Genomic DNA, 103,376 nt, shown 5'->3' on the forward strand with positions numbered 1-103,376 from the left:
TTTTGGAAAACATACCATTTATAAATTCCCACCCGCCTTGGTGCAGTAGGTTCGATGTCAGTTATCACATAGATTTAGTGCAATTTCCTCCAGTCTCAAAGCTGAATGTTGTCTAGAAAATATTTCGGATTCATCAGTTTTAAACTGTGTAAAATATATTTTAATCCAAATATGGATTACAAAGCCGTAACTGTATTCATTTATACACTTCATGAAAAATTTACATAGTAGTATCTATTTGAGCCGCAAATCTCAATATCTAATTCATGATGATTAAAGGTTCATTTGTTACGTAATATCCTCACGTAAATTGTAATCAATATTAGGCTTTAACTCGCATGCTACTGCTTATATTTCATCACGGTTGATAACAAGTATTTATTATGTTTTAAAGTGCATTTTCTGTATCTGTAAATGTCACTGTATGGTTACGACACCGATGGCTGCTTGGATCTGTCCAATATGGCCCCTTCTGAGCCCCTTCTGAGCAAAACGGACAAAACCATCACGTAAGTTTCGCTGATTTCTACCACAGGTACCCTGTGGCTGGACATATAGCCGTCGTGTTTACTACCCGCCGTGATTTGACTGTTATTTCTCATATTTTTAAATTAATTACATTTATAGTAACCAAATACCCCACAGCTTTCGATAAAAATTCTTCTTTGAAATATGCAGAATTTGCCGATGATATTTAAAAAAAGACTAGGACGCCATTTTTTCAATCAACGGAAGTGGATTGAGCCCGGCTTAGCAGTGATAATGCCAGTGCACACCGGGGATCTCGCTCTTTTTAAACCTTAAAGCCGGGCTCAATCCACTTCCGTTGGTTGAAAAAATGGTGTCAGGGCTACCATGTCTTTTCTTAATATCATCGGCAAATTCTGAATATTTTAAAGCAGTAAAATCGAAAGCTGTGGGGTATTTGGTAACTATAAATGTAAATAATTTCAAATAAGAGGAATAACAGTCAAATCACGGCGGGTAGTAAACACGACGGCTATATGTCCAGCCGCAGGGTACCTGTGATTTCTACCATTTAACAAATATTTTACATGAACGTTAATATAGTATTCACTCCTCATTTTGAGGTCCAATCTATTAGATATAAAATTATCAATTCATTACAGTTTAAATTAGGTACAGATAATGGCAATCAAGCAAAAACGAAAGGGTGAAAATGATGCTATCTAAATTTTAAGGTTTGAATCCAAAAACCACAGTTACCTCCTGGACTACTTTTTGCGATATCAGAGAATAGCATAAAAATTAAAGCAAATGAACACAAAAAGGCACATATCGTCTAGAATAGATAGGTCAACACGACTTTTAAAACATGAGGTGTAAGTACATTTGAGTGAAAGACCTGTGTAGCTATCCAAGTCATTCGTTTTTGAAACCCTGGAGGTAGGTCACAAGCCAGTCTACTGTTTGAGGATGATATGATATAAAATGAACTCTTGTTCATTTGTCTACCACATTTGTCATTTGCTTTTAAGGTACAGCAATCTGTGAATGAGTAGAGACTAGGACCCTATATAATTCGTTTGTTTGCCTTCTGCATTTCCAATTTATAAGCACACACCCTGAAAAAAGGTTTTTCACAATTCCAAAAGGAATTTGAACAATACACAGGACTGTTGCTCACATCCGTTTGTCCTATTCGGCGTCCGATTTGGTAATATTTTGTATGTAAGCTGCTAGGAGATTCAATGCTTTCTGTGATGATCGCGTGTAATGTACAAGTACCATAGCTCAAGTTGCTTTTTTACAAAGTTATGCCCCTTTTTCGGTTTAGTAATTTTTGTAACGTTTGTGTGTGTACGCAGGTATCTCAGTAACCACTGACTGGAATGGATTTAAACTTCACGCACTGTTCACTGTGATGTTCAAACATGCAATGAACAGAATTTATAACTCTGATTCGGTTCATGTATGTATGTTTGTCTAACTGACCGCTTGTTAGAATGAAGTGAAACTTTACACACTTGTTCACTGTGATGATCCGACATGCTGTGCATAAGTTCCATGATTCTGTATTGCTTAATGCAGAAAGGTATTCTCCTTTTTGACTCAGCAATTTTAGTCGAATTGTTTGTATGTTAGCAGGTAACTCATTTAGCATTATAAGAGGGGAAAGGGCTATAACTTTAACATAAGTTTAAGCAAAATTGCGTGTCATTGACTCATTTCTCTAGCTTTCCCTAGAGCACTTGAATAGCCGAGTGTTATTGTACTCCTTTAAATTTTGTATTTGCCCGATATCAATGAGTTAGATGTAAACATCCGTGAAATGAATTTCAAGTAAATAATTATTTTTTAAAGAAAGTTCTACCTACCTGCCCTTGAAGCAAAGATTTAAAATGAGAGCCAATTAGTAAGTAAACTAGCCACCATGCATAATTAATACTATTATGTATTCTTGCATTCTATCACACGGTTTAGTACTAGGCTTGTGGAAATGTCAGAAAAAATCACCATTGGGGAGTTTAACCCTAACTGTATAGAAACAATTCAATATTCAACCTATCGCTGGCAGACCAAAAACCATCTTTTACAGATATCGTGCAACTAGGGTGTTTCTTTTGGGCAAGTGCTGACATAAATGTTATGTTTTAGATCTGCGAAAATGTGTATAGAGCTAAATCTGACCTCATGAAACATTTTCGTCTAAACGTTTCAATTTTAACAGGCTTTTGTCAAGTCATCTGGTACCCATTTGAACAGAATGTCTTCCAAATTGGCAGCAGTAACATCGGTTTGATTAAATATACTAGTAAAATAATCAATTCATATTGATCAACATGTGAGTATTTCTTTAAAGGTATTCATCTTCATTATATTAGCATATACATTTATATACATCTAACAACAAGTGATTGATGATTATGTCTCGTTTGTCTGAAGATATATATGAATATGTGCCACTAACCGGTTATGTTTTCAATGAAAAATATAAAATCAGCACTTATAAAGAAACTTTATTATCTTAAGATCTGCACCTAGAAAGATCAGTCCAAACGCAAACAACCGCACAGGCTAAGTTATCCAAACCGTTGTACACTTGTTATCCAAACTGTTACATTCATGTTTCTACGACACTCCATGTTCTGTGACCTTTTGAATATTTAGGTGCTTTGAACATATCACAGTTTATGCATACTTATACTTGAGATTATCATCAAGATTATTCACACCCACTGAGACGAAATAGTTTGCTTTCACTTACAATAAAAACAAAATTTTAGAACATCTTACACGGCATTAAATAATTTCTATGCATTTACAAGTATATTTATACCATTCGGATCGCAGTACAAATGTGTGTAATGTTTCTTGGGGCACTACCATGGTTTTTGAACAGAGTTTTGTAATAAAATTTGAAAAAGACAAAAATCTATCTACGAAATCTTGAATGATGTTCCATGTTTTTCGTTTTGAGCGGCCATATTAGAATATCTAAACATACGGCTAAAGTTGTAGTTATCATGCAGTGAATGTACATCACATTATAATTTTGTTAAATAGATGACGGCTTTAAATCTCAAAAATCATAAATCAATATGTTTTCAAATATGAAAGTTTGATCGGGTGATATAAAGAGGTATTTTAGACTACAGTTTTACCAAGGGCCCTGGTATATACAGTAAACCCTGGTGAAGAGATCATATCTGTTAAGAAACCTCTTGCATCAAAAAATCACTTTCCAAATTTATTTTTGTGTTGTTTAAGAACAAATTTTGTTGTAATAAGAGACCATTTTTGTTGAACTACCACTTTTTTCCCTTCCATTAGGTGGTCTCTTAATGCAATAAAATCGGTGAAAAGATCCTTTGGCAGCACAGAATGCAAGCAAGCATCATGATAGCCGACTCGGTTTGATTGAGTCAGCTCATTTGAAGAAAGAATATGTGCTGGTTGTACTTAACATTCTTAATGAGTTTTTTATATAAATTAAAACAGTACTATTAAAACTTAATCGTTTAATACTACCTAATACTACATATGCATCGCATTTTTACCTTTTATTCACTACAAATGAAAATAATAAGAATATATGTACGAATGGATATGTATGTGTGGTATTTATTCGGTTATGCTACAGTTATTACTTCAATTCTTACTACCAATCAGATCGAATAAGCTTGATTGGCAAGACAACACCTGGTCCTCTTAACATGAGTTTGCGTTTGACGAGTTTCAACGTTCGTAACAGAAGGGTTTTACTGAATCATTTCAAACCATTTTATTTGAATTCTAATTTATCTAAAGCAAGGATGTTATCTTTAACTGCCTAAAAAAAAATTCATTTAAAACACATCTCACTTAGAAAACCATTTCACAATGTTTTAAAGATTACCAATGCATGTATGTTGAATGTTATCTGAACACGTGCTTCATCAAAAAGATAATGTTAATGAGAAAATAAAAATAAAATGAATACTTTTCCTACAAATCCGTTTTAAAACTTCCTATCACCTTCTTAGAATTGAAGATTCGTTTATTTCATGCTGCTAAAATATCACTTATCAAACATAACGAGCGCATGGTATTAATAGCAGATTATTACTCATCACTGTGAATGAGGTTTATTTAATATGAATTCACATATGTGATTTAATAAGCATACAATATCATAATGACAAAGCCAACATTATTTAACGCCCGGTTATAAATGATATCCGAAATCTGTTCAACTTTTCTCTGCAACTCTATAACCAGTAAAGATGAGTTCAAACCAATACGCGGTATGGACCAAGAGTTTAGCCTTTCAGACACATACGTTGGACTTCTCATCATATCAATATATAGTTAACAGATTATATTAGAGCAGATGAAACACAAATTTTCACCTGCTACAAACATAAATGCCATTTCTGGCTACAGCTAAGATCTTGCCGCACGACAAATGACGTCATATTTCTAGATGACGACTCTGCCACGCTTCGCATCCTCGGCTAGTATAGCAATTCTCCTCTATAAATAGTTTGGAAATATTGGCAGTATCACCAGAACCTGACTAGAGCACGTTTATTCAGTCAGATTCATCTACAATTACATAAGACGTATATGCAAACACTATTCAGCCAGATTTATCTACCATTACATAAGACGTATAGGCACACACTCGTCAGCCAGATTCAGCTACGATTACATAAGACGTATAGGCACACTATTCAGTCAGATTCATCTACCATTACATAACACGTAAAGGCACACGCTATTCAGCCAGATTCAGCTACTGTTACATAAAACGTACATACACACTACAGCCAGATTCATCTATCATTACATAAGACGTATACCCACATACTAGTCAGCCAGATTCATTTACCATTATATAAGACGTGTAGGCACACTTTATTCAGCCAGATTCATCTACCATTACATCAGACATATAGGAACACACTACAGTAAACCTCGCTTATAAGGAACAGCTTGAGACCTTTAAAATTGTTCCTTATAACCGAGGTTCCTTATATCCGTATAGCGAACTAGTTCCTTGTAACCGAGGTTGGTATAACGAACACAATTTGTATAGCGAACACTATTTGACTGACGTTTGAAAATTTGTTCTCACTCCGGGCCGACCATAAATCTTTATGTGAGAAAGTTGCGAGTCTTTGTCCATTTTTGGCGAGCCCGCTTGCGGAAGCGAAGACATAGTTGTCCAAATGGCTGTTCGGTGTATGTGCGTGCGTGCGTACGTCCGTGCGTGCGTGCGTCCGTCCGTCCGGATTTGTTTGTCCTGACCATAACTTTGACATGAATAAAGCAATCTTGTTTATATTTGGAATGAATGTTAACCTCAGTAAGACGGAGTGTCATGCGCAAACCCCAGGTTCCTATCTCAAAGGTCAATGTCACACTTAAAGGTCAAAGGTCAAATTCAATAATGACTTTGTCCGAGCATTTCTTCTTCATGTATGGAGGGATTTTGATGTAACTTGGTACATTTGTTCACCATCATGACGGAGTGTCATGCGCAAGAATCAGGTTCCTAGGTCTAAGGTCAAGGTCCCACTTAGAGGTAAAAGGATACAAGAATGACAACTTTGTCCGGAGCATTTCTTCTTCATGCTTAGAGGGATTTTGATGTAACGTGGCCCAAATGTTCACCACCATGACATGGAGTGTCATGCACAAGAACCTGGTCCTTAAGTCTAAGGTCAAGGTCACACTTAGAGGACAAAGGTCAGATACAAGAATGACTTTGTCCGGAGCATTTCTTTTTCATGCATAGAGGGATTTCTGTGTAATTTGGCACAATTGTTTACCATCATGAGATGGAGTGTCATGCGCAAGAACCTAGAATTACTTCCCTTTGTTGTTACTATAAATAGCTTATATTTTAACTTTTTATTATTGGTCGTAGACCAATTTTCTGTAGTACAACATGCATGTCACATCCAATTTTAAGGTGTATTTTGACCTATCTCTACTGGTAATAATTTTTGTGTGGACTTAGAATCTTTTTATGCCCCCGAAGGGAGGCATATTAGTTTTCAACTGTCCGTCACAATGTTAACTTTTTGCATGAAGGCAACGTTAACCTTTTGCATGAAGGCACTTTACTCGCGAACCACTGCACCAGGACCTTCAAACCTCACATGCTAATAGTACTTATTGAGTACACGACCCCTATTGACTTTATCAAGGTCACCAGGTCAAAGGTCAAGGCGCTGCGGGGGGCATTTGTCACCATTAATGACAGCTCTTGTTTTTTTCTTTAAGATTTACTTTCCTTTGTTGTTACTACAAATAACTTATATTGTAACTTAAATATGACAGAGTGTCGTGTGCAACTCCCAGTCCTTTTGACAGCTGACGGGCTCGACATGTTGCCCGTGGGCATCTAGTTTATATTTATCTTGCACAAGGAAATTATATACTTAAAATGAACAAACGATATCAGCTAAGGGAATATATTTCGTATCGCATCCATTTTGAAAACAATGTGAGCAAATTATTTTAATTTTGATTCGGAAAGGGCAAGAAAAACAACACAATCAAGTCCGGGACTGTCCTCAAACATCCAATTCAATCGTCATTTAACCCAAATTATCGCGATTAGCGGCAATTAAAAACTCCCGTGTTAAAAATAAAATTTATTTGGACAAAATTTAAGCGTTTGTCGCGTGTTGTTTAATTTTAATAAAACCACAATACATGTACCTTAATCGCCCCATTCACCTTTTGGGAAAAACGTTACTCTGTTTGGGGCCAGGAGCAAAAAAATCTCGTAAATCCCCCTTTTTGATTGACAACGCAACTGCTTTCCGTTAATAAAATTTCATTGCGAAAAGAGCTAGCGCCATGGCAAAAAAATGCTCGGGGGCAACGCGTTTGGGTTTTTCTAGCGTCCATTTTCAAAATGTATGCCCCAAAAATACGCAGAAAAAAGCTTTGTTTATTTGGTTACTTATTGAATACTTTTTGTGAGTCTTTTCAAAGAGGAATATAAACAAACAGCACAAGGGGTGAAACTACTTATATTTTAAAAGACTTTTAAAAACAAAAAACATACTCACTAGTATTTGGTAAATGATTTCTTTTTATCGTATCCGTAAAAAAACAAACTGTAGATCTAGTAAGAAATAAATGTTTTATGTGTGTAAAAAGTTCCGACTTACTCAACTCATCAGCGATTCTCCTTTATTTTCGGGGTTTTTTGAAAATTTTTTTTCTGACGTATGTGATTTTCCTATAACCGAGGATTTTCCTTTGTTTTTCGTGTTTTGGGGTCAAAAAAAAGTGTTCCAAAACCCGTTTTCCCTAAACCGGGGTTTTTTTAATTGCAATAAAAAAGGGAATTGGATCGGGGAATTGAAAACTTTTTCCTTATAACCAGTGTGCCTTTACCGAGTTCCTTATAAGGGGGTTTTACTGATTCAGCCAATTCAGCTACTTTTAAAACGACATAGCACATACATTCAGCCAATTCAGCACAATTACATAAGCTATGGGCACTTTTTTTGGTCCGATTCATCTACCATTACACAAGACGAAAGGGCAACCTATTCCAGGTTTCACAATGAACATAAGACGAAAAAGGCACATACTAGTCAGCCAATTCATCTACCCTATAAACGTGGGGCAAACACTATTCACCAAATTTCAGCTACGAACATAAAACGACAGAACACCTACACCTTTCTCTCCCATTACAAAAGACGTTAAAAACATCTATTCAGCCAGATTCATCACCATTATAAAAGCCTGTAGGCACACTTATTAACCAAATTCATCTACCATGACATAAACTTATGGGAACACACTATTCACCAAAATTCAGCTACTATCACTAGGATTTTTAAAACAACAAATTTTTCCGCCAAATTAGCTACTTTTACACAAACGAATGGGCACATACTATTAGCCAGATTCATCTACCATTACTAAAAACGAAAAAGGTACCCTATTTCGCCAAATTTTCAGCTGCTATTAATAATACGAAAAGGGCACTACTATTCGCCGTCCACTACATTACAAAAACGATAGGCACTACTAGGCAGCCAGATTCATCTACCATTTATAAGACGTATGGGACACCCTATTCACTAGTTCAGCTACTATTACATAAAACGTTAGGCCATACTATTCAGCAGATTCACACTATACATAAACGTATTGGCACATACATCAGCCAATTTAAAACTACCATTACATTAACGAAGGCACACACTATTCCCCAGATTCGCTACTAAACAAAAACGTACAGAAACACCACACCAAATTTTCATCTACCATTACATAAGACGTAGGGGGCAAATACTAGTCACCAAATTCACATTTTTATATAAACTGAGGCAAACTCATTCAGCCAATTTCATCTACCATTACATAGGAGTATAACCATATCTAGATCATCTACCATTATAAAGACGTTCAGCACACTCTATTAAACCAATTCCTACCATTACATAAGAGATGGGAAACAACTTTTCCTAATTCACTACTATTACATAAGACGTTTTGAACACACTTTCGCCGGGTTAAGCTACTTTACAAAGACGTATAGGCAACACTATTTACCAGTTTCACCTACCATTACAAAAGTCGCCAGACGACGTTTTTAGAACCTGAACGGCGTTTTTCCCTTTAACGTTTTTTTCTTCCCTCTTCTGGCGTCCCCCCCCAAAACATATAACAAAGAATGCAACGCGACAGAACGAAAGACGCATTTAAAAGGGGCCCCTTTAAAACTGGTTTTGGCGATATTCTTCTGGCCCCGCCACAAAGAGGGAAGAAACAACGTCAAATGTGAATATTTTCGTTCTGGCTTTTGGCGCTTCCCGGTAGAGCATCGCAGTGTTGTCATATTTTTCGTATTTTGCTTAAGCCCATTTCTACTTTTTCATAAATAGATAGATACACTTTTCAGGGAATCCAAAAAAATTGGAAACGCACCTATTTTCATATTTCACTCTTCATTTCATTCATACCCCCCCTTTTTTTTCAAGCTTAAGTTGAAAAAACGCGACTTAGCAAAATTTTTCCAGCTATAAAACTCACTTTATTCAAATTTGGAAACAAAAACCTACAAATAAAAACGGGGGGAATTTTACTAGTTTAAATATGTATACGGCAAACACTTAAAACATCTATAATATTTTTTTATTTAATCCCCCAAAATTTCATTTATTTGAGAAAAGAAAATGCGAAAACAAATCTATTATTTTAAATATGTTTAAAAAACGAAAAATGGTCATCAATTAGTGCAAAAACATAATGAACCTTTAAAACAATTTTAAAATTACATTAAATTATATCCCTATCAAAAACATGAAAAATCGGCTAAGCCCACAACAACAGCCCCTTAAATATGTCAAAACAAGTTTTTTCCGCTGTTTTTTTCCGCCACACTCCGTAAAAACTAAAGTTGCCGAATATAATGTAGGGACGGGACGGTATGGGGATTAGGAACACCCAAAGGCGGCCCACAAAAGGGGGAAAACACCGATTACTCTGCCGAAACTAACAACACGCGCATGCTCTCCCGGGAACGCGCCAGAACGCCTTTTTTACATTTGGCGTTTTTTTCGTTTCCGCTTTCGGGGGGGACCCAAAACGACAGAACCCAAACAAACTTTTTTAGGGCGCCTTTTCGGTTCGTTCTTTCGTTTCTGGGTTTTTGCATTCCGTTATATCGTTTTGGGGGGGCGCCAGAACGGGGGAACAAAACCGAAAAAAGGGGAAAAACTCGTTCTGTCGTTCTGGCGGGGGCCCAGAACAACGAACGACCCTGGCAGAAATCAGCCACCAAAATTTGGTAGATGATCGGACGGGAGACAACGAAAAAAGGGGGGGAAAACTCGTTCTTTTCGAGCGGGGGGGGCAGAACGAAAAACGACACGGGCAGAAATCACCACTATATTTTTTTCTATAACTATGATTTCCCCTAAATAAAAGGGAAAAATCAAAAAATGTGGACGCTGACATATTAAGCCCATCGAAAAAAATATTAAGGGCTAAAATGCTCGATCGGTTTTACATAGACTATGACTGCACTTTTCGAAGTTCCCAAAATGGTAAAAATTTTAAAATCAGGTTAGGCCGATAAAACCGTTTTTTATATAATTTACTTTTGTACAGTTTGTTTCTTAAGATAACCATATATATGAACGTTAACACGAACCAACAAAAGGGGAAAGACAAAGTTATTGTTTATTTTTTAGGTTTCGTCAAAGATACTTTCGTAAATAAAAAGGGTGTTAAACATGACACTCGTTTAATTTAATTCCTATTGGTTATTTTTTTCCTTTGATTTTCAGATAAATAAATTTATGGAAATAGAATTTTTAAAACAGAAAGACAAATTACATGTAGCAAATTCTATGAAAAAATTTCACCACACTTACCTTTTATGGTGAAGTTTAATAAAGGGATTTCAAGGACATATTATTAAGACACTTTTGGGAAAAGGGGGGAGGAACCTAGAGAAATTTTTTTTAAAAAGGGAAACCCAAAATCATATGAAATGTTAGCTTTTTATTGTACATAAAATTTGTCAATTTTGCAGTTAAGACATTGATAAGGATGTTTGATCGAACATTTACAAAATGTAATATTGAAATAAACATTTAAACAAATTGTGTTTAAAAACTTACTTAAAATTTTTAGCGAACAGACGAAGCAATGATCATAAATTCTGTCAAAAAAGGGCGAGGGGGGTGGGGGGTAATGGGGGCGTACTACACTTTTTAAACCTCATTGCTATTAACTTAACCAAACGAAAAAAGCTGATTGACAAGACACTTAAACAGAAAATGTAGCAAATATTTTCTATTACTTTTCTGATTTAAAAATTTAATTAAAGGGGGATCTTTTTAAGCTCCAGGTAGTGATTGAAAATTTAAATTTTAAAATCCTTTGGGGAACACGCTACAAAGCACAAATCATAACAATTCTTGATTAAAATAGTGACAAATAAAATTCATTTTAAACAATATTTGTTTACATAATGTTTTACATATCAGATACTCTTTATATGGGCTTAAAAAGCAAACGTGTTGGTCAAACTTCCACCAAAACATTGCAGAGTTCTGAGTATCCCGAAGCCTATTCAGAAAATCAGTACAATAAACCCGGGAAAAACGTAATTATCTTCATAAGACCCTGGTTTTTTGCAATTTTCTAATTGTATTTACGAATTAATAAAACGTTTTTAAATTAGGCATAACCATGAGCCCACATAACGGTTTGATTCAAGCCTAGCTTTAAACGATTTGATAGACATTTTTTTAAAACCGACTTTGACTTTTTTCTTAGTCCTCTTTATCGACTCTGAATGTTGTTTTCCCTGTTGACTGCCTTCTTCAAAGACATTTTTTACATGAGCGTAGGTTCGTTGGTTTTTTTTTTTATTCCAGCAATGAAGTTTTTTTAAACACAACGAAAAAAAACCAAAGCTTTCAAAATACCAGGGAAACTTTTTTTCCCGGGCTTTCGCGAGAGCCCGCAAACCATTAGCACTGAAAACCCACCAAATTAAAATTATAATCACAAAGAACACTTCTAAATAAAAGTATGTTTTTAGCCCACCTAGCACGAAGCTAAAGGGGGCTTTGTGACGCCCGTTCCGTCGTCAGTCGTCCTTTCCGCATCGCAACATTTGACTTTTAAACACTCAAGGCAAAATTTTTGGCAAATCTTAAATAATTTGGGTCGAATTTACCCCAAAAAAACCCTTGGATGATTTGATATTAATAATCTGGTGTAAAAAACTAGGTCACCAGGCAAACAAAGGAAAAGTTTATTAACACCTAAGGTCCAATTTTGACCCAGCCCCTTAATGAAACCTTGGTCAGAATGTTACCCTCAAAAAAAATTTTGGGAAGATTTTGATTTTGGGGGTCTCTGGGTTAAAAACAGGTCACCAATTAAATCAAATGAAAAGATTTTTAACCCCTTGGGTCACTTTTTTGACCCAACTTAATAAACATATCAGAAGTTAAACCAATAAAATCTTGAGGTTTTTGAAAAGGGGCCCCTCTGGATTAAAAACATCACCAGGCCCAAATAAAATAAAAAAATTTTGTTAACACTCTAGAGGTCACAATCTTGGCCCATTTTAAATGAAACTTGGTCAGAATGCCCCTTAAAAATCTTAAAAGGTTTATAATAGGTCATCGGGGAAAAAAACTGGGTCACCAGGTCAAAAAAAAGGAAAAGATTTTTAACACGTAGAGGCCCCATTTATACTGATCCAGAAATTTGGTCAAATGTTACCATGATGATTAAAAGCTATTTTGAACCGGTCTTTTTGGGGGTCAAAAACTGGGTCACCGGGGTCAAATCAAAATAAAAAATTTGTTACACCTTTAGGGGCCCACATTTAGACCAATTTAATAAAATTTTGGTCAAATTTTAACCCTTTAAAAGATCTTAGCGTGTTCAAATCTAGTTGGGTGGGTCAAAAAAGGAAAAGGGGCAAATCAAAGGACAAGCTTTTTAACACTCTAAAGCCACATTTTGACTGAAATCCCATGAAACTTAGTCTTTTGTTAATCGTGAAGATCTTTAGGTCAATTTTTAAAAATCGGTTAGTGGAGTAAAAAACTAGGTGCCCCGGGTAAAATAAAAGGGAAAAGCTTTTTTAACTCTCTAGGGGCCCATTTATGACTTATTTTCTGAAACAAAGTCAGAATTTAATCTTGATGAATTTTAGGACAAGTTCAATCGGGGTCAATTTATGACCATACTTTATGAAACTATCTTGATGATCTTTATAAATGGGTCGGGTACGATACAGGGCCTTCAAAAACCGTCTTGTTTTGCGAAAATTTGTCGATGTAACATGTGTTCCCGGGAAATCAACCCTCCCTTTTTTAAAATTTTTAAAAATTATTGACGACAGATCTTTAGAGTCTCGTTATGTAGAATTTAAGCAAATAAACTTTAATCTTTGATCCCCATTGATGTAAACTAAACAAAATTAACGTTTATAAAATTTCCCTTTGTACTTTTTTACGGGTTTACATATTCGTTTAAGGACGGCCACTCCATTAGATTTTTTTTTCCGTTGGACTTTTTCAAGTGGCCCATTGCTTTTTATTGTTACCTGTCCTTTGTTTTCTTATACTAATCGCTATGTATTTTTTCATATCAGTCAGCCCCTCAGAAATTTCATTGTCTGCTCAAGTTATCATTTAAAGGGGTCGAATTCTTGGAACGTGGATTTTTTTTTTTTTTGTTTTTTTTGTTTTGTGGAAAACCCGCACATTACCAGTACGCCTTTCAATTAAATACCCGGGCATAAAATTATGTTGGGGTTTACCGCTCCTCCCCTCCTTTTTTCTTTTTTTCCAAAAAATAAATTACATTAGTACAAATATTTTTGGAAAATTGTACATAGCACATCCTCCGCGATCCTAAAAGAAAGTGTGTATGATAAAGTTTTTTAGCCGTTTTGCTTTTTGTAAAATTTTAATTTATTAGCCCAATCGTTATATCATCTTCCCTTTTGCAGCTGGGCATGAACAATTTTTTCAAAAATATTGAAGCACCACCATAACTGCCTTTAAAATCCAGAAACCACCGAACGACATCATAAAAAGGGGGAAACAAAAGTTTCAACTCAAAGGAAAATTGCCACACCTAAAACTTGTGAAACATTTGAGGAAATATACCTGCCGGAAACTATTTAGAGGGAAAAATAGCAACAAAAAATCCTTCAGCGTATGTTTAGAAATAAAAGCTATTTTCAGTTGTGAAATATTGACCAAGACGCGGGAAAATTTTGGGTTTTTTTGTTAAAAACACAGAAAAATTGACTTCTGGAAAATTTCACTACGTTACAATGTGAAATTAGAAAATGAGCCACCCATGAAAAAACCAACAAGGGCTTTGCGACCAAAAGGCCAGACAATCTGCCATACGCGAAACTGGTCGGGACCGCTGTTCCTAACGGTTTTCTCTAATTGCAAAATGCTTTGAAAGCAAATAGCATGGACCCTGACCAGACTGCGGGGATGCGCGCTGGTCTGGATCCATGCGGTCGCAACCACTATGGGGTTTTCTCAAAGCGCGGCTCTAAAAATTTTATCAATTTGATGAACCCATTTGAAAATTGCAAAATTACGTATTTTTCGTATCGTTTTTCCTTCTTTCCCGGGTTTATACGGAAAGTCTTGGGGTTTTGAGCAAAATTTTCTTCAAGAATGGAAAAAGGGCCTTCGTTTAACAAAAAATTTTACCAGTGCCATTTCGACCCCTCCTTAAATTGTGTGATACTGTAGCATAAAAGGTCAAAAAAATCAGCTGCTAATAAAACATGAACAGAAAACAATAAAGTTTAACGCAAATTTAAAATTTTACAGTGAAACTCCAGAAAAGAAAATTTCTATCCCAAAAGTGATTTTTTAAAAGACGAATAATATTATTCTTAAGGTTCCAATCAACAAATAGGAAAATTTTTCGATCCCTGGAAACCCCCTGTTTATTAGGAATTTTTTGGAAAGTTGTTTTTGCTGAAAGAAAAAAGTAAACAATATTTATAATCTATACCGTAATTACTTTTTGCACAGGAAGTTAGGTACAGACACCTCCAGTTCCTTTGTCCTTCACAACTGAGGCCGGGGGTTACGGAATCAACTCCTGTCGGAAAAAGGAGGGAAAAAGCTTTGTGATATGTTGAGGGGGAAAGTCACTATGGAATATGATTTTCTGTTTGGAAATCGAGTACGTTTTTACTTTTTTTCCGAATCCCTTCTGCTTTTAGACATAGCAAATCATTTACTTTAAATATCTAAAAATTTCGAAAATATTTATCAAGGGGTTTCTTCTATGGAGCGATTTTTTTATACATTTTTGTACAAACTTGGGCTTTTTTTACAGTTTCATGTAATTATGACTAGGACATTAATTAACCTCTTTCTTTAGCGTACAAAAATTTTTTCTTTGGGTTTTACGTTCTTTCACGCTACAAAAGCCATGAGGATTAAAGTGTTTCAAGTTTAAATGTTTAAAAAAAGAGGGAGGCAAGGCAGCAACCAATTTTGTAACCATCGGCCATCCCAAGGCGTTTTACAGATTCGTTATTTACTAAAGAGTCCATTCTCTTTAAAGTTTTTTTTTTAACAAAAATAACATATTGAATCTTCCCGATATTTTTGTCCTTATGACAGCTTAAAAAAAAAAAGATCCAGAAATATATCCATAATATTGGAAATTTTAAATCAGGCAAGAACACATTTTTGTTTAAAGAACAGTGCTTCCAATCTTTTACTTTCAATTTTCAGAATATGACATCGAAGTACACCCGGGAAAAAAATTTACGCAATGCAAACCCCTATTTACGACACCCTTACAACTTGATGTTTCTTTCCCCCGGAATGTCATTTGGGAAGTCTGCCATAATTCTCTGCGCATAAAATAAAAACAAATCACACATGGAAACCGTATCCCGGGAATGTTCTCCAGTTTCCTCGTATTTTGTACAGACTTTCACACTAGAAGCCGTACAGAAAGTTTTAAATTTAAAAATTGAACAAACGTTAACGCGAAAAGTGGAAAGAAATCTGAGCTTTGCATTCCAAATACTTTAAAAAGGATCAATTGAAGAAACTAAGCTATAGATACAAAAAATTTTTTTGCTTCAGGAGTTTAAAACCCAAACCTTCCCTTTAGACTTTTGAATAATAAACTTTAGGGGGGCATTTCATTAAATTTAAAGAAAGTACATAACCAAGGGGCTATTGAAAAATATGCCGACTTTTGTAACGAAAACACTGCTTGACTCCAGGGCGCAGTATATTCCCAAAAGAACGATAATATTTCTCATCAAAGCTTAACACGAAACAGATTTTTATATAACATTTTTCTCATGATAATTACATAAAGATATACTAGTAATTTTTTTTTATTTATTATTAGCGTGTTTAAAAAATTGAAAATGCTGCCCATCAGAATGTTTCAACACAACAAAACAAACAACATACTTCACAAATAAGCCAGAAAAATTTGCAAGAAACGTATCAAAACTATTCGGGTTGATTTTCCCTTTTTATTAATTAGTTAGAAATGTTTCTGTAACCCAAAAAATATTGTTATGTAAGGTTAAGAAACGAAATGTTATGTCTAACACAGTGAAATGTAAGAAAATTAATAAAGCCAGGAAATTTTTAAAAACTCAAAAAAGCTATGCTTTAAAAGATAATAAATTGCAAATATATAAAGTAAACCTTTAACATTTAATACAAAACTCTAAACTTTTAACAATATACACTTATAATGTGCAACATTAAAACGAATTTTTTTTTTCGACCGCGAAATAGCATTGCATACGGAATAATTACATATAGACGTGTAAGGGAGGAAACACTGAAAACGGCAACATTACATGATTCGATAAGAACACAATTAACCAGGCATCGCCTTTCGGAAACTCTGGGGTTTTGACTTAGTCAAATAACTCTATTACGCTGGAAAACGTTTTAAAGGGTGAAAATGTACAAGAAATACTTTACTTCAAATGGGTCCTTTACAATTTAAAAACATTGAAAATAAGCTGAGAAAAAAGTTGAAGTAGATTAAAATTTCATAGCGAAAAAAGCTTCTGATTTTTTTTGTATGTAAATTTTTGTTTTAAAGAAAAAACAAGAGAACCAAAATAGCTTCTTCATTTTTTTAAAAATGATTTTGTTAATGTTTTTAAAAACCCGTTACGGGTTTCTAAGTTTTTTGTTTTAGTCTTTTACGACAAGTTTTCCTAATATAAAAATACCTACCCATCCAACTCTTGCATATTCATAAATTACAATGTAAACTGATTATCCACAACAATATAATGATCATTATCATAATTATTTACCTTTTTTCTTTAACCTATTTTCCAAAAAGCTGCAGTAACCAGTTTCCAGTACCAAATTGCATTTAAAAAACCTACTGGGATGTAAAGAAAAAATCTAACTAACAACGCATTTTGTAATAAAGCAGAAAACTCAGATAAAATTAAAAAAACGTCATTATTTTTGCTCTATATATAAATTAAAAAATTTTTATTTAAAAATTTTACCATATTTAAACGCAAATATTCCAAAGTCAAATAACATTATCAACAAACATTATTAGAAAAGCTCTTCCTTATTGACAAAAACATTTCGCCAGGGGATACATACTTTTCCCGCGGGGACTTTTCTTCTAAATAGGGTGAAAATTTAACACTATGGGAAAGCATAGGCTGTTTTTAGGGGGAAATTCATCTTTGAAATAACTATTTGAAGGGGAAAATTTGGAAATACAGCTGCATTTACAATAAGAAACGCACGGCACCTCTTCTTTAACCCTTTATAAGACATTTTGCAGGATTTAAATATGACAAATTTTAGGCCTGTAACTTTTGAATTTAATTTAAAAAAGATTTTTTCAATTTTCGCAAGAAGACAGGTTTTTTTGTACAGAAAATGCAAAACTGCTTATCCGTGATTTTTTCTGATAACAATTTTGAAAGACAAAAGTGAAAACAATAACATTTTTCTTTGAATAATCCTTTTCCCTTTAAATTTTCTTTCAGGTTATACATTCACAGACATAAAATAACATTAGTCCCATCAAAATACCGACATTTTACCATCGTACCATCGCACAATCGCGATTTCACATCGTTTATCGCGTTTTCCCATCGACCACGTTTTTTTCCCTCGGCTATCGCACCACCGTTTTTCATCACTTTCCATCGTGCATCGCGTTTTTGGATTAATAAAAATTACGATTTTCCCCAAAAGGAAACCCCCAACTTGACATTGTATTTTTTGTAAACTTACATGTGCTACCTACAGTGGATAGGGAAAAGAATTTCAAGCGCAAAAGTGTATACAAGGTTTTAAAATATCTTTTATAATTTTTTTCTTTTTTAACATTACTTTTTTTGTAAAATGTTCAAAAAATTTTAAACCAGGGATGAAACTGTACTGTACTTAAAGGGTCGAAAGACAGATGTGTCAAAAGTACTTTTGATTACCTGCAAAAAAAAATATTTTAAAAATGCAAAAAACAGCATTTTTTTTCTTTAAAAAAAATTAGTACTGATACGTACAAAACGAAAAATATAAAAGTTTTATCCCTTTTTATAGTTACACTTTTTTACGCATTTAATAAAGAATTTGCATTAATATTTATTTTGGATAACCACATTTTTTTTCCTGGATAATTTAACTAATTTCGACTAACAAAATTACACACTTTAAATAGCCAGGAAACTTGAGTGCAGATGTAAAAAACTGGCAAAGTAGTCCAACGATTTTTGTCACGTTGAGGGTTTAAAAAAAAAAGTTTGGTCACGCCAACATCTCCAGGGGGGATAAATTTTAACCACGAAAATGTTTTATGTGTCATAGGGAGGAAAAGTTTTTCAGTATCAAGCTAACAATGAATGGAGTTGGGATCACGAAAAGAAAATTAAACCCCATATGGTGTGTGTGGTGTGTGTGTGGTGTGTGCGGGGTGCGTGGTGCGGGGTTTTTGTGTTTTGGTTTTAAGTTTTTCCCAACAATTTTTTAGTCATATAAACACGGGGTCTACTTTTAGCAGTGAGCACTATGCCCAAATTTATAGTGCGCCTCACTGAATACACGCCCCAAAACTGACATGAACCCCCCCCCGTCACATTTTAAATTACACCGGCGGCCAGTCCACACTACCCCTTAAAGCTGTCGCCAAGCGAGGGAACTACTAGACCATATTACGTCTTTTTAGACGCGGCCGGGGATCGAACCAACGACCCCCGCACTCGAAAGCGGACGTTCTACCACTAGGCTACCGAGGGGGTTTTTTGAATGGAGAGGGTGCTATGATACAGCGTAAATAACAGGCTTACATCGAGAATTGAGCAAATATACACTTTTTTATAAGCAATTTTTTATTCAGATTAGAGGGTATTTTTTAAAAAAGCAAAGTCCTACTTTTCAACAGGGGAGGTTAAGAAAAAAAATGGGCAATAACATATATTGGTTTTAAAATTTATGGATTGACTGCGTAGTTATTTCAATAAGTTGTTACCAAGTCCTTTTCCAATGTTGTGTTCGCTTCGTGTGGATTCCCCAGGGGTGATCCGAAAGGGTGTTGCACCCAATGGGAAAACTGCCCGGGAAAATCCAAGAGCCGAATGCATTCTTTTTTTTATATACAAAACAAAATTAAACCCATGATAATTCAGTCAAAAGAGTTTAAAACTCGTTTGAAACGGCGACTTATTGACAATAAACGTCGAGACCTATCATAATGAAATACTAAAAAAATATAAGGGTTTAATCTGCAAAACACTCATTAGATGAATTAAATTAACAAATACTGAAAACCAAAAACATCATCTGACGGAACTTCAACAAAAAAGAAACTTATATAAGTTAGCCCTAAAAACTTAGTTTAATGAATTTTTCCTGAAAACCAAAACTATTCAACCATATTTTTAATAATTGGATAATAATTGGTACAGAATCGTCATATGGCTGAAAGATGATTTTTAAACTTCAAGTAAACAATTAAATAAAATTTGTCCCCACAAAAACATCAAGGCCTAAATACGACGGGGCCTTTTTTTTCATAAAATTTTTAGAATGTGACTTTTTTTTTTAAACTACAGGGAAAAATGAAATTATATTGAAAAATCCCGTAAATGATTTTATATTTTTGCGGGGGAAAAACATGAAATAAAACAATTTTTTTTAAAAACAGGAATGTATGGTAATTCTAAAAAACCACGTGGGATTTTCCGCATTTCAATGAAAAAACAGCCAAATATCCACTAAGAACTCTAAATGTTTTAAAGGAAAAAGGCGAATTGCGCGCCTATGAGACCCTCACGTTTTTTTCCGCAAGTGACAGCAGTATTTTTAATAGCAGGCAACAAAAGGGTTAAGAAAAACGTCCCCCATAACTATTATTTTTTTTTACAAACTTTATGTCAGGAGACGGGGGCCCTTCCATTCTGACGTTTTTCCCATACCTCAGATAAAATTTTTTAAAACCCTCCGACCGAAGGAGCTAGGAAGTCGATTCAAGAATCATTTTTTTCTCACAAATATTATTCCGTCAAAAACATGTGAATAAAATGCCAATTTAAAAACACCTATTTCTTTTATTCAGAATTTTACACATTTTGTTTTAAAAGCTAACGTTATTTTGAAAGTGAAACCACGCCTAAAAGAACAGGAAAAAGTAAACAAGACAGCTTTATGAACCTCAGCAAAAAAGGAAGTCTAGGGGCAGTCTTTTGAATTAAATCCACAAAAACAAAAAACCTGAAAAAAGAAGGGGACCTAAATAAAACATACGGAAATTTTTGACTGGAATTTTGGGGGCAAGGGGTTGAAAAATTTTGCACTTTTGATTCCGTATTTTTTTAAGAATATATAAAAATCCCCCAAACAAACATTTTAAAGCGAAATTTAAAAAAAAAAAAAATGAAAAATTTGTGTTTGATTTTACCAACTAATAATTTTTTTCTTAATAATAAATAAAATATATTCTGACCGTGACATAAATAATTCCAAGATTTACAAAAATGCAGTTTTAAATGTCTGGGCATCAACTTTTTTGGGCAAATTCTTAGAAAAACACACGCAAACCTATATTTATACTTACCAAATTAAAAACGATAATATTAATTAAAAACTAATATATCATTAAAATCACATGAAGATGTTTTCTGTATGCAAAAATGTCATCAAAATGTGCTTCCCATAGACTTCCATTTAAAAACATGATTTTAAAGCCTTATTTTTTTCCACAAAATCTAGCAAAAAATTAACATAGACCCTACCTTTTTTGGGTGAATTCCTTATATTTTTTGAGTTTTAAAAAAAAGCATTTTAATCAAATTCTTCATTAGAAAAAAATTTTGTCGAACATGCAAAATAAGCTTAAAAGTATTTTCCAAAAATACTCACTTTTAAACAAATGACGACAGTTTAATCTAAGGACGTACCACGTGACAAAGGGGGTCAATTTTAATGAAACAAAAACAACATCTTTTCACAAACCCTTAGTACGAAATTTTGATTTTTCACAAACACAGTGCAAACAAATCACTATTACTTTTACATCTTTGGGAAATGATAGGACTGACTATTTTGTTATTTTTTTTCACATTTCTCAAATTTTAGCCCCATAGTAATGAAATTTTAATCATTTTCGCGTTCAATTTTCGCGTGCGTCTAAAGACAGCCCTTGTTTCCAAAAATACCATATTTTGCAAACAAATGAAACAGCATTTTTCTTTTTTAAAATTTAAAAACCCTTCAAAATCACTGTAAAAAAAAGCAAATAAAAATTTGTAAAAACAGCTAAAGTACAATTTACCCTTATTCGACTTCGATGGCAAAATTGTTTCAATCAATGGGGAAAAAAAATCATAGAATAAATTTTTTGACCCGAGCGTCCCAAAATACAATTTTCCCCCAGGGTTGCCGATTTTCGTAAAACAACGAAAACAGGACAAAAATTTTAAAAACGCGAAAAAACAATGGCTGATTGGCCGTAAAGATTTTTTTTAAAAACGGAATAAATTTGAAATTTACAAAATTTTGCTTTTCTCTGCCCGTTCTACAAAAAAACATTTTTTTTATCAAACAGCCTGTTGTTCAAAAACATAAAGGCGTTTACAAAAATGCAAACGGGGTGCTAACGTTCTTGTTTTTTTAAAAGATAAAAAATCAATATTTTTAGGGTTTGATATCAGAACCGGCCACTCCTTAACTCGTTAAGAGTAGCACTGGTTTTACATGTTTTGGGGAGAGCTAATGGTTCATACTCAGTGATAATGTGTGCGAGAGGGGGAAAAAAAAAAGTTTTGGGCCCTAATTCTAGAAGGTGCGTGACTCAAAAAACAATGGAATAATGGATTTTTATGTAAAAAAAACAGGGGGTTATGTTTCTCCTTTTTTAACGTTTGCCTATAAAGTGTTACATTTTTTTGATCTTTATCAAAGTCATAGTTGATTAGAACAAAACTGGCTGCAGCCATTCGACTTTTTTAATTTCATGGTTTGATTGTCAAACATTGAGCATTATTCTTACTATGGGTGAACGTAGTTTTAATGGGGTTTCTTAAAAATTTTTTCTTCATTTTGTTTGAACATTTTCCTTTTCATGTTTTCAGGGGATTCACTGACGTTCGCCTGAATTTTTAGCATTTTTTAATTTTTTAAATTTATGATATTAGCTTAAAAGGGGAAAAAAAAACCCCTCTTTTTTTGTTGGTTCGGTGAAAAAGGGGGGTGGGGTTTTTTTTTTGTTTTTTTGGGGCCCCGGAAGTTACTCATCAGATAGGGAAATAAAAAAAGTATAAAAAGCAAAAGAACACCGCGCCCCTTTTTTTTAACATCACGTTTTGAAAAGAAAGGCCTAAACGCCCTTTTACCCTGCCCAAAGTTATACTAATTTGGGTTTTTGGTTTGTTTATTTTTAAAAGGGAAAATTTAAAACCAATGACCTTTATTGTCTATACCTAAAAAAAAATTTTAACCAAACGGATTGGGTTTTCTTTTAAACAAAGTTTTTTTAAAACCATTGTTTTTTGGTGTTATTTAGGAAAATTAAACCCAAAAAATAACTGAAAATTTACAAATTTTTCCAACGGGGGAATGTTTTTAAAGGAATTTGCAAATTTTTAGTATTTACTTTTAAAACAAATTTACTTGAACCAATCCGCCCATAATTGCAAATAAATAAAAGTTGTAACTGCTGGTTTTTTCTACCCTTTTTGAAGTAAGGGAAAAGCCAACCCAGCTGTGGAAAAAACTGCTATCCAAGTGAAGACTTTAAATTTTAGTGCCATTTTATAAAGAAGACATTTAAGCCATTGGCGGGCAAAAGGGGGATAAGCTTTACTTTTACTTTCCGTTGCTAGTTTTGACATTCCTTTTGTGAATTGGCTTTTTTTTATGAAAGCAATGAAGGGCTCATAGGAAACAAAAATAATCAATCATATCATATGGGCGATATTTCCCGAGTACATTTCATAACCCCCATGAACAACTCGATAAACCCAATCCTGTTACGTTTTTTTGGGGACTTCTATGCTGCCAAAGGATAAAAAAAAGAAGAGTACAAATGTTCGATCGCTTTTATTTTGCTGGTTTGGGGTCTATTTTTCAAACGATTTTTTATGGGTGTGTTTTTCTTTAAAAATATTAGACGCGCCGATTCTTCTATCGTACATAAAAACATTTATTTAAATTCTGTCAAAAATTTTTTTATCAACTGTCAACAAAAACTTCCTTTTAAATCCTCTAAGTCATTTAAATTTTTCACGCACGCCCCCACTTTTCAGTAATTTCAAAAGGTTTCATTTTAGATTTACCTTTTGATGAGACTATTTTTAAGTATTTATTCATTAAATTCTCTTTAAAACGGGATTTAAAGTCACAAAATCATTTTTAACTAATTTCAAATATTCCAACCTTTCTAAATTTTGTAAAATTCTTTTCCCATTATCTAAATTTTCGAAAAATTTCATAATTTATGTTTTTCCGATTGTTAGTTGTCAGGCTAATACTTAAATTCAGAGACTGAATTGGGTTATCTGATCAACTTGGTGAGCGAAGCAGCTGCATCATATATATGCTAAGCAAAAGACCTTTCTTCTAAAATGTAAAAGCTCACTTGAACAAAACGTGATTGGGCTGAGGTGTTGTGACCTACTACCCATCATCGTTCGAATATGTCCGTCCGCTTGTACAAACGATATCTCATTTAAAAACCCTTTCATGGAGGTTTAAACTTTTTTTTAGGGATTTTCTTTTGTACTTTCCAAAAGTGTTTAAGGGATGGGCTTTAAACAAAAAGTTTTTCAGACATTGGGATATCGCACACCCATTTGAGCTTTTAAAACTACTTTTTTACATAAACGTTCATGACGCTCAAAAGAATTCAATACACCTGATGATAAACTCCCCACGAAAAACGTTAACAACCATTAAAAAATTGCGTACAATTTTGATGACTTTGGGAATTTTCCATAATTTCCAAACCACAAAAAAGACAAATTCTATATAGGATATCACAAACCCGACAGAACTGGATTTTTTAAACCTAGAATAAAACCCATTACCTATTTCAGTAACTAAGGCACGATTCTTGTTCAGATTTAAAAGCCATTATATTTGCACCATGTTTTATATAAAATACAGATGGGCCTTTCACCAATGAATTTTTTCATTTAAAAAAGACGTAGGGCAAACCCTTTTTAGCCCGATTTAGCTACTAACATACTCGTACAAAAAAACTTTCCAAAAGGTTCCTTCTAGTAGCGCATATAAAATATTCTTTTAAGGGATAATGTTTTTTTGCATAATTTTACAAAAGTTTAAAAATGCAAAAAAAAAAAATATGTTTTGTCATTTTTGGGGCAAACTTAATTAGTCTATTTTAAAAACTAATCTAAGTATTAACAGTTTTAACATAACTCAAAGCTTTTTTTTTTTTTTTTTAATATAACAAGTGCATACAATATGCTATTGACATTTGTCCCTTGCAGTCTTATTCACTTCCGATAATTTCCCAAATCAGGAAATTAAGTGAAGCAAAAGAAATGACTTCAAAACTGAAACGTTTTAAACAAACAATCACGTGGGCCCGGGACAATTTTTTTTACTTTTAATTCTTTTTTTGGGGGGGGTCTATTTTTTAAAGATGCATATTCATTTCATTAATCCGATTATTTCTAAAATAAAACAAAAGAGGGGTTTTTAGATTTCAACTTTATTCTTTTGTCTTCTTGTTCTGTTTTTTTACGTATTTTATTTCACTATTTAAAAAACTGAAATAAAGATTTATTGCGTAAACCATATTGGCTAGGCATCTTAATGAAATGCATGAGTCCAAGATGGCAGCGCCCTACGGGAAATCGGATTCCTTTGACGATACCCTTGTATCCATACATGCTCACAATGTGACATGTTTTACCAAAGTGTTCCCTTTTCTGAAAGGAACAATAAACAAACCCCTACAGCCTCCATCTACTGTTTTCATCAAACCATAGGCACACTCTTTTAAGCCCCGATTTTCTACATACATACGTCATTAGCACACTCTATTCAGCCCAATTTATCTACCGTTTTCAAACATACATTCAGCCAGATTCACTACTATTACATAAACGTAAGGCACACCATTTAAACCAGACATCTATCATTTCATTAGACATATATGAAAGACAACACGTTAATTTCCCCTTTTGTTCGAAGGCAAGATGGACCCCTAGAGACTAGGGGGTATACGTAGTGGTCAATAAACAGGGTGTTCGATAGAATTTCTTTTTGTCCTCTAGCCGAATCCACGGGGGGACGAAAAAACCAAAAACCACCGTATAGGGTTTTTTCAATACCTACACAACGGGGATAAATTTCATGTTAGACTAATGTAAACATAAAATTTGCCCTTTGAAAACACGCAATCATTTCCACGTATAAAAAGGTTTTGGGAGAACTCGACAAGAAAGATGAAAACGGCTTACATCAAAACCGCTCAAAATTGGTTTTCTTTTTAAGCAGCTGATGGCGAACTTTTTTACGCTTATGGACCTTCTTTTGTGTCAAATGCACAGTTCGGGGGTGGGAAAAAAAAATTTGAGCTGGGTAAATCCATCAAAAAAGGGCCGAAAACAGGTAGCCAAAACTCCATCTCGAAAAAACATCGTTTCCAAATAAAGGAAATCATTGAAGGAGATGCCAGATTTTCAGTTCGTGATATTGCAAAAAGGGGAGGCATACACTTTTTCAACGGTTTACCTTAATTTTGAAGAAGCATTTGAAAGTCAAAAGATTCTGCTAGATGGGGCCCATCTGTTACTGAGAAAAAAAGAGGCAACGGGTTTTAAAAAGGCCGGGCCCAAAAAACCTTCAAATGTTTCCAAAATAACAAAAAGCAGTTTTGCCCATGTCGTCACAGGGGGATTAAAACCGGGGCTTTATTTTGAGCCCGTCAGAAAGGTTTGCATAAGATCGGGCCCCTAAACACAGCAAACCCCCAAAAATTGCCCAAAAATTCTTTTAGTGCAAAGAAGGTTTTTTTAGAATCTCTTCTCTGGGGAAGGGTCGCAAAAAAAGGCCGTGAAAAAGGGGAAAAGCATCACCGGGAAAATACTACAAAAATTAGTCTGAAAAACTAAAAAAAGATTATCGAAAACGACGCCCTGCCACGGGTTTTTAAAAATTCCGCTTCTACTGACAATCCCCCGCTCATACCTCCGCAATGTTACGGCGTTTTGAAGAAAAAAAAGTAACGTTTTGCCCCACCCCCATATTCCCCCCAACCTTTCCCCATTATTTCTTTTTGTTTCCGAAATTGAAATCATTCCTTGTTGGGTGGAAATACCAGTCCGGACAGGCACTTGGATCTGCCATTCATCAGTACCTTATTACTGTGCCCAAATCAGCGTACTGTGACGCCTTCAAGAAGTGGATACATCGGCTAAAACTTTGCATTTCTAGCCACGGGGAGTACTTCAAGGGCATGAATTGAGCCCTTTTGGACTAACTTGAAATTTGAAGTCTCCAGATAGAAATAAGCAATTCATTTCGAACATCCCTCGTAATGTTTGTGAAGTAAACTATTGTATTTTATTCTATTTAAGGAGTCAGTACATTTTACTCTCTTTGTAAATCGGCCCCAAAAAATTTTTTTCACAAATATTTTATTTATGTAACCAACTAGTGACAAGAACTGTCTTGTTTTCTGCATACAACTCATGACTTCCTTATATAAATGACAGAATTAGAAAGAAGTGGTAGACGAACTCTGTCCCTTTTACCATCCCTGCTACGTGTTTGTCTTAACAACAGCTGACATGTTAAGCCCGTCAATAACAGATATTAACGTTATTAAAACAAACTAAAATGTTCGATGGGTTTTATGACATGTATACAAGTGAATGCACATTTCAAAGTCACCAAAATGGTCTACCGACAAAACTCGTATTTTATTTAACTGTAGCGAATATAATATCTTTTGTGCATGAGTTATTTCTAAAGATAAACCATATCACTAACAGAGAACAAAATGCAAGGAATATGCTAAAGCATATTATTTACTTTTAGGTTATGGTAAAAATGATACTTTGGTAAATGAAAAGGCATGGACAGGACCGCTCTTGATTTAATTCTATATTGATGTAATTGTTACACCTTTTTTTCAGATCATTAGAATTATGGAAATAGAATTTCTAACAGAGAGTCAAGAATACAGTGTAGCAGAATTCTACGATCAATTTCACAAACACTTGCCGGTTGTGGTGCAAGTTAATAAAGGATTTCAAGGACACATTATTGAGGATACATTTGGAGAAGGGGAGGTAACAAATGACAGACTTGTAAATACATAATGAGATATTTAGCATTTTAATATTCGAAAAATGTGTCAAAATTTGAAGTAAAGTTATTGGTAAGGATGTATTTATCGAACTGTTCAAAATAAGAGATGTATAATAAGAATTTCAGTAAGGAAAATGTCTGCATGGTGTTTACAGACCTGCCCACGGCAGGTATCACATTTACCCAAGTCTCTTGCATCCAATATAGGCCGATATTACTGGAAACAGTACTAATTTGTAAATCTCCTAGCATTTTCGGGATATCCGTCGCGACCCGGATCGCTGGCATTATAGTCCAGCCTGGGGACCTATGAGCCACTTACTCTCTCAAAGAAGGGTAAAAATTGAGAGATACTTCAAAATGTTCTTCCGTGTTCGTTATAGATGAAGTTTACTGAATAGCTTCTGTTCTATTAATGTTTATGCTTAAAATGTTCGTCATCCGCCTCCGATTTATGTGGAGAAGTTATCAGTTACTTATCGCGATAATGTTAATCAAAGTATAGTATTTACATGAATAAAATACTATTAGACATACGGCATAAGACGGAGCAAAACAAACGACAAAACTTTGTACGAAGAATAAATAAGTAATGTCTAAAATTATACAAATATAATATTAATTTGATTTGACTTGAAACAATATTCGCAAAATTAAGTATATTTTTCTTTGCTTTGTCGAATCGCCCATCAATCTCAGCTACTTAAGAACTTGTCGTCTTTAAACGTGCTGAAACAGTAGGATTTTTTTAGACCAGATCGTAATAGAAATATATACTGAATAGGTAAATTTGTTTGTTACTAAATTCTTGCTCTGTTCTGTTAGATTTTATGTTTCATGAACCATTCTTCTGACAAAGCAAATATTTAGACGGAAGGTTTCTCATGGAAATCATACTGAGTATGTATGTTTTAACTTTCAAATAAATTCTAGGACAAAAAATGAATAAATCTTATCTCAAGTCTGTTTTGAAATATTTACAACTGACTTTTGTGAAACAGTTGGAAACTTTATTTACCTAGTCACTCGTCCGCTTACACAGGTTAAGTACGAATCTCTCATACCTCTATGATATTAAGGACAGGCCTTGTAATAAGTTTAGACTTCTTAAGCGGTCTATTAATTATTTACAAACCTCTTCCGAACTAAGGAGCTGGTAGGTAAACAAAGTTTACCGTGATAGGGTTTTACATAACAAAAGAGGGGATCAGTTAATTTTATTTTTATAGGTTTTTAGCTTTGTATCGGGAAATATGCACGAGTTCTTCAGCGGAAATATTGCTCGACTTCAGGTGCGCAATATTCCTCCGCTGAAGAACGAGTGCATATTTCCCGATGCAAAGATACTAACCTTTTTATAACATACGCATCTACACGTATAAATATAATGTAAATATCATAAATTTATGAAATAGCCTGAATAGAATTGACAATACCGAACTAAATAGAACAAATAGTGCAACAACACATACTGTATAACGTCACGCACCCGATATGAAATTCAGGTGTCAGTGTATGGAAAAATATTGACGTTTCCGGTACCAGTGTAACTTTACGGGGAAAAGAAATGAGTATGTAATAAATACTTTTATTGCTATTGATTTAATGTAAAAGGAAAATGTTCACTCACATGTCATTTTACAGCAAGTTTAACAAATGTTTGGCTATACTACCGCCCAAATAAATGAAGTCAAAACAAATGCTGGGTGACACATATGCTTCAATGGTGTTCACACTGTGTGTGATCACCTTAATTTGGTTCCTTATGATATAAATCTAATCTAAACAGGTTTGCTGATATAAAATTTGCTTACATATTTTCTACACAGGTACTGTATATAGCGGCTAAATCAAAGCAGAAACGTGTTGTGGCAAAAGTACAAAACAGGAAAAACTGCAGAGTTCTGAGTATCCCGGAAGTATTTTCTGAAAATCTATGTATAATTAAACACGAAAAAAGTAAGTTTCAATAAGACATCATTTATGTCTAACAGAACAGGTGAAGGACTCTATGTTAAAAAGTTCTTAAAGCCAACTTGGACATTTGTTTTTTGGCATGCTTTATCGAGCTCTAAATGTTGTTTTTTCTTTTGTTGCTCAGCCTTCTTTAAAGACACTTAGAACATGTGTGTATGGTTCGTTATGTTTTGTTTTTATACTCATTTATATGAGCATTATTTTTTGCTTTACATATTGTGCCTTTTGTTGCTATTGCATGTGCTAGGCATTCGCCGTACTGTATTTCTGGAACATATTAGGGATAAGTATTGTGGAATTTGCACATTTAACCTTTATAATGTTTTTCCGTTGACTTTTTCAATTGAAGTGTCAAATTGTATTTTATTTGTCTGTTCTGTCCACCGTATACTGCCGCGTGTATGTATTTTGTGTACTATCAAGTATGTTCTCAAACTACAACTTTGCAACAGAGACAACATTTGCGGAGACTGCGTTCTCATTCGATATGTGTTCTTGTTAGACACCTGCACCACTTATCGGTACACACTTTCAATCAATACTCAGTACCCACTCCTCCTACCACCCCCCACCCCCACCCCCACACACGTATTCTTTCTTTTGTTTATAAAATGGTTTATTAGGTAAGTTTATGTTGATATTGTAATTAACACACTATGCCTTTTAAAATACATGTTCTAGAAGAAAGTACGTACCAGTAGGTACATTCAGACCGTCCTTGTGTTAGTGTACAGTGTATTCGTAATCAATCGTTATAAATTCTTACCTCTACAGCTGGTCGGGAACATAGTCTCTCGGAAATACTGAAGCACCATAGACTGCCGTTGAATGTACAATATCCACCAAACATCATCATTTTGGGAAATAAACGCTTCAATTCTAAGGAATTGCCACACCTGGAACTTGTGAAGACATTTAAGGAAGTACATCTGCTTGGAAACTATTTAGTAGACGGTAAATAGCAACTAAAACCTATAGTGTATTTAATAAATAATACAGTGCAGCAAATTCAATCTGCATATTAAAGAATTAGAGATAGACCCTAAAATTTTCAACGATAGTAATACATTAAATAAAGTCTAGAAATTGATTTCCAAGTCCTTGAAATAAAAAAAAATGATTTCACAAATGTAATGTTTATGATAATTTTGTTCATATCAATAACAAAAGTTTTAATTTTTAATTTAATGTTGTGATCCACAAAGAATGACAACTCTTGCCTTGGGTTAGTACTTATAAGCAGAGATATATATTAGTTTACTTCCCTTGCAATAACACAATTGAGTGGAAAATGTAAACTGTTTTAAACGCGATATCATACTTTTTTGCAACAAGAACATTTAGGATTTATTCATTTGTGTTTGATTTACCCCTCAAAAGATGGTTCCTATGATTCTGTCAACTTATATATGGTAAAAAAATTAACTTTTAACAAGCCAATAATAAAATGAAGTACCAGTAAGTAATTAATAGTGCAGATAATACAGTTTTGCTTGTATCAAAATGTCACAAAAGAAGCACTTTTGTAATACAGAACACCTGGTAGGATTAGTAAATGTGCAATTATATTGATCTCTATTTCCTATGCCTAAAAGAACTATTTGTTCAGACCATATATGTTATTGATAACACATCATTGTTTGTCTGGCTGCCAGTCTTTAGCCTGTTTAGATGAGTTTTTACCGAATAGCATGTGTTGTCAGAGAATAAAAAGCCTTTGCTATTGTAGAGTTGCATTCTACGGGGAAACTGATCCCGTATTTTTATGTGAAGAAAATTACCCGTGTGAAACATAGGCATTCCCATAGACTTTTTCCAATGGGATATTATAGACTATGTTTCCTTTTCCTGCAAATGCTTTATAAATGAAACAAAATAAGGATATTAGAATATAGAATGAATTTAGAGGCCAAGTCTTTCAATTTGACTAATAAGAGTTTTGTTTGGTTTAATGTACTTGTTGTTTTGTGTGGTAAAATAAATTTGCAATTAGTCTATGTCGGTTGAAACAAAGTTTTAAAATATCAAAACTGTTGGAACAGGTATTTCAAACATATTATGGGTCTAGGAAGAACAGAAGTACACAAATATGTTATAAACACTTATATTACTACAACTGCCCATTATATTGATAATGTGATTTTATAATTGCGGAATATGCAAATGAGGAAAAGTCATCACGGTAACAAGTTTAGCAAACATTCTTTTCATGTATTTCTTTATATCAGGAAAATTTAGGCGTGAACCTTACTCATTCGATTTTGTGCCTATAGTTATAGACTGTTACAATCACAAACAGTTTTAATAGTTCTTCAAGTCATTTATGTGTCCAAAGTTAGATATATGTAATATCATCATTTCAATTAAAGTGTTGTAGATGTGGATATTCACATGATTTGATTTATTTTAATAATACATACGGTATTTTATGTAAAAATGTTATAAATTGATATTTTCTAGCAAATAGTTTGTTAACAATTTCTGTTTGATCATGATTGTATTCTTTTTATACGGTATTGTCATTTCCTGGCGGACATGAAAAGACCGAATAATACCGAAGTAGAATTCAGTGATTATGTCATCGTACGGAAATTGCCGAGTGTCATTATAGATCAATTACCTTAATTACTTTTTGCACAGGGAAGTTAGGCAAAGACATCTTCCACGTCCCTTTGTACCTCTCACAACTAAGGCTGTGTCGAGTTACTGGAATTAAGTTCCTGTCCAAACTGGGATGGAAAAAGCATTGTGATACATTAGAGGAGGAAAGTCGGCATATGGAATATAATCTTCGTTTTGGAAATCAGCGTACGTTTCTATGTTGTTTCCTGAATACCAATCTGCTTTTTGGCTACAAAGGAAATCATTTACCTATATCTAAATATCTGTAAATATTCATCTAGTTTAGTCTTACTTGAATTGGTCTGTTATGATCATTTTGTTCGAATACTCTACTGTCAAGACAGTTAGTTATTTGGCTATCCACCACACAATTTCTTTAGCTATCCATCACACAATTTCAAACAGCAAACAATATATTCTCAACATTAAGGTCAATATATTGTGATTAGTTTTTCAATCCGCCATATTTATGTGTCATTTACATTCCAATTGCAATTAGAGTATGTGAAATTATGTATAAAATGTTTTGGGTTTGTTTATAGTTAAATTCTAAATAGGCATGCTGATTGTGAGCCAGGACGTTTTATAAAATCTAATATAGTTTTTGTCTTCGGGTTTATGTCACATTCAAGTGAGATGAGTCTTTTAGCGATTTCCAAGCTTAAATGGTGTAGAAAGAGGCAAGGCAAGGGCTGGCGCCAAACTTAGCCTACTTATCAAACTTCCTCAAATTAACATGAAACTATTCTTTCTCCTCAAATCGGATTTGATCCTACATCAATATGGGAGTAGGAACTTATTTAAAGTTAGCGAAATTAACTCAAAGAGGCCTCATATCCAATATAGTCATTGTTGTGTAATACATATTTCAAATTTCTTCGAACGTTTTATTTTTTGTCCTTATCACAACATCAGAATGACAAGATGATCCAGAAACATATTCTACAATTTTTTATGTTGAATCAGGTTAATACAAATTTTCTTGTGAAGTAAAATGTTTTCTTCCGTTATCACAGATGTTGCAGAATATGATCATGCTGAAATCCAACGGGATACGAATTACGCATATGCCGAACCCTTAGTTTACGACAACTTAATCAACTTGATGGTTAATTGGCCGGAATGTCATTTCGGATGTGCATCCAGTGATTCATCTGCGCATAAAAGTAAAGACAGATCACACGTGGAAACCCTGACAGAACAGATTCCTAATTTAGAAATAGAACAAAAGATAATCGCTAACAGTGAAAAGAGATATGAGTCTTTGCATTCCGATTCGTTGGGAAAAGGAACAAATGGTATCTTTTACAGATGGTGTTTTATTATTATTTTTGTTTGTTTGGAGATCTGAACAAACCTTCATTATTAGACTACATTGAATGATAAACATAATTTGGGAATACTACTAAACTGAAGGAAATACTGTAAATACTTACGGGTTATTGGATTTGTATTGACAAAAATATGCTCGAGTTCTGCATCGGAAATACTGCTCGACTCCAGGAGCTCAACTTATTCCGCAAAAGTATGAGGGCATATTTCTCGATACAATGGTTTTATTACATACACATCTATTCTCATAGTTCTCACAAGAATTATATAAAATTGTTATATAGGTTGAGTATGATTGAAAATATCACTCATCAAATAACTATTTAGCGCGACAACACATATCAACATGACGCCACATGTTATGCAATGTGAAATTTGCACATAAGGATGGCAAAGCCATTGACTGCTTATGTTTTATTGTAGCTTAAAGTGTTGTATGTAATAAGACGAACATATTATGATGTAATAAAATTACTCAAGTATTTCCTTCCACCGCAAGAAAACATATAAACATTTTAGCAGAATCTTTTGATCACCTCTAAAAATTGAAAATTATTTTAAGATGTTGTACTTAATATAAAGCCTTTGTTTAAAATGCGGCTGTCAGATTTTAGTTATGAACATAAAATGTTATTTTTGTGTTAAATCCTATTGCCGATCTTTTTTTATTTATTTGTCATAGGTTTAAATATTTGATTAATATACTAGAAAGTATCATTGAAATCATTGTTCTCATTACCTGACTGTTTCAGTTCATGTATAATGTTGAATTAAGTGTCTTTCTAACCATTTGAATATGCACATTCTCTATTTGGATCGTAAGAATAAAATCCTTATGGAACTGTAATGCATATTTCAAATATGATTAAGACATTTTAAAATGTAAAAGTGATACCTTGAGCTGTACTTTCTCATTCATCATAAATGTCTTTTAGAAAAGTACATGTCAAGTCACTGATTTTGAATTTCTTTCTTTTATTAAAGATATTGCAGAATATGACGAGAGTGTTCTAAAATCCGGTATGAAGTACTCATATGCTGAGCCTATGACTTATGAAAGCTTAATAAACATAGAGAATAGACAATACAACATTTACGATAATCTGTCGGAGTATAAACCTGTAGAGACACATGCAAAGAATATTGAGGCGTTTACTGTCGAAGATGTTTTGAAACTATTGCAGAATAAAGGAATGGAAAAGTATTCTGAATCATTTGCTACGCATCAAATAGATGGAAAACTGCTCGTCGGAATGAACGAAAGTATCCTGACTGAAGAATTTGGTATGACAAGAACAGAAATATACAGATTGAAAGATATTTCATTTGAAGAAGAAAATGCTCAAAGACACAAAAGCGATCGTTCTGAAAAGATATGTGATTAGCGTTTAACACAGTTACTCCAGGCAAGCTAGAGGGCAACAACAAAAACAGAACAAGTACAGAATGTGTTGCAAGTAGTAATACCAACTCTTCAAAGCAGGTATAAAAAAATGTCAGCATTTGAATCTAGATCATATATGCAGCAAAAAGCTCCTAAACTGACACCCGAACCTTATCCGTCAAAATCATGGCTCCAGGAGCTTAAATAATCAGTTTCAAATCATCAAAGGATAAAAATGTCAAAGCTATCAACAGCAACTTCTAAAATACTTCAGTCAGTTTCTTCTCAAGTAAATTTTTTGCAAAACGAAGAATTAAGCTGTCAGTCTTTACTAAATAAAACTTTTAACGAATCTGAAGTGCAACGTAAGGAGAAAAAGCAGGATAAAACAGAACGAAAGCTCTGTACATATTTACAAGTACATCACTAGGGTATCCGGTCCACAAGTTCTATATAACAGTGTTATTACGATATATCAAATACTGATGCCTGGTAAGCACATATAATTTTGGTATCATTTGAAAGCGTATTGCCTACTGAAAAAGAAAATATAAGTCACATGATTATATATATATAAAGATGTTTTTACTTTATAGTTTTCAGTAATACGTCAACAGAAATCCTGTTATCATAGTGTAAGCATTATCAATATACAGTCAAAAACTCAAGTGATTCGTGTATCTCGTTATGGTCATTTTATTTTCTATTTCTTGTTCAGCAGAACAACTCTTTCATATGATACCAAGAAAACATGGAGTCACCAGGCATCGTAATTTTACCTATTTTTGGATCAGATACCTTGAGTAGTGTCATTCTTGTGACACTTACATTTCTCCATGTGATAGCTATACCTCCTCACGTAACACTTGTTCTACTTAACCAAATGGAAATTCAACTAGGCAATGCAGGGATATTCGCTACAGTGTTGTGAATTTTCTAGATTTAACCGTTGAAGAGGTATATAAATATCATCTGAAGGAGATGAACCTTGGTAATACATCTCTGCATTTAAAAGCGAGATGATAGATGGCTCCATCCTCTCACACCTTGATAAAGATATTTTAACGAAGAATTTAAGTATTAAGAGACTTGGCGCACTGCGATTGCTAAATATTATTAAAGAAGAATTTTTATCACAAGTTCGAAACCAAATTATTATGTTTGTACGCCTGGAAGACAAAACTGTGTACAAATTTACTGTATATGCAAAGGTTTTCTAATCCGCAATAATCTTCGATGAATATTTAAGAAGAATCGAGACAATTGTAGACAAAAGTGATACACAATAAATTATCTGTAAATGTACATGCTCTTTTTAAACGTAAATGTAGGAATATTTGTTTTCATTTTTGTTAAATTTTACGTTATATAATGTCTGTGAATGTATACCTATTTTTCTACAAATTGTATATTCGTTGATGCAAATATATGATTTTTTTATTTGTACTGGGTTCATAGTCACTCCGACAAATCTATAGGTCATATGGCGACTTTCCATCTCCTAAGTACGGAGAACTGCCTTGAACAACAAACTTTCCGTTAACCAGCCGGATGGCTTCCTCATATAAAAGAATGTTGCTACACCCAAAACCGAGGTTTCGAACTCACAGCTATAGAGCCAATGGGTTGGAAATAGATTACTTTAAGCGCTATATATTTGTCACAAATTGACATACGGGCCTTATTTTATATGTATTGTAAATGCAGGTATTGCATCATCTTTTTGTAAATTTTTTAGTTATTGAGGTAAATGTCAGATTTCACGCATGAAATACCTCTCATGTTTTTCTGTATTTCATAACTTAAATTTCCATGTAAATTTCATTAAATTCTGTTCAGTAATAAGAAAGTTGATAATTTATAAACTTCAGTAATTTATGTTTTTATCCCCAAAACCACTATAATGGGCCTCAAATTGTCAATTTAAATTCGCGCCAAAGTAGTTAGATTCCCCGGCTATATCGTGAATCCCATGAAATTTAGTATTTGGCGGGACATTATCCTTTAAATAGACTGGACTAGATATGCCTTGCGCACACCACCTTACGACTTTATAGACGAATCTATGTCTGAATTATTTTCTTGCTAGAAATTTATGCTCGATCGAGCTTCTTCCGCCAGACGATTTTACCTGGTGATGTCATAACCCGGAAGTACAATGCCCGAGGTTCAATTGTCTTCACTCGCCTGGATGTGATATTCCCAGCGCAGAGCTTTCGTCCCATGGTTGTGCCGTAAACCGCAAAGACGATGATTTTTGTTATCCTCTGAAGTCAGCTCAGGGATGCAATCACCTACCACCATAGGGAGCCAACACGGAATCAACGTATTCACGGTTTAAAGGGACTGTATTTTGAATTTTGAAGCTGCGTTTTGTTTGTGCTACTTAAAGTTCACAATTGAATTAAAGAACTGTGTCACGTCAGATTAGAATGGAATTTAAGAACTTTTGTATCTAGAGATACTGAACTTTCTTTTTTTTTTTCTTTCTATAATCAGTTTTTTTTCTTTTCATATCTATTCATTGTTAATAATCATCTTTGTGAATAAATTTGTAAATATTGTAAAGGGTGTTGATTTGTTCTGATGGTTACTGTCGCCGGTACGCCTTTCCTGTCACAATGGGCTCAGAAGTGGGATTGGTCGACCAGACACAGTAGCTATTCGAACAGTATTAACACCCATTTAACTGCAGCAATAATGTGTAAAGATTCCTCTTGTTTTGTTTTATTGTTACACATATAATAGTTTTATTCATTTTTCAGAGTGACGGCTTACCTCAGACAAGACAAGACAGATCCGTAGCTTCAGCTAACCAGCTTTTGTGGTCACAGACTGATAGACATTGTTTACGACACTTGGATTCTGGGTGAGTTCGTTCCTTTTATTTTCTTTTGGTTTTTGTGTCACTCTATGATTAAGCCACCATATATCTGTGCTGAGAGTGACCGCCCTTGACAAGGAGAGTTATCCTACTCACTCTTACTTGTGCGTCGCCCTACTTCTCCCAGTGATCCTATTAGGTATTAGTGTGCTGTATACATACCAGATACAGTATTATTTTTTTTTTATTTGTGTGTGTTAGCAAGCTTGTTTACTTGCATATACTTTTACCTACTTTTAAGTTTTAGTGCTACACAGTTGTGTTATACCTATACTTTATCTTAGGATAAAGCACTTTGGTTTATTTTGTTTATTTGTTACACTAAAGTGTTAACACTAGTTACAGTTGATTGATATTTGATAAGGCTAGGGTATTGTTACAGCCTACTGTCACTGTACTTTGTTGATTGTTGCCTATGCAACCTTGATTGACACATAGTACTGTTGAGCAACTTAGTGTATTATTATTTTAGTGAGGACGTTTGGTGTAGTATATACGTAGAGTATAGTATTTTGTTTTGGCTCCAGTGGTAACTGTAGAGCTTTAGTGTAAACTAGTGTAGTCTAGTATTCCCTCACGATTGTTTATTTAGTGTCTCAGGTTGTTATAGTAGCTGTAGTGCGTAGTGTTATATAGTGTTAACGTAGTGTACTCATTTAAACATGACTAGTGTAGTAGAGTTGACGAAGGTAGGAAAGGAGTTAGGTTATGAAGGAGATGAGTTACGTAACTTTGTTAAGGAAGAGCAGGCTAGGGAACGTGAGGAAAGACATAGTAGATTAGAGGCAGAGAAAGATAGATTAGAGTTGGAGGCTAGGTTGCAGAAAGAAAAGATAGAATATGAAAAACAAAGTAGTTTAGAAGCAGAGAGATTAAGAGTAGAAGCAGAAAAGAATAGATTAGAAGCAGATAGGGAAAGATTAGAGTTCGAAGTTAGGTTGCAGAAGGAAAAGATAGAATATGAACGACGTAGTAGCTTAGAGGCTGAGAAGGAAAGGTTAGAGTTAGAACGTAAGTTAGAGCTAGATAAGTTAGAATACGGACGTAAGTTAGAACAGGATAAGTTAGAAATGGAAAAGGAGAAGTTAATGTTAGCTAGGAAGTTAGAAACAGAGAAGGAGGAAGCAGAAAGTAGGAAATTAGAAACAGAGCATAAGTTTAAGTCAGACTTAGAAAAGATGAGTAAGAAAAAGGTAAAGGTTAAGATGTCTCCTTTTGATGAGAAAATTGATTCCATGGATGCGTACTGAATGTGTACGAAACGTACGCTGTTGCGCAGGACTGGGATAAAGAGATATGGTCACTAAACTTACCGTTCCTTCTAAAGGGTACGGCAAGAGAGGTTTTTGATAGGCTTCCGTTGGAAGATAGGAAGGATTATGATAAACTGAAAGCCGCTTTGCTACGTCCAGTTCGAACTCACTGACGATGGCTATAAGAAAAAGTTAGAACTGAGAGGCCTCGGATAATGAGACCTTTGTGATGTTCCTAGCCAGAATAAGTAGATATTTAGATGGTTGGCTTAGATTGAGTAAGGTAGAGAAAACGTACGAAGGATTGTTAGATTTTATTCTTAGGGACCATTTTTAGATGTATGTAATAGAGAACTATACCAGAATTTGAGTAGTAAGAGGTTAGTTAAAGCTAAGGATGTAGCAGAAGATGCAGATTTGTTTGCAAAGACTCGAGGAGGTCCCAAGTATGTCGTGAATCGAACCAATAAGGACCGGAGCTATAAACCATAATGAAATACCTCAGAGACACTATCCTAGTAGTCGTAATGTAGGCACTAGTAATAGAGTAGTAGCAATGTGCTAATAGAGTAGAGGTTATCAACCCTTTGGTGTACTGAAGTGTTATAAGTGTGGTCGAATAGGGCATAGTTCATATTACTGTAGGAGTGGAAAGTACGGCGGTAACAGTGCTAATGCAGCAGCAGAGTTAGAAGTAGAGCAGGAACAGGAAAGTAGTAAAGAGGAGAATAGAAATAGTAAGGAAAATATAAATAGAGGTAGAGGCCGTGACCGATCTAGGAGCAGAGGTAGAGAAGAAAATAGAGATAGAGATAGGAGTAAGTCAAGTAGGTCAGAGAGTGGAAATAGTATTATAGAACTAAGTGATGTAGAGGAGTTAGGTATGCTTAGTGTAAGTACATGTCCTACAAAACCCGGTACTTGTAATGGTAGGGATGTAATCGCTATGCGGGATACAGGTTGTACATGTGTGATAGTGAAACGGAACTTAGTAGAAGCAAGTCAGTTTTTAGAGAAAACCCGTAATGTAAGTACATAGATGGAGTGAACATAGGCTAGATGTAGCTAGAATAGATATTGATTGTCCGTATTTCAAGGGTACAGTAGAGGCTTGGTTGTAGATAATCCTACCAATGATGTTATAATTGGTAATGTAGAGGGAGCTGTAGAACCTCAGTTTAGTAGTTTAGCGTCAGCAGTAGAAACTAGGGCACAAGCCAAAGTTCAGAAGCAAGTAAAGCTAAAAGTTCCGTCTCAGATTTTAGATGTATCTAGAGAGGAATTCTTAGAAAAGCAACAGAAAGATAGCACGTTAGATTTGTGTAGAAAGAAGGCTGAGGAAGGTACGATTAAGCAGTGTAGAGGTAAAGGTTCAGTTAGGTTTGAGATTAGGAATAGATTGTTATATAGAGAGTATACCGCCCAGAATTTAGACAAAAGTAGACAGTTGATTGTTCCTAAATGTCTTAGAGAAACTGTGATGAAAGTTGCACATGATTCGTTACTGTCAGGCCATTTAGGTATACGGAAAACTAGTGATAGGTATTAGGCGAATTTACTGGCCAGGAGTAATGGCAGAGGTTAGGAGGTACTGTCAGTCATGTAGTATTTGTCAACGTACTATAGCTAAGGGTAGAGTAAGTAAAGTTCCGTTAGAAAAATGCCGTGATAGATACTCCGTTTAAGAGAGTTGCTGTCGATATCGTTGGTCCGATCGAACCTATGACTGATAGGAAAAACAGGTACATTTGACTATGGTAGATTATGCTACTAGATATCCGGAAGCCATAGCACTACCTAGTATTGAAACTGAGAGAGTAGCAGAGCATTAGTAGATATGTATAGTAGATTAGGAGTGCCAGAGGAAATGCTTACCGATTGTGGATCGCAGTTTACGTCAGAACTTATGGCAGAAGTAAGTAGGTTATTGTCATTAAGGCAGTTAACTACAACACCGTATCACCCTATGTGTAACGGTTTAGTAGAGAAGTTTAACGGTAGTTTGAAGCAAAGTTGAAGCGTATGTGTAGTGAGAGACCTAGAGATTGGGATAGGTATTTGAATGCTATGTTGTTTGCTTACCGTGAAGTTCGCGAAGAAAGTTTGGGATTTTCTCCCTTTGAGTTACTTTACGGTAGAACAATCCGGGACCGATAACTGTGCTAAGAGAGTTATGGGCTGGTAAGACGGAGAATGATGAGGTTAAAACCACTTACCAGTATGTTATGGATTTGCAAGAAAAGTTGGAGGATACGTGTAAGATAGCTCAGCAACAGTTAGCAAAAAGTAGTGCTAGATACAAGAAGTATTACAATAGGAAGGCTAGAGATAGGAGGTTTAAGGCAGGTAATAAGGTACTTGTATTGTTACCTACAAAACATAATAAGTTGTTGTTACATTGGAAGGGTCCTTACGTAGTAGTAGAGGTAGTAAATAGACTAGATTACAGGATAGATGTAGACGGAAAGTTGAAAACGTTTATGCAAACATGCTGAAACAGTACTGTGAAAGGAAGGATGATAGTAAGTCTATACCAGATAAGGGTATTTAAGTAAGGTTGGAGCAGCTATGTAGAGGAGCCCGGCCGCGTCATAACAAAGACGTTAATTATGGTACTAGTAGCTTCCTCGCTTGGCGATCAGCATTAAGAGGGTAGTGCTAGGACTGATCAGCCCGGTGTAAGTATAATGTGACTGGGTGGGGTATCATGTCACGTGTCTACGGCGTGATATTCCAGTGAGGCAGCACTATAAAGCTGGGCATTGTGCTCACTGCTACAAGTAGACACCGTCGTTTATATGACTGAAAAATTGTTGGAAAAGGCGTTAAACCCGAACACACACACACCATATCGTTATAACTTCTATTCGCTGACTCCATAACTCCATTCCTTGTCTAGCTATGATACTGCAACCCTTCTCCTGTCTATGACACATAAAACATAGTCGTCGGTTAAACAATTTATCCGCTCTGATAGATGTTGGACGCTGACACAAACTACCTTTTTTAATTCTCAACGTGTCTAAAATCGCTTGGACTACTTTGCCAGTTTTACTTACATCTACACTCAAGATGTCCTAGACTATTTGAAGTGTGTATTTGGATTAGTCGAAATGTAGTATAAATTATGCCAGGAAATAAAATGTGGTTATCCCAAATCAACCATTACATGCCAAAGTTCTCTTATTAAATGCCGGATTACAAGAGTAACTATAGAAAGGATAAAACATAAATATATTTCGATTTCTGTTAGTATCAGATACAAATTATAATAAAAAAAACAACAAATAGCTGCTTTTGCATTTTTAAATAGAGAAATCAAAAGTACTGTAGACACATCTGTCTTTCAGATCTTAAGTACACGTACATATTATCATGCATAGGTAAAATTGTATGAACATGTTAAAAACAAGTAATGTTATAAAAGACGCAGGATCATAAAATGATACTTATTAAAACCATTGTATACACGTTTGCGCTTGAAATAAACTCGTTCCTATCACACTGTAAGGTAGCACATGTAAGCTTTACAAAAGAAAACACATATGTTACACATAGGTTATTGTGTTCCGTTTGGACAATTGTGACTTTTTATTGAATCCTAAACCGCGATGCACGATGGTAAGATGACGAAAACGCTATGGTGCGATGGCACGATGATGAAACAACGATGGTACGACGGTGAAAACGCGATGGCACGATGATGAAATCGCGATGGTGCGATGGTACGATGGTGAAATGTCGATGTAATACGCGTATTCTTCATGGTACCTTCGCGTTTTCACCATCGTCCCATCGTCCCATCGCATTTTCACCATCGTACCATCGTGCCATCGCGTTTTTACCATCGTACCATCGGGATTTCACCATCGTGCCATCGCGTTATCATCATTGTACCGTCGCGTTTCCACCATCGTACCATTGTGTTATTACCATCGTATCATCGCGTTTTCACCATCGTACCATCGCGTTATCACCATCGTACCATCGCCTTCTGGTTAGGTATGCGTAGATTCGTGCACATGCATTTTCGTAAACAATTAATAAATTTATTTTGTGAGAAGAAATTTACCATTTCGATTCTGCGGTTTTACAAAATGTTTTACAAAATATTCAGTGCTTAGTTCATTAATCTATGTCAAACCTTCATCGCGGTTTAGGATTCAATAAAAAGTCACGATTGTCCAAACGGAACACCATACAAAGTTGATAATTTCACAATTAATGTTAGTTCATGTCTCCCCTTTATCCAGGCTGACGAAATCCTAAGGTGATACACAATTGTTTTTTCCCCTGCTTATATGGGTACGTTTGTGTGATTGTGTGTGTAAGACGGTGCCCTACTGTTTTCGATGTTATTTAGTTGGGTGTGGTTGTTCTGTTTGATTTTGATACATACGTGTCTGCGCTTTTGTGATTTACGTTGTAGTGTGACTGTTATCAAGGCACGTAGCATTCCCTTGGTATATTCATCCTTGTTCTTCTTTCCTCTTCAAATTCCTCACCCCATCCCCCACCATATTACTACTTCCTCCCCCTCTATCTATTTTTCACATGAATTAATGTGTACTTGTTAGATGTTTGAAGCAACCCGTCTGTAATATTTTTCCATTACATCTTCTTTTTGTTGTGGGCTTACTTTGCAAATGCGTGACTCTGAGGCTGTGTTTTAGGTGCTCTGTGCTTCCGAGCAATCTACCCTTACCTGTTATCTTTTGTCACCCAAGGTCTAAATTAAATTTCAATTTCCATTCCCCATCCTAAATGTCCTACTAGTCTAATCTTTTGTTCTCCCCGTTATACATTTCGATCGAGATTTTAAACATGTGCAAAGACTACTTCCCTGGCAAAACAAAGTTAATTAAAGTCTATGTCCAATATAACACAACCCAGAGCTACTAAACCTTTTACATATTTGACAGCTAGTGAACAAATACATGAGATAACATTTAAGAATGTGAAATCTTCAGAAAAGGAAACTTAATGTTCCTGCAGTTACAAAACAACTTGCCTCTTACAAAGAAAGATTATTTTAAATCTCAATCTGGGGTGTGGAAAACAGTCTTTAATGTCAGGAAGCCATCCAGCTGGCTAACGTTCTTTATTCTAAGCAGGTATCCGCACATGGCTTTGATAATGCCCCGAGACACCGGACAGTCACCATATATCCTACAGTGGTGTCGGTTAGCTGCACCCGTTATAAAACAAAAATAAATATTCCTACATTTACATCAATGAATTTTTAACTTACAGAGAAAACAGGTATATTCACAGACATTATGTAACATTAGATCCAACATCCAATGTATACACCACTGAAAGTACAATTTAAAGGAAAAGTAGATATATTCAAAGAAAAAATTTGTTGTTTTCACTTTTGTCTTTCGAAATGATTATCAGAAATAATCACGGATAACGACAGTTTTGCATATTCTGTACATAAATTATGTCTTCTATGCGAACAACTGACAAATATCCTTCTTTAATAAGATTTAAAAGTTATAGTGGCTCAAATCTTATTTAAATCCTGCGAAATATCTTTATCAAGGTGTAAGAGGATGGTGCCGTCTATCATCTCCCTTGTGAATGCAGACATGTATTTACCAAGGTTCATCTCCTTCGAATATCTTCATTGCCTAGTTAAATCTTCATCCTATTTAGAAGAACAAGTGTCGCGTAGAGAAGTATAGCTATCGCCTGCCGAAATGTTATTGTCAACACAAGGATGAGACTTTTCTATTAATAATGTATTTGTTGATAATGTTATTTCACGTCGGAATATTTGCAGTGATAACATATGGTCAAATCTTAAATACAATTTTTAATTTATATATAGAGCAAAATAATGACGTTATTTTAATTTTATCATGAGTTTTCTGCTTTATTACAAAATGCGCTTGGTAGTTAAATTATTACTATTACCACTGCTAGATAGTGATTCAATGCAAATTTGGTACTGGAAACTGAGTATACTGCAGACATTTGGCGATAAGGTTAAAGATAAAAGGTAAATAATTATAATAATGACCATTATATTGTCTGTGGATAATACAGTTTACATTTGCTACATTTAAGACATATGCAAGAGTTGGTTGGGTAGGTATGTCATATATCTAGGAAAACTTGTCCGTAAAGACTAAAGCAAAATCTTAGAATCCTGTAACGGTTTTGAAAAGCATTAAGCAAGATCATTTTCATAACAAAATGAAGAAGCTACTTTTGGTTCTCTTGTTATTCTTCTTCAATACAAAATTCTACACTACAAAAAAATCAGAAGCTTTTTTCCAGCTATGACATTGAATCTACTTCAACTTTCTTGTCAAGCTTCATTTTCAATGTTTTCTAAATTGTAACGGACCCACTTTAGAAATAAAGTATTTCTTTTAGTATATTACACCCTTTAAAACGTTTTCCAGCGTAACTAGATGTTATTTGACTAAGTCAACCCGTAGCAGTTCTCCGAAAGACGATGCCCTGGTTAATATGTGTTCTTATCGAATCATGCAATGTTGCGCGTTACTACAGTAGTTTCCTCCCTTACACTGTCTATATGTAAATATTCCGCATGCAATGCTATTTCACGGTCGGAAGAAGTACGTTTTAACTAGTATGCACATCTACTAAGTGTATATTGTTACAAGTTCAGAGTTTGCTGTATTAAATGTTAATGTGTTTACCTTGATATATTTGCAATTTACTTATCTTTTAAGAGCATAGACTTTTTAGATGATTTGAATCTTTCCCTGGCTTTATTAATTGCTTACATTGTCACTGTGTTAGACATAAACATTTCAGTTTCTTCATCCTTACATAACAATATTTTTGGCTACTACAGAACACATTTCTAACTAATTCAAGTAACATGGAACATCAAACCTGAATAGTTTTGATACGTTGACTTGCAAATTTAGCATGGCATTATTTGTGAAGTCATGTTGATTTGTTTTGTTGTGTTGAAACATTTCCTGATGGGCAGCATTTTCAATTTTCAAGCACGCTAAATAATAAATAAAAAGAAATATACTAGTATATCATTTATGTAATTATCATGAGAATAAATGTGTATATAAAAATACTGTTACGTGTATAAGCTTTGTATCGAGAAATATGTAGTCGTTCTTTTGCCGAATATACTGCGCTCCTGGAGTCAAGCAGTGTTTCCGTTACAAAAGTCGAGCATATTTTTCAATAGCCCATAGGTTATAGTACTTGCTTCAAGTTCAATGACATGCCCAGCTAATGTTTATTATTCACAATAGTCTAATGAGGAAGGTTTGTTTAATCTCCTGAAGCAAAAAATATCTCTGTATCTATAGCTTAGTCTTCTTCAATTTGATCCTTTTTAAACGTATTGGAATGCAAAGACTCAGATCTCTTTCCACTTTTCGCGTTAATCGTTTGTTCAATTTCTAAATTATGAATCTGTTCTGTCACGGCTTCTACGTGTGAAATGTCTGTACTTATATGCGCAGAGGAATCACTGGATGAACATTCCGGCATCACGGTTTCCACGTGTGATTTGTCTGTACTTTTATGCGCAGATGAATCACTGGCTGCACTTCCGAAATGACATTCCGGCCAATGAAACATCAAGTTGATAAGGTCGTCGTAAACTAAGGGTTCAGCATATGCGTAATTCGTATCCGGGTGTATTTCAGCATGATCATATTCTGCAACATCTGAAGTAAAGAATGGAAGCACTGTTCTTTAAACAAACTGTGTTCTTGCCTGATTTAACATTTACAATATTATGGAATATGTTTCTGGATCATTATGTCATTCTTAAGCTGTCATAAGGACAAAAATATCGGTGAAGATTCAATATGTGTATTTCTGTGAAAAAAATACTAAATTGAGATATGAGACCTCTTTGAGTAAAGTAACGAATCTGTCAAGACGCCTTGGGCATGGCCGATGAGTCTACAAAGTTGGTTGCTAGCCTATGCCTCACCTCTTTCTACAACATTTAAGCTTGAAAATCACTGAATCACTAACTGACTTATGTAGCGTGATATATGTACGCTAAATGCGTAGAGGTTAATTTAATGTCCTAGCTCATAAATGACATGAAACTGTAAACAAAGCCGAAGTTTTGTATACATACTGTTACCAAATTTAATTGCAATACAAATACAAATGGCTCATAAACATGGCAGATCAAATTAATACCAGGCACTTAATATTAACCTTAGTGTTGAGAAAATAGCTTGTACAATTCAAGATTGTGTCCAAATAGCTAAAGAACTTATGGCCTTTACAATAGAGTATCCTTACAAAGTGATCATAACAGATCGCTCCATAGAAGACACCACTTGATAAATATTTTCGAATTTGTAGATATATGTAAATGATTTGCTATGTCTAAAAGCAGAAGGGTATTCAGGAAACAACGTATAAACGTACATCGATTTCCAAACAGAAGATCATATTCCATATGTCGACTTTCCTCCTCTAACATATCACAATGCTTTTTCCATCCATCTTCCGACAGGAGCTTGATTCCAGTAACCCGACAGAGCCTCAGTTGTGAAAGGTACAAAGGAACATGGAGGATGTCTGTACCTAACTTCCCTGTGCAAAAAGTAATTACGGTAATAGATCTATAATCTTGTTTTCTTATTCTTGTTCAGCAGACACAACTCTTCCAAATGATACCTAATAAACACGGGGTTACCAGGCATCGAAATTTACCTATTTGTTGATCGGATACCTTAAGTGATAACTATTATTCAGTCGTAAAAACACAATTTTGGAGACTATGAACTTCCTTTTTTCTCTGTTAGTAGCACTGTAAAACTTAATTAGCGTTTAGAAATTTAGTGTTGTCTGTCTCATGTTTACTAAATATTAGCAGCTGATTTTATTGACATTTTTTCTGAAACTACAGTATCGCACAATTAAGGTAGTGGGTCCGAAATGAAACTCGGTAATTTCCGTGTATTTACGTATTCTCGTTAGGCAATTTGCCATTCCTCGAACGTAGATATAGCTCAACACGCACATGACTTTACGTAAAAACCGAAGAATGCCGAAATCGCACACGGATAATACGGAATTTGCCGATTGTCACCATTGGTTCACTACCTTGATAATATTCATATGAACCGCGCCATGAGAAAACCAATATAGTGGCTTTGTGACCAGCATGGATCCTGACCAACCTGCGCAGTGTGGCCAGGATCCATGCTGTTCGCTTTCAAAGCATATTGCAATTAAAGAACCCGTTAGCGAACAGCATTGATCCTGACCAGACTGCGCGGATGCGCAGGCTGGTCTGGATCCATGCTGGTTGCAAAGCCACCATGTTGGTTTTCTCATGGTGTGGCTCAATTATATTTTCAAGTCATACATTTGAACTGTAGTGCTGAATTAGCCATTATTTCTAACATACGCTGAAGGATTTTTCGTTGCTATTTACCGTCTACTAAATAGTTTCCGAGCAGGTATATTTCCTCAAATGTCTTCACAAGTTCCAGGTGTGGCAATTCCTTCGAGTTGAAGCTTTTGTTTCCCATTATTATGATGTCGTTCGGTGGATACTGGACTTTTAAAGGCAGTCTATGGTGGTGCTTCAATATTTCGGAAAGACTATGTTCATGCCCAGCTGCAAAGGTAAGATGATATAACGATTGACCACATAAAGTAATTATACAATAAAGCAAGACGGCTGAAAAACACTTTACTCATACACACTTTCTTTTAGGATCGCGGCAGGATGTGCTATGTACAATTACCAACATAATTTGTACTACATGTAATTATATTTTATGAATAAAAGAAAGAAAGGGGGTGTAGGAGCGGTAAGATCAACATAATTCATGCCTGGGTATTAATTGAAAGTGCGTACTGGTAATGTGCAGGTGTTCCACAAGAACATATATCGAAAAAAGAAAACCCACGTTCCAAGAATTCAGACCCCTTTAAATGATAACTTGAGCAGACAATGAATTGCTGAGGACATGACTGATATATAGAAAAAATACATAGACGATATAGTAAGATATACAAAGGACAGGACTAACAAATAAAAATGCAATGGGGCACTTGAAACGTCCAACGGAAAAAAAGCTCTACTGATGAAGTGTGCACAGTCCTTAAACGCAATATGTAAACCTGTAAATAAGTACAAAGGTAACTTTTAGTAAACGTTAATTATGATTTAGTTCTACATAACTGAGACTCTAAAGATCTGTCAAGTACAAATAATGTTATAAAATATAAAAGGTATGGGTAGATTTCCCGGAAGCACATGTTACATCGACAAGTTACGCAAAACAACACTACTTTTATTTAGAAAGTGTCTCTTTGTGATTATATATTTTAATTGGTGGTTCTCAGCCTGCTAATGCGTTTGCAGTTGCTCTCGCAGAAAGCCAGGTAAACAAGTTTCCGTGGTATTCGAAAGCTTTGGTCTTTTTCGTTGTTTTTAACAAAAATCTCATTGCTGGAATAAAACCAAAAACCTAACGAACCATACGCTCATGTACTAAATGTCTTTGAAGAAGGCAGATCAACAGGAGAAACAACATTCAGAGCTCGATAAAGCAGGACATAAGACAAAAGTCCAAGTCGGCTTTAAGAACTGTCTATCAGAACGATGAAAGCCTAGGGCTTGACATCAAACACGTTATGTGCCTAATTTTGTAAAACGTTTTATTAATTCGTAAATACAATTAGAAAATTGCAAAAACATAGGGTCCTATGAAGATTAACTTACGTTTTCCGTGCTTTATGGTACATAGATTTTCTGAATAGGCTTCAGGGATACTCAGAACTCTGCAATGTTTCCTGGTGTGAACATTTGCCACAACACGTTTCTGCTTTGATATAGCCGCTATATAGAGTATCTGTATACGTAAACACATTCATGTAAACAAAAATTGTTTAAAATAAAATTATACTGTACACTATTTCAATCAAGAATACGTCATGGCTTTGTCCTTTGGAGCAAGTGTTCCACAAAGGATTTTAAATTAAATTTTAGTTCACCTAATTAGGCGCCTACGTAGATGCCTTTTCAGTTAAGAATATAAGAAATACAGAAAGGTATTAGAAATATTTGCTACATTTGCTCTGTAAGTTATCTTGAAAATGAACATTTTACGTTTGCGTTAAATTAATAGCAATGACAACAACCCCCGTCCCCGATTCCTCAGCACCTTTTTCTGAAAGAAATTATGATAATTGCTTTTGTCTGTACAGTAAATCTCTAACGTAATGTATCAAATGCTTGTTTCACATCTTACTTTTTGTATATGTTCGATCAATAAACCCTTATCAATTTCTTCACTGCAAAGTTTTAACACATCTTTAGTAAAATAAATGCTAAATATTTCAATACGTATTTATGATGCAATATTATAATCATTTCTCACATGTTACCTCTCCTTTTCCAAACGTGTCCTCAATAATATGTCCTTGAAATCCTTGATTAACTTGCACCATAACAGGCAAGTGTGTGTGAAATTGATCATAGAATTCTGCCACACTGTAATCTTGACTTTCTGGTAGAAATTCTATTTCCATAATTCTATTGATCTAAAAAAAAAACACGGAAAAAATAACAGCAATATAGAATTAAATCAAACGAGTGTCACTGGTAACACCTTTTCATTTACGAAAGTATCATTTGTGCAAATGCTTATAAATAAACAAAATGCTTGGTCATATTCCCGTATTGTTCCGTGTACGTGATAACGTCCATATGATATGGTTATCTTAAGAAACAATCGTGTACACGCTAAAATATATGAAATACGAGCTTTATCGGTGCATAACACTAAGTAGAAAATTCAGTCTTGTAAATTTTGACTTTTTTTACCACTTTGGCAACTTTCCATGTGCAGTCACCAGTCTATCATAAAATAACGTTAACATCTTTTATCGATAGGCTAAATATGTCGGCTGTATTTTTAATCCCCCGCCACAAGTGGTGGGGGATATAGGAATGGTCTCCGTCCGTCCTTCTGTCCTTCCGTCCTTCCGTAAAATTTTGTTTCCGCTCTATATCTCCTAAACCCCTTGAAGGATCTTCATGAAACTTGGGTCAAATGATCACCTCATCAAGAGAATATGCAGAACCCATGAGTTAGCCATGCTGGCTCAAGGTCTAGGTCTCAACTTAGGGTCAATTGTTTGAGCCTTCCATTTTGTGTCCACTCTGTGTCTCCTAAACCCCTGGAGGATTTTCATCAAACTTTGGTCAAATGATCACCTCATCAACAGCTCATGAGTCAGCCATGTCAACTCAAGGTCAAGGTCATAACTCAAGGTCAAAGGTATTAGCTCTGTATCTCCTAAACCCCTTGAAAGATTTTCATGAAACTTGGGTCAAATGATCACCTCATCAAGACGTTGTGCAGAATTAATGAGTCAGCCATATCAGTTCAAGGTCAAGGTCACAGCTAAAGGTCAAAAGTTTACCCTTTCACTATCCGCAACAGTGGCGGGGGATTTAGCTGTCTTTCAGACTGCCTTATTAATATTTAGACAAACGGGATTTTAAAAGGGATAGCATTCGTCCACCACTTCTGATTCTGTCATTTGTGTAGGGAAGTTATCTGTTATGTTTATAGAACTAGGACGTTGTTGTTACTATTTGATTACGTAAATTGGTCGTTTTATGTAACTAAAATATTTGTGAAAAAAAACACATGCTTTTGGGTGTGTGATGAGGTGTGTGAATGGAGGTGTGTGTGGGGGGGATTTACTTCTAAAACAATATAACTGGACACGGTAGATCTGTGTTACGGCTGTATCTCCGTGTTCATCCTTGGAAGAGAAACACTTGCTTTTTTTCCCTCGTCTGTATGTTATTAAAGAAGTCCTTTAATTTGAAAAGTGAAAACAGACTTGAAAAAGCGCTGTCACATCTGGCCCTTCGATACTAATGGTCTAAAGTCTACCTTGATTCTAAGCAATCGTTTATGGCTGTTGTACGTTATCGATGGTAGTATATACGTCCAACGAGTGTTACGGCATTCTTTTTGAGCGTCATAAACGTAATGGTTATGACCAGCTCTAATCGGATTCTGGTGATACTGCAAATGTCTCAAAACTATTTATAGGGGTGATTTGCTATATTGGCAAAAGATGCGCAGCTTGACAGAGTCGTCATCTAGAACTATGACATCATCTGTCGTGAGGTAGAACATTAACTGTAACCGGAAATGGCATTAATGTTTGCAGCTGGTGGCTATTTTGTGTTTCAGCTGCTCTAATATAGACCTAGTCTGTTAACTATATGGCAAGAAGTCCAAAGTTAGTGTATGAAAGTCTAGAAAAAATATCCATACCGCGTATTGGTTTGAACTCATATTTATTGGTTATAGAGTTGTGAAGAAAAGTTGAACAAAGGGGGGGTCGCAGTTAGGTGTCTGCGCAAAATGTTTTTTGATTTTCTCTATATTTTATGACAATATACCTTCATGTATTAAGTTTCATTCACAAGTGTTACTGTTATCAGTTTTGACTTACTTTTATAGAAATTCACATTTAAAGTGGGTGGGGTAATTTGACATGTAACCAGCCAGGAACACAATCTCCGCCGCGTTTTTAAAAATGGTTCAAACTTTTTACCTGGAACTTTCGTGATAAAATAACTATGCAATGGACATTTACACAACATGTTGCGTTTTAAATTGTCTTGAATACTTTTTTCAACACAGAGCCACAAAGTGGCCTAATCAAATTTACTGATTTTCAATGGACGAACTTCACCTAAAATCTAAAACATTTTTTATTAGTTGAGATATTTAGGTGTTATTTTCAGCAGTTATTGTAAGCTAAATAAACATTAAAATGACAATATATCAGTACACTCTGATCAATATTGGAAGAGTGGTACACTCTCAAACTAGGGAAAAGTGGGTGGGGTAAATAAACATGCGAAGCTAAACATTCGAAGCAACACAACTATAGGAATAATAATTTTGCAGTTCAAGAAATGGCCTCAAATTATTTACTTCTATCTTAATTATGCCCGTATGAGTGGTGGGGGCATATAGATTTGGTCTTGTCCGTGCATCCGTGTGTCTGAGCGTCCGTCCGTCGCACGAAGTTCTTGACGCACCTAGCTCAAAAAGTATTTGATATAAATTGATGAAAAATTGCAAGAGTCTTTATCGTGACATGTACTTGCGTACTTTTTATTTTTTGTCTGGCTCCGCCCCTTCTTTCCAGAATTATGGCCCCTGACATAGTCAAAAACACATATTTTCACCTTGTGACACTCCTAGTTCAGAAAGTATTTGATATAGATTGATGAAACCTTGCATGAATCTTAACCATGATATGAACTTGCGCACCTTTTATTTTTATACGGTCTCTACACCCTTTTTCCAGAGTTTTGGCCCCTGAAATAGTAAAAAATGCACATTTTCACGTTGTGATGTGGATAGCGCAAAAAGTATTTCATGTAAATTGATGAAACCTTGCATGAATCATTATTGTGATATAAACTTGAGCATCTCCTATTTTTCGCCTGACTTTGTCCCCTTTTTCTAGAGTTATGGCCCCTGAAATAGTCAAAAATGCACATTTTCACCTTGTTGTGCGCCTAGCTCAGAAAGTATTACATATAAATTGATGAAACCATGCATGAGTCTTTATCATGATATGAACTTGTGAACCTCCTATTTGTCGTCTGGCTCCTATTTCCAGAGTTATGGCCCCTGAAATGGTTCAAAATACACATTTTTACCTAATGACGTGCCTAGCTCAGAAAGTTTGATGTAAATTCATGAAGCACTGCATGAGTCTTGATTATGATGTGACCTTGCACACTTGGCATTCTTATTGAGAACCTTAGTGCTTATTACAGAGTTATTGCCCTTAAAATAGCCAAAATAGTGGATATTTGTTTGTGATGCTCATAGTTCAAGAGGTATATGGCCTAGAATGATGAATCCTTTGTATAAAATGTTTGTGAGGCTATATCCCCTTAAAACTGCAAACATGAATCATTGAATTATTGCCCCTTTTTTTGACAAATGTACCAGTGGGGGCACACCATGTGTCCTACAGACACATTCTATATCAAATACTTTCTGAGCTAGGCGTGTCACAAGGTGAAAATATGTGTTTTTGACTATGTCAGGGGCCATAACTCTGGAAATAAGGGACGGAGCCAGACAAAAAATAGAAGGTACGCAAGTACATATCGCGATAAAGACTCATGCAATTTTTCATCAATTTATATCAAATACTTTTTGAGCTAGATGCGTCAAGAACTTCGTGCGACGGACGGACGCTCACATGCACGGACAAGAGCAAATCTATATGCCCCTACCACTCATAGAGGCATAATTAAGATAGTAGTAGATAATCTAAGGACATTTCTTGAACTGCAAAATTATTATTCCTATAGTTGTATTGCTTCGAATGTTTAGCTTCGCATGTTTATTTACCCCACCCACTTTTCTCTAGTTTGAGAGTGTACCACTCTTCCAATATTAATCAGAGTGTACTGATATATTGTCATTTTAATGTTTATTTAGCTTACAATATCTGCTGAAAATAACACCTACATATCTCAACTAATAAAAAATGTTTTAGATTTTTGGTGAAGTTCGTCCATTGAAAATCAGTAAATTTGATTAGGCCACTTTGTGGCTCTATGTTGAAAAAAGTATTCAAGACAATTTAAAACGCAGCTTGTTGTGTAAATGTCCATTGCATAGTTATTTTATCACGAAAGTTCCAGGTAAAAAGTTTGAACCATTTTTAAAAACGCGGCGGAGATTATGTTCCTGGCTGGTTACATGTCAAATTACCCCACCCACTTTAAATGTGAATTTCTATAAAAGTAAGTCAGAACTGATAACAGTAATACTTGTGACTGAAAATTAATACATGTAGGTGTATTGTCATAAAATATAAAGAAAATCAAAAAACATTTTGCGCAGACACCTAACTGCGACCCCCCCTTTCGGATATCATTAATAACCGGGCGTAAAATAATGGTAGTTTGGTCATTATGATATTGTACTTATTAAGTCACATTTGTATATTTATATTAAACTAGAGATGCTTTTGAGAAAAGCGCATGTCTCCCACAACTGCAGCATTGAAAAATGTCTAGTTTCACTCGATGGCTGTGATGAATGGACCCCATTGGAAAATATCTAGTTTCTCTCGATGGCTGTGATGAATGGATCAAATCAGCAATTCAAGGACCATAATTCGAAAGTGCCTGGTCGAATTTGGCTAGTTATCGAACTTGGCCGCGGTCTCATGGTCAAACACATTTTGTTCAAATTTGGTAAAGATCAGATGAGAAATGTTCGACTTAGAGTGCGGACAAGCTTTGTGACACACACACACACACACACACACACACGCGCACGCGCACGCGCACGCGCACACACACACACACACACACACACATACTGGAGTAAATCAATATGTCTCCCACACCACTGTGTGGTGGGAGACATAATTAGCCTCATTCGCAGTGATGAGTAATAAGCTGCTCTAAATATCATGCGCATGTGATGTTTGATAAGTGTTATTATAGCCGCACGAAATAAACAAATCTTCCATTCTAAGAAGGTGATATGAAGATTTAAAATGGATATGTAGGACAAAGTATATAGCTAGAACATAAATTGACTTTTTATGAAAACAAACATTTAATTTAGAACATTAGAGATATAGTGAGGAAAAAGTGATGTCAAATCAAACATAATTATTGGAAATATCTTAATGTAATGAAACAACTCAGTTAGGTCAGAATATGCACACATAAAACTTTATATATGTATTTTTGTCGGTTAAATTGTTTTTCGAAACTAATACATTGTACTGAAAAATGTCAAGCACTGTTGTTGTACTATTATTCTAATAATGCGATCTCATAATTGCTCCAGCACTCATTTATTGTCAAGCTGAGGTGTTAGTTTGTTAGTTTTGCCTTCAGTTTCAGATAATATCGACTTGCTGAAGCATTTTTCCGTTTGGTGTAGTAGCAAATATTCATAATTTTCTCATTTTCTCATTAACTTTATCTTTTTGATGAAGCGTGTGTTTAGATAACATTCAACATACATGCATTGCACTGTTGCCACGCTGTTGTGACATATGTAAACAAAAATAAACAACTTTGTCACGATGGGATGTCAATGATAGTCACTAGAAATCTACAAGACATTGTGAAATGGTTCTCTAAGTGAGATGTGTTTTAAATGGAAAACTATTTAGGCAGTTATCTTTAACTTAAAGGATGCCTTAAATCAAGTTAGAATTCAAATTAATAGTTTAAAATGATTTAGTAAAACGCTTTTGTTAGAAACGTTGAAACTTGTCGCACGCAAGCTCATTTAAAGAGGACCAAGTACTGTCTTGCTAATCAAGCTAATTCGATCTGATTGGTCTTAAGACTTGAAGTAGTGACTGTAGCATAACCAAGTATATATCATATATACATATTCATTCGTACATATATTTTTGTTGTTGTTGTTGTTTTTTTTCACTTGTAGTAAATAAAAGGTACAAATGCAATGTATATGTAGCTTTAGGCAGTATCAAACAATTAAGTTTTAATAGAACAAATGCATTAAGGTATATAAAAACACCTCATTTAGAGATAGACCCTAAACTTTTCAATGATAATAATACATTAAATAAAGTCTAGAAATTGATTTCCAAGTCCTTGAAATAAACAAAAATGATCTCACAAATGTGAAGTTTATGACAGTTTTGTCAATATCAATAACAGAAGTTTTAATTTTTGATGCAAAGTTGTGATCCACAAAGAATGACAACTCTTTCCTTGGGCTAGTAATTATAAGCGGAGATATGTATTAGTTTATTTCCCTTGCAATTACACAATTGAGTGGAAAATGAAAACTGTTTTAAACACAATATCAGACAATTTTTAGCACAACAAAAATATTTAGGATTTATTAATTTGTGTTTGATTTACCCCTCAAAACATGGTTCCTATGATTCTGTTAACTTATATATGGTAAAAAATTAACTTTTAACAAGCCAATAATAAAATGAAGTACCAGTAAGTAATTAATAGTGCAGATAATACAGTTTTGCTTGTATCAAAATGTCACAACAGAAGCAATTTTGTAATACAGAACACCTGGTAGGATTAGTAAAGTTGCAATTATATTGATCTCTATTTCCTATGCCTACCTCATAAAGAATGTTAAGTACAAGTAGCACATTTCACTACTTCACATAAGCAGACCCAGTCAAACTCAGTCGGCTATCATGTTGCTGGGTTGCGTCCTGTGCTTCCAAGGGATCTTTTCGCAGATTTTAATGCATTAAGAGACCACCTGATTGACGGGCAAAAAGTGGTCTTTTAACACAAATGGTCTAATTACAACACAAGTTGTTCTTAAGCAACATTAAAATGAACTTGGAAAGTGGTCTCTTGTTGCCAGTGGTTTCTTTATAGATCTGGACTCTTGAGCAGATTTTACTGTATATACCAGTGCCCTTGGTAAAACTGTGGTCTAAAACACATTTTTATATCACCCGAATAAACTTTCATATTGAGAACATATTGATTTATTCAGATTTTATAGCCGTCATTTATTTAACAAAATCATAATGTGATGTACATTTACTGATATTTCACATTTTATAGTATCTGAGCACAATGCTGAAATATTTTTAGCAAGGAAAGAATACATTATAGGAATTGACTGTGAGTCATGATTATATTATAAGTAAAATGTCATTGGAAACTGTTCAAGGATATTTGCTATTTCCTTTATAAGTTATTTAATCTAGACTTGGATGAAATGTTGATGTGAATATTGTGTAATTCAAGAATAATCAACAAACAATATGTTTACATTAGATTTTATAGTATCTGAGCACAAGGCTAAAATATTGTACGGTGTCCGAGTACAAAGATAAATGATATTTTTAACAAATTCAGAGCCTGTATCTTTAGAAGGTCATTGTCTGTATTCAAGGGAACTGATATCAATTCATGGGGTTTCATTCTCTTCAACATTCTAAATAGGGAGTAACTAAAATATAGATAGAATTTTGAATAATTTGCACTACCTTTACAAAGAGAAACTAGATAATAAAGGTCATTGTCTGTACTGAAAGCTGCTGATATCACTAGATAGATGTAACATGTCCTTACACATTCCATAAACGGATAAACTAAAAGATATAGAAAAAAAATTAAAACGGTTATTGCCCATACAAATGGAAACTAAAATTAAAGAAGAGCACTATCTGCACATGGAGAAACCTAACAATATAGATAGATTTTTTACTGTAAGTGCCCTAACACATGGAAACTGAAATTGGAAGCAGTACATCTGAAATAAATATAAAAAAGCTTAAATCTATAAAAATAAAAAAAGATTCCATTATCCTTTGTTTGTGTCTTCTCCTTAGTCAGAGATGCCTAGTGTGTTGATTGCATTTAGAGGTGCCGAGTGTTTCAGCTGAATAAAACATGTTTAAGGCACAAGTACATTTTCACAAGGAATAATATCATATAGGCCTTGGTTGTTCCAGCACAGGCTAAGCCGAAAAGATAGTGTCTGTAGTACTAAGGATGTGTGCTACCTTGTTTTTCCTATTACAATTAATACCTTGAAAAATATATACAAATCACTGCCTTAGGACTGCTACTGCTACCTTAAAAATAAAACATCTACCTTAAAATAATGTTAAGATAAAAATCTTCCAATAAAAGGACATAAACTGTTGTTACAACATGATACTTCTTTTTAAAATTAAGCATTTTTTTTAAGGATGTTAATACATTTTTAAAAAGTATTTAATAATATAGTAAATACAGACTTAATGCAACTGTTAATTTTGGATGAAATTTTTTTATGTAGAAATGTCGCATTGTGGTGATGTTTGGTGATGTTTTGGTGCATGATTGTGGTTGTGCTTAACTAAAATAGAATTATGAATGTTCGGACACGGTGACTTGTGTTTACATTTAATTTTGTATAGTCTAAATGGAACTGTTAATTCTGGATGAAATTGGGTATGTAGAAATATAAACACTAGTTATAAGTGTTGCAAACCTACACTTATACAGACACCTTTGTTCTGCGATCTGATTGGTATCTGATTGGTATCTGGCATAAATATACCTTGTAATTAGATACATATGTTACACTGTACTTGAAAATCATGAAACGACTTATTTTCGCTTTCTTAAAGTTGATCTCTACTTTAATTATTCATTACAGAAACTGTGGTCTACCAAAATAGAGACGAACATGTCATATTGTATGTTAAATTTATACACATGCTTATTTATCTTATATTAGAAAGTATAATTTGCTTTAAATTATGTATCGTGACATATTTTGTTTAGGCACATTTAGGCTATATCTTACTTTGCCTCATCATGTACACTGTTAATGAAATTTTATAGTTATTATCAACTTATGTAATTTTAATATGCTTTATATGATTGTACCACCATTGAACATAATATACTATGCACTGTTTATATACAATGTGGACTCAAGGGTCTATGACCTTTTGTTCAATAAAATATCTATCTATCTATCTATCTATCTATCTACATCAATATGAAGAGTGAATACTATATACACTTTTATTTAATATTTGTTAAATGATAGAAATCAGCTAAACTTTCGTGATGTTTTTGTCCTTTGACATCTTGAGAAACATAAGATGCCCTTAAAACATGAATATAAGCAGTGAATCTAAACCACAGCTTAATATTGATTACAATTTACGTGAGGATATTGCATAACATATGAAACTGTAATTGCATAACGATCAACATGAATTAGATATTAAGATTTGCTTGTTAACTATAAATGAAGCGTACATTTACGGCTTAGTAATTCATACCTATTGATAATTTGATTAAAATATGATTTACGCAGTTAAAACTGATGAAGCCATGTGCTAAAAAGAAATACTTTCTAAACATTATTCAGCTTTGAAACTGGATATGTGTTAATTGACAAATCGAACCTACTCCGGTAAGGGGTTGGAAATTTTTAAATGGTATGTTTTTCAAAAAGTCCAAGAAAAAAAACATACTAGTACGTTCAGACAAAATTTATATTTCGGCGTATGGGCTTGAATGAGTTAACGTAGATCTAAAAGACGTTACCCTTATTCTTTCATATCATAGTCTTAGTACACATACACATATAAGTGAAGTATATTTATCCATGGTATAATATCTGTATTCATGGTATAAAATATTTATATTTATTAGAAAAAAGAGCTTGCTTAGTAGTAGCAGTTTTCTTCTTGATATTTTAACGAAGAGAGTGCAGTGGGTACATATCACGTTATGCTGCATAAATAACGTTGCTTTTTTTCTTGTATCAAATTTATATATACATTCTTTGAATTAATTAATGCAGTATAATGCGGTATTGCAATAAGCTTTTAGCATGACTGTACAAACACCTGAGAAACAAAATCCGCAAGATTCGGAAGTCTTTTTTCCCCCATAATTTTGCTCCTAATTTAGTGACAAGACGCTTTTGTGATTATTATTATTATGTGAATCATTTAAAAAACGGACCTTCAGTTTAGTCAAACGTCTTTTGAAACTATTTCTATATTTAGCTTTGGTGGCTCCTATGTGTATTCCAGCGGAACTATTTGAAAAACTTTAAAAGAGTACACCAGAAACAGCCCTGCAAAGTTTCTTCAACTTCCGCCGGTTGTTATCGGATGGATTTATCATGACCGGTTGGAAATCACAATAGCTCCGCACAAGCACTCTTTGCTCAGGAAACGTATAACATGTGTTAAGGAAAGAATTTAGCTAAGCATCTATATGCTTAACCAAGTGTTATAATTTCCATTCGCGGATCAGACACCCCAAATATATCTTTTAATTCAAGTGTCAGCCTGATACCGAATACGAAAAGGAAAATATTGAAAAATTACAGTACGCAGCTGCAAGGTTAGTTACTGGTTTAACAAAGTCCGTTTCTATCGAAAGATTACTACAAGAAATAGGATGAGTATCATTATCAGACAGTCGATTGATTCAAAAATTAAGTATAATGTATAAAGCAAAACATGGCGATTTACAAGTCTATCTTAATACTCTCTTTCCGCATGAAGTTTCAGAAACTACTCCATATATTAACTTATGAAACGATAATAATTATGTTACAGTTGCAAGAAGAACAGAAATATTTTCCAAATCATTTATACCATCTGCTTTTTCTGCTTGGAACAATCTAGAAATTAATATTCGAGAATCGTCCACTTTAAACGCTTTTAAGACAGGTCTCAAAAAAAAATTTAAACCTCCACAAGTTCCTTTGTATTACTTACCTGGTGTAAGGAAATTGTTTATCATGCCAGAATTAGAAATAGATGTAGTAGTTTAAATGGTGATCTTTTTAAAGGTGGTCAATCACATTTAATCAACATTTAATGACATTTTTTTACTTTTTGTATATTCTGGTAGAGAATTATTCAAGGAACAAAAAGGCCGATAACATAGAGTTAGATTCCTATTTGAAATGTATATTTTATTATTTTTATAAAATTTTGTAATTACTCCCCTTTAATATGAAAGTATATAAAAAGCTGGGTATTTCTTTTTATTTTGATACAATGTCTAGTTTTACATTTGCATTTGATAGACATATCAACTATTGAACAATCTGAACCAAAATGCAAGTTTTAAACCTGTGTGTAGCTTCTGAATTCATTTATTTCCAATCTATCTTGGTTGCGCAACCAAGATAGGCAAAGGGAGGTAATAATAATTTTTCAAACTTGCGTTTCAAATGAATTCCATCTAAATACATAATTTTTAATGCAAATATTTTACAAATATATTACAATATGTCTAATATTTATACATTTCCTTAGGCAAAGTATGTTTATCAAATTTATACTTTTGATAAAATAACTCTATCTTGGTTGGGCAACCAGGATAGGAAAATGAAATTTTAAAAATACCTCCAGTGAAAATCTAATTTGTATTAAGTGTTAAGTGAACATAAATGAGTGTACATGATCAAATGTTAAAGTTTCGAACAAATCCGTTACATGGCCAGAATCTGATTATCCACCTTTAAAAATCATTCAGCTCAGTGTGAATGTGACTATGGCATTGAAGATGCTGAGCTTTTCATTTTTACATGCAATTGTTTCAGAGATCAAAGACCAGTTATTTACATCCACAAGCCTCTATCATCCCCTAAGTACATACACATTGTTATTTGGTAATGAAAATTTAACAATGGAGAAAATTCACTGATATTCAACGAAGTGCAAAAGTTTATAACATAGACGAATTTCAAAGTGATAAGCACTGCGAAACAATCGCAGAGATTCATTATACCAAACATTTTTATAGGAGACACATCAAAGTCTTGCGTAACAATTATAAAACATTACATAATCTGTCAATATAATTGTTTTCTGTTGAACCTCAAGTGAAAGGATTTTATGGACTGAAATGAAGATCCAACACCGAAAAAATAGCCTGTGATCTTTCTCTCTGCACTCAAAAATAACCATAGAACAGAAGTAAAACCTACCTAAACTTAGTTAAAATAGAATTATGGTATGAATTGAATACTCTTCAAAAAAAGAGGAGGTACACTATTACGGGTCCGTTACTTTTCTTAACCATTGTATTTTTAAAGGAAAAGGAATAGAATATAATTATTAACAGTACGGTTGGTAGCGGGGTTCGAGCCTGAAATTTCCCTCATACCGACAAGAAAATCGCCCCATCAGTATTTCAGTGCTTTGACTAAGTAAAACTGTGACATGTAAATTTTAAAAATATATTGATTTTTGTCTACGCGTTGAACTACTTTAGTTACGCGGTAAAAATTTGTCATGTAACCAAGATGAGTGACACATAGATAATTATATTTATCCGCTAAAAATATAAGTCGTCGGTAGCACCAATCTCTATAACGTGAAAATCACGGATATAATTTTTTATGAAGTATTTGCCAAAAACAATGTGGTCATTCATAACTGAAAATACCAATAGGGCCCTTTCTTATATATTACTGATATGATGCTAGTCTTGCCAACCCTCTTGTGGTATTTTGTTGATATGCTGCTAGTCTGGCCCAATTATTTTCAAGTGCGCACACAGTACTCTTAAGTGAATCAGTTGGATTTCTTGACATTTAGAAAATATCAGGCCTACTACATACTGAATTTTTCATCTTACTTTGTACGATTTTAAAAATTTTGTAACACAGTTTGAAAGATTAAAAAGATGCGACAAAGGTCAATTTAGTTTTTCGTTTTGGTGTCGAGGTTAAAGCGAACTTTAAAGCCTTAGTTTGATTTCATACATATTGGTTCCCTATTAGATCTAGAGTTAAGACAAAGCTTATGATTCGGGTAACCGTTACCGATTTTGGTCTGGATGTGGGTTACTTTTTTGGTTCAATGAGTACAAAAAAAACTAGAAGCAATTAGTGAAATATTGCAAAATGATAGACTCTTTTCTTGCCTGGCTTCTCTATTAAAACGCATACCGGTTCAGCTACGCTTCCCTACAGTCCTTTCAGGGCTTTGATTTTCTATCTACAGCTTAAGGGAAGGACAGTCTCTAATGTTGTCAGAACTTGTTGTCCGACCCTTTTGCCCTTTAATTATACATGTTTGAATTGTAAGTGTAATAACATATAAAAGAGTAATAAAATATGATTAAATCAGCCTGATATACCAACAGACGATGGAAACATAAGAAAGTCTAAGAAAATACGGCAATCTTTCGATGGAATAATCACATGTTGTAACTTAAATTAATAAATCTAAAAAGAATGTATAAAATAGAATTTTACTCACTGAAATCCGTTTATCTGAAGAATAAATCCTTTTTAAACTTAACTGAAAAGAGTGTAATTACAAACATTTACGTATATAGAATGTAAAAAGGAAGTACTGTGTTAAGAGCATATGGATTGAATTACAAGATACACATCGACTTTTTCAAATGAATTTACACAAACGACACTAAAAACCGATGCTGTAATATCTTTACGTATCATTTACATAAATGTTATGAGCCGCGCCACGAGAAAACAAACATAGTGCGTTTGCGACCAGCATGGATCCAGACCAGCCTGCGCATCCGCACAGTCTGGTCAGGTTCAATGCTGTTCGCTAACGGTTTCTGTAATTGCAATATGGTTTGAAAGTGAACATTATTGATCCTGACCAGACTGCGCAGAAGCGCAGAAGCGCAGGCTGGTCTGGATCCATGCTGGTCGCAAACGCACTATCTTGTTTTTCTCATGGCGCCGTTTATATACTCTTAAGGAGCTCATTTGAAAACATAGAACGCAACAAAGCAAAATAGCAGACTCGGACAATTGTCATTTTTCTTTTTGAATAAGACTGTTCAATAGTGACAATGAAATTTGCACAGATTTCACGTCCCCTAGCATCGGCTTAATTGGAAATATGTTACATAGAGGATATTACAGAGTGCCTTTTCATGTTGAATTTATTAAACGAGATTAATAAAATGATAAATGCGAGGCTCTGTCGAGCATTTTATCAATTTTATTCAACGAGTTTAATAAATTCAACATGGAAAGTCACAAATCAAATTTAATTTTCTTTTTATCACATGTTATCCTTTCCTGTCGAAACATCAACAAACCTACTTTCTTTTACAGTATAAACAAGTCAATTTGACCAACGTCTCCTATACTGTAAATGACGTCGACGTCAAAGCTTTATTACACTAGTGTATTATCATTTTTATTTAATGGCTTTATTACACTCCCGCGACGTCAAACATGTGATAAACCAATATAAAACAAATCGACTCGAAGACAAAACAATGTTGAATAGAAAATCAACTGTTTTCGTATCGTCTGTAGCAGTTCTTTTATCAAGTCATGACTACGTTTGTAATGATATCGAAAGTCATGTTATACTATATTATTTCGTAATTGAAGCATTTTGCATTTGAGCCGTGCCATGAGAAAACCAACATAGTGGGTTTGCGACCAGCATGGATCCAGACCAGCCTGCGCACCCGCGCAGTCTGGTCAGGATCCATGCTGTCCGCTTTTATAGCCTACTGCAATTAGAGAAACCTTTAGCGAATAGCATGGATCCTGACCAGAATGCGCGGATGCGCAGGCTGGTCTGGATCCATGCTGGTCGCAAACCCACTATATTGGTTTTCTCATGGCACGGCTCATTTGGTTTAAGCTTTAGATTTAAGCGCTGACAGCCGTGTAAGAACCTAAAATGTTACACTTTTCTTCATGCGAAAAGGTAAAGCTTCTTGACGTAAACGTTCGATATCGATGTTCTTGGGTCATCCTGTAAGAGGTTAAATTTTACTATGAGTCAATATTACATACTGTAAATTCGGACATATTTCTGATGGATTCGTTTTCGCTATATTTGTCAACTGTCCTGCTTCACGAAAGCAAATACTCACAAAAAGTGTTGCTTTTAAGGTATTAGGACCATAATAGAGTACCTCCTTATTGAAGAGTATTCAATTCCTACCATAAACCTACTTTGACTGCAATTCTTAGGTGGGCGTAGGTTCAAGATCCACTGGGACCAATTTTTTTTTCCTTATTTTCCTTTTTTTCTAGTAAGTTTTTACTTCTGTCAAAACTTATTATTGATTTATTGCACAAAAGTCGGAAAGAAACAATCTGATAAGCGATTTCTTGTTGTTCAAAGTGAATTTACCTCTGAAACAGAAGGTGTAGAGTTAGACATCTTTAAAACTTACTGAGTTACATGCGGTAAAAGTTCTCTTTTTTGCCTTCATTCTTTAGATTACATATTGTGGAAGAAATGTAGATAGGTTTTACTTCTGCCCAAAGGTTATTTTTGAAAGAAGTGAGCAAAATTCAAAACAGACCCGCAGGATTCGACCTTAATTTTTCAATGTTGGAGTTAGAATTCTGTCTCATTAAATCCGTTTACTTGAGGCACCCTAGAAAAAATGATACTGACAGTTTTATTCTAAGTTTTATAATTATGTACCAATAGTTTGATGTTTCTTTTATAAAAAATAATGGTATAATGAATTCTCTACAAACGTTTTGGGCAGTGGTCATCTCTTTGAAATTTGTTTCTACTTAAGCTTGGGGAAATACCATCAATTATACAAAATTTATAAAAAAAACGGCACTGTAAAAGTTTTTAAAAATTTGCAGCACAGTGCAAAGCACTGTCAACTGTAAGAATATACCCAGCAAATGCCATTTTTAAACATTACTATTATGGGTCTAATACCTTAATATGAATAGCAAAAAGGGCCATATATCGCAATTACCATATTCAAATTTCACAAATAGTGAACGTTTAGCCTCGCGAAATATCTGGTTTTACAGCTTACTGCTTATATAAACAGGTCAGTGCATGTCGTCTTCTTTTATATGCATTCTTTTACCCTCATTTCTACACAAGTTTTGTAAGTCGAAAATATGTTTAAATTACACAAATTTGGAGCAAGAGCAATAGTGTTGGGTATTTTGAGTGCAATTTGCACACCCACTTCTTAAAGATTTTCCGATAGTTATAAATGGTAGTATGTTAAACTCCTTTGGTAAAGTAAACGCTTAATTAACTGTTAAACCTGTAGAGAGAAATACATTAGTGTATGTTTTCACGTATTCATTGCAGATGGGTGCATTATCCTACTTTGCCAAATCTTCGTTCCAGCTAAATCCAGTATGTTTTGATACTAATAGAGATTTTCAGCTTACATCGACGCGTACTGCGGACCACGGACTGCGGACTTACTTTAGGGGTTTTCTCAAAATGTATATAAGTTATTTATGCATAACTGAACAGTGACATGTTTAGCATCCGGTTCTAATGCCGTAATACTGTTTCCATTTAAAATATCTGAGAAAAGACAGTGATAAGATTTATTAATTTCCGATTTATTGTACATATGAATTCCGATATAATTGGTCTTACAAGCATTCTTAACAGCGTGGGCGTATTTTTTTTTTAGATATCCTTTTACCTTTTATATTCTTTTTTGATTAATGTATTTATTCAAATGTTTCGACTACTGTTTTTTTCTGAATCAAAGTATCTACACAAACCATATATGCATATGTTAAAAAAAAAAGCTTTCGGTCAATAATGGTTAAAAGACTAGTCTTGACTACTAAGCTGGTTGTATCAAACGACCACACAATTGCTCAAATGGGGTCATTGGAGTTGGCTTAGTCAAAAATATAATTTCGTTGACAATTCTATGCATGTACTGGCCATAAAACATTTTTGGAATATGATTAGAATTTTGACCTTGGACGCTTCCCAGGCCCCATGTTCACAAAACAATTTTCGGTCTCAGCTGGGTTTTAGATTGAACTTTTGACAGCTAGTTTTAATGGTACATAAAAATTAAATTCCAGCTGAGACTGACAGTCCATACTGCCGAATAGTCTCTAGAAAATAGGCATGAATTTAAAACTTAAATTTTAACATGCAATTCTGATATTAGATTATGAAAATACGAAGTGGCTATTTCCTTTTTTTATTTTCAAACATGCTGATACATAAATAATTCAGGATGTTTTCGCTAAATTATGGTAATTTATCGGATATCGCTTCGACGGAGATGAAAGGCAACTTCCTGTATGTTCAGACAGTGTTGAACTAAATTATTTAAGATATTTCATTAAAACGTCTATTTTATGAAAACTTAGATACAATCATCAGAATTAATGAAAAACAATGACCATTTTCGTGCAGAAGTCTACGAAAATACAGTACATATACTATGCAACAAAAATTAAACGGACCGTTCATTTTATTCAGAATGTTTAGTTATGTTTTTCACAATATTATTTTGTACTCTGTACATCGTTTGTTTCTTATTTTGTTGCAAGAAAAAACAATTTTAGGAATCCGTATGGAGGGACAACAATTAAAACCAGAAATTGCCTATATCTTCAAATCTATGTTTTAAGTTGTATTTTGTTTAATGCATGAACATATTAAGGTAAAGTATTATCGTATAAGTAATACAGACGGTTCGAAACTTCACATGTCGTGTCGTATGAGTCGTGCGGACGATAACTAACGCCGGAAATGTCTAGAAATATCATTTATTTTATTTGTTGGGTTTAACGTCGCACCGACACAGTTATAGGTCATATGGCGACTTTCCAGCTTTGATGGTGGAGGAAGACTCCAGATGCCCCTCCGTGCATTATTTCATCACGAGCGGGCACCTGGGTAGAACCACCGACCTTCTGTAAGCCAGCTGGTTGGCTTCCTCTCATGAAGAACTCAACGCCCCGAAGGAGGCTCGAACTCACATCGATGAGGGGCAAGTGATTAGAAGTAGGCGACCTTAACCACTCAGCCACGGAGGCCCCCTTCTTTCTTGCGAACCTTTAAGTATTTTGAGAAAACCCCTACTGTAAGTACGCAGTCCGCTGTCCGCAGTCCGCGTCGAAGTAAGTTGAAAATCTCTAATAGACCTTTATAACGGACACGGACAATGTAATCGTACTATGTACTATGGTCAATATCTGGGGAATTTCTCAAAACACAAAAAAAATTGTAACCACAGGGATTCGGTTTTTTTTAAGATATTAATATAATAAAGGTTTTCGCGTAACTATAACTATCAAGGCACAACATATCTTTATAATTCTTGGCAGTGCTGTCCTCTGCTGGGAATAAATCTTGTCTTCAAGGAGAACACAGACGAACACTTTATATCTACATATACATCAGATGAAAGAAATACCATGTTCAGTTTAATTAAACGTCACATACCTGTAATTTTATTTATTATCTGCCATTTGATAAAATACCATTTTTTACTTTTGAAATTTTTGAGAGTTATTTTAACAGTCTATCGGCAAGCAACGCAATTTATACAGCAAATTTCAGAGAATACATTTTGAACTAAATTCATTGGACGGTAGCTGGATTTTTTGTATAGGTGGAAGAATTCTGAACTCAACTCAAGTAGACCATTGCTAGGTCTTGTCACTCAAATAAGTATAGTTTATGGCAGAATATTATCTATTAATTTAGATACAGCGACTTTGATCCAAGTAATGCAATTGCAAGCTGGTGTTTTTATAACTATGTTATTTCTCATGTTTGGTGATAATATGTCATTCCAAACTCTTGACCGAAAACCTTTGTTTCTATTTTCAGTAACAAACAAGCAGCTACCCCAAATATATCCGAGCCTTTCTGTATTAGAAAGCTACCTATAAACAATGTTTTGTCATAACATCTCGTTGTTACTTACTGTAATTGAGCTTAATCAATTTAAGCGAATAAGGATTTCTATAATATGTACTCACACCGACGTCTGTGTCCGTTTTGCCCTTTGCTCTCGGGTCAAAGTTGGCCACCTTCTACATTTTTCTAGTAACTGCCCCTATAATCATTAAACCTCATATTTTGTTATAGTGTTGGTTCAATGTTTAAGTCAACCTTCTCAATGCCTTCTTACTACAATCACTATAATAAAAAAGCATCATTTCTTAAGGACTGATCTTGTTAAAGGGTAAATATCTCATATGCTCCAACTCTTTACGCCTGTACAACTGGCAATGGCTTCATCTCGTCTCTCAAAAGTGTAAATAGACAAGTAAGTACAAAAAGTTAACCATATTATTTATTTTGTAATAAAGTAAGCCTCTCAAAAAATAGGCACTATTTCTGTGAAATACTAATGTTTTACCAACCGGAGCGGAATATAACAGAAACTTAATTTTCGTTTTGAACAGGCACTATATTACTACCCTCGATAGTGCTAACGTAAAACAGGTAATCTGTGAAAATCGATCTTCATAAATGTAAGTTATAGTCATTTGTGATTAGAACTATATTGCACGTTTAACTGAAATAAGGTTCCAAATTGTTAAAGAAAGTAGTCTTTTTGCTACTTAGAGCCTCCTCGGAAGTATCATTAGCCAATTCCTCCACTTACTTTACTAGCCAACAAAAGTATGTGAATCCAGTGTTCACAGGCCGTATAGCTGATATTGTTTCTAACTATCTATTTTCCTCCATCCCTCTGACTCTTACACCCTGACTACCAAAACATGAGACAACAAATAAATAAGTTTTATGTTCTTCTTATTTTTAAGTATTCTCCCAAACACCCAGATCCTTAAACCACCCAATTACACTCCTACACCGACCGTCAGTTATCTTTTTAATTTCTATTCATATTCCTTTCCTTTTAAAATTCCTTGTGTATCTTTTAATTGTTTTAGAACACCCCCTCCTTTTCCAAACAATTACAAATACGTCAAAGATCAGTGTTCTTGTAAGCATGTACAGCATGCAACTTTACAGGCTCTACACAATTTAAAAGACAATGCGCTGTAATTATAATTATACATATTCTCGATATACACTATGTACAATAAGTTACCATTTTCCAATAATATGTTTGAGAAAACCCCTCAAATTTGACCGCTGTACAGAGTAAGTTTACATTTCCATTTCATGTCCGTGTCCGTGATAAAGGTCTAATATGAGATGTATAAGCCGATTCAGACAGGTGTCACGAACGCTGGAATACAAAAAAGGAAGCGATACAGACCCTACGTCCCTCATCAGACCTTTACTTTGAATATTGTCTGTGTATGTGCTCACGAAAAGCAATTAATGTGTTACACATGAAAAACGTTTGTCAAAAACATGATGTATATCACACAGGCAAGGCAGAGATAATCAAGTGAACTTTTTTAACACGCTTTTGTCAGTTGAATGTTAGAGTGGCTCAGAATAAATTTGGCGAATATCAGTTTAACGGTCCATGACATTATTTGTTATAATGTTGTTCTGTTTTGATTTTGGGGACAATAATTGCAGTCAAGCAAATCATATGAAATAAATTCATGAAATGATGATTTAGACCATGTTTAGTGAAGTGTAAGCCACTTGAAGTTATTTAACTAAGGCATTTCTACGGAAGCTAAACATCATTCATCAAGCGGCTCATGATAAGTGATCTTTTAAAGATTTATCTTTTCTTTAATTGTTGCAGTGGTGGTCTTGACATGCAAGACATATTTGTCAAGATTCTGTAGATATGTTGGTCAATCACTAGCTGCTTAAGAAGTAAAGGGTGATATACCAAGACAAAGTCTGGACGCCGGACAATTTGCAATCCGTTTATATTTCGGTCCACATGAGCTTAAACATCAGTTAAAAGTTTTCTAATATAATTTGTTACCATCCCGCCTCCTTAGCTCGATAGAGAGAGCACAGATCTGTAGATCGTGAGTTCGATCCCCGGGTGGGGCGTATGTTCTCCGCGACGATTTGATAGAAGACATGTTGTCTGAAATCATATGTCCTCCACCTCTGATTCATGTGGGGAAGTTCGCAGCTACTTGCTGGGAACAGGCTTGTACAAGTACAGAATCCAGGAACACGGGTTAGGTTAACTGCCCGCCGTTACATAACTGAAATACTGTTGTAAAAGGCGTTAAACCCAAAACAAACAATCAAAATAATTATATACCACATATATCATCATACAATATTGTACATTTTTAACAAACTTCCAACTGCTTTAAATTGTAATCAACATTAAAAAGAAATACTCTAACGGATATTGCCGTTTTATATTTATTTTGTAAAGACAGGTTATACAAGGTTAGTAACATTCAAATCGAAAATGTTATATTCCATGTTTAATAGACACAGAAAACCAAATCTTTAAGGTGTAGCTTAAGAGCTGCAACAACATATTGTAAAATAGAGTCAGTAGTTTACAGTTGTTTTCCATTGAGATTATACCTTATATACATTAAAGACTATAAGTAAAACAATGCAGTGTTTGTCTGATAATATACTGTAATGCAGATTTTAGGACGTTTGTCAGGAAAATAATATTTCGTTCGGTGCTTCATTTATAAGTCAATGACTAATAAAAGCGGGTTCGGATAATTAATTAAGATCATGCTGAGTAGGGAAAACAGTTTTCTTTTACGATATACCAGGGGCTGAAAGGGGCTTGCACAGAAAAAACACACCTTACGTCTTATCGGAATTAGAAGCATGCCTCTGTTTGTGATTCGTGTCAATAACTTTGGTGAAGAACTGTTGTCTGGTGTAGTGTTGGTCCATACTTTGTCAAAGGTTTATGTTTTTTTGTTTATCGTTTGTATTATATTTATTTTATCTATGTTTATTTTACGTTGAACTTTTGCTTGCTTTATTGTCTTTTGATTGGATCAAAATGACTTTTCTGCAGCTTTTATAATTATGGGTGATTTTTCTCAACTAAATCAAGATTGTCATTAAATAGGAAACTGTATTGTCGTATGTGCTTTAATCGTATTTCTACATATACTATTTTCAGTTTATTTAACAGTACAAGTATGACAAAACACTGAAATCTAACTGAACAAGAGCTCGTAGAACATGCAATGCACCCCCACCCTCCCCCACCCCCCATTGATGCATTTAGTAATTGCACAAGGAACAGAAATTTTTGGTCACTGTGCACAAAAGTTATACTGTTCTCGGTCAAAGTGACCTCGACCCTAGACCTATTGACCTCAAAATCAATAGGGTCATTTGCTGGTCATGATAAACCTCCCTATTAAGTTTCGCGATCCTATGTCCAAGTATTCTCAAGTTATTGTCCGGACACAATTTAACTGTTAAAGGTCACTGTGACCTTAAGCTTTGACCTACTGACCTCAGAATTTATAGGGGTTATTTGCTGGTCCTAGGCACAAGTGTTCTCAAGTTATCGTCTGGAAATGGATTTTACTTTTCCGAGTCACTGTGTCATTGACCTTTGGCTTATTGACCTCAAAATCAATTAGGGTCATCTGCTGGTCATGATCAATCTCCCTATCAACTTTCATGATCTTAGGTATAAGCGATTTTTAGTTATCATCCGGAAACCGTTTAACTGTTGTGGGTAACTGTGACCTTGATCTTTGACCTACTGATCTCAAAACCAATATGGGTCATTTGCTGGTCATGACCAACCATCCTATTAACTTTTATGATCTTAGGCCCAAGCGTTCTTGAGTTATAGTTATCATTCGGAAACGGATTGGTCTACATACCGACTGACAGAAAGACCGACTGACCGACCGAAATCTGCAAAACAATATCCCTTTCTTCTCCGAAGGGGGCATAATAAGGTTTCATGGACTTGCTGTTAATTTTATAAGACTTTTACGATACAGAGACCAATTAAATGTACAGTGTGAAAGGTCACAATGTACTTTTATTTGGTTTCTGTTTTGAAACATGTTGAATACGAAACTATAATGTTCATTCTCTTAGAATGACCTTCAGTATGGTTAGAGGTCTTTGGAAATAATAATGTTGCATATTCTGCTCATATGAACACAAACTGCTTCTGGTGAGCTGTAAGTATTGTTGGGTGACCGCCGTTCGCTTTTCTATCGTCCATCATCCGCCTGTCGTCTACAATTTTTGAAGTATGTCTCCGTCGGAATAACCAAGCTAATTTCGAAGGAATGTTCCTTGAATGGTCTCTTTAAATATTCATTTGAAACTAGGGCATTTATGTCGAATTTTTCAACCAAAATGGACACGAAATATTCCCTTCATAAATCGCTAGTCCGATTTTAAAAATATGTCACAGAAGTATTTTTTGGGTAAATTATCAATTCCTTTCAAGTAATTTGTGTTTAAAGTCGTGGTCGTCAAGGAGCGACGCTAGTTAAATGACACTCTACCGAATTCCTTCAAGCCATGTTGATCTGTTAAAAAACAAGACTGCCAGGCTGTCAATGGGCTCGTTTATTCTATACTTTATATGGATTATTTAATACAGTCTTATTCTCCGAAGCTGCTGATCTTATTTTAGAATTTCACACAACATTTCTCCACCTCTATTACCACCCCTAACCCATTTTCCCCATTGCCATTCAAAATTTGTTTTCACTTGAAGTGAAATAAAGATTTTAAATACATAGTTCATTTGCCATGTTTATATCATGTTCGTCATGCTTTACTATTCTTTTTGTTAATATATCTTTACTCATTTATGGCTTCCCAGAAAAACTTCTTAAAGAGGGAGACATTAACTCTGACTTTACATATTTGACAAAAATTGACAGAATAAACCTATTTATCGTGACTTCCTGATTATTTTAGACAGGTTAATCACGGACTGGTAGACGTCCTTCTTTAGCAAATTTCATAAGTCGGATTGCTTCGATTCTTTTCATCCCTATTTCTTCCCGTAACAAATCCGGTTCAAGTTCAACTAGCATAGCTCCATCAATCATGTGTTCTTTAAAACTGTCTACGTATTGCGAAAGATTTAATTCTTTCAGATACTCGCATACATTTTCCACGGAAAGTTCGGCAACGTCTTTTGAACAGCTGATCGCTTTTGAAATTGCATGACTTTTTCTCTCTACCATGCTGGATGGGTTAACCATCCGAGTTTGTTCATGAGTAGTTTGCGAACGTTTTACTTTAATCGTGGGAGAAACTGCCGAAATAGGTAGAACGTTGGAATAGTGTTGTGAATCATCACATGCTACTTTTTTAGCCTCTCGGTAAGATGACTTTTGCCTTACGGGAAGAGAAGGGGCGGATACAGATGTCTGATGGCTGTCTGGCTTGAACTGAGGCTTTGGAGCAATTGATGGACGACTTTGCGCTTTCTGTTTGCTTGTGTCAGATGGCGGTGTGTCAACTTGTATACTACTATATATAAATGGCGCTGTTGGCAATGATTGGCTAATTTTAATTATATCTTTCTTAAAGAGCTTATTGTTTTCAGGTTGATTATAGTATAGCTCTGGATTCTGTCTTGTTGAATCTGACAACGGAACATCTTCGTATAGGCCTAATTCGTCAATTTCCTCTGGTGTCATATCGGGATAAAATGACTGAGGATCATTTGTTTGAACTAAGTTTACAATATTCTCATACGTCATTGGTTCAAGATATGATAACGCCTTTCCAGAATGCACGGCACGTGGGTCATATTCTGCAATGCCTGAAAAATGAAAATAGAAAATAGAAAAACCAGATGTTACAGCCGAGTTTGTTTTTATCCTATATTGATATCCTAGAGAAACTTATTAATTCTAACTCGATTGTGACGAATTTTTAAGTTTATTTGACGAACTTCGGGGCCTGCTTCCTGCTAAAGAAACGGAACATTGTCTTATAGGAATGTGTGATCTTGGCGGTCGTGAGGCTCGAAAAATAAGATTTGAAAGAAATATGATGAATTCCAAGAAATACCCAATTATATATATGTAGTTGGATGAATCACTGTTAACGAAAAACCTATTTTCCGACATGAGATTCTCCTTAAACATACAAAACATTTATAATAAATACGTAAAATAGTTGTGACCGTATTGCGGGCTCTGGATTCCTTAAGATAAAATAAACACAAATTAATCTTACCGGGGTTGCCAACTTCCTGATCGTATTTAATCATGGAACACTGGTCGTTTACATCGCGTTTGTACTGTTTCCATTTCTGTACACGACCTCCATTTAGACCGTTAACTACGGACACCCGAAGTTGTGAAATGTACAGTGGCACTTGAATAACATCTTTGCATATTTCTCCTTCAAAAGACCATAAAAAAATTAAGGACGGGTTGACAAAATCCACACACGATTTGCCTGTCACTTCTGCACTGCCTAAACCTTTATAGAACTGGATAGCTTTTTACTACGATAATAAAATCTAAAGTATGACCGAGTTCGGAATCTACAGCAGAAATTCAACAGATTAAACAACAAGGGAAAAAACATTCCGATAAAGGAAGCGTTAAGATCGTGATGAATTACCAAATTTGAGACTGTAAACACGTCTTATTTTTAAGTATTGTTGGAATAACGTTCCAGCACTGGTGGTAAGCAAGTTTGTTAAAAAGGTACATGTCTAAATAGGTAGAACAGTACATGTCGGAAAATGTGTCTGTTTACCTGTTTCGGGTATCTGTACATTTTGTAGATATTATTACATCAATAAACGCGCAGTACAAGTTATTTTGAATATGACATTTATGCTTATAACACTAATTTATCACAACGCAAAACAAGCGGGGTTTTTTTTTAGAATTTTTCATATAAGATTTATCGATCTATAATACTAAATGCTAGGAAATTATTGCACATAGGATGTCGTCTTTGCAAACCACAAGGAAATAGAAAGACAAAACAACGTGAAAACGTTTTTTATTCAAGATGTCCTTACCATTGTTTATATAGTTGCCAAGCAAATAGACTTCATCAAAAGTTTCTGTAAGATTAAGGTGTGGTATGCGGTTACTACTTATTATTTTGTCTCCCAGAGTTATGGTTCGATTCCTTGGAAAACACACAGTGAGGGGAAGCTTGTTGTGACCTAATATGTTGATTAGGAGATCCTCTTTTCCAGCTGCCCAAAATAAAATCATTAGTTGTTGTATACATTAGTCTAGATTGTTTAAAAGTACCTCACGTTTTCTGGGTTAATGCTTTTGATAAAAAAGCATTTTGATTAATCTACCTATGTGTAGTATAGTTGAAGTTAGATAAATCTCCACATTATTAGTCTTCTTTAAATGTAAACACATATTTTAGGTATTGTTCATTCGTTAGCGTCACAGGAAGCAGGAAATTATTAATACGCCTTTTTTTTCTATGAGAAAATGCTGCGCATTGAATTAAAGCACAATAATGATTTAAACAGTAAAAGTAATACTTTACAAGTCACGTTTGGTTATATGTTTTTATAATTATCAGTAGCCCGTTTAATTCAGTTTTGCTTTTCAGTCCGAAGGCGTGTTTATTTTACATCCGGTTTCACAATTTTCAGTTGTTGAATACTTACGTCTTCCTTGTTTCACAACACACAGGTTTTCACTATATGTTTCAGGGATGCTTAACATCCTGGTCTTTCCATTTAATTGTATCTGTGTAACAACTCTTCGCTGCCTTGAAATGGCTGCTATCACTATTACCTAATTGCAAGAAAAAATTATTAGTGAGTTTGTAATCGCTGCAATCATTGAATTTCGCATTTGCAATGACCGAACACTTTCAGGGTAATGTCAGAGTATTTGCACTGTAAATAAAACGCTCTTTTACAAATCACATGCTATACAAAATACCCGTAAGATACGTTTTTGACATTGCCAGATGAGACTGTATAGAATACATCTCAGGTAACCTTTTGACATTCCCAGTCATGATACAGAACACATTTAAGATAGCCGTGTATTAACTGACATAATATGGAACACGCTTAACCCTTCTCATGCTGGACACGATTGATTCTGCATTTGCGACCAGTGTAGATCATGATCAGCCTGCACATCCGTGCAGTCAGATCTTCATCTGCACTGTTCGCCATTCACGCCATTTACGTAATGATATCTTTAGACAGACTTAGTGTAATAACACAAACCATCTGTAAAAATATTGTTTTGACATTGCCAATTGACTCTGTATATAGAACAAACTTTAGAACAAATTTTAAAGTACAGTTCTAACGTATCAATATTAAGTGGAATGATAAAGAACACATTTTAGATGCCATTTCTGATACAAGTGAAAAGTTGAATTCAGTCACATCAGGAGATTCATAAAACACCCGTTTGCCATATATTATCTTGAAAGTCATACATAACAAAACACATTAAGTGCAATTATCAATGTTTTTTTCATTGGCGTACTAAAATATGTCCATAAACCATCTATTGAATTATATTAATCCGTTTTCAGACATTGCTTAAAATTTTCTTTCATTGGCCAAAACCTTCAATGAAAACTCAGATAAAGTATTCTTAAAAAGAGTGAAATATGTTAACTCCAATTTTCAATCTTTTTAAATGATCTGTATTATACAAAACCACTCCTCGTTTAAGCAATTTAACGATTGTAACGCCATAACAACTTTGCACACACAAATTAGTTCCATTTTAGTGAAAAACACAAAAAATGTGATAAAAGAAAAACTACATTTCATCACGTGATTTCTAAGTTATGTTTCTTTTCGATGATACCAAATTTTAATATTATTCTCCAGACTTCGTCAGTCATGAAAAATTGCCTCTGATCTTCTTTTGGTGAAAGATAGCTCTGTCTTAAAGTGGAGAAATATATTCTATTTATATTATCAATGTTAACATCAGGAACATTACTTTTGTTCACTCTCTGAGATATATCTTCTTCTCGTTTCTTACTTTACATTAAAAAATTATGAAAGACATACCTCCCCTTTGCCGAAAGTTTCTTCCCCTGTTTCACTGCAAACACCTTGATTTACTTCCACAATCTTTGGTAAACACTTATGAAATCTGTCGTGAAATTCTGGTACACTGTAATCCTTCTTTTCTGACACAAACACAAAGTTGTCCATCCTTTAAAAACATTGTCAAAGATTATTGGCACGTGAAATATAAAGTTAATTCTCTTAGATAAGACTAAGAAACAAATTATTCCAATGGAATTCATTAATTCTGATAATAATGTGGTAGCATATCTAAAAGAAGATCTAGATTTTTGGAAAATCAGTTTTGACAAAAAATTGAATACCGACCGTTCGGAGGACTAAAATGATAATATTGAACAGTTCTGTGATGCATATTTCATACCTGAGACTGGTGGTAATATATCTTTTCTTAAAGTTGAAAAAGCTGTTTTGAAGGCTAAATCTTGTAAAGATGATATTTTTGAAAAACCTCCATAAGAGTTTTTTTTAAAACATGATAACGCAGTGAGATTTTGTTTCCTTTTTATACGCCCGTTTGAAAAACGGGACGTATTATGGGAACGCCCCTGGCGGGCGGGCGGGCGGGCGGCGTCCACAGACCTTGTCCGGAGCATATCTTCTACATGCATGGAGGGATTTTGATGAAACTTGGCACAGTTGTTCACCATCATGAGACGGAGTGACATGCGCAAGAACCAGGTCCCTAGGTCTAAGGTCAAGGTCACACTTAGAGGTCAAAGGTCAAATTCAAGAATGACTTTGTCCGGAGCATATCTTCTTCATGCATGGAGGGATTTTGATGAAAGTTGGCACAATTGTTCATCATCATGAGACGGAGTGTCATGCGCAAAAACCAGGTCCCTAGGTCTAAGGTCAAGGTCACACTTAGAGGTCAAAGGATACAAGAATGAAAAATTCAAGAATGACTTTGTCCGGAGCATATCTTCTTCATGCATGGAAGGATTTTGATGTAGCTTGGCACAGTTGTTCACCATCATGAGACGGAGTGACATGCGCAAGAACCAGGTCCCTAGGTCTAAGGTCAAGGTCACACTTAGAGGTTAAAGGTCAAATTCAAGAATGACTTTGTCCGGAGCATATCTTCTTCATGCATGGAGGGATTTTGATGAAAGTTGGCACAATTGTTCATCATCATGAGACGGAGTGTCATGCGCAAAAACCAGGTCCCTAGGTCTAAGGTCAAGGTCACACTTAGAGGTCAAAGGATACAAGAATGAAAAATTCAAGAATGACTTTGTCCGGAGCATATCTTCTTCATGCATGGAAGGATTTTGATGTAGCTTGGCACAGTTGTTCACCATCATGAGACGGAGTGACATGCGCAAGAACCAGGTCCCTAGGTCTAAGGTCAAGGTCACACTTAGAGGTTAAAGGTCAAATTCAAGAATGACTTTGTCCGGAGCATATCTTCTTCATGCATGGAGGGATTTTGATGAAAGTTGGCACAATTGTTCATCATCATGAGACGGAGTGTCATGCGCAAGAACCAGGTCCCTAGGTTTAAGGTCAAGGTCACACTTAGAGGTCAAAGGATACAAGAATGAAAACTTTGTCCGGAGCATATTTTCTTCAGGCATGAAAGGACTTTGATGTAGCTTGGCACAATTGTTCACCATCATGAGACGGAGTGTCGTGCGCAAGAACCAGGTCCCAAGGGGTTAGGTCAAGTCACACTTGGAGGTCAAGGATACAAGAATGAAAACTTTGTCCGGAGCATTTCTTCTTCATGCATTGAGGGATTTTGATACAACTTGGCACAAATGTTCACAAGCACGAGACGGAGTGTCATGCGCAAGAACCAGGTCCCTAGGTCTAAGGTCAAGGTCACACTTAGAGGCCAAAGGTCAGATACAAGAATGACATTGTCCGGAGCATTTCTTCTTCATGCATGGAGGGATTTTGATGTAACTTGGCACAATTGTACACCATCATGAGACGGAGTGTCTTGCACTGGTCCCTTCTTTTGAATTACTTCCCTTTGCTGTTACTATAAATAGCTTATATTGTAACTTTTTCATTACAAGTCGTAGGGAAAAATCGAGACCACTTTTCTGTAGTACAACATGCATGTTACATCCAATTCTGAGGTGTATTTTGAGCTATCTCTACCTGGTAAGGATTTTTGTATGGACTTGTAACTTTTTTTTTTTTTTTTAAAAAAAAGATTAACTTCCCTTAGTTGTTACTATAAATAACTTACATTGTAACTTTTTTATAATTGACCCTAGGGAAAAACCAAGACCACTGTTCTGTGGTACAACATTGATGCTACTTTCAAATTTTGGGTGTATTTTAAGGTATCTCTACCTGGTAAGGATTTTTTTCGTGGACTTAGAAAAATAAAAGAATTACAATAATTTATAAAAAAAAAACATTGTAAACAACTAGAAAATTAAAATTCCATTTGCAAATACAGGTGCTAGTGTAAAGAAATTTGCTGTGACGGGCGTATATTGTGACAATCTGGCACTCTTGTTAATGTATATTTTGAAACTGGTAAAATACCGTTACAACATATATTTTAAACGATAACAATAAATTGATCGATGAACAGAATGGTTTCACGAAGAAGCATAGTACTGGTGTCTTAAATCTATTATTGACGTTTGCTGCTTTCATTGATTTCAAGAAGGTATACGATTATACAGATCGCTCAATACTTGGGGTGGCTGAGTGGGAAATTAATTGGAAAATGTTACATGCAAATAAACTACTTTACTTAAACCCTTGTATTAGATTAGATGAATTTTCATGAAACTGATTTGATTTAAAAAAAATGTTTAAGAAGGGGCTGTATTCTTTCACCTGTCCTTTTCAGATGTTTTATTAAAGCGTTGGTTCAGAACTTGACGATGGTGAAACACTTCGTATTTAATTGTAACCTAATGACATTTCGCTTTCAGACTAAGTTAAGAACTTTGAACGAGTGGTGAATAACATGTACGTTAAAGAAAAGTATTTTATACACTTTTGACTTGTTTTTAGTTGTGGTCAAGATCATATGTATATTTAGATGAAATGACAGAACACTTAGACTTTAAAGTAACTGCTAAATTTGTGTCATAAGCAGCCTTTAGATCATTAGGATATTGATGGCTAAATTTAAATCTTAAGATTGTTTACCTTTTCAAGTTTTTACTAATCTGTATAACAGTCTTGTAAAGCTACGGGACGGCTTTAAGGGAAACAAGAAATTTTTCATGCATGGAAGCCATTCAATTTATATCACTGCTGTAGCTGGTGACATGGTTTAGGAGCCAAGGCTTTTAAGGTTAAGCAGAGAGAATGTCCAGTGTGTTAGTAGAAGATGAAAAAAAAACATGTCTTGTTATTTTGTGAGAACTATGGTTCCATCAGGAAAGGTTTATTTGACAAAGAATTATCGATTAATGAACAATTTGGGAATGACAATTTTTTCTAGTCCAGATATGGTAACAAAAGGCGTGCTGATATTTTATACACTTTATAATGGGTAAATATCAAATAACATGATCTGGTTTTGGTTGGGTTCTTTATTCCTTTTTCTCAAGTACACAAGTCTACAAGGTCTTAGGTAACTGATCTTAGTTGGAAATACTACTTCTTTGACGCAAGACTCATTGTGTCTGTGGCAGCTGCTGCTTCTAAGATTTACTTTTATTCAGTTTTCTAGGCTTAGTTTTTTTTAATGTTTTATGTATTATTTTAACATTCAAGCGCGGTGTCATTTGTCTTTGGGTTTTACTTCTTCTGTATTTCAGATATTATAACCATTTTTGCGGTAACTAATGCATATATTTTGAAAGATTGGTGGTAATTTGTTTACACCAGGGCCCGTATTCATAAAGCTCCTAAGGAAAAAATATTCCTTAGTTAGGGTAAAATAGGGTAACTGGGACACTTAAAGAAACACTGTTGAGTAATATGTTAGAAAGACAAAATATATACTTGATTTATTGATATTTCAGTATGCGCAACCTATATAATATATGACGAATATAAACTTTCACAAATACCTGATAACCTGTGATTAACTATAAATTAATTAAACATTGGTCAAGTGTCCCAAGTTACCCCACCCAGTTGGGGTAACTTGGGACATTTTAGTTTTATTGGAATTTATGTATATTACAGTCGCATATATGACAAATGAAACCATTCATGTCCACAGATCAAAAACGAATTCTAAACTGAAAATATAGCTCAGTATTAATTACAATTTATGACTGTTTTGTAAAACAAGGATGCATAAAGAATCAATATGTCCAAGTTTTGCCTAAATTATGTCATTATTTGTTTCAATATATGCTTATTTTATAAATCGTTTAAAATAGAAAAATGTTATAAGTGTAAATAACTATGTATGAATTAAACATACACTTGACATAATCCATTATGCACTTATATATGTGATTTTTACACTTGAAACTGATCAAAATTTTAAACAGTCTTAAAACATAGATTTTATCAAATATTAACGGGACAATTAAAATGTGTGTCTTTTTTCACAAAGAAATAAGGACATTAACTAGCTTTTTGCATACAGGAAGACTCGGCGAGGAGGGGATGAAATGTGAGGGGAATGAAGGCAGGGTTAAGGAGATCTAGAGGGACACATGGGCATACGCTCTCGGAAACTATTGGCATCTGTTCCTAAAATGTGTTGTCTGGCCAATATTTGGTGTTTGCTTTAGCCTGAATATTTGACACAACGTCATCTTTTAATGGAGCATACAGGAAGACTAACTAAAAGAACTACCATGTTGGCTTGACTGTCAGTTGGTTCCTGCGCTTCACCTAGTATAAATACTACTTATTAATATAAGATTTGCCGACAGTGTCTTTAAACATGAAAGAAATATCAGCATTAGCCTATTAGACTATCAAAAATTCTAAACTCACCAGATTTTACGCGGAATGAGTGGGAGGGGTTCACGGAACGATTTCCCTTTAAATAAACTTATGTGACTAAACAGTGACTTAGATCATGTAAACTTGGTATCGGGTAGAAAATTCAGTAGTTGCACCAGAGTTAAGCTAATATATATTATGACCACGCCTGTGAACTAGTGGTATACTTACAAAATATCAGAGTTTCATCATTACTAGACTTTCTTTCCTATTTTCATTTCATTTGTGGAAAAATATTAAAAGTTGACAATTTATAGTGGTTATGTCCAGTTATGTACAACATGTACTGTCCATTGGAGCATATCCCCTTTTTCTTCCAGCATCCAGTTTGTTCAAAAATAAAATCATGGAGAACTTTGTTCTTAACGACAGTGTCCCACTTGCCCCAATACACTAGGGTAAGTGGGACACTTTTGAAAAGGAACGTTCAAAAATAAAGTATATTGTAATTTCTCAAAAACAAATCTCATTGTATGAAATAGCAATGTGATACCTACAGTTTTGCAACTCTTCCCATAACTTAAGGTATCAACACATACCAATATAAATATTTTGGACATGCCATATTTCACAAACAAGCACCTGTTTTATAACGTCGTTGTCTGACGTTAACGCAACGGTTCATGACAGGCCACTTTATTATTCAAAATGAAAGTCAATAAAACAAAATCATTATACTTTTTTATAGAATTTAAAAAAAAATAATGTCATGTCCTTGATTTGCAATGATACGTAATACGCTTCAATATTTCAAACAAGTTAAATGCGATATTACATGTATACGAGAACCAGCTTCTTGCGTCAAAATTGACGTCACATTTATGATTAAGCCGTTACGGTACCGAAATTAAATATCTTTAAGATCTTATTGATATACCGACCACATATAAGCAAATATATCTAGAAAGTCAGACGACTATTTCCACTGTGCGTTTCACTAGACAGGAACATAACGAGAATATTTTAATGCACCATCTGAAAAAAGTAGGCATAATTATTTACAGCGTGTAATTTATGTTTTCTTATTTTTATTTAATTAGTAATATTCTCAACATATGTCTAAGGAAATCGATTCTTAAAATATTTTCCAATCCATCGGCAGAAAAGTTTTGTCATAATAGGCTTTAACACTGAATGTTCTTTTTCAACATATGATCTTATTTAGGGAACGTAACCAATATTTACCCCAATTTACTGAAAAGTGTAAAGTATCCCAGTTTCCCCATTGTCCCAGTTACCCCATTTTACCCTATTGAGATTTGCCTTAGTTTTCTGCATTTTCTCCTTAGTTGTTAGGAAATATCTTAAGTGTTATTCATAAAGCAGCTTAGTTTAAAAAACTCCTTAAGTCGATAATTTTTTCCTTAAGTTGAAGATTTTTTCCCTTAAAAAGTAAGGTACCTACAGAGGTACCTTAACTTTTGAGTACAAAGTTAAGGGGAAACAAAAATGGCGGATTAGCAGCCGACTCTTTTCTTTTCGATATAAAAACAAGATATTTGTGGTAAGTTTCTTAAGAAAATTGTAGCCTATGACCTTAAGCACATTGATTTACAAATATCACAAGAGTTATAAACGTATCGGACCGCGTACATGTATGTAAACTTCCGGTGAATTTTCGACGAAACAGGACAAAGATCCACCAAGATTTTGCAGTCATTTTAAGCGTAGGAAATGCTGCCAGAAAGTACCTAGAATGCTACGGATAGAAGAATGTGTAAATTTCGTCATAATACATTAAATATCATAAATAGCTAGAAATCCAAATTGGACTAACAAAAGGTATATCGATATGCACTGTGGTAAGGCAGGTCAATTCAGAATTTATATCTGTCACAGTCACAACTATTTTCGAGCACTTTGATCAGTACTGGGTAAGTACTGCCAATGTCACAGTATGAAAAAATGTGTAGCCATACTGGGCTAAGGAGCCCCTATCGGTGCACATTTCGAATCCTGTAGCAACTGGCTGCTTACAATGCCAATACAGTAAATTGACAGAGATAGTAAAGATACAATGCCGACTGAGCTATTGGGCTGCTTACAGTGTGAATACAATACCGACTGAGCTATCGGGCTGCTTACAGTGCATATACAATATGGACTGAGCCATCGGGCTGCTTACAGTACGAATACAATACCGACTGAGCTATCAGACTGCTAACAGTGCGAATACATACCGACTGAGCTATCGGGCTGCTTACAGTGCGAATACAATACCGACTGAGCTATCGGGCTGCTTATAGTGCGAATACAATACCAGCTGAGCTATCACGCTGCTGTTAAACATGTATCAGCAGCCTCTATTGCCGTGTGGTTATATTCCCCGACTTCGAATCACTTAGTACGTACAATCCATAAATTTAAAGATTTTTCGGTCTGTAGCAGTGTGTGCATATAATCACAGGTGTCTGAAGCTCAATCAATAAAATATATATGCAGGTTAGGTCTCTTGAATTAGGTGGGTGGGATATGGTAATGCATATATTTATTGATAGAGCTTCAAGCGCCTGTGATATAATGTATATAATTGGTCTGTGATATCGGTTGTCCGATTAGCTAACTTTGTAGAGCATCTGACTTGCAAGCAGAAGGTCACAGGTTCGAGTCCTGCATCGGGCTGCACATTTTTCCGCTCCTGTTACAAGTTACAATTTAATTCAAAACCACAGGTTTAAACTTAAAAATTTTAAGATGCATGATGAGCATGCTTAAATGAAGGTGATATGTGATTTTCTGTGTTTGTGTTCGTCTGATCTTGTCCGGACCATAACTTTGACTTGCATGGACCAATCTTGTTTATATTTGGCATGAATGTATAGCGGTACTTAATCAGAAGGCGTGTCATGTGCAAACCCCATGTTCCTATATCAAAGGTCAAGGTCACAGTTGGAGGCTAAAGGTCAAGTTCACCATTATGTGATAGAGTGTCATGCGCAAGAACCAGGTTCCTAGGTCTAAGGTCAAGGTCACATTTGACAGCTGGCGGGTTTGACATTCTGTCCGTTGGCATACTTTTATAGATATTTTTCAGTACATACAATAGGATAGAGCCAATATGCACTGTAAAAAACAGAGCAAATCTCTTTTCTATGCAAATTGACCAATCTTTTGAACAAAGTAAACGGTCTCATCTCTAAATACATCAGTTTAAAAAAAAAACGCAGACTTTTGTCATAACCTCAAAATAAATCATAAAGACATCAAAGAGGTGATACACTGATATTGAAAATGTTCTAAGTGTTCCTTTAGAATTTTTGCTTTTATGTTCACTCTCATGATGAGCCTGCAATAAGCCTCATTGTTTTCAGTAGTTCGAAAATTTCTATGCATTATTTAATGGTTTAATCAGATTTCTACAGACGTTCGTAAGAAAACAATGCTAAAGACCGAACAAGATTTGCAGAGATGTTGTGATGTCCTGTTGCATATATTAATGTTATTTCGTTTCAGTCTGCTGATTTGTTCAAATTTAAGACAATAGCGGGTTACTATGGTTATTAGGTTACTCCTAATTTTTTAACAACCCGAATTTAATGTGCTCGTGCTCGTGTGAACAAAAAGCTCAATGGTGGACATTACAGCCCAGAGGCGTACGGCAGTACGGCGCACAGCCCTGAAAAATCCTTCACACCGGTATACATACAAAGACGCATATATTTAGATGAAAATCCTGAAACATTTAGACATAATGAGTTGCATACAACATCCTTCGTTAAATGATATATGCTCCTAAAATACTGTAACCAAATAGATACAAATGCTTCAGATTTAATTTAGCCAAATTAATTGTGCTTGCTTGCCAAATTTTATCTCCGCGCCTGTAATTTTTGTAAAAAGGACAAAATCCAAGACCTGTTAAAGCCTTGTTTAGCCCGGTAGAAACAACCACCCATTTTAAGAAACTAGAAAGTATGTACAAACCTAAACATATTCTTGATTTGTACTTGTGCCAAATAAGCAAATATGTAGTTTTAGTTTGCCTTTGTTAAAAAGATTACATAACTTTTTTGACTGTCCAGAAATTACAAGAAATCATTCTTAGGCATGGTAAGTTTAACCAATCACTCAAAAAAAAGTGGAAAACCACAGGTTGCTCAACACGACATAAACTAAAATGTTAAACTGTAGTAAAATAAAGAAAATGAACTGTAAAATATCACGGCACTTCAAGACCAACCAAGGTGGCTTTTCAATTTACAGGTGGCTCTTTAATAAGGGGAAAATCCTTGCATATAATGTTCATCATACAATGACATTCATGTTTTACGTGTCTAATGATATGGACAGTTCAATCATCCTTCAAAAAATTTAAATTAGGTAACATATTAAGAAATATACAATTACACTACAGTGTATATATGATGTTTTTGGATTTTCAGATGAAAGAACAGTTTGATTTATCACCTATTTACTAGGCAAAGCCCTTCCAGTACTGATCTTAAAAGATCACAACAGTTACTGTACAATATTAAGACTGAATAAATTTAGACTTGAGGATTCCATCCATGGCTAACTAAATCTGCACAAGTTCATTATAAAAATCAGAATTACTTTTTTGGAATATATGTTAAAATGCTTATATTATTCCTGGTAGTTATTTTAGGTAATGCATAATCAACAATAAAAAACTTACGAAAAATAAAATTTAAATTTATCTAAGAAGTTCGAAACTACTTTGCACTGTAATGGAAAAATTTATTCACATTTGATACACTACAGTTGACTGCTTTTTTCATCTGTTCCTTATTGCAAAAAAAAAAAAAAAAAAAAAAAAAAACGAACAAAGTATCCAGTTTGTTTGTTCTTACAAGTAACAACTCAATTTCACCCGTGTAACATTATTTTGCAACTGAACTAATTCGCTAGTACGACAAGTACCTGTTCTCAAAAATGCTTGAACAATGCTGCACAACATTGATTTAAAGTATTTATGAAGAAATAATATTCTCATCCTCTTCAAGATAATGTCATGAATAATTTCAAATACTTGATGTTGGTTTAAGAATTTATATTTTTGGATTTATTTTAATATTTTCAAGTTCTTTAAATAGAATTATTGTTGAAAGAAAATAGGCAAAAACTTAAATTGTTCACTAATATATTTAAATTTATTCTGATTACAAATGAAATTCAGAATATACCAAATCCATAATGATTGTATTTTCCAGTTTTACAACATTTAGCTTTCCTCTCCATAGTTCAATGTAAGAATGCTTCTTACTCCATGTAGGAAGAGGTCTGGGTTCAAGTCCCAGTGGAGAGTATCTTACTGCTAAAAGGTTGTAGACTGGACAAAAAAACCTTCTTTAAAATAAAATTTACTAGAAGGAAATGTGATCTGACTGAAGCCTGTCAACTAAATATAAAATAAAATCTGAATGGTAGAAGTTTAGATAAAGTAAGTTTCATTTAATGACACTATGTATACTCATGCCTTTTGATGGAAACAAGTCAAAAAATGATAATTTTGCTTCCCGAACAGGAAACAAATTACTGTATTTAGAAAAAAATCCCATTTGTAAAGTAGGAAAAAAACATAAATTGATTTCCTGAACGGGAAGTTTCCCCTACTGTTTATTATTGCTATACATGTTATTATAATGTATTGTATTTATCAAGAAAATATTGAATGTTGTAAGCTTACTAATAACAAAAGGCTTAAAAACACCAGTATTCACATTTTAGTGTCTCTAACATAACTTTAGGGAACAATTAATCAATACAACAATCAAAATAATTATATACGTTTGTTTACTTTCCTAGGAATAAAACGCAAAATGATGGAATCCTCCAAAAATATTAGTAAATTTAGTGTTGGGACATTTTTCAATAAGGTAAAAATGTTGCTTTTAATTAAGATATTCATTGTACAGTGGTACAGTGATACTTTTGCACAACCTACTGTTAAATGTTCTTTAATAATTTAAAGTAAATTGCTAGATATGATCTTTCTTGTCCAGAAGCTTATACCACAAGGAAGATTTAAAATGAAACTTTTCCATTAGGTTAAAAAGAATTGTCATAATAAAACATTTCAACATGACTATTAATCTTTAATACAGCTAGTAGTACCCCAAGTATTCATGTTAATGTTGTTGTGTTTTGTTTGTTTGTTTTTTAAGATACATTTTAATTGCCTAAGATACATTTTAATTGCCTTTTTAGCTCAACTATTCAAAGAATGGTTTAGCTATTCTACTCACACCTTGGTTAAAGTTTTGCATGCAAGTACATACTTATGGCTATCATTCAAAGGCATATTGCTTTGAAACAGATTTTTTTCTTCTTTTTTTAGGTCAATTAATTTACCAATTTCACTGAGTCAAGTCCCATAACTCTGACATGTATTTTGGCCAGATCTTCATTTGAACTTACTTAGATAATCCTGGTTAAAGTTCTGTATGCAAGTTACTATCTCCAAAACTAATGCAGATATAGAACTGAAACTTCACACATTTCTTAGGGTTTATAAAACTTGGTCAAGTCCCATAACTCTAACATGAAATGTTCAAAATTATATCCCTTTTTAACTTAATCATACTGTTTAAGTTTTGCATGCAAGTTACTATCTCATACTTGATTGAAACTCTATAGATATTTTAACATTTTATATTAAAACTCCTGATTCTTGGACAACAATCTGAATATTCGAGCACTGGCTGTCTTACAGACAGCTCTTCTTAGTGTTACATTTGGAGCATACCGGTACTACTTTAAATTCAACAAATGAGAACTAAAAACTTGCAAACTGTCACAATGTGTGGTCTTACTCACTGACCTTAAACCAATTATCGATTCCACAATGTACACAATATGTACTTATAAGCACTCTTACATTGTACAGTAATTACTGCTTATAATGACTGTTTGTTTGGCCTGATTCTAATCCTTCTTTATTTAATGTTATATCATACACCTAAATATTAGTGACCACTTATATTATGTATGTGGATAGATTCAATTCCCTTTTCAAGGATATAGTTACCTTACCATGTGATCAGAAATCTTTTTTTTTTACTTCAAAATATAGTTTTCCAGCTAAGACAAGTGTAGCAAAGTCAAGTTTTACTTGTTTACTTATATAAAATAATTTAATTTTTAAGTTTTACTTGTTTACTTATATAAAATAATTTAATTATTATATTTGTATGTATAATTATGTCCTTAAAGCCGTTGTATCAATACTCCATATTCTGCTGTATCAGGTCTGTACTTTGTGTTCCATTGTATTGTGTTGTACTCCGTGTTTGTTTTTTTCATATCCATTCATGTGTCCACCCTTGCGTATGAACTTGTTTTGTAAGATAGAATACGTTTTGATTGGTCAGCTATTCTTTATGCATGAATAACAACTTTTCGGCGCAAACTAACATCTGCATGGCCCTCTATACATCATTCTTTAGAATCATTTACGAGTGAACACTTTTATTATGCCCCCGAAGGGAGGTATATATTTTTTGAACTGTCTGTCAGTCTGTCCGCAATTTTCGTGTCCAGTCCATATCTTTGTCATTGATGGATGGATTTTCAAATAAGTTGGCAAGAATGTGTACCACAGTAAGACGACGTGTCGCGCACAAGACCCAGGTCCGTAGCTGAAAGGTCAAGGTCACACTTAGACGTTAAAGGATAGTGCATTGATGGAGGTGTCCGGTCCATATCTTTGTCATCGATGGATGGATATTCAAATAACTTGGCAAGAATGTGTACCACAGTAAGACGACGTGTCATGCGCAAGACCCATGTCTGTAGCTCAAAGGTCAAGGTCACACTTAGACGTTAAAGGATAGTGCATTGATGGGCGTGTCCGGTCCATATCTTTGTCATCGATGGATGGATTTTCAAATAACTTGGCATGAATGTGTACCACAGTAAGACAACCTGTCGCACGCAAGACCCAGGTCCGTAGCTCAAAGGTCAAGGTCACACTTAGACATTAAAGGTCATTCTTCATGATAGTGCATTGATGGGCGTGTCCGGTCCATATCATTGTCATTCATGCATGGATATTAAAATAACTACGGATGAATGTGTGACACAGTAAGACGACGTGTCGCGCGCAAGACCCAGCTCCGTAGGTCAAAGGTCCTAAACTCTAACATCGGCCATAGCTATTCATTCAAAGTGCCATCGGGGGCATGTGTCATCCTATGGAGACAGCTCTTGTTTAGAACTACTTTTTAGTAAACAGTCCTTACCTTTAGATAACTTACTTTTTTATTAAATTTAAACAGGGTTGCCACTAATACCTTGAAAAGTCAGTGAAAAATAATTTTTTTACAAGATCAGTGAATTGTGTAACGGAAATCTTGATAATGCATGGTCAGTGAAAAATGAAAGTTTAGAAAAGTCAGTGAAAAGTGAAAATCTTGGTCAATGTTTAAAATGTTCAGTGGCTATGGCAGTCTTCAAGCAGTATTTATAAGTTAATTTCAAAACACATTTTTGTGTAATTGTGAATGAACATAATTTAAATGAGTTTGAATCAATCGATTTTTATGTTAACTTTTGAATCTTGGTATTTGAAAACGAAAGTTTAAATTGTTATATCTGAAACAAAATAAATATAAAAGTGTGGATTGGACAGCTGTAGGGTAGTAGGAGGCCGAAACACATGGTGGTATTAGTCAGTGAAAAGTATGGTTTAGTCAGAGAAAAGTCAGGAAAAAGACAGGGAATTTCATTTTCTCAACTAAGTGGCAACCATGTTAAGTGTATCATTCATAGACGTATCTTGTAAGCTATTTCATTTGGCATTTTTTTCGTTTAGTGATAGCCGTGCGAGATGTACTTTGTGAAATCTGCATATTCCACGTTTGTTATTGTTGTATTACAATTTTGTATTGTTTCATGTTCCTGATTTTACTGTTTTATGTTTTTCTTGTACTGTACTGGTCCAATAAATGGGAATATATCTACAACATTGTTAAGTTCACCATGAATCCAAATATATATACATACCACAAGTCTACAACACAAGTAAGACATTTAATCAACTTCCTTTAACTAATACTAATATAATTAAGACAGTCACTGTGTTCAATTATTTAGTCATAAATAAAAAATAGATCATGGAATGAAAATATAAAACTACAACATTGGAAAATAAATTTGAAACTAGTGGTCGCAAATTTTATTACATTTAACTTACTTATAATTCTTGTTTGTTTTACAAATGTATTCCTTTTTTCAGTTTACATATATATCTGAGAAATATTTTGTTATACATGTGTACACAACAAACACTTTGAAAGTCCCACTGACCGGGGAATCGTTATCAGCAGAGTTTACTGTATATATTTCCAGCACAGTTCAATTTCACTTTCTTTAAATTTTATCTGTATGCCACAGCCTTTGATTTGCATTCATTCTTACTTTCTTTGCTAAAGGTTCCCTTTTCTCCATTTGATGTTTCTTTTCTGGCTTAATTTGAGAACACAACAATAACATTACTTCAGCAACTGTCAAAGCAAAAAAAAAGTAACAAATACCACGCGCCAAATACCCGTGTTCCTGAGCCGTAAATTTTGGAGCCTGCTTTGTTTCTCGTGTTTACTGCCGTCAAACCTTACTTTCGTTTTCTATTTTTTTTAACATGAATGTGGTCGTGAAGGGCAAGGTTGACGAACAAGGTATGCAAATGAAACTGAATCATGAGCAATAGAAAATTCAGCTTCATATCATACCATAACCGCAAACCTCGCTGTCTATACTTTTCCGCTTATCGTTAGGAAATGAAAATTTCCGCTGCATCCAAGCAGGAAGTTGAGTCAATCCACTATTTTGGTCACGCGAGTGACGTCACTGTTACTATTTTGAGAGCTAGGGATGTCCGGGATTCCGTAGTTGCGATATTAAGATTTTCCTTAAATGCATAATTTTTGCCTAAGGAGAAAATTTGAGTTTAAGGATATTCTTGCCTAAGGAAAAACTTAAGATGTTTTATGAATAAGAATTCTAAGGAATTTCTTCCCTAAGGAGAATTTAGTTAAGGGGGAAAATTCCTTACTTAAATCCTAAGGTGCTTTATGAATACGGGCCCAGATCTGATTTGGGGTCACCGTAATATTTGATTCTTTAGATCCAGTTCTGAAGTCATCCACTCTTGTGCCACTATTGCCTATAATCTTTTATGATCTATTCATAATATTGTAAGCCCATTATTGCAGGAACAGCTCAAGTTTTAAGTTTGGTTAACATTCTTAATAGTATAAGTATTGTTGATTGTACAAATGTTTTGCAAGCATGAGACTTAAACAAATGATAAATGAATAATTATACAAAAATGTGTACCGACTTTACACTCTTTATTTTTAATTGCTTTGAAATTGCAAGTCGATTTGTCGGCAAAAGTCAGTGAAAATCAATTGTATATAAGCAACAGCAAAATTCAATAAAAGCCTCAGATATTTTGATGATTTTAAACATATGATACAATTTTTAAACGCACGTCTTTCAGAGTGTTATTGCCATTGTGTTTTAAACAGACACAAATGTAACAAAAATAGTAAATGATATAATAATAAAACTTACTTTGTTTTACAACATTAAATATGATTAAAATGTTGTTATAAATCCTTCTTTAATCAATAGATTGGCCTACATTTTCCTCACAAAACTGTTTAAATGTGTACATAAGGTGCAGTTATAATTGTATATAATTACGACTGGGTACAATTTTACACCCACTTTGTACACGCTTCGTCAGTTTACAAATCTTTCATAAAACCAGTGCTATTGTTGTATAGTTAAAATGTGATATGATATTTGTATAGTCTCTTATAATTCATTTATATGAACGGCCATTTACATGTAGTTTTACTGGTTTTTATATGTATATTTATGTAAATGTAAATGGAAGAGACTCGAATAAACTAATAAACTAAAAACTGACTTCCTGGTTAGTTTTAAGGCCACGCCATTTTTTTTAAAGAAAAAATCGGACGAGCTAACAAATTCCTTTTTGGATCGGGGGAAACAAAAGAAAACGTAAAAAATGTTGTATTTAATACAAATAACCTGACAAATAGGTAATGGTGTCACATAAGCTTCGGAAAACTTTACAAGCCAACAATAATAGTGCAATTTGTTTTTATTCAAAGCCAAAACGTAATTTCACATGAATCAAAAGCCCTGATTAGGTCAAGAAAAGTTTCTTTTTTCTTCAAACTCTTATTAGATATTTACATGGACATGCTGTTTTGCGGCCAAATATCCTGAAACTATTATTTTTGTTGACAAATCATTACCCTAGGGCGGATGTTTTGCAAAGTTTTTTCTTTTACTTTGGAAACATTGCATGCGTGCCTTGTGTGACCACGCTATTTATCTCATCCCCACAATTAACCCTGAGTCTGTACCTGGCCCCGTAAAAAGTTATTGAACGCTTTATATAGAAATAAATAGTTAAAGTCCTGCTGAAGTCCACTTTTCCAGCGATTCCAAACAAACAGTAAAGGTCGATCAAATTTATGATAACCAAGGTTGTAGAACTATTAATTCTTATACTTAGGACTGCATAGCACAGGTGCAAGATATTTTATTGCCGATGTTTTATTCTTTAATTAAACCGATTTCAGTATCTTACGGGGAACTTTAAAATAATTTTGCCTCTATTCGGGTCACTGCGTTAAAGTTTCTCCAGTGTACAAGAAAAGTCATCACAAAACTTTTCGATAGCCGAACCGTTTTCAATTGTGACGTTTACGGTGTTTCTAACGTGTAAATGCCATAATCTTTTCATAATTACCGAATGCATGTAGGATGAACTTACATTTGAGCGCATATTTTATGTAACTCAGTACAACACAATTAAATAAATCATCCTTAAGTTTGTTTAATTGTCTTATGAACTGCTAGCTTGCAAATATAAAACGTTACAACTGAAAACGGTTCGGTTTGTGAAGACTTTCCTTGTACATTTGAATGGTATCATACACAGTACAGAGTGACCCGAATAAAGACCAAAATGTTCCCCATAAGATACCGAAATCGGCTTAAAGAATGAAAAATCGGCAATAAAAGGTTCCTGCACTAGTGAAATGCAGCAGTAATCTAAGAATTAATAATTCTACAACCTTGGCTATAATAAACTTGAAATATTCATCTCCGTATGAAGCGTTCAATAACTTTTTATGGGGCCAGGTACAGACTCGGGGGAAATAGTCGGGAGGAGATAAATAGCATGGTCACAAAATGTATGCATGCAATGTTTCCAAAGTAAAAGAAAACCTCACACACTTGGCAAAATATCCGACCAAGGGTAATGATTTGTCATCAAAATCCGGCATATTTACCCAATAAATACAATTTTCTCACTTAAGGTCAGAGACCACCAATTCCAAAAAGTACAGGGAACTTACTGGGAATGAGGTAAGTGTATACCTGGGAATAAGGTAACGTCTGTGCGTTCTGATTGGTCAGTCATGTAAACAAACCCAGGAAGTGATTATTTTTTCAAAATTGATATTTTTTCACTGCATTTACAGTATTTTATTATACATTTTGACAAAATTTGCTACATTTTATGTGTATTGAAAAAAAGTTTTATCAAACGAATTTCTCCCGCCATGTCAATGATGTAAACAGGGGGTCATCTCATTCACACGAAAATTACTTAAATAAAGTATCACTATTCATATGTTTTTCGTCCGATATTTTGGTAGAACTAAGATAGTTCTTGAAAAACTTGTAATCAGATATACATGTTTCGATGTATGGAAGGCCGTACACGCCATAATGTTACAATGTAAGTCTATGGGAAAACAATTGGTGGTCTCTGACCTATAATAGAGCTAAAACATGACTTTCGTCGGAAGTCATCACAGGTAATGTAAATGGCCACAAATCTGTTGTAAATGATGTAGAAAGACGTTTTCGTGCAAAAATACGCTTGAAATTTGATTTTTTTTTTTTAATTTTGGCCTCTTTTTTTAACAGGTGTGCCCATTTTTATCTGGGCTTTTTGGCCAAAAAGGATCATTTTTATCTCTGTAATGTTAGAGAATGATCAAAATTATTAGACCTTATTTCTATTTTTTACGGAATGAATCGTATTTCAGCTTCCAAGTCAAATCAAAAGCAGACAATTGAAATTTTCACAAAAAATTGCAATCTCACGACGACAGGGACCGAGTCTGGGCATATAAATCGACAGGGGGTGACCTCAGTAAACTGTCCATATCTTTCTTAAAACTGTTCATTTCTTGATGAAACTTTGTAAGACATTTGGTATTGGATCATGTTTCACAATATCACTGTAAAATTGGAAAATGTGATACGAAACATTCATCTATAGGTCAGAGACCACCAATTCCAAAAAGTACAGGGAACTTACTGGGAATGAGGTAAGTGTATACCTGGGAATAAGGTAACGTCTGTGGCGTTCTGATTGGTCAGTCATGTAAACAAACCCAGGAAGTGATTATTTTTTCAAAATTGATATTTTTTCACTGCATTTACAGTATTTTATTATACATTTTGACAAAATTTGCTACATTTTATGTGTATTGAAAAAAAGTTTTATCAAACGAATTTCTCCCGCCATGTCAATGATGTAAACAGGGGGGCATCTCATTCACACGAAAATTACTTAAATAAAGTATCACTATTCATATGTTTTTCGTCCGATATTTTGGTAGAACTAAGATAGTTCTTGAAAAACTTGTATATAGATATACATGTTTCGATGTATGGAAGGCCGTACACGCCATAATGTTACAATGTAAGTCTATGGGAAAACAATTGGTGGTCTCTGACCTTAAACCACCGAAAGACACCATTTACGTCCTACTCCCTGTATTTATAAGTGTTACCGGTAATCAATATTAGACAATTTTGCCGCTAGAGCAACTCATATAAAAAAAGAAACACTGCCATAGCCGCTGGTTTAAAGTTGACGCATAAAACCCATCGAATCCCTGCACAATACAAAAAAGATAAAACAACACGTGCACAGCCGTCATTTTCAGAAATAGGAAATTTCCCATAGCTGTTGGTAGAGGAATGGACGGTACATTTTTTTATGAAAAGATGGCAGCTGTGGCTAAAGGTATACTACGGTCATCATTTACTAACTATTTTATCATTAAATTGTAATTTTATATGTAGAAAGTCCTCATCAAATGACTGCTAGGCTGACCCTTTACTGTGCCCCTTGTTTGTTTGTCCTTGTTGTCTAATATATTTTACTTCCTCACTCTCCCCTTAAAGCAGATATAGATATCAAGAGATTGATAAATCGTTATTTCATCGTATGATATTAGATTTTAGTCAAAATTGGTTTGAGTATTTTAAGAAATGTAATGCTAAAGCGAGTGATAAAAGTAAAAATTTGAATTATCATGATCACGTGGTATTTGTGACCGTAGCGATAATATAGCGCTAAGGGAGATAACCACTGCTCGGAGTTTGCTATTGGCCGTTAAAACCCATGTACAACTGTTTTCTATTTGCTGACATTATAGAAAGTGTTCAAAATTGAATTCTCTCTATACTGTTAATCACATAGAGTATATTGTTCACACAGTGTAATATAGATGATCTAAGATGTATGCCGTTGCACAATGTCCGGAAAGAATTGCCTGTCTTAGTGTATAGGTACTATGCACAGTAAACTAGTGGGGGTGCGTGTGCGTGTGTGTGTGTGTGTGTGTGTGTGTGTGTGGATTTAACGTCTTTTTCAACAATTTTTCAGTCATATAAACGGAGATGTCTACTTGTAGCAGTAAGCACAATGCACGACTTTTTAGTGCTGCCTCACTGGAATATTACGCCGTAGACACATGACATGATACTCCATCCAGTCATATTATACTGACACCGGGCTGACCAGTCCTAGCACTATGCTGTTAATGCTGAGCGCCAAGTGAGGACGCTATTAGTACCATTTTTACGTCTTTGGTATGACGCGGCCAGGGATAGAACACACGACCCGGTAAAATGTTAACCTCTCTAGATAATATATAATGTAACAGATGTTTTTGTTTGTTTGTTTTGGGTTTAACGCCGTTTTTCAACAGTATTTCAGTCATGTAACGGCGGGCAGTTAACCTAACCAGTGTTCCTGGATTCTGTACCAGTACAAACCTGTTCTCCGCAAGTAACTGCCAACTTCCCCACATGAATCAGAGGTGGAAGACTAATGATTTCAGACACAATGTCGTTTATCAAATAGTCACGGAGAACATACGCCCAGCCCGAGGATCGAACTCACGACCCCGCGATCCGTAGACCAACGTTCTACCTACTGAGTTAAGCGGGCGGGTTGTAGCAGATGTACATGCATAGACTAGATACTATGTACAATAACAAATGCAACTTTCTATGAACTATGCACGTAAGAGATGAAACTCTCTATGTACTATGCACAGGAAGAGACGTCAGCTTTAAGTACTGTACAAAGTAAGAGGTGTACCTCTAACTGCTGTTACAGTACTCATTAAAAATGTACATCTCTAGGTACCCCTCACAATAAGAGATGTACCTCTCTAGACACCATGTAGTGTGAAAGATATATCTGCCTAGGTTCTATTTTAAGGTGGGTTGATACCTTATTCGTCAAATATGACATTCTTTCCGATTTTGATGAAACTTGGTCCAACTATAGCGCTTTGGTTCCTCTTTTTATTTTTCAGTCGTCTTGGCAACAATAAGTTACTAGTGATGACGTCACGAACGTCGCAACGTAGGGCGCTAAAATGCCCAAAATCCGCCGTAATAGGTCTTCTAAAATATCTAATTAAGTTTTAAAATAAGCAAAACTTCACAATATGATACTTTATCTAATTCACATATGCACTAGTGTGTTTTAAGTGGTATCGCATCACATTACAATGAGCATTTATAATTTTATTGAGCAACCCATTTCCTTCTGATATAAAATTTTGACATAAAATCGGCAAATATACGCACAAATGACATCTTTAAAAAAACTACAAGCCCATTAAAAGTCAGTGAACAATTTGCAAATGAAATGTCAAATAAAGTAGGGAACTTTACGTTTTCAGTTTTTCACAATATTGTGTTGAAGACAAACTGTCCTTCCGATTTTTGGACATAAAACGCAACGTTTTATCGACGTTGCTTATTGCTTGCATCGTTGCGCTTTGGACATTGCATCATATCTTAGGTCCATTTCAACTGTATTCATGAACAAACAACTTTGGGAAATCATTATGCATCAGTCTTTCTAATATTGAAGCACTACCAGTTATCTGGGTTTCACGCAAGGACACTTTCCTTCCTTTTCAACTACAAGTCGCTACTTAACTGACCGCGATACACGGAGCGTACTTTCGACATAACGATCTAAGGAATATGATATTTCCTTTTATTTCTGTTCATTTCGTTTTTTTTTTTTGTCTTTTTTGTCTGGTTCCCGCTGAATTTGCAGTCAACGTGTTTTATCGCCGAAAGTATGTCAATCAACATTCCCTGACGTAATAGAATCGTGTCACCGATTATGTTCTACATCTCGCACTTGTGTTGAAGTCAATAAAGTCCGTGAAGACCGGTTGATACATTTTCCCGCCCTTCATATGCACGTGTATTCTGTCTGGCACGTTGCGCGTATGAATATTTAAAAAAATGGCTGTCTTGCATGTAGATCACTTTTCCCTAATATTAGTTGAATTTGAAGCCGATTCCGAAACCTTTTATTTTCACAAAAAAATGTGTAAATCTCTAAGAAATCCAACAGTATAATATTCCCAGCAGTCATTCTCGTTTATTATATGAAGCCACTAATGTTGCATACAATTATATTTACTGCAGTGTTACGCAAATGTTTTCTCTTCTAATACGTGGCTTAACATGTATTTGAACTATATTTTTTTCAGTTAAATCGCTAATGCATCATTGCAAATTTAAACTGTAAAAAATCGTTAACATCAGTTTCTTTAAAATACCTGCATGTTTATCTGATTTGCGATGTGAACTTATCTTCTGTTGGTTTCCAATCATATTTTGCCCCCAGATTAATGTAAATAATAGACAGACCTATCATAAATAAGTGCATTTTTGCAGTTAGAAGTATTAATGACAAAGCCAGCATCGTAAAAAGAAAACTTTTTATAAACCTATATTATGCTGAAGTAAAAAACAAAAATGTGACATGCGAAATATTTCACACCTTTTCCTAAATATAACCAGTCTAAAATTATTTCCATTATAGGTTAAACAGTATGTAGACAAAAAATCACAAGTTACTTTCACGTTTAGCCATTTAAAGGCACTGGCTTCCAGAATTTCGCTTGAAGTTCAATCATGTTTTGACCGTTAGAACACGATTTTTTGTTTCTAATCTGTCTTAAACTACCAAATCACAGTTTTAAAACCTTAAGAAATATAGAAATAATTTTTGATATCTATTTTTTCTTTTTTGTTGTTGTACGATCTAGAGGTCAATGCCTTTAAAAGAGTGCTAGGTTGGAGCTGTAAACGAACATGTTTTACGAGTGAGCTTATAATAAATCAGGTGGGTGTGGTTTAGACATTTTTCCATTCTAACGGCGAATGAAGCAATTTGGTGACTCTTAGACGTTTTTGAAATGTAGAAAGAGAAAACGGTAAATTCCACAGACATCGGGTATCACAATAGACCTTTTTATTTATTTTTTTTCAAAACGTGCCTTCCGACCCTCCCATGCAATTAATTCTGGAATTGTCCTTATAACATTCACTTACTTTAATCAACTACGCATGATACGATATCAAAGTTTAAAATTAATTTACCCTTAGTTATATTTAAATTTGTTAATTATGTAATCTCCTCGTAGAACGAAGAACAAACACGTGTATAGATATCAAATTGCTATGACGCTTTACATACATGGTATCTAACGTCAAACCGTTGAGTTGTACGTCCAAAAATAGGAAGGACACTTTGTCTTCAACACAATATTGTGAAAAACTGAAAACGTAAAGTTCCCTTTTTTATTTGACATTTCATTTGCAAATTGATCACTTGTGCTGAAATTTAGACTTTTAATGGGCCTGTAGTTTTTTAAAGATGTCATTTTAGCGTATATTTGCCGATTTTATGTCAAAATTTTATAACAGAAGGAACATGGTTTACATTATCAAATAATAAATGTCCGTTGTAATATGGTGCGATACCACTTACAAACACGCTAGTCCTAATATAAATTAAATAAAGTTTCAAAATGTAAAGTTACGCTGATTTTAAATCATAATTAGGCATTTTAGAGAACTCAAAACGGCAGTATTTCGGTATTTTAGCGCCCTTAGTTGTGACGTCATCACTGATAACGTATTGTTGCCAAGACGACGGAAAAATAAAAAGGAACGATAGCGCTATAGTTGGACCATGTTTCATCAAAATCGGAAGGAATGTCATATTTGACGAATAAGGTATCGACCCACCTTAAGAGATGTACTTCTCTAGCTATACTGTGCACAGACGTACCCCTTGGTACTATGCTCATTTAGATATGTACTATTATTGACAGTAAAAATGTACCTCTAGGTACTATGCACAGTAAAAATGTACCTAGGTACTATGCACAGTAAAAATGTACCTCTAGGTACTATGCACAGTAAAAATGTACCTCTAGGTACTATGCACAGTAAAAATGTACCTCTAAGTACTATGCACAGTAAAAATGTACCTCTAGGTACTATGCACAGTAAAAATGTGTTTCTAAGTACTATGCACTGTAAAAATATGTTTCTAAGTACTATGCACAGTAAAAATGTACCTCTAAGTACTATGCACAGTAAAAATGTGTTTCTAAGTACTATGCACAGTAAAAATGTGTTTCTAGGTACTATGCACAGTAAAAATGTACCTCTAGGTACTATGCACAGTAAAAATGTACCTCTAGGTACTATGCACAGTAAAAATGTACCTCTAGGTACTATGCACAGAAATAATGTGTTTCTTAGTACTATGCACTGTATAAACTATACATCTGTAAACAATGGACAGTACGAGATGTACATGTAAGAAATGTACTTTAAGGTACTTTGAACCATAAAAGATTACTTCTCGGCACTATCCACTGTAAAATGTGTACCTTTATGCAGTGTGAACATGACCTATACCATATACATATTGATACTATGAACAATAAGAGATACTTAAATGTGTGTAGCAGGACCTTGCTTTGTAAAAAATATTGCATACATCATCTTTTTATACTGATGGTTTGTTTGCTATACAAAATCCTAAATTTTTTATTGTTACCTATATGTTGCGTTCGTTTGAAATTGCAGTTTGACACCCGGACATGAAGAAGACATTTCAACTTTGGTGCAAGTAAACACATGCAGTATCCATCCAGCAAAAAAGAATTTGTGTCCAATAATGGTGTGGTGAGCTACTGTTTAAATACCATCAAACTTAGATATTAGCATGTTTGTGTATTGTGCACCGGCGATAATTATTATGTTAGTTTTTGTTGCACTTTACAGGGACACGTATCTAGTACTTAAATTATTGATTTTTTAAATTTCTGAAACATGCTCATAAACAGGTCATATTTCATCAAGATTGCCCCTATCACTCTTAGCAGGACTTGGTACAGAGTGGTTATATTTGGTTACGAATAATAATAATAAGTATACCGCCTCGGTAGTCTAGTGGTAGAGCGTCCGCTTCGAGTGCGGGAGGTCGTGGGTTCGATCCCTGGCCCCGTCATACCGAAGACGTAAAAAATGGTACTAGTAACTTCCTCGCTTGGCGCTCAGCATTAAGAAGATAGTGCTAGGACTGGTCAGTCCGGTATCAGTATAATGTGACTGGGTGGAGTATCATGTCATATGTCTACGGCGTGATATTCCAGTGAAGCAGCACTATAAAGTTGGGCATTGTGCTCACTGCTACAAGTAGACACTGTCGTTTATATGACTGAAAAAATATTGAAAAAGACGTTAAACCCGAACACACACACACACGAATAATAAGTGCATAAAGAACCACCGTATGAATATGTTCTACCATCCAACAAACACTTGTAGCTTTGTAACCAATGACAGATGCTTCTTGACAAATAACTGAGGAGTTCAAACTGCTCATACCCAA

At 34.5% G+C, this 103,376-nt stretch overlaps 3 protein-coding genes across 6 annotated transcripts; 1 reads left to right on the forward strand and 2 right to left on the reverse strand.

The window, feature by feature from the left end:
* Positions 1–27,104: 27,104 nt before the first annotated feature.
* On the forward strand, positions 27,105–36,560 carry LOC128549665 (uncharacterized). 2 transcript variants are annotated; one of them, XM_053526859.1, is made up of 6 exons: positions 27,105–27,793; positions 29,642–29,771; positions 30,564–30,743; positions 32,430–32,597; positions 33,437–33,709; positions 34,728–36,560. In XM_053526859.1, the coding sequence occupies exons 1-6, from the start codon at positions 27,650–27,652 to the stop codon at positions 35,126–35,128; spliced, it is 1,296 nt and encodes a 431-aa protein (XP_053382834.1). In that variant the 5' UTR covers positions 27,105–27,649; the 3' UTR covers positions 35,129–36,560. The 2 variants fall into 2 exon arrangements, with proteins under 2 accessions (XP_053382834.1, XP_053382833.1); XM_053526858.1 differs by having other exon boundaries at positions 27,111–27,793; positions 33,428–33,709.
* Positions 36,561–45,411: 8,851 nt separating this feature from the next.
* LOC123540378 (uncharacterized) lies at positions 45,412–64,204 on the reverse strand. 2 transcript variants are annotated; one of them, XM_045325360.2, is made up of 6 exons: positions 64,051–64,204; positions 50,647–50,802; positions 49,982–50,111; positions 48,683–48,868; positions 47,668–47,835; positions 45,412–46,943 (listed from the first exon to the last, which is right to left on the reverse strand). In XM_045325360.2, exons 2-6 carry the CDS (start codon positions 50,788–50,790, stop codon positions 46,582–46,584), a joined length of 990 nt encoding a protein of 329 aa, XP_045181295.2. In that variant the 5' UTR covers positions 50,791–50,802; positions 64,051–64,204; the 3' UTR covers positions 45,412–46,581. The 2 variants fall into 2 exon arrangements, with proteins under 2 accessions (XP_045181295.2, XP_045181296.2); XM_045325361.2 differs by lacking the exon at positions 64,051–64,204 and having other exon boundaries at positions 50,647–50,962.
* Positions 64,205–71,806: 7,602 nt separating this feature from the next.
* On the reverse strand, positions 71,807–94,586 carry LOC123540306 (uncharacterized). Of its 2 annotated transcripts, XM_045325212.2 has the most exons (6): positions 93,866–94,586; positions 78,419–78,566; positions 77,036–77,165; positions 76,418–76,600; positions 75,616–75,783; positions 71,807–75,196 (listed from the first exon to the last, which is right to left on the reverse strand). In XM_045325212.2, the coding sequence occupies exons 2-6, from the start codon at positions 78,563–78,565 to the stop codon at positions 74,346–74,348; spliced, it is 1,479 nt and encodes a 492-aa protein (XP_045181147.2). In that variant the 5' UTR covers position 78,566; positions 93,866–94,586; the 3' UTR covers positions 71,807–74,345. The 2 variants fall into 2 exon arrangements, with proteins under 2 accessions (XP_045181147.2, XP_045181148.2); XM_045325213.2 differs by lacking the exon at positions 78,419–78,566.
* Between the last annotated feature and the right edge of the window lie 8,790 nt (positions 94,587–103,376).

Source organism: Mercenaria mercenaria, chromosome 16 (genome assembly GCF_021730395.1).
Source record: "Mercenaria mercenaria strain notata chromosome 16, MADL_Memer_1, whole genome shotgun sequence".
Classification (NCBI taxonomy): Eukaryota; Metazoa; Mollusca; class Bivalvia; order Venerida; family Veneridae; genus Mercenaria; species Mercenaria mercenaria.

Excerpts from the sequence above, each read along its gene's own strand:
- LOC128549665 (XM_053526858.1), top strand. The coding sequence starts at position 27,650 with ATGGAAATAGAATTTCTAACAGAGAGTCAAGAATACAGTGTAGCAGAA. Across the intron at positions 30,744-32,429 it reads TGGAAACTATTTAGTAGACG|GGAAGTTAGGCAAAGACATC; the intron begins GTAAATAGCAAC and ends CTTTTTGCACAG. Across the intron at positions 32,598-33,427 it reads TCTTCGTTTTGGAAATCAGC|ATGTTGCAGAATATGATCAT; the intron begins GTACGTTTCTAT and ends CCGTTATCACAG.
- LOC123540378 (XM_045325360.2), bottom strand. The coding sequence starts at position 50,790 with ATGGAAATAGAATTTCTACCAGAAAGTCAAGATTACAGTGTGGCAGAA. Across the intron at positions 50,112-50,646 it reads ACACGTTTGGAAAAGGAGAG|ATACTCTATATAGCGGCTAT; the intron begins GTAACATGTGAG and ends TTACGTATACAG. Across the intron at positions 46,944-47,667 it reads TCTTCTGTTTGGAAATCGAT|ATGTTGCAGAATATGATCAT; the intron begins GTACGTTTATAC and ends TCTTTACTTCAG.
- LOC123540306 (XM_045325212.2), bottom strand. The coding sequence starts at position 78,565 with ATGGACAACTTTGTGTTTGTGTCAGAAAAGAAGGATTACAGTGTACCA. Across the intron at positions 77,166-78,418 it reads AAACTTTCGGCAAAGGGGAG|GTAATAGTGATAGCAGCCAT; the intron begins GTATGTCTTTCA and ends TCTTGCAATTAG. Across the intron at positions 75,197-75,615 it reads TCAGGAAGTTGGCAACCCCG|GCATTGCAGAATATGACCCA; the intron begins GTAAGATTAATT and ends TTCATTTTTCAG.